This window comes from Amblyomma mixtum, chromosome 3 (genome assembly GCF_055824585.1).
Source record: "Amblyomma mixtum isolate Tamu chromosome 3, ASM5582458v1, whole genome shotgun sequence".
Taxonomy (NCBI): Eukaryota; Metazoa; Arthropoda; class Arachnida; order Ixodida; family Ixodidae; genus Amblyomma; species Amblyomma mixtum.
Genome location: NC_143014.1, coordinates 196,997,553 through 197,141,731, shown reverse-complemented (window position 1 = coordinate 197,141,731; position 144,179 = coordinate 196,997,553). Strand labels below are relative to the sequence as shown.

General features: G+C 48.3%; 2 protein-coding genes and 4 pseudogenes across 2 annotated transcripts; 2 read left to right on the top strand and 4 right to left on the bottom strand.

Moving 5' to 3' along the window:
* Positions 1–5,226: 5,226 nt before the first annotated feature.
* LOC149353215 (uncharacterized) lies at positions 5,227–5,944 on the bottom strand (annotated as a pseudogene).
* Positions 5,945–61,893: 55,949 nt separating this feature from the next.
* Positions 61,894–61,979, bottom strand: LOC149353214 (U2 spliceosomal RNA; annotated as a pseudogene).
* Positions 61,980–84,454: 22,475 nt separating this feature from the next.
* LOC149353213 (uncharacterized) lies at positions 84,455–89,025 on the top strand (annotated as a pseudogene).
* A 17,815-nt stretch (positions 89,026–106,840) lies between these two features.
* LOC149353212 (U2 spliceosomal RNA) lies at positions 106,841–106,956 on the bottom strand (annotated as a pseudogene).
* A 2,887-nt stretch (positions 106,957–109,843) lies between these two features.
* LOC149353210 (heme-binding protein 2-like) lies at positions 109,844–141,451 on the bottom strand. The gene is made up of 6 exons (XM_089577298.1): positions 141,406–141,451; positions 113,647–113,712; positions 113,010–113,081; positions 112,748–112,877; positions 111,688–111,868; positions 109,844–111,273 (listed from the first exon to the last, which is right to left on the bottom strand). The coding sequence occupies exons 2-6, from the start codon at positions 113,686–113,688 to the stop codon at positions 111,102–111,104; spliced, it is 597 nt and encodes a 198-aa protein (XP_089433424.1). The 5' UTR covers positions 113,689–113,712; positions 141,406–141,451; the 3' UTR covers positions 109,844–111,101.
* LOC149353211 (uncharacterized) lies at positions 131,879–134,866 on the top strand. The gene is made up of 2 exons (XM_089575764.1): positions 131,879–132,785; positions 133,305–134,866. The coding sequence occupies exons 1-2, from the start codon at positions 131,879–131,881 to the stop codon at positions 134,864–134,866; spliced, it is 2,469 nt and encodes an 822-aa protein (XP_089431890.1).
* Positions 141,452–144,179: the final 2,728 nt, after the last annotated feature.

Here is a 144,179-nt window from a genome sequence, read left to right as displayed (position 1 = left end):
TTTTTGCGTTCGTAATGAAAAAAAATGGCTGAGGCTTAGCTAAGGTTAAGCCTAGTCAGATGCGAAGCATATTGGTGGCTAGGCTTGGTAATACATGGCTTTCCTTGGTTGAATACTTAGTCATTTTAATACAACCACTAGATGCCTTCGTCGTGGGGGAAGACAACGGCATGGCTACAGCGGAACGCCGACTAACCACGAGACGCGCGTTGGGTGAGCGCCTGGATTGCCACGGAAGCCGCATCTGCCTCCCCGGTGGAGCGAGCGTTTCACCTACACCGAGTGTGAACGCGCGTTCGAAATGCGCGGGAATGCCGCTCGAGGACATTCCGGCGTCTGTGCGATGGCATCGTTCTCCCTCTCCCAGCGCGTGACGGCGATCTGTCGTGACGTCATGTGTCACGTGGTGTGACGTCACTGTACCACGTGGTCTGCACGACGTGCAACCACAGCGACGGCGCGAGGTGGACCCCCATCTTCCTCTGTCGTGACGTCATGTGTCACGTGGTATGTCACGTGGTGTGACGTCACTGTACCCCGTGGTCTGCACGGCGTGCAACCACAGCGACGGCGCGAGGTGGACCCCCGTCTTCCTCTGTCGTGACGTCATGTGTCACGTGGTATGTCATGTGGTGTGACGTCACTGTACCACGTGGTGTGCACGGCGCGTAACCACGGCGAAGGGCTGTAGTGTACCTCTAGTAATATGCTTCGCATAAAAATTCTAACGCATTTATCGGCACGTTATATTTTTACGCTCACTCGTTTGGCTGTTTTGCAATGCTCGCTGTGCATTGAAACAAAGGCTGGTGATGTATGCAACTGGCCTCTACAAGCGAAATGTGGACATGCGTTCGGATGGTGTACCGAAGTGCGTGTGCAAGCACAATCCGCTCAGCACGACTGCCTTTTAGGGCCGCAAGGGCGACCTTTTACGCTTCATAGACTTGCGTCGGTAAAAATGGCGTAAATTACTGGGCTTGTTTGTTGCGGTTGCTGTGCTATTCTCTTGTCACCTGTAAAAGTGAACAATTATGCTTTCTTTTGCAGCAACCCTGACTTACTGGGCTTGGCAGAAGAGTATTGATGCCACCGCAGCTGTAAACCCGACGGTTATGCTCAACGAGGAGATTCAAGATTCAGTGAAAGCGCCGAGCACAATAAAACACTGACGCACTCAAAAGTCATCTGCAGTGTTTTGGGCTCCCGTGATGGCCATGTACTCGCTTACTCAACTGTATTTGAGCTAGCTGGCGTACTTGGACGTCCCAAAGATTCCATAGGAAAGTCTGTGGCTGGGATGCAGTAGGTCTCCGTTCCAACCGGAATTGTAACAGCCCAGTAAACCATAAAACGTACCATAGACATCAGCAAGATATTTACGCTGGACATTAGACACCTCCATTAGACATCCATATTAGTACCGTTTACGAAAAATCTACGTACCTACAACATGAAAATTGGGGTCCAGTTCACGTTGTAGGTACATACTGTAGACATCACGCTCTACATTTATCAGATATTTGTGAACATGTAAGTACGCCCAGTCTACGTAGTCTAGACGTCTATATAAAGAGAATATGACTATACATAGATCAATATCCAGGTGAAAATTTCTAACTGGTTCCAGTCCTACTGTTTTAAGAGACACATTTCCAGACTGGAACCAGCTGCAATACGAGATGCAGCTGACACCTGTTACAATTCCAGATGGAACGGAGACCTACTGCATCCCAGCCACAGACTTCTATATGGAGTCGCCGGGACGTCCAAGCACTCCAGCTAGCTCAAATACAGATGAGTAAGCGAGTACATGGCCATCACCCCAAAACACTGCAGATGACTTCCTAGTGCGTCAGTATTTTATTGCGCTCGGCACTTTCACTGAATCTTCTCGTTGAGCATAATCGTCAGGTTAACAGCTGCGGTGGCATCAATACTCTTCTGCCGAGCCCAATAAGCCAAGGTTGCTGCAAAAGAAAGCATAATTGTTCACTTTTACAGGTGACAAGAGAATGGCACAGCAACCACAACAAACAAACCCAGTAATTTACGCCACTTTTACCGACGCAAGTCTATGAAGCGTCAAAGGTTGCCCTTGCAGCACTAAAAGGCAGTCGTGCTGAGCGGAGTGTGCTTGCACACGCACTTCGGCACACCATCCGAACGCATGCCCACATTTCGGTAGTAGAGGCCAGTTGCATACATCACCAGCCTTTGTTTCAATACACAGCGAGTTTGGCAAAACAGCCAAATGAGTGAGCGTAAAAATATAACGTGCCGATAAATGCGTTAGAATTTTTTCATTACGAACGCAAAAATAGCATAAAACACACTTCAATGAGTAAACTGAGACTGAGTACGCACCAAGAAAGGTCACGATCCCAGCCGGTGAAAACGACTTCTAGTCCTAATTCGTACTGACGGGTCCACTTCGCCGAGTAGTAAAAGCAAGCAAACTGTCTTCCTTCAGCTCCATCAAGGAAAGAACGGTTGAACAATCTCGCCAGCAATAATAAGGGAATAATTAATTCTGTGTCGAGGTTCTTCAAACACAATGTTCCCACGGAACACGATAGAAATCGCACACGCCCTGCGCTCTACCACTGCCGCCATGGCTGAACCTAGCCTCGTGCGGATGTGCGAAACTGTCACATATTTTGTATCGTCTCTTTTTTGTACTTAGTAGCAGGCTTGCTGTGGCACGAAAAATAAGTTAATTATTTTTAAATTGTAGCATATTACTTTTTTCACAGCTGCAATCGCCATGCGCAGTTTGCGCTATTATTGATAAAATACGATACGAACTACAACGCGATGGCAGCTTAGACCGCTTAGACAATTCACCGCACTTTCCCCGCCGCCGCCTGTCCGCGGCATAGAACAGGCATATGGGCAGCGCATGTTGCATGAAGGCAAGATAACCAATTATCGTTAGGGTAACGGGCTGGATTCAGAGAGAATGCAAGCACAGCAGAGAGGATCAGGGCAGGTGGGCAGATGAGGTTCGGAAGTTTGCTGGGATAAGGGGGCCGCCGAAATTTTTGGCCTGCAGTGGACATGATTACAGTGTTGACATGATGATAAAAAGCGGGACTCAAGAAGTTTATTCTCAAGAAATATGAGGTCACACATTCAGCTACACAAATGCCTAAGCTTTCCTCAGCTCAACATTCCAATAGTTATCATTGCTAGCGCGATTAGCAGATTTAAGACATTTTTGAAAAAAAAAAATAACTCCCAAAAATTGAACTGAACCAATTCTTGCACTTTAAATAGTTGGATAAGTTGAATAAAACATGCTTAATCAGAAAAAATGGTTATTATATAGTCCTGGCTGCTAAATAACAAAAAAGTTTCTTAGTGTGTCCTCACTTTTCAGTGTGGTTGAGATAGCTTGCAGGCTGTACCACAAGGTATAAATTGAATGTAAGAATAGTAATGAAATAACAATGCGAATCCTGACCAAAGTGACTGGCATTTCAAACCAACTGCGTACAGTTGAGTCAGAAACCTGATGGGTGTGCATTCAGATGTGTCTTTACTACTTCCCGTATTTTTCTTCTTTTTAGGTAGGATAATGTTGCCGTGAAGCGAGCACGAAAACACTCAAAAAACACGGGCAACACTGGTCATGCCTCCAATTTCTAGTCAACGGCAATTTCCAACTGTAAATGCAGTAAGGCAACGCGAAATACTGAACGATTGAAAAATATGGAATTCTTAAATTATATATCTCGCTTACATACCCAGGACGTGACAAGTAATATCTACGAGGAGTCTAGGTTAAGGCAGATATAATGTCGTGGGTACGTCTGCAGCGTTTCCACGAAAAAAGGTTGGTAGATAAGACGTCTGAGAGATTTTGGTTTGGTACATAGACGTTCAGACTTAATCTGGACATCTATGGGAGGTTTGTGGTTTGCTGGGAGGTGTCAGCTGCATCTCGTATTGCAACTGGTTCCAGTCGCAACTGGTTTAAGGAACAAATTTCCAGCTGCAACAACTGGAAATGTGTCCCATAAAACAGTTGGACTGGAACCAGTTAGAAATTTTCACCTGGATATTGATCTATGTATAGTCATATTCTCTCTATATAGACGTCTAGACTACGTAGACTGGGCGTACTTACACCGTTTACAAATATCTGATAAATGTCGAGCTGGATGCCTGCACTACGCACTTATACCGTGGACTGGACCGCAATTTTCGTGTTGTAGGTACGTAGATTTTTCGTAAACGGTACTAAAATGGATGTCTAGTGGAGGTGTCTAATGTCCAGCGTAAATATCTCGCTGATGACCATGTGACATTTTATGGTTTACTGGGAGTTGTGCATTTCTCTCCCCTGGAGGTAGATGTGGAGGGATCCTGTCTCTACTAGGCAGCCAGCATGTAGAGATAGCCCGTTGTTATCTAGGTCAGTGGCAGTGTCCCCTGTGCCCTCTGCTGACATGGATGCATCCAAAGAGAAGTTGCGAAGTGCGGCATGCGCAGTGATGATGCACACTGTCCACTCCCACAGGTGGTCGTGCGTCCAGTGCCTTTGAAAGCACTGGAAGTAGCTATTCGGCCCATCGATGCGGCGCTCAACCACAAATAGCACGAAAGAATGTGGCATGTTGTACAGGTCTTCAGCTGGGTCCGGTCTGTGATGCCACGCCACTGATGCAAGCAGCCATGGCTAGCTCCAATGCGTAGACACTGTCTCCTAAATAAGAAAAAAATTACAAAAGATTTCTCGGTGATTTCAACAGCCTTACACGACGGTCTGCTATACAATTCAAGACTCATGCCATGTAGCCCTCAGCCAGGCTCTGCACAATATGATATTCATGAGCATACAGACAACACAGGATGGTGATATATAAGTGAGCACCGCAATAAGGTCAGTTTTCTACCGTTGTACTGATAGAAATCATGCATTATGATTGCCTACACAACACAAATGCTGTCAGGTGCATTTTGCCTTGGTTTCTTAGACAGGAAATATCATGTATTTCAACAACGTTATATGAGTGCTGTGTTTCTGGTGCAATTATAAATAACAAAATGGTGAAAATACACTGCATCATAGTGTAAAGTGTCTGCATTGGTGTAATTGGTCAGGCTCATTCGTGTAGCTTTAGCATATCAGGGCAAATGCAGTGCGCTGGAGCTCAGCATATGTGACTGAGGTCGCCCGACGGCTGACAGGGCCTTTTTACTGCTTACCCAGAAAAAACTTCACCGTCGTCCAGCAGGCCTTCCTCCGCCTCGGAGTGGCGCCAGACGACCGCGTCGTGGAAGGATCCGGGTCAGCGCGTGTCCACGGCCAGAATACGCATGTTCGCACCACAGATCTGAGAAAAAACACGCATAGAACGAACTTACTCTCTTTGCCGCGGTCCGCACTTGTAGCCGAACTCATGCGGACGAACACAGAGGTCGAGGTCTACTCACTCATGTGCGCAGCGTAGAACCCCTTGCGACTTGCTCGTAGCGCTGGCCCGCGGCTTCTTCACGGCGATGAGTATGTCATCGACACACCCGATGAAGCCGGGGATACTGCCGCGGCGAAATTTAAAGCGAAGGAAGCCCTCCTTCGCCGCCGCCTTCTCTTCGGGTCTCGCCGGAAAGCGAACACATCCCCTTCTGCGACCCAACGTTCAAAATAGTCTCCGCAACCCACCGCAAACACTTGCTCACAGTCGGTGGGGCTACGCAGACGTTTGCTTCGTTTCCTACGGTGCCTTGAAACCCACCAGTGGCGAAGAAGCGCAGCGCGCACAGCACACTTGCCGATCCAGCGACAGAGCACTCACCCGCACACTCCCAGTTCAACGGCGAAGTCGTCGCACATCCATTGTGCAGTCTCCTTGAAGCGTCGAAACAACCTGTCTCGCACTTCAAAACCGTCTTCAGGCACCCTCCTAAACCGTTGCTCGCTGGGAACAGCCGCCATTTTCGATCACAAAGATTGTGAGCGGTTTATGGGCTACCTTTTTCGCTCTCGAGTTTCAGCCCGCATAATTAGGTGCGCAACGTCACCACTCCAGCCGTGTTCACAAAGTCGCCGTTGACGCAAGAACCGCCGGCCAAGGCCGACCAATGGGAGCGTTGCATATGGCAGCATTGTGACCGTTTAGTATTGAGAGCGGTGCAGAATACGGCCCCAGATCCAGTTTTTTGTAGCAACGTGTCTGCTACGTTGTCCTTTTTTTTTTTCCAGCATTTAAGGAAAGTCCGCCAAGTACGAAAAAAAAAAATAAACACGCGAGTGCGTGCCCAAGGGCGGCCTGAGTGAGCGAAGCGCGCGCGCCTACCGTCTCGGAGTGGGCGGCCGACGCCACTCTCGGCATAGTTTGGAAGTTCGTCAGCACATTCATCTAGAACATGGAAAGCGCGCGCCGTGGTCTGCGATAAGTGATAGGCACGCTATCGACAGGCAATACAGATGGAGCTTCTATTGAGATATGGCACAGAGGAAACGAAAAGGAAGGAAAAGCTCCGGTACGCCACTTTTCGCGTATACTTGAAGGTAGCCTTCGTTTTTTTATTTATTTTATTTTGATCATTGTTCATCCCGCCAAGCTGAGCGGCGGCGGCTAACTTGGGCACAGCCAGCGCGCACGTTTCGTTAGTTCGAAACGCGGTTGGGAGCGCTGGAATATGATCGCGCATGAGCGCAGTCACGGTTTTTTTTTTTCATATTTCGCGCCCTTTCTTTAAATGCCGAAAAAAAAAAAGGGCCAAGAAAGAGGTTCGTTGCTATAAAAAACTGGATCGGTCCTTTCATAATCCCCTCTACAACTTAACGAAGTGCATTTGACTCTAAAGGGAAAATTATAAAGCTTGCATAAATAATTTTAGGTAATTCACAAATTACGTAAAATAAAAAACTACTCGGAGCAGCGCCACACGACTGGAAACAATATGTCACTGGTTTCACCCAGCTCCAGTGCGCGACTATTTTAGCAGGCTCGGTTCAAGTTACGTGAAACGCCCTGTCTATAGTTCCCGTTGTCCACACCTGTTCCATTCCCGTGATCGGGCTAACACGCTGCCTCGCAGCGCATGCCTTGTAGCTCGTGCAACCTTTGCTGTCGCCGGGTGGGACGCACGGCCGTAAAACGCCACCAAACGCTTCGAATTGCTTTTGACAAAAGGAAAGGCGCAGTAATTGTCTCTCTGGGTGGGCACCTCAACCTTACCAGGAGGGAAAGGATGAAGGAGGGAATGAAATAACGAAGAGAGAAAGAGGTGCCGTAAGCACTCCGAAATAATTTATACTACCTTAGGCTCTTCCACGTGCATCACACAGCACACGGTCGCCTTACGCATTTCGCTTACATCGAAACCCGGCTGGCCGGTTTCGATGGAGGGGAAATGCATACGGCACTCGTGCGCAGTGCGGACCCCTCTCGCACTCTCTGAGTGCGTCTGCGTGGGGGTTACAGTGTACTTGAAAGGAAAGGTGTGGTACAGAAGCGGGTCGGCATGCACCTCGACCATACCCTGAATAATAGGTGTAAAAAAGAGGTGAGACGGACAGAGATTGAAAACAAGTCAGAGAACGTTTACCCTTGCTATTCGACTTTGCACAGTCTCGCGCAAAAAAAATCGGCTTACTGCATTTCTGCATCAGTAAGGTATTGGTTGAGGCCGATATTTTTCATCGACCCCTGCATGGTGTCTGCTCAGACAGGAAGGTACACTCAGCGCGTACTCCTTACCACGGTTGGAGCTATGAAAGCTAAATAATTCTCTCCTCTTAGATGAAACGTTTCAGCGCGCTGTAGCTGCTGGCTTCCAAGATACGTGGGAATGTGCAGATCTTTCAGGGTTTCAGAGGTGGGATCTATTTAAGTAGGATTTGAAAAATTTTGCTATTGAATCATCATCACGGATCTCATTCCTGAAGCGTCTTCACCCTCGTGAATTAGTGAATAAATGTACTGCATGCGCTGGAAAGAATTGCACCGGAATCGTATCTTGATGACAACAACAATGTCAAAGCAAAGTTGCAAGAGTTTAGCGCAGAAAAATATCAGGGTGCCTTGATTAGGTCGCGGACACGGAGGTTCTTTAATGAGCGACTATATTGCCACGCGTTTGATTATGAAAGTCAGGCTGCTCTTTCCAATGAGATTTTAGAAATTTGATTCGAAAGCGATACTTATGCTGACACGCCAGGTATTCTTGGTGTTTTTTTTTATTGTTATATACGACACTTTGTGGCTGGTAGAAACCAGATTAGTGGGTCAGAGTTCAGCCACTTCAAGAAGCGTTTCCTCGACTTGAAGATAGCAACGTGCAGTCATTGAGGTTCTTATTGCTCAAGTCGAGTTCAAATTGGCTATTTCTGCACTACATGGTCAGAAGTATCCTGGCCCGGATGGTCTAAGTAGCGACATATATAATACGTTTATGCCTTGCCTAGCACCTGCCTTGTTGGAAGTTTTCAGTCCTGCCTATGATGTTGGCTTTTTACCTCCCTCGTTCCACACTGGTCACACCATACTAATCCCGAAAAACACAGCTGGAGATTGACTGAAACCTCTTTAAGGGTATCGTCCACTATCCTTATGCAACGTGCATTACAAGATCTTTGCGAGGGTTGTTTCTCCTTGTCTGCAGCTTGTGGCTTTAGACTTATTAGGGCCGCACCAAGTGTGTCGAATCAAAGGCCGTAGTATCTGAAACCTAATTTCGATGGAGGCGAAATTTTAGAGCACCGTGTACTGTGCGATGTCAGTGCACGTTAAAGAACCTTCGGGACGACAAACCCCAATACACCAAACCAAACCATATCCACATCGCACGTTCGGTATCGGAGACAGTGTCAGGAGAAGTTGGCCAGGTGGCTCTTATTATTGAGATTGATCTGGCAAAAGTTTTTGATCAGGTGCATACTGTTTTTAAGGCGTAAGCTTTACTTGCCCGACTGAGCAAAAACCCGTCTGCGCGCGCGCGTGTGTGTGTGCGTGAGCGTGTGTGTGTTTGGTTCATTGGTTTATTGAGGTTTAACGTCCCAAAGCGAATCAGGCTATGAGAGACGCCGTAGTGAAGGTCTCCGGAAATTTCGACCACCTGGAGTTCTTTGACGTGCACTGACATCGGACAGTACACGGGCCTCTAGAATTTCGCCTTCATCGAAATTCGACCACCGCGGTCGGAGTCGAACCCGCGTCTTTCGGGTGTGCGGGCGCGCTTGTGTGTGGGTGTGTGTGTGTGTGTGGGGGGGGGGGGGGGGGGCGTGCATATTAACACTCGATGTTACCCATCGAAGAATCATGCAACCTGACAATTGGCAGTTAAATTAATGAATGGACGCGCGGGGGCTCGGGACAACCTACCTGTATCGCTAAAATCCCACCTGTGGCAGCACCTGCCATCCCAGAACAGTGGCGCATCGCTTAACCGCTGCACCACTGCGCCAGGAGTGGTACGAGGACTCCCTGCGATCTATGAATGTCAAGTAAAGAAAGACAAATTCTGCATGCAATCAGCCATTAGCTATCGCGTTGCACCCATAAGGCGGATCGCGGACCGCGATACGCGGTGGCGACTCCTTCACCAAGTTAGCGCGCCGATCAGAAGAGGCGCAGAGGCGCTGCGGCGGCTACGTAGAAGGCAGAGGTAGAACTGCCAGCTGCGTGGCACCGAGTTGCATCACACCGCAGCGTGCGGCGACGGCGTTCACAATGTGCACAGGCGGGCTTACACCTTCTCACACGTAAGCAGTCTTGTGTCTCTGCCGACTTAGAGCGCGAACGTTGGCGATGTCTCGCTAAAAGACATACAGACATAAATACATGATTCCACTTCAATCATCGGTTAGACAGGGCTAGCCGCTATTGCCTTTGTTACCCGCTTGATAGCTAGATCCCTATGCATTAGTATCATAAAAAAAACGCAGCAATTCGTGGCTTCTGGCTATCGAAATGCGAAATTAAAATTTTGGCTTATGCTGATGGCGTTGCCCCTCTCTGTTCTGAAAAAAAAAGATAGTGTGCTCGAGGTTTTGCATGTAACAACAGTTTTGTGAGAGTTGGGGTGCGGCCCCTAGGACACTGGAGTACAAAACCAAGCCTTTTTGGGGGCACCAGGTGGGATTCCGAAGACTTACAGCATTTGGGCGTTCCCTTGGATCAGTATCGCAATAGTGGGCCTCACTGGGGTTCTCAAATCTCGTCCCTCAGGCGGCAAACACTCGCTTTGATGGGTAGGGAGCTGTCTGTGTTTGCACTAGCACACGTATGCGATACCTTATTGGTTTCGGATTTCATCACGTAATGCAAGTGTTGCATTGTGCAAGAAAAACGTACAGGCGATGCACAGAATTTTCGTGGTTTCTGTGTGGTGCTCTCATTGGGAGCCTATGCGTCCAGACAATTTGTTTCTCCTCTGGAGTATGGTGGAGTTTGTCTCCTGCACTTGTTTGCGCATCAGCTTGTTTCAATACTTTTTTTTTTAAACGGCAAACCATCCCATCCTCGTAGCCGTGCTTAAAAGACGATTCAGTGGCCGTTTGCCTATTCTATTTGCGCCCACTGGTCATAGACGTGAGGGGCCTTTGTTAAGCTATTTTATGCCCCTTAAGCTATTTAGCAGGCAAGGGAAGGGAGGGTCTCGGTTCTGGCAGTCTTGATGCCACAGGTCTATAGCACGTTCCTGTGTGGCACTAGCGGTAATACAAGACGTACCACGTCCGCCGCTATGAACGAGGGTGGCGCTGGTGAACACACTGAAGGTTCGGTTGCCCGCAAACATAAATACACTCGAATTTCAGAAGGTTGGACAGCCGTCACCGATCGAAGCTCAGTGACTGGAGCACCGGACGCAAACTTCGGAGGTCGCGGGTTCGGATCCCACCGATGGCATGGTTGTTTTTCTTCTGCTTTATAATTATTTGTCTTTTTAAGCGGCAGAATAATCACAGTGTTATTCTCCCATTGATCAACACCACACATTAAAAAAAACAGAAACATTCCCCTATACACCTTGGGTTCGGTGGCTGTTGGCTTCCATCATTATGTATGTCAAACGAGCCCGTCATTTCCCTTCAATTGTCTGCTCATTGGGTATATTGGCATATGTGAAAGGAGAGAGAGAATTTTCATTGCCGTTAACAACGCTGCAGACTCCGATGATTTTGAAGAAAATAAAGGCGCATAACTGGCTCCCTGGGTCAGCGGACACCTTAATCGCGCTTTGAGATACGTAGTGGTGATGTCCATATCCAAAAAAAACGTGCTTTCGCACAATACTCCGTGCTTATAGCAATGCTAAACCGCAGGCCAATTTTTTTTTTTATTCTTGTACCCTGCAGTTTTAATGTCCGAAAACATGATGATTGCGCTAGGAATGACGATCTTCTCTTCTCTCGACTTAAACAATTGTGGCGCCGCTGGGCCGCACAAGTTGGCATTTTTAGTACTGGTTAAAGGGGGAGCAGTACGTAAACTTGTTCCGAACACCCCCAGTATTCGCAGTCTTGTTGGTGGTACTTCGCACATAATTTCTCAAACTTGTGTCTCTCATACTGTTCTGCTGCCGGTCTGAGATGAACGTCGGGGGCCGTATATTCACAGCGACCATTTTAAATACAGTTTATGATCGGCTGCCATCTTTCTTGTAGTTACTCCTGTCATTATCAAACAGCAATCGTTTTTGCGCCCTTACAGTCCCTTACAAAGTTTTCAATAGACAGTATCTTTTCTAAAGACCGTATGCAAATTAATGTGTAAAGAAATTCCGTAAAGTAAGTTTCGGAAATCCGACCCGCGCTTCGCTGTGCACGCAGCAGCATACGACAGACTGGTGCTGTTGCAACCTTGAGACAGTGCTTTTGTGATCACTTTATTGTCTGCAGTGACCCGAAATATGACATAATGAAACGGCATAGAACACTGTGTACGATGCGGAGGCGTTCCGGTTGCGAGCAGCGACACAGACTGTTATCCACGTCCCGGCGCGCGCGCGTCCGGCGTTCAGCACTCGTATAGCGTACTTGAGGTGCTCTCCGAGAATGCGAACGCCACATACTTTGCACACTATATGCGCACAAGACGCACACGGAGTTATCACTATTCTTTGGAATGAGGTGCAAAAACGCGAGCTGTTGCCGTACGCCCGTGCATGAAAAAGGCACATAGTGTGCGGCTTTTCTTTCTGCGGCGTTGCGAAGAAATAAATAATAAATAAAATAATCGTGACCGGCACGTAACGTATTGCACATAGACCTATATATAATATATAGCACGGTGTTCTACTCTTGTTGGCACACCCCCTCCGCGAAAATGAAAAAAAAAGCAGGAGAAAAAAATATAGGGTGGGACAAGAAAACAGGAAGATTGTAGAGCTTGAAATTTCGCTGTGTGTCAGCGCATCGCAACAGGAAACGATCACACGCGCGGAGACCTTCGACAGTAGGAGAAGGTATTAACTGGGTGCCAAATTGGAATGCCACCATACATTAGCCATGTCCGCAAAGTCTCTCACCAATCTGCATCATAAAGCGGACTTCCACTCAGAGATGTTTGAATGCAGCGTCGTAATTCTGACCCGTTGTGCGATGACAGTTAGCCCGCGCCCTTTTTCGTTGCCTCTCTTCTCCCGGAGGAGAGCATTCTGTTTCAACACGTCTACACTCATTCTCGGATCCTGTTCAGTGATTGTGCCAGTAGCGACACGGCTGCGGAGAAAGAGAGAGAATTTCATCTAGTACCGTTGGCGCACGGATACTAAATTAAGGTTTAAGAGGCCGACTAAAAGTTCAAGCGACTGTCTCACCGTCTCGTTTTGCTTTGTTTCCAAATAAGGGAGCGCAACGCGAAGCAGCAACCATGGTTTGTTGCCGGCGGACATCCAGAGCTTTGGAGCGTAAAACTTTTAAAATAGCCCCATAAATAAAGAACAGAAATACGCGGTTGTTGTCATCATTAACAAAATCACTACCGCCTAGCTCACCCGCTGAATCGACGATACACATGTGCTGCCTTATCAAGACTCAGAAGTATCCAGGGAAACTTTCGCGGTGAAGGGATGAGCAAATACGGTTTAAAGTGGGATTATCATCAACAGCATGTCGCGGTCGACGACGGCCAAGCGCGGCTAAGTGGTTGCTGAATCGTGCCTCGTGACGGGTGCGCTTTTCTGCATTTGTCTTCCGTTATATATTACGTGTTTGGGAGGCCAATGGGCGATTTGAAAAGTCCGGAAACAAATAGTCTGAACAGTTCTTGCAGTTCTCGACTGCAGCGAAGACGTGCCTAGACACGCAGATGTCATTTCAATGCACGTTGTGTACGCGTTCCTGACTGGGAGGTGCCCAGTGCGCAAAAAGAAAAGAGGAGACGAATAAGCACCACTACGTGAGACTTCGTGGCTTGGGTGTGGAGTGCGGGTGGCCGATCTGGTGGCACCGTTGAGGAAGAGGCAGGAACCGGGCGGTGGGGGCCGCGCGCAGCACTCCGGCTGCGCCGCGGTGGAGATCGTGGCAGTGGTGGCGGCGGCCGGCAGCTATCACTTCATGGACAGCCATATCTCGTTGCGACGCTCCAGCACCCAGAATATTAGGTCGTACCGGGCCACGTAGAAGTGGTCCAGGTTAATGCGCCGGTCCTTGCGCATGGTTTTATCGGAATACAGAGATTGGAAATACTCATTAAACACACCAGCAATATCTTGACAGCTGAACCATCAACTATTCATGACACATTGCGTTGTTTATCGCCATTAATGTATCGCCTGAACTTCTCCGGTGCTTCACTCAGAAAACGCCCAAGCGTAACATTGAAAAAGGAATCCTTAGCTTGCTTTATCTTGGTTCGCGGATGCTTCCTATTTCTAGGGGCGCCCGCCATGATCAAGGGTAGAGTTGAGAGTTTGGAGAGAGGAGGTTTGAGAACCAGCGGCTCCAAGGAGAGGAGCGTCCTCTAAAGTGGGGATGGTACAGGGGACCTCTTCCTGTTCGCAGGCGATCCGACGCCTAGACGCTTTGAGCTGCCGGCCTGCGAATGTTTTGAGCGGGCTGCAGCGTGCTTGGGAGCGCGGGTGAGTTGAGCGAACTGAGCGGTTATGAGGTTTGGGATAGATGCCGCACGGTGGCTAATTTTCTTGAGTGCCGACGTAACTGTGGCATTGATTTGCGTATCCAATGCGGATATTCTGGAGTTAACTTGTGTTTCGAGCGCGCTCACTCTCGCCTCGAGTGCCGCGATGGCGTCCGCAGCCTGTCCTGAAGGGGTTGAGTCGCTTTCCATCGCCTCTGCTGCGGGTGGGGCAGAGGTGTGGTTGGGGGAATTTTGGCGGGCCTCCGCTATTGCGAGGCGCTTTTAAAAATTTGTGACCTGCTCGCGGGGAGTAGATATTTCTTTTTGTTCGGCAGAGATTGCCGGTGGTTGAGATTGGGAAGGGGGAGGGAGGGGAGCAGCTGCCCTGCACGCGCCGCTCACCGGCGAGTGTTGCTTAACAACGTTCACCCACGTCTTGGAGCCGCCGTTCTGGGCACATAGTACTCAACTTTTGCTACCAAAAGCTACCAAATGTTACATTCGCAGATATCTTCAGCCGGGCTTTGAAGATCGCGAATCGGGATCCCCTCATAATTGTTGGGGACTTTACTCTATGGGGGTACACACGTGAAGAGAAACGCGGACACAAGTTGGCGGAGCTGGTTTCCACACTCGGCCTCACTGTTCACAAGCATCCCGCGCAACCCACTCGTATAGGTAACTCCGTTACACGCGATACGTGTCCTGACCTCACCTTTACGAAAACTTTACGCTATGCAGATTGGAGCAACACCAAGGAATCCCTCGGTAGCGACCACTGCATAATTACCACCACAATCCATACCAAGCCACTCACAAGACTACGGGCCAATGCAAAACTTCCCGGCTGGACCAAATTTAGCACCAGCTACTCTAATCATCAGTCGATAATGGACCAAGGATACTCAACGTGGTCCCAACACCTATTATCCCATTTGAAATCAGTCGATCAAAATGTTAAGCTCTCAGAGGCGAGCCCGGCGGTGTATAACCACATCCTCCACCTCTGGGAGGCCCGACAGAGCCTAGCCCGCCGCTGGCGTAGACAAAAACACAATCGGAAACTCAAAATTCGCATCGCGGAAATCACCCAACAGGCGGCTCATTACGCGGCCCACCACACCGACTCGAATTGGGTGCACCGATGCAAAACTGCAGCTCGGCAAATGTCCAGTCGGCGCGGCGCCTCTTCCGCGCCCTTATTGATCCTGCACAAACCCGTACTGAGACACAAAAACACTTTCAAAGGGCTATACATAACTTCACTGGAGACACGGCCAAACTGGCCGATGCGCTCTGCGACAAATATTTGAGCATACACCAGGATCCCCGCGGTCCGACATACTAATATGCAGGTTCCGAGAACGCGGATTTGGATCAACCGTTCCAGCTCCATGACCTAAAAGCGGCCCTAGCTAAAATGAAGCGAGGTACAGCACAGGGCCGGGACAAGGTGACCGTAAAGATTATTGCCAACCTCCCAGATCCCGCCTACGAAACTCTCCTCAATTACTTCAACACTATCTTGAATTGGAGGCACACCCCTCCCCATAGATTGGAAAACGGCACTAGTAACTTTCATTGCCAAGCCAGGTAAAGCCATTAACACCGACAACCTCCGGTCCATCTCCCTCACTTCGTGTGTGGGGAAGCTAATGGATGCTAAGGTCCGCGATAGACGCCATGTACTGTTTTCGCCCACACCGTTCCGCACAAGATGTCCTGTTGCAGCTTCACAAGGACATTCTCGACCCTATCGAGCACCCCAGCAATGATAAAGTAGTCGTCGCACTTGACCTGCGGGGGGAGGAGGTGGAAGAACATTTATTTCCGCCGAATACGGCGCGGCAGCCACCTCCGGGTCCGCACACAGGCGTCCGGGGAGGCAGTCTGTCGCAGCGCGGCCGGTGGACCACGAGATAATCCTATCCCACTTATCGCAAATAGACTATGGGCGCAATACTTTCCATTATATCAAGCAATTCCTTACAGATCTTCAATCCTATATCTGGCTACAAGGCACAGAACATGGCCCATATCAACTTGGCAGACGATGGACCCCACACGGAGCTGTCCACTCGCCATTACTATTTAATCTGGCCATGATGAAGCTCCCTACCTAGTTGGCTGACGTCGCCGGTGTGCAGCACGCTCTGTGTACGGACGACATCAACCTCTGGGCAGCACAACAATCGGTTGGAGACATCGAGACCAACCTGCAAGAAGCGGCAGCTATTGTGGACGAATACGCTCGTCGCTGTGGTCTTGAATGCTCCCCGAGCAAATCGGAATTTGTGCACATGCGCCCCAACTCAAAGTGCACGACCAAAATTGCCCTTTCCCTACTTAGCGGACCGACACCTGAACACGAGGAGATCCGGGTACTGGGGCTTTTCATTCAGCATTGGCGCAAGATAGACACTGCCCTAAACAAGCTACGTAAGGTGGGGGACCAGGTGGGTCGGATGCTCCGCCGGGTATCCATTAAAAAGGGGGGACCACGATGCAAAGATGCGCTGCGGCTGGCCAAACCATTCGCAACCAGCCGGATTTTATATTCGGCTCCCTACCTCCACCTACGCAAATGCAATGAGAATGCCGTAGAAGCAGTTCTCATTAAGATTTATAAGAGAGCGCTCGACCTTCCCATAACGACGTCCAACAAGCGTCTCCTCGGTCTGGGGATGACACACACCTTTGGGCAGTTACGAGAAGCTCATCTTAATAATCAATACTTGCGCCTGAGCAAAGCACCTCCGGGGAGCCGCCTTCTTACCCGACTACACATATCCTACGCAACACAGACAGAAAAACGGGTCCACATCCCTGAAGCCTGGCGCTTTGCACTCCAGGTACGACCCCTTCCGAACAGCATGACTACAGACACCCATGATGGTCGCCGTCTCGCGCGGGCGGAGGCTATTTCTCAACAATATGGCCATAAGCCAGGTGTCTTCTACGTCGATGCGGCCGGCCCACACCATGGGAGTTGGTACACGGCGGCCCTCATCCAACAAAACACCACAGTTCAGGGCCTTACGTTCCGTGCCCTAAACATTACATTTGAGGAAGAGATCGCCATTCCGCTGGCAAGCCAAGATCCAGAGTCCCGAGTCATTATCACGGACTCCAGGGGCGCCTGCCGCAAAATTGAGCAAGGGTATATTCCGAACCGTGCTTTCACAATCCTCCATTAATACGAGTACACAGGCCTTCCGACTCACCGTACTATCGTGTGGGCTCCGGCTCACGCGGGTCTTGAAGGGAACGAGGCAGTTGACGCTGCCGCCCGCGCGCTTACTCACCGGGCATCGCCTCATCCGCAGCAATATCCAGAATTCAATTTCAATCCGGCCACCACCTTTAGAGAGATCACCTCTCCTTATCCAACCTTTCATGGCCTCAATGCCCCCCCCTCCCTGTAAAGGCCTCACCAGGGGGGAAGAGCGCTGGATTCTCCGCCTCTATACCAATAGTGTACTATGCCCGGCAGTAATTAAGCACTTCAATTCTTGTTTCTCGGGCGCGTGCCCGTACTGTAATGCGGAGTTTTCGTACACCTACCACATGGTGTAAGCATGCCCTTCCGATTCTACCTACCTACCCCACCTCCACCCCACTCGAGAGAACTCGGAAGCTGCCTTGCGCGGCTGCTCCGAACTCCAAGCCCAACACGCATTGGTAGCTAAAGCCCGGGCCGCTCCGAAAGCTATAGGAATCCCGGACTAGGGATCCCTCCTAGTGTTTGTAAGGGGCGGGCCCTTCCGGCTCGCCCCATAGACCTTTCACTGTAAATTGAGAATAAAAGTTTTCCTGCTCCTCCTCCTCAAAGGCTGTTAGAGCCATCGCGGCGGCTCCAGCAGTCAGAGCGGCGATGTTACAAACTATACGAGAAAGTGGTCAAGACTAGACTGAGCATTTACATGGAGGACAACGGTCTGTTTCCGGATACCATGTTCGGGTTCAGAACGGGGCTCTCCACGCAAGACGTGATGCTCCAGTTAAGAGACACGGTACTAAAACAAATATCGGGCACTCGAGAAGGCGTAATCTTGGCCGTAGACCTCAAGGGGGCCTTCGACAACATCGGCCACAATGCCATTCTCACAGAACTCTCGGCAACAAACTGTGGGGAAAGGATCTTCGCATACGTAAAGGCCTTCCTGTCTAACAGAACAGCAACGATCGGCATCAACAACATTAGGTCAGAAAAGAAGACGACGCCAAACAGAGGGACGCCACAAGGATCCATCATCTCACCTTTGCTCTTTAACATAGCAATGATTGGATTAACTAGGAGACTGAAAAACATCAAAGATGTAGAACATTCAGTTTATGCGGACGACATCACAGTGTGGACGACAAAAGGATCGACGGGAAACAAGCAAGAAATACTGCAAAGAGCGGCGGATGAGATCGGTCAATTTGCTTTATTTAGCGGGATGCAGTGCTCCCCAGAAAAATCAGAATTTATTAGACTTCACAAAAATAAAGAGGACAGGGGAACGATAGAATTAGAGATAGATGGACAACCCGTAAGAAGGACAAATAAGCTTCGCATCTTGGGAATGTGGCTGCAGGAGAAAGGCAAACGGGACCATAGCATCCAGCTCTTGGAACACTCCACGAAACAGATATGCAGGATGTTAAGCCGGATTACGAACAAGAGAAAAGGGGTGAAGGAGCGAGATGCGTTACGGATCACTTCTGCGCTCATCATACCGAGGATGACGTACGCGCTTCCGTACCTGCAACCTAACAAAGGGGAAAAGAACAAAATGGAAACATGCATCAGAAGGGCGTATAAGCAAGCCTTAAGCGTCATGACCTGCGCCTCGACAGAGAAGCTGATGAACATGGGGGTGTACGGCACCTATGAGGAGCACAGCGAAACCATGCTCAGATTTCAAATGGAAAGACTGAAAAGAACAGCCGCTGGCCGCGCACTACTGATCAAGCTAGGATACCCGGCAGAAGACGAGGGCGAAGACGAGGGCGACAGACATTGACAGCCAAATTAGGAGCACTTTCTTGGTTAAACCAGTGCCCAGAAACATGGACCCGAAGAACCACGAAGGAAGACGGGCGGCGAGATCATTGGAGTTGGACAGGTTCCTAAAGAAGAAACAGATGGTTCTGTATGTTGACGCGTCCAAGTACAGAACGAAGGAAAACGCTAGGGCGGTAGCAGTAGTGAACGCCAATGGGAATATAGTTACTGGTGCATCAGTGCGCACAAGGACAACACAAGCAGCGGAAGAGATCGCCATAGCTCTAGCCCTGACTGAAGGCAATCGGCAGGGACTGAGTTACTGGATAGCCACGGATTCTCAGGCTGCAGCAAGGGCGTACAGAGATGGAACGATCGGCCGAAAAGCCGCGAGTATCCTCTTCGAACACAAACAACACAGACATGGATCAAACAACACAAACATTCAACACACCATCATTTGGGTCCCTGACACTGGGGTTGAGGGAAATCTCATGGCAGACACCGTTGTCCGAGGGTTCACGAACCGGAGGGCGGGTTTGCCGGTGGAACCCTTCAGCACGCCAGAATCTTACGGGGAGGCAATGAAGGCGTTGTTGGGAGCGCGCAAGAAGTACTCGGCTCCGGCGGATATCCTCGACAGAGAGCAGGCCACCACGCTCAGACGACTACAAACAGACACCTACCCAAGCAGAGCCATGTATCACAAAATGTGGCCGAACAGATACGCGAAAGAGTGCGTGTGGTGTGGGGGCTACGCCACAACGTACCACGCCACCTGGGGCTGCGAAAAAAGCCCTTTACTACCAAAGGTAAATAGCCCTAGTCTAGAGCAGTGGGAGGCCCTCCTGGCTGACTCCGACCCGAGCACTCAGCTTATGCTGGTGACGAGGGCCAAGGCAGCGGCGGAGGCCAACGGTATCCTGGACTAGGGAAGACCGACCACTGTAGCTCCACATCTATCTATCCCCATCCCCCTACTCCCTAACTCTTCCTTTTGAAAAAAATAAATAAATAAATAAATGTTTTTACTACTACTACTACAACAAGTTACAAATTTTTCGCCGCGCTGCGCTGCTCAATTTTCAGTCGTTTGCATGCATGTGAACCAGCCTTTACACGGATGTAGTTGGACATGTATGGGCCCTGACGTGGCCAGTTGCACCCGCTGCTGTGATCTGGCGCTCCACCGCCTTCCCGCAACTCGCGCGCCTCTTCCTCAAGCTATATTTGGAGCTTACTGCATGATGTGAAATTCCTATTTATTAAGCATATCTGCATGTTTATTTTGATAACTAGAAAAGAACAAGGGTGTTATTTTTTTTTTCGAAAGGAGCGCCTTGCTGGAAATCTTAGCGATAGTCTAACTAGGGGAACGATTCACAGTTCTGCTGCCACGGTGGCTCATTGGTTATGGTGCTCGGCTGCTGACCCGGAAGACGATCGAGGCTTCGATCCCGGCCTCGGCGGTCGAATTTGGGTGGAGGCGAAATTCTAGAGGACCATGTACTGTGCGATGTCAGTGCACGTTGAAGAATCCCAGGTGGTCAAAATTTCCGGAGCCCTTTACTATTTCATCCCTTATAGCCTAGGTCACCTTGGGACGTTAGACGCCCCAAAACCATAAACCATAATTCCCAGTTCCACCACGATGAATAAAGTGAGTAGAGGTCCCATGAGGCGTACAAAAGCTGTAACAAACACTGCTTCATTGTTTTAATCGACTAAAACAGTTACGTCAGCCACCCTCTAGAGCAATCGCAGCAAATGGACAGGCAGCTTTTATATCGCAGTTTCCGTACACTCCTCAAGCGACATCCAGTCACTTTGCATGTGTTATCCTTCGGCTGAAGTCGGAACCGACACAACCTGAGGAGAGAAAATTCAGTTAATTCCTCATACCGATGCATGTTTACTAATATCTAGCGTACAGTGGGAAAAAAAACACATACACGATATAGAGCCTTTAATTTGTAATTTCTAAAGAACTTTTTACGCTTTATTTTGTAGCTTCATTTAGAAGTTCTTCATTTTAGATCCTTCAATTCAAATTTACAGCTAATTTGCTTATTAACGTCCTTATTAATGCCCCCAGGCCACCCCCTCCTTCAGCGTTCGCCAGCGCCATCTTTGTGTGTAATCACGAGTCTAGTCGTCTGCTACAGTGCGAGGTTCGTTTATCGTGCTGCTTGAGGACTGTCCTGAATATAAACCTTGCTGTCTTTTGAAGGCAAGTATTTGCGAGGGAATGTAGCGTGCGTGGCAGAAATGTGAGACTACCAGAAGCTTGCGTGATTCAGGAACCACCCAGGGGATAGAAGAGCGCCTTTGGAGGGTATGTCCGGATTGAGAACACGCATTTATTGTGGCGTTTAAAAAATAATTGGATTTGGTTTGACCCATGGCCATACCGTGTAGAAGTGCGGAAGCAACGGTGCGGCAATCGCAGCGGCGGCGGCATCTCAGGGGGCACTTTGACTGTCTAAAGTGCATAGAGGCGAAAGCGTTTTCGGCACCACTTTGACTGCCTCTGTGGCACTGATGACGTCACCACTGGATGACGTCCCACATAATTAATGACTAATTGCTTCGCTTTTAGGAATGGAACACGCCAGCGTGTTGTAGCGCTGCCAGGGACTCCACGGAACACCACCACCCGTCCGGCGCGATGCCTTGCCCTTTGAACGCATTGCTTTTTGAGGAAATGAAATGGCGCAGTAATTCTCTGTCATGTCGGTGGACACCTAAACCTCACAGTACACGAAGGGAGCAAATCGGAGTGAAAGAAGAAAGAGAAAGTCGGGTCGTAATGAATAAAATGAAAATTGTATTTGATTAAAGGAAATTACGCAGTAACTGTCTCACATATTTCGGTGGACACCCGTCATCCGTTTGTAGAGGAAGGGAGGAAGTGGGAGTGAAACAAGAAAGAGAAATTGGGGCCGTAATGAAAAAATTAAAATTGTATTTGAGGAAAGGAAATTACGCAGTTAATTTCACACTCGCTCCTCGCGCATGCGCAGTTGGGGCTCTCCGGGGCTTCGCGAAATCGCACACACCTAGCGTAGAGTTGCTTCCGCAACAAAAAATTGCGTCTAAATAATATAGCATACTTTCTCACATTCTTCGTCTTCAAAGCACTCGGCATCTGCTAGCAATCAGCCGCCTCCTTGGGTAGTCTGTGAAACGAGAAAAATATTTCTGAAAGTTTTACTTACATGTAAGGATACCCCTCCACGTACACTTTCTTTCTTTCTTTCTTTCTTTCTTTCTTTCTTTCTTTCTTTCTTTCTTTCTTTCTTTCTTTCTTTCTTTCTTTCTTTCTTTCTTTCTTTCTTTCTTTCTGTCGTGTCCGGTCGCTGTGTTGAATGCAGCGAAAGACGCACACGGTACCTTAAGACTTTGTTTATTTAAAGCTGATGAGGGTGCGACCAGCGTCGACCGAGGCAGGAGCCGAACTGGCCGCCCGAAGAAAGGAGGGAGCGGAGAAGCGTCCACGGGAGGGAGTGGCTTCCCAGAACAGGAGGAGGGTGCGGGGGCGCACCGTGGGGGGGGGGGGGGGGGGGGGGGCATCTGGCGACAGCGTGCGACGAAGGGCAAGTGGTCGTTAGGAGGAGGATGCGAGTGGTCGTTAGGAGGGGAATGCGAGTGGTCGTTAGGAGGGGGCGCACACACACAAAAGCAATAAGGGGACACAACACTTCCTTCCCCCTTAGAAAGTTGTCTGGTATCGTGCAGGGGGTCGGCGCTCACGCGTGGAGGCGCGCTGGCTTTGTGCGCTCGGGGGAGAAACACTTGTAGGCTGGCTGTTGTTCGCTGTGTCTCCTAGGTCTGTCCTGGGCGAAGTCTCTTCTTCCGGGAAGAGGTGCCAGGCTATGTGGGAAGATGGTGCACGTGTTCTCTCCGCTGGCGGACAGCTCTCAGACGGCGTCGTAAATCTACGCAGCTGGTTGAGATGTCGGCGTGCTACTGTGCCATGTATGGTGACGAGCCAAGAGCGCAGGCCTATGCGTCTGACAATTGTAGCTTCCTCCCAGCGTGGCTTTTTCAGAAACTGTCGGGCGAGGACGCGCTGCCCCTCATTAAGCGTGCCGCAGCGCGGAATTGCTTTTTCTTCCCGGAACGTCTCTGCCTTTGGCTCGGGGAGGATGGCTGTGAGCTGGGTTCGCATTTCACGCTCGAACATCATTTCCGAGGGGGTCTCGCCTGTTGTGCTCTGAACCGTCGTGTGCTGCTTGAAGAGAAAGCGCGCAAGGCGGCGCTGCAGCGAGCCTGTCTGATCTCTTTCAAGGGCGCGTTTTAGCTCGGCTACGTAGCGCTCGGCTTGTCGGTTTGTCGCTGGGTGGTAGGGGGCCGATGTAACTGATGAGATCCCGTTGTCGCGATAAAACTTGAGGATCTCCGCAGACACAAACGGTGTTCCGTTGTCCGACACTACCTTGCGCGGCAGGCCGAACGTTGCAAATAGTGATCGGAGGTTGTCAATGACTGCTGCCGAAGTCGTCTGTCCCATTTGCCTTATCTCAAGCCACTTTGTGTAGGCATCTACGACCACAAGGAAAGTGCAGCCCTCAATTGGTCCTGCAAAATCAATGTGCAGTGTGTGCCATGGTGTGTCTGGCTTTTCCCATTCTGGGACAGGAGCTTTCGGCGGGGCGCTCCGGCTGCTCTGGCAAGGCTTGCATTCTCGCACCACTGTTTCGATGTCGTTGTCAATGCCAGGCCACCACATGTAGCTTCTGGCACACTTTTTCATTGCAACGATGCCCCGATGTCCGGCGTGGATGAGAGACATAGCTTGTGCGCGTAGTTCTCTCGGCATCACAACTCGGGACCCAAATATGATGCAGCCGCGATGGGTGCTCAACTCTGTAGCTCGCCTGCGGTAAGCGTCGAAGTTGTCCCCTTTGAGTTTATGCACGTTGCCTTGTTGAACAGCTGTGTAAACTAGCCGGAGAGCTGCGCACTTCTGCGTAGATGCTGCAACTGTGCCTGCTGTAAGCGGAGGTTCTGGCAGTGCTTCGAACATCAGAACGTCTCCTGGTGGAAATGGTTCGTCAACAGTTGCGTCTAGTGGCAGACGGCTTAGCGCATCGGCGTTTTGATGTTTACTCCCATTGCGGTAGACCAGAGCGTAGTCGTACGCTGAGAGTTTGATGGAATGCTGCGTCGGCTCGATGACACCTTGCTGCTCCAGTTTGTCCAACTCTTTTTCAACTGAATCTCGGAGAGCAAACGGCACCGGCCTGGCCTTCAGAAATTTGGGTTGCGCGTTGTCCAACAACTCCAGTGTGACCGGGGGCCCTTCGTTTCCTGGAATCTCTTCCGAGAATACTCTTTCGTATTTCTCTTGCAGTTGCTCAACCATGTTCTGGCTCGGCGTCTGGTGTATGCCGCATATCATCACGCCTAGTGGAGAAAACCAGTTTCTCCCTAGAAGGCTTGATCCTGTGCCCTTCACAACAAGCAGAGGTAGCGTATGGGTCTGGCCGTTGTAGTTAACCTGCACGTTGGCAGAGCCCAATAGTGGCAGATTCTGTCCTGACCACGTTCGCAGGTGCGTGTCGTCTTGTTGCAGGGCGGGTGCGTCAGATGGCCATGAAGTTCGGAACGTGTCCTCACTGATCAGAGTACAGGCTGCGCCGGAGTCCACCTCGAACTTAATCAGCTGGTGATGTACGCTTACTTCTGTAAAAATCTTCGGTCGCGTGCCGAGATTCATGGTGTTCAGGTCGTACAACACAGATGGTGTTGCTGATGTTGTTCCATGGAGATCAGATAGCGGCGTATTCTCTGAGGCGTTGACGCTGTGATTAGGCTGGGAAGGTGACTTTATCTTGGCAAGTCTCCGTTTCGTAATGCATGCTCTTTCGATATGCCCTCGCTTGTGGCAAAAATTACACGTGGCTGACTGGAATCGACATCCCTGGGGGTTGTGTTGGTCGTCACACCGCCAGCAGCGTTGTGCCTTTTTGACCGATTTTACAACAACAGAAGGCTTGCGCACCTGGTTGCTTGTCTGGTGTACCGGCTCGGTGTTCCGGCGAATCCCTCTCTGCTGGTGACCGGCGCTCTCCGCTCGAACGGCGATGTCGTAAGCTTTGCTGAATGTGAGGTCCTTCTCAGCGAACAGGCGCTGCTGCAGTGACTCGTCACTCAGTCCGCACACAAATCTGTCGCGTAACATCACGTCCAAGGGAAGCATGGTGGTGTTAGCAGAAGAAGCTGCGTCTCCCTCCTGCCCGGTAGCTGTTGTCGACAGCGTTCCAAAATTGCAGTCGGCAGCGAGCTTCTTGAGCGCGGCTACGTAGGCGCTCACAGTTTCTCCTCCCAGTTGATCTCGTCGTTGGAAGCGAGCCCGGCTGTAGACCTCGGATGGCCTTGGGTCGTAGTGCTTTTGCAGCGCTTTTACGATGTCGTCGTAAGACACTGCCGCTGGTGTGCTTGGCTGAATAAGGGCGCAGACAGTATCGTAGGTCTGCTCCCCGCACAGCGTCAGCAGGTTGGCCCTCTTCAAGGCTGGGTCTGTGATGTTGTTAGCTTCAAAGTAGAACTGAAGGCGTCCAACCCACGATGACCACGATGAGCCGTTGAACTCTGGTGTCTGATTGGGAAACCCTCGCGTAGCCTTGGCTTGTCAATAGCGTTGCGTAGCGCGGGTCGAATCCACTTTCTCGTCGCCACTGTCGCGTCCGGTCGCTGTGTTGAATGCAGCGAAAGACGCACACGGTACCTTAAGACTTTGTTTATTTAAAGCTGATGAGGGTGCGACCAGCGTCGACCGAGGCAGGAGCCGAACTGGCCGCCCGAAGAAAGGAGGGAGCGGAGAAGCGTCCACGGGAGGGAGTGGCTTCCCAGAACAGGAGGAGGGTGCGGGGGCGCACCGTGGGGGGGGGGGGGCATCTGGCGACAGCGTGCGACGAAGGGCAAGTGGTCGTTAGGAGGAGGATGCGAGTGGTCGTTAGGAGGGGAATGCGAGTGGTCGTTAGGAGGGGGCGCACACACACAAAAGCAATAAGGGGACACAACACTTTCTTTCTTTCTTTCTTTCTTACTTTCATTCTTTCTTTCTTTCTCTCTTTCCTTTTTCCTTTCTTTCTTTCTTTCTTTCTTTCTTTCTTCCTTTCTTTCCTTCTTTCTTTCTTTCTTTGAGACAATTTGCTGCAAATTGGCTCAGGAGGCAATAGCAAAAGGCCCGGATGGGGCCTGACTAGGCTATGCCCCCCTGACAGCACAGGCAGCACAAGTGTACATATGATTATACATCATAAGCAGAACACCGAAGAAGCAGAACACATCAATATAGCATACAGAAGGATATACACCGTCTTAGGTTACACTCTAATCTCTCTGTAGAACGATAAGAAAAGTAACTTATTTCAACTGTAGTAATACAAAAACAATTTCTTACGTACTGCATCAAGTTTATCAGTAAACAAAAATGTTTCACCAAACAAAAATTGATAATGTGAAATGCAGTCCAGTGTAAAGTAATGGAATATGATCTATAGTGCACAATGGTAGTAAAACATAATACAGATTAATAGCACCAAGAGTTGGCTCAGGAGTTTAACCCATGCACCTCCTGCTCAGATAAAAATGTTGCTTTAACTTGCTTTTTCAATTGAACAGGAGACACAACAGAACTTATTAAGTTTAATATATCAGGGTATTTGTTGAAGAGTTGTGGCATTTGCGACGATAACCTCTGCAAGCCATAGTTTGCACGTGATCTGGCCCTAACTATTTCGCTCTGTCTTAGTTCATACGGGGACTGTTTAGCTTGATAGTTTTCTTGAAATTTCGATATATCTGCGCGGTATTGGCGTAGCGCTTCCAGAGATAGTTTTTGTTTAAACAGTTGTTTTACCTGAAGAATGCTATATCTGGTAAAATATGGGGCAGTACTTTCCATGTAGGGAACGTTGCCAATGGCCCGCATAGCTCGTTTTTGTAATGGTAAAAGGTATTTCATATTTGTCTCGGTTGTCGTTGACCACACCAGAGAACAATAAACGAGACGCGAGTGGACAAGTGCATAGTATATTTTACGTTTAACCCTAGTCGATAGAAATGGTCTAATTTTATTCAGTAAGCCGACTGCTCTAGCTATATCTGCTCTTAAGGCGTCGACATTAGGTGACCATGACAGGTTTTCATGGAACACGATTCCTAGGAATCGGATCGTTGATGTGCGTTGAATGGATACTCCCTGAAATTCTATTGGTAAGGGTGGAAAATATGTTGGTCCTTTCGACCTGAACAATAAATATTTTGTTTTTGTCGTATTCAGTTGCATCCTATTTGAGTTTAACCATGTATTTAAATTTCTAAGCCAACTATTAGCTTCCGCGCATATTTCATGTATGTTATTTCCTGAGAAAAAGACGTTTGTGTCATCTTCGTACAGAACCATTTTTGTGTGCCCTTGAATATTAACAATATCATTGATGTGTAGTAGAAATAATACAGGTCCAATAATAGACCCCTGGGGTACTCCATATTCAATAGTTTCCATCTCCGATTCGACTTTATTTATTATTGTGAATTGTGATCTGGAAGTTAATTAGCTCTTTATAAGAGCAAGTGCTACACCTCGGATGCCGTAATAGGGGAGTTTACGCAAAAGAAGTTCATGCTGTATGCAAACAAACGCCTTACGGAAGTCTAAAAAGATACCTAGTGTGAACAGTTTCTTTTCTATGTTATCAAGAATTTCTTCTTTAATTCCAAGAAGGGCTGTTTCCACCGACCTATTTTTGCAGAACCCATACTGCTCCTTCGTTATTATGTTGTGTGTACTTAGAAAACTGGTTATCCTATTGTTAATGATATGTTCTGCTATCTTAGAGAAGACCGAGAGGATTGATATAGGCCTGTAGTTATTTAAATCATCAAAAGATCATTCTTTATGAATGGCTGTGAGTCTTACTAACTTCATTTTGCTTGGAAACTCGCCTGTTGTCATGATAAGGTTAGAGATGTGGGCCAATGGGACTGCTACAATACCAATCACTGCTTTTAATGGTTTTGGCTTTATGTCATCTGGGCCAGAAGCTGAATTACCTTTCATGGACATAATTATTCCCTGCACTTCATATTGGTCTGTTGGGGCCAAGAAAAGAGTCGAGGAGCAGTTATTAGCAATATAATGTTCACAGGGTATGGCAAGAGGGACATCAGAAGAGGCACCTACTGTGAGAAAATGTTTGTTGAACAAGTTTGAGATCTCTTTTTCAGAGGCACAAAGCTTACGAAAATTAATCTTCTTGATGTTTGGTTTCCTATTTCCTAATTCTCTAAATGTCGCCCACATAAGTCTGGAATTGCTGGCAGTACTAAGAAATTTGTTTATATAGTATTCAGATTTAGCTTTTTTTATGCCCTTATTCAGTTTATTGCGTGCTTTTTTATAATCACGGAGATCATTTGCATCCCTTGTGTTTAAAAATCTTTGGATGAGGTTGTCACGAGATTTCATTCTTTTGTACAGTTCCATGGTTATCCATGGTTTCCGCAGTTTCCTGTGCTTTCTTTTAAGCTTGAGGGGGAAACACTGCTCGTAAAGGGACATAAATGATGATAGGAACACATTATAAGACTTATTGGATTCAGTTTCAACTAATACGTCATTCCAATCAAAATTTGACGTTCTTTAAAAATACAATGCCTTCAAAATGATGTTTCCTACTTTCAACCCTCGTCTAGGATGAACTTGGCTGTTCTTCACGAAGGGACGACATCATAGGTGCACTGAAATAAAAAAAAAATGCTTTTAAAACTTTTCCTTCCATGTATTCCTTTTGGTCCTAAGCCTACTTTCACCACCAGTCAGATGCGGCTGCCGCGCACCCCTCCTTTGCATGTAACCACACGGTTACGACGGGCCTAAATAAACAGCAGCGCTGCCAACCTCCAGCGACGCTTCTCCCGAATTTGCCACAAAAATTCCCTAGATTTTCCTAGATACGAAAAATAGCGTTCAATTTTGAAAAAAATGTATATTTATGCGCAGTTCAGTAGCTAGTTTTATCATGCAGCTACCCTATTACCAGATGTCCATAAGCAGAGTAGCGGTAATTTTGAATTGAAGGATCTAAAATGAAGAGCTTCTAAATGAAGCTACAAGAAGCTACAAAGAGTTCTTTGGAAATTACAAATTAAAGGCTCTATATCCTGTATGTGTTTTTTTACATTGCGGAAGATATTAGTAAACAAGCATCGGCATGTGGAATTGACTGCATTTTATTCCCTTACGTTGTGTCGGTTTCAACTTCAGCCGAAGGATACCACGTGCACAGTGACTGGATGTCGCTTGAGGAGGGTACGCAAACTGCGATATAAAAGCTGCTTGTCAATTTGTTGCGATTGCTCTACAGGGTGGCTGACGTAACAGTTTGAGTCAATTAAAACAATGAAGCAGTGATTGTTAAAGCTTTTGTACGCCTCATGTGACCTCAACTCACTTTGTTCATCATGGTGGAACTGGGAATTATGGTTTATGGTTTTGGGGCGTCTAACGTCCCAAAGTGAGCCAGGCTATGAGAAATTAAATAGTGAAGGGCTCCGGAAATTTCGACCACCTGGGTTTCTTCAACGTGCACTGACATCGCACAGTACACGGGCCTCTCGAATTTCGCCTCCATCGAAATTGGACCGCTGTGGCCGGGATCGAAGCCTCGATCGTCTACCGGGTCAGCTCGGTTCAGCTCGGATTCGGTTGCCACTTTTCTGTAAATGATATCCGCATGCGTACAAGTAGATACGGCATAGAGTAATATAGAAGTAAAGAGCGGACACTCCCGTAGGCCCCAGCGGCCGACTTTTGTGCACAGCGCACCTAGCGGACCCGGGGAAACGCACTGGCCTCAGAGATGATAGGCATAAACAGGAATCTTGGAGGCTCTACTGTCAAAACCTGGTGGTGGGCATCTGCCCTTGACGCAGCTTTGTTGCCTCTTTGGAAGTGCTTAGGAAGAGCCGCCGCCGCCGCCTTTAAGGCCGACAGCTGCAGCTTCTTGTTGGACAGTTCACGGGGTGGAAGAAACAACCGTCGCAGCACCACAGCAGTACACAAAACGGACGTGCCCACGAAGCTTGCAGACGCCGCAAAAAAATACAGCCGCTCACACCGTCGGTCCGTCGCACACTGCCGCCTGGGCGTGCTTGCCCGTTGGCTTGACGCACTTAAAAGACGCCGCTGTTGCTGACGTAACTGCGGCCGTAGGCGCGCAGCGCACGTCACTGCAAGCCAAGATATGCCAAGACCATACTCTTTTTCCTTTTTTTACTTGCACGTTCAGTGCCATCTGGCGGAAACGGGGAAGCGCCGAACTCGGCCGCGAAAGGGCCCGAGTGTCCGCTCTTTACTTTTATGTTACTCTATGGATACGGCGCGCAATCAATGAGTTTTTTCGCACTCCTGCCACGCAGACCACATTAGACGAGCGAACACTTCGCATAAGCGAATAACTGTCTTTTGATTACAATATTGCCCCCGGTAAGGGGCAAGGGCTGTACCCGAATATAGTGCAATTTCGGGACAACCCGCGGCACAGCGGTAGCTATGCCATTTTCCAAAAATTAAGTTTTGAGTGAGGCGTGGCGACAAACTTACACGGCCTCTGACCCATACCTCCTCCCAGCTGACACGCTATGTAGTACCGGTTATGCGCGCAGTCTAAAAGAAAAAGGAGAACCAGCAATTTTCACAAGCGCAGCATCATACATTTTTTCAAAAATAGCCAGTTATCCTGAAGGTATCTGTTATTTCTTCTACTAACTATGGCCTGAGGCGTGAGGATCGCTTATAAATAGACACAACATTGTCGGTCGGAGACACCGTGATCTGAGTAGAAACGCCATCTCAGTGGAGACGGAAGAGTGGCGGCGCCTGGTGGCAGCAGTGGAAACTATTCTGCCCCTAGCATGGCCGGGCTAGAGGGGTGACGCGCGCGCTCTTTCTTACGGCCTGCGCTTCGGGGCTAGTTCTCACCTTTCACCGCCGCCAGTTCGTGGCGCTGTTAGCCAACCCTCCCTAGAGTTCCTGTATATGCTCCCGCAGGTAGCATATACAGTAACTCTAACCCTCCCTAGGGTGCCTCGATGCGCGCGCGCGCCCAGTTCGGCTGACTGAACCAGACAGCCCCCGCGTTTGTGGAGACCGCAAAACAGGTGATATCTCTTTGCGCTAGCTTACATTCCCTTTATCATGGGCCTCCTGATAATGGGCGATTCCCTCGCCCCTTGTCCCGGAATTCATACGGCCGAAAAGCATTAAATTATGAAAATTTGGAAGAAGCACTTCAAAGCAAATGATGCGAATTACTCTTCGGTATACTCTTTATTGAGCAATGTCTGCTGTATTTCAAACATTGATTTCAGCAAAGTCTGGTACAAATTTCGATTAAATATAATCACTCAGAAGAGGCATTACTGCGTAAACAAGCAGTTCGTAGTGGGATATTTTTTTTCCAGAGATCCTGAGTTCATATGTGTCAAGGTCATAGTCTGATGAGCTTCCTGGACGGCTTGTGCACATATTTGAAGGGCTTGTCTTGTGCGTCGGTGATTTTTTTTTTGCGTTGTTGATGAGCAGTATTCGCATGAATTTTTCGGCAATTAAAGTCGCTGATCGCTTTGCGTGGCTGTCGTCAACACACTCTGGGCAGCTTAGTACTGACGCGCGTTCGAGCTGAGGCTCGACGAGTAGTTGAAGAACTTCAAGCGTATTCGTTCTTGGCAAGTCGTTTGCCGCGCGCTCAAAAAAATTCACTACATTGTTTAAGAGTGCAAGAAACTCTGGCTTTGGGTAGCATAGCCCGCTCCTGTCTTGGCCTTGCAACAGTGCATACAGAGGATCATCTTTTTTGCACGTTGTAACTAGCATTTCGCAGGATCCGCAACCAAAATCTGTTATTAACTTAGCAATGTAGCCGCCAACGTATGACAAGCCCGAGTAAGTCACCGACCTTGGTGTAGAGGCTTGACATTTGCTTAGGTCTTCTAACTCATCGTGAAACTTTTCAGAGAGTGTGGCAGCCACTTGTTCAGCATCAGTACCGGGCGTCTCGGTTTCGTTCGGGCTTAATGACTTGGCCTTCACAATCCGATCAAGGGCAGCCGTAACGGCCCTGGCATCCAGTTGATCGTTGCTGCCGCACATTTGTCGGATTCTTCCAAAAAGTGCCTCAATTGGATCACTATTTAATTTCTTCGTCAGCACATAACTGACGCCTTTTTGCAGCAAGAAGCGTGCCGTTTCCACAGTGGACTGCGTTGTGAAAAGCAAGGCTTGAAATGTCTCTTCTGTGAGTGCGCCGTTGCCTGAAGCGATTGAACATGACTGCACATTCCTTATGTATACACTGAACTCGTTTTCTAGCCACAGCAGACGATGATCGTACGTATTACAGATCGGCGCCTTGTAGCCACTTCCTGCATAGGAAGTATCATGTATATCAAACCATTCCTTTATCGTTTTCATAAAACTAATGGTGGGACTTGCTTCTTTAAAATCACTCAGGACCCTATCTCCACGGCTATTCTCCTGCAGATGCTGTAGCGCCGCACAAACCTGCGGTGAGAACACTTGAATAGCACGCAGCACGTTTTACTTCTCCAGGTTCGAAGGATACACATGTTTCCGTGTTAGGTTCCGTGCGAGTTTCACAGTCATCAGCTTCTGATACTCGTAAAGCTTCTGAACGTATGTACCAGTAATAACATCACAGCCATCCGTGAGCTGCCTTTCGAGGAACTGACTGCGGATATTTTTTATGACGTGACACGGGTCAAAGCTAAGGAAGATGACCCGCTCGGGGTCATGCGGATGTGTCACAACCGTACGCAAACAGCCATTACCCATGTGCTTAAACATTGTGGTGTTCGCCGAGTAGTTATCGGTCACAATGCGAACTATGACAAATCCACACGACTCGACCGCGGCAATCACTTCCTTCGTCCATTGGTAAAGGTCTTTTCCACTCAGCTGCTTCGTAAAGTAATAAGAGCAGGGTATTTTATATTGGCTGTTGGTGCCACACAGAACAAAGCACAGTACCCTGTTCGCTAAAATTCCCTGCGTGCTCGACGTGCTACAGTCGGGTCTGTCCTTAAGACCGAACACGGCATCTCCTTTGCGATCGTAGATGCACTTTGGCTTTATGCTGGCTTCATCAATGATTAATGATGCCATATGCTGCCTGCTGCTCAGAAGTGACGCCTCATGAACAAGTCTTGCTCGCATAGCAGCACTCATTCCGGATGTGGTCGGACTTGGGCCCATGTATTTCTTGAGGGTGCATTTTGCTGGCAAATTCAGCAGCCTTGACTTTCGAGCATGATCGTAGCCCTTCGGTGAGAGAAATCGCCATATGATGCATTCTCGAATAACTTATTCAGGATACGTCTGATGTTGCTTTCCGTATCGCTCTATTTGGTGCAGCATGAATACCGCCTTTTTGTCTCCATTCTGGGAGTCCGCCACGATTCTTCTGACCGAAGCATGATGTTTGCTTTCGCGATAGAATGCAGTGCGTCGTTCTTCCATCGCGAGTTTTTCCACCAACTTCTGGCTCTTGGAACGGTGATATGAAATTTGAGAGCGAAGCTTTGAAATCATAGAAATGTACCGGCTTGCTCGCTGGCCATCGTTGGTTGTGGTTTGCGTACTGACGCTTTGAGTGCGTTCGGTGAGGCAGTCCGGCAGATTGCATTCCACAGGCAGCGATTCAAGCTGCTCAGCTTTCCGTTTGGTTTGTTTGGGCGCAGGAACATCCCGAGCAGTAGGTTCTTTGCGGGGCTTTTTCGCGGGAGGCGCCAGGTAGGTCGGATAGCCTTCGAAAACGGTGGGGACAGCACCAGGCAAAAGTTTCTTGATGCGGCACTCTGGAGCGTAGTCGGTCGATAGAAAATGCTGGCTACACACGACCGTAGACGGCGACTTATCCTTGATCGTAAAATCCTTCCTTGCAATGTTTCTTTGCCATTTGGCGCACAACTCTCCGTCAATTGGAAACTGATGAAATGACACGCCTGGGCATTTCCCAGAGCGCGAACGGCAGAATGGCACGCAGCAGTACACCATGTGGATGCCGATCAGCCCACGTGCACCAATTTAACACGAAACACCCTGAAAAATTTAACGACACAATCAGCAATGGGTCGAGAAAATCAAACAAAATAAGTCCCAAAACCACTATACTTACTTGGTAGAACGTGGCAGCAGCGAATACGTGCACTGGTGTCCGGTAAACGTTTGCGGTATTTGCAAAACACGTGCGATGAACCCTGTCCGTCCGTTCTTTCCGGCCGGAGGCAAGGCGTCTACTGAGAAGAGGTAGGGTTGGGTCGCAGCGCCCCACGCGGCGAGCGGAGCAACGAGCCGTCAAGAATCCACCCTATTGTTCCCTCGCCGGGCGCGCAGGCCGTAAGGAAGAGCGCGCGTCACCCCTCTAGTCCGGCCATGCCCCTAGTCGCGCTCCTGGGGTGGTATACACCCGGTGTTGCCTTTTGCGCAGTGTTGCAGGCGTTACCAAAAAAAAGTAACTAAATACGTTACTCGTTACACTAAAAAAAAAGAACGCGTTACCGCCCTACGTTACCTACAAAAAAAGGTAACGCGTTACCGTAGCCGTTACCGAAAAAAAGTAACGCACGTTTACTTTGCCGTTACTCAATGGCCATAAATTTTAATCAGTGCGTCTTCGCTGTAAGAACTCAAGATAACAATTTTATAAAGCTCATACTTCATATAATTGCAACTTCAGAAAGAAAACATAGCTGAACTCAACGAATTTACTGTAATTCTGGTGTGCTTTTGCATACGAGATTACGCGGAAATTGTGTAGCAATAAAGAAATGCTTAAATGTCATAGTTCCAGAAAAGATATATTTGCGCACATAAACAATTTTTTTTTCACTTGAACCTTCATAATTATCGCAAAAATTCGAGTCTTTACGTCAGGGTGTTCAAGGTCAGCTTCGCTCGCTTAGGAACTCAATAACCAGAAACGTAGCCGCAGTTGCAGATAGAAACAGCCGGTTGACAGCAATCCCGTTTTCTGTGCTGTACCATTGTACTCTTCCGACGGCTATCTCGGGGCCATCTTGAAGTAAACTGGCGACATTCCTGAGTTTGCTCAGAAGAGGGCACTGCTTCCACCAAGAATGCGAGAGTGTCGCCTGGGAACGAGACCTTTTGGTTGGAAAACAAGCTGATGCAGAAACTGACTTACAGATTTCTGCAAATGGTCCATTGGTGACTCGGCATGCGTCCACTCTTTGGAGAGGTGTGTGTGTGTGAGTGGTTTGGGAGTGAAGACAAGTGCATGACTGCGTGTTCGTGCTTTTTTTTTAGTTGAGTGTGTTGTCAAGGGGAGGTGTTTTTTGGCATGAATGCAGAGCCGCAACAAGGGTCGTCGAGAACGCCGGTAGATTTTGTTTATTTGCAACATCATTTTCGGGGTTTTTTTTTTGGAAAAGAGCCAGAGGGGGACAATTGAAATAAAAAGTAACTAGTAACGTGACACCTCACGTTACCGAAAAATGTTACCGTAAGTACGTTACCCGTTACAGTTCCGAAATGCTAACGAGTACGTTACTAAGTTACCGAAAAAAGTAACGCGTTACCGGTAACGCCGTTACTTGTAACGCGTTACCGACAACACTGCTTTTGCGACATGTCGCCTTCGCTCTTCGCTGATTGGCTCGAGCCGCGGTGACGGCGGCGTGACGACACGGATCCGCCTTCCTGCTACGTCATCGTGACGTCGCGCCAATTTACTACTCTTAGTCGAACAACGGAATGCGCTGAAGCGATTCGTGCGGGCGACGGGCTAGGAAATTGATACTAGACGCCATCGATCCCACCCTCTTTGCCTGGTTTTTGAGCCGCGAAGAGTGCCGTGTCCGCGGACACCGCGCCCCCTTTTGCTGTGACCGACGAAGCTTTTCGGTGTCGCCGCGGCTATCGTGCGAGCCGGCACACGACAACACTGGGTCTCCTTTCCTCGCACTCCATCGGAGCGAGCAGCAGTGAAGCTGGAATTCTTGCGGCGCGGCCAAATTACCGTCTGCTGAGCCGGGCTGTCGCTCGCCATGCGAACTTACTTTGCACCGTCGTAAACAGACGACGAAGCAGACGTTGCCCGCCGCGACGAGATGGCATTATAAGTACTCATTGACTGTAATATGTACATTATGCTGCTTGAAATAAAAATAATCATCTCTGCTATCATTAACAACTACTAATCAAAGATACGAAACTACTGCTCTTAGTGAATCAGCGGTGGCAAATTGTCGCTTCTCGGAGTGAATGAAAGTACCGCCGACGAAAGTGATGGCGGCGTTTTCCGTTTCTTCGAGCAACTGTGCGCACTTCCTTACGCCCCGCCCTAATGCGACAAGTCGCAAAAGGCGACGCCGGGAGAATTCCACCCCTGACGATACCACTCGGAAACCTGGCCATGGGTAACTTAGGACCAGCGCAAGGTCATTACTAGCGCTCTCTCTAGGATAGCCCTCCAAGGTCTATCCTTTGCTTTGTAAGGGAGCCCTCCCTACACAGAGAGGGGTCCCAAGTGCCATGTATGGGGCTCCGCCCGCAATAATTATTTCCACCACCACCAGAGATAATTTATCAGCCGTCTAAAAATCGCTGGCATGCTACTCTGCTTGGGAAAGGAAATTTGGGAGACAAAGACGGAAGGCGAGCAGTGCAGAAAAGGTAAAATGAAAGAAATAGAAAATGGGAGAAGATAAAATGTGGCCATTAAATGCGTACTATGATATCGTGCATTGGCGAGTAATGATCATGAAGTGCGTAGTCCGAAATATGGGCTAACAAAGTTCACTGCGTGAAGAATGAGTGAGGGTAACATGCATGTGAAATTAGAGCTTTTCGAGATGTCCAATGTCATTTAGACACGCAAACAAAAAGTTCTTTGCATGTCTGTGTTGCCTAGGGCAGGCTAAGGGACCTAACACACTGTTCATTGTTAAAGGCACCAACTTCTCCCCATTTCCTCCCCAAAGAGACTGACTTCTGTCTAACCTAGAGCCCAAACCCAAGAAAACTTCTAGGAGTTGCAAGCATATCCAAAGGCGGCCAGCGGCCACCAGTAGCATTACGACAGTCCGTTCTGTCAACCCTAGAGATTTTTCCCTAGCTCTAGAGAATTTGGACGTCGTTTACGGGAAAAAGGTTTCTTTTTTGCGTAATGTAGGGAAATTTCACTTGGTCGAAGAGTTTGTTTTTTTTTTCTCTCTCAATTTGGGTAGCCCCCGCCGCAGTGGCTCAGTGGTTACGGCGCTCGGATACTGGCCCGAAAGACGCGGGTGCGATCCCGGCCGCGGCGGCTGAATTTCGATGAAGGCGAAATTCTAGAGGCCCGTGTACTGTGCGATGTCAGTGCACGTTAAAGAACCCCAGGTGGTCGCAATTTCTGGAGCCCTTCACTACGGCGTCCCTCATAGCCTGAGTCGCTTTAAGACGTTAAACTTCAATAAACCAAACCACCAATTTGGGTAGACAGTAAAAGGTTTTCGTTGTTTTTTTCTGCAACTCATGGAGGCCCGCACAAGCCCGCCGCGCGCTCGAGTAAAGCCTGTTTCCCATGCAAGTGAAAACGCTTTGTTGCTGCGGCGCAAAAGCTGTCCAGAGCCATCGCGGCGGCTCCAGCAGTCCGAGCGGCGATGTTGCAACAAGCTACGAATTTTTCGCAGCACTGCGCTGCTCAATTTTCAATCGCTTGCATTCCAACCAGCCTTTACACGGGCGTGTATGGTCCCTGACAAGGCCAGTGGCACCCGCTGCTGTGATCTGGCGTACCACCTCCTTACCTCAACACGCGCAGCCCTTTACTCACGCTGTATTGGGAGCTCGCTGCGCGACGTGAAATTCCTGTTTAGTAAGCATACCTGCATGTTTGTCTTGATAACTAGAAAAGAACAAGGACATCATTTCTTTTTTTTTAGAAATGAGCGCATTTCTGGAAATCCTAGCTATAATCTAACTAGGGGAACAATTCCCAGTTCTACTGCCACGGTGGTTCAGTGGTTATGGTGCTCGGCTGCTGACCCAAAAGACGGTCGAGGCTTCGATCCCGGCCTCGGCGGTCGAATATCGATGGAGACGAAATCCTAGAGGCCCGTGTACTGTGCCAAATCAGTGCACGTCGATGAACCCCAGGTGGTTGAAATTTCCGGAGCCCTTCACTATTTCATCCCTCATAGCCTGGGTCGCTTTGGGACTTTAGACGCCCCAAAACCATAAACCATAATTGCCAGTTCCGCCACGATGAACAACGTGATTTGAGGTCATATGAGGCGTACAAAAGCTGTAACAATCACTGCTTCATTGTTTTAATTGACTCAAACTGTTACGTCAGCCACCCTCTAGAGCAATCGCAGTAAATGGACAGGCAGCTTTTATAACGCAGTTCCGTACACTCCTCAAGTGACCTCCAGTCATTTTGCACGTGGTATCCTTCGGCTGAAGTTGAAACCGACACAACATAAGGGAATAAAATTCATTTAATTCCACATGCCGATGCATTTTTACTAATATCTTCCGCAAAGTGAAAAAAAAAACACATACACGATATAAAGCCTTTACTTTGTAAATTCCAAAGAACTCTTTGTAGCTTCTTGTAGCTTCATTTAGAAGGTCTTCATTTTAGATCCTTTAATTCAAAATTACCGCTACTTTGCTTATCAACATCTGGTAATAGGGTAGCTGCATGATAAAACTTGCTACTGAACTACGTATAAATATACAGTTTTTCACAATTCAACGCTTTTTTTCGTATCTACGGAAATCTAGGGAATTTTTATGGCAAATTTGTGGAGAAGGGGCGCTGGAGGTTGGCAGCACTGCATGGAAGCCAGAATTAGAAACAGCTGATTCCACGGCTGTGCAGCTTTTTTACACGTCGTCTGGAATCAAGGTACATACCGGATGTCTCAAGTGCGCGGAAAAATCTGTTTGAAGGTATTGATTGCCGCGGGTCTGCCAAGATCGACTTGCAAGGAGCGCTCGTCTCGAAAATAGACGAAGACAACTTGAGCCCTTGTTCTCGGTCGGCACCTACTATCGATGACAAATATGCTTTAAAGGTGACGTGAGGTTCTGTTTATTTTTGTTTAGAAAATACCGGGCGCTCATGAATCATTACAATGCAGCAACTTCCGGTAGACGGGAGCAGGCAGGTGCACCTGGGAGCCGACACGGCAGACGGCCGGTGCAACAATCCCTCGTCTGCCCCGTAACCAAGTGATGCCGCTCACCTCGGGCTGAGCACTTGATGTTCCGTTGGTGTTGTGGCTGTTCCGTTCGGTTGATGTTCAGTTGCTGCGGAATATTTGTGTGTGTGTGTGTGTGTATGTGTGCCTGTGCGAGATGCATAAATTGTGATGTTTTATGCTCCATTTAGTTTGTTTAGAGAGAGAGAGACAGTATTTGATGTGATAAATTTTCTATTGTCACCTTGGGTACAACGAGCTTGTTCCAAAAAGGTCATTTACTGATCTTCTAACTGGTCAGGGGACAACCAGGGAAGAAGTAGGTTGGTTCTATGACTTGTGTAAAGGCCAATTGCAACAGGGCAGAAAGTTGAGCCACTTGAGCGTTGGCTGGTACACAGTAATCTGAATTTTCCACAATGACTGTGTAGAGGCAATGTTCAAGTTCGCATATGATCCAGGGCAGTGAGGTAGTGCGGTGGCGATAAAGGTAAGACGGTGCAGTGGTGTGCAATATGTTATTGCATGTTGCAGCACTGGCGGAGTGATCGTGTTGGTATAGCTGGGTTTGGTGGGGGCGTTGTTTCAAGGGCTTTAAATACTTCTCCTAGCTTCTAACTTGCACTTTCTTTCAGCTCAGAAGAACACTTGGGTTTTTTTATATCTTGGTCCCTTGTAGCTGAGGCGCGTTGTATATAGGCCCCTCCAATAGAAAAAGGAACAACTAGTTTGTACAAAAGACGAAGCATTAAAGTTGAAAAAGGATATTAAATACCAAGAGGAGAAGTAACTTGAAAAGAGTGAGAGGTGTACTTGCTGCACACATTATGCAACAGCATAAGGAGCTTGTCAGGCCATTTGGCAGTGTCAAAGTATCGTGTCGTCAAGGGTAAGGCTTCATAGCGTTGCCCTATCACAAACTAAGCTAGGTGTCAGTTATGGGGGCAATCACTGAGTGCGGAAACTTTCCCATAATGGAGCTGTCTGTATATTCTTCGAGCTGTAGAGCATTCCGAGTAATGGTTGCGTGTTTTGTTACTCACACACCATCTCCTCAGTGATTTATCTTTGATGTTTACACATCTTTTTCTATCAGTGAGGACTTTCTAGTCATTCAACATTCACTGTGGCCACTGCACCTCACAATATTTATTATGAATTGCTATACAGCATTCTCCTTGCTGTAGTTCGCTTTTACCACAGAGCAGAACCCCTAGTCACATACCATCAAGCTAAAAGCTTATCTTTGCTATTAACGCATTTTATACCGGTCAAAATGTTTTCTACTCCTGAAAATGCATTATGTAAACAGCACCATGCAGTACTTATTGAACAGGCAGCCTCTGTATGAAAGAAAACAGGCACTTTGATCTCAACATATTTTTCTTGAAACATATTGCACTTATTGCACTTATTACAACATATTGCACTTGAAAATTCCATATGATCATTGTACATAAAGTTAAAGCATTCTTGTATATACACTCCTTCTTCTGCAATAACAGCGGTCATGTGAAACGCTGTGGCTAAAACAATAAGCGCACTTACTGAATGTAGGTTGCACTAAAAAAAAAAAAGCATTGGTGGTGCTTTCTGATTCCAACAACCATCACGAACATTTAGTGACTTAACTCAACACTACACGTTTGGTTTTATGCCTGTTCATCACACTGGTAATTACCACAGGCACTGTACCAAAGGCGGAAAGAGATAGCAGGGAAGGGGCAGGTCGGTCGACTTAAGGAGTGGCAAAAGAGAGTGCACTCTGATGTGTTTAACACACAGGGCGAGCTGTTGCAACGCCTGTGCCGCTTTCAGAGAGCGACTGCAACACGCTGCTGAGGGACTGGGAAGTATACTCGCAAACACACTGTCAATAAAGTGGCAGCTGGTGGGGCACTTGTTTGAACACAGTTATAAAGGCTTGTATTTGGCAATCCATTCAGACCACGAGGCTGGCTGTGCGCAACGGCACAACCGCATCACACAGTTGCTCACACACTTGCAGATGTGTGCTGTGCACCTACACGAGGCAGTGACAGTGGCGACAGAACCAGTGGCTGTGATATGACACTCCACGCCAGCCAGCATGCTGAGTCATTGCCTGAAGCTAGAGTTGCCACCGCAACTGTCCCTGCACCATCCCTAAGTACACCTGCCTCTGTAGACGGGTCGTCCTAAGAGGCAGAAAATACAGTTGTGCATTTCTCTCCCCTGGAGGTAGGTGAGGAGAAATCCGGTCTCTACTAGGCATCCAGCATGCAGAGATACCCCGTTGTTATCTAGGTCAGTGGCAGTGTCCCCTGAGCCCTCTGCAGAGATGGATGCATCCAAGGTGAGGTTGTGAAGTGCGGCACACGCAATGATGATGCACAGTGTCCACTCCCACTGGTGGTCGTGCCTCCAGTGCCTTTGAAAGCACTTTAAGTAGCTATTGGGCCCATCGATGCAGCGCTCAACCACAAATAGCACGAAAGAATGTGGCATGTTGTACAGGTCTTAAGCTGGGTCGTGTCTATGATACCACGCCACTGATGCAAGCAGCCATATGTCTAGCTCCAATGCGTACACACTGTGTCCGGCATAAGAAAAAAATTACAAAAAATTTCTTGGTGATTTCAACAGCCTTACACGACGGTCTGCTATACAATTCAAGACTCATGCCATGTAGCCCACAGCTAGGCTTTGCACAATATGATATTCATGAGCATACAGACAACACAGGATGGTGATATATAAGTTACCACCGCTATAAGGTCAGTTTTCTACCATCGTACTGATAGAAATCATGCCTTATGATTGCCTACACAACACAAATGCTGTCAGGTGCATTTTCCCTTCGTTTCTTAGACAGGAAATATCATGTATTTCAACAACGTTATATGAGTGCTGTGTTTCTGCTGGAATTATAAATAACAAAAGGGTGAAAATACACTGCATCATAGTGTAAAGTGTCTGCATTGGCGTAATTGGTCAGGCTCATTCGTGTAGCTTTAGCATATCAGGGCAAATGCAGTGCGCTGGAGCTCAGCATATGTGATTGAGGTCGCCCGACGGCTGACAGGGCCTTTTTACTGCTTACCCAGAAAAAACTTCTCCGTCGTCACGCAGGCCTTCCTCCGCCTCGGAGTGGCGCCAGACGACCGCGTCGTGGAAGTATTCGGGCCAGCGCGTGTCCACGTTCAGAATGCGCATGTTCGCTCCACAGATCTGAGAAAAAACACGCATAGAACAAACTTACTCTCTTTGCCGAGGCCCGCACTTGTAGCCGAACTGATGTGGTCGATAACAGAGGCCGAGGTCTCCTCACTCATGTGTGCAGCGTAGAAACCCTTGGGACTTGCTCCTAGCGCTGGCCCGCGGCTTCTTGATGGCGATGAGTATGTCATCCACACACCCGACGAAGCCGTGGATACTGCCGCGGCGAAATTTTAAGCGAAGGAAGCCCTCCTTCGCCGCCGCCTTCTCTTCGGGTCTCGCCGGAAAGCGAACACACCCCCTTCTGCGACCAAACATTCAAAATAGTCTCCGGCAACCGCCGCAGACACTTGCTCACAGTCGGTTGGGCTACGGAGACGTTTGCTTCATTTCCTACGGTGCCTTGAAACCCACCAGTGGCGAAGAAGCGCAGCGCGCTCAGCACACCAGGAGGGAAAGCATGAAGGAGGCAATGAAATAACGAAGCGAGAAAGAGGTGTCGCAAGCACTCCGAAATAATTTCGACTACCTTAGGCTCTTCCACATGCATCACACAGCACACGGTCGCCTTATGCATTTCGCTTACATCGAAACCCGGCTGGCCCGTTTCGATGGAGGGGAAATGCACACGGCACTCGTGCGCAGTGCGGACCCCTCTCGGGCTCTCTGAGTGCGTCTGCGTGGCGGTTACAGTGTACTTGAAAGGAAAGGTGTGGTACAGAAGCGGGTCGGCGTGCACCTCGAGCATACCCTGAATAATAGGTCTGAAAAAGAGGTGAGACGGACAGAGATTGAAAACAAGTGAGAGAACGTTTACGCTTGCTATTCGACTCTGCACAGTCTCGCGCAAAAAAAAAAAAAAATCTGCGCACCGCCTTTCTGCATCAGTAAGCTTCAGGGAAGCAAATACCTGTTTTGTTTTTTCTTTGAAACATTTTTGGGGGTGCACAACTAAACGCGAAACGACAAAATAGCACGCGTCAGAACAGCACTAAAAAAAAATGATACGGAGACGAGACAGCACACGAAAATGGGGCGCGCGGCAAAACAGCACGGTGAAATAAATGACACAGCAACAAAACAGTAGTGCAAGAATGGCACAGTGACAGCACTGCATGTAGCGTGTCAAAACCACGCAGTGCAAGCACGTATTCAACTGGTATGAAGAAAGGTTAACGATGAGGATGGCTAATGCATATTGATTTTTAGACCAACCGTACTGCTCTGCCTGCCCACGTCATTGATCATGATTTGAAATTCATCTCCTGAGTGACGTAGCAAGGCAATGTCATCAGCGAATCGCAGATTACTAAGGTATTCTGCATTAACTCTTATCCCTTACTGTTCCCAATCCAAGCCTCTCAAGAGGTCTCAAGGGCCGCTCTTTTTTTTTCCCCCATTGTTTGTGGCTGCATAGCACGAAACAAACGACTCAGACAAGTCAGTTCTAGCCAGCTCGGACACGAGATGATCCTTAGCGGAGCTTACTGGTCTTTTGAAAACTACTGGCGGATTCAACGCTTCGCACGCCCGCACACACACGCAGGCGCATACACACACGCAGGCGCATACACACACGCACACACACACACACACACACACACACACACACACACACACACACACACACACACACACACACACACACACGCGCACGCACTCACGCACTCACGCACGCACGCACGTACACACACACACACACACACACACACCGTAATTTCTGACAGGAAGGCTGACACAGTTATTACATGCGGTCCTAACCCTCATTAAAGCGATAGCTTTAAGGTCCTGCAGCTGTTCTGCAGAAAATCGGGCGGCTTCCTTTGTGGCTGCCGTCAGGAAAAAATATGGATTGATCGAAAATGTGGCTACGCCACACGTGAAGCGGCGGAGTAGAAAAGTGATTAAAATATTCGAAATCTGGTGATTACAAGGCGTCGCAACGGAACTCAAACGTCATTACGTCGTGTTAGTATTTAAAGTAAATGAATTTCTCTAAGAAGAAAATTGGGATAAGTAGTCGGGAATCGAAACACTGACCCTTAGGTTCCGAGTCAGGTACGCTATACCCATATGCCAGGCAGGCGCTTTTTTTTCTTGTTTTTTTTTGTATGGGAGTACGATACTGACAGTCTTCTAGCCTTGCTTAGCCAGGCCGCATTCCGCGAACTCGTCATACGTAGTCACACCAGCATCCTGCTATGCAGACCTCTTTGAATTCTCGACTTTACAGGATCTACGTTTCTGCTGGCACATTAACTATAGTGTGCATAGCTATTGGTTGAGGCCGATATTTTTCATCGACCCCTGCATGGTGTCTGCTCAGACAGAAAGGTACACTCAGCGCGTATTCCTTACCATGGTTGGAGCTCTGGAAGCTAAATAACTCTCTCCTCTTAGATGAAACATTTCAGCGCGCTGTATCTGCTTGCTTCCAAGATACGTGGGAACGTGCAGATCTTTCAGTGTTTCAAAGGTGGGATGGTGGGATCTATTTAAATAGGATTTGAAAAATTTTGCTATTGAATCAACATCGCGGATCTCATTCCTGAAGCGTCTCCACCCTCCTGAATCAGTGAATAAATATACTCCATGTGGTGGAAAAAATCGTACCGGGATCGCAACTTGATGGCGTCAACAATATTAAAGCAAAGTTGCAACAGTTTAACGCAGAAAAATATCAGGGTGCCTTGATTAGGTCGCGGACACGGAGGTTCGTTAATGAGCAACTATCTGGCCACGTGTTTAATTATGAAAGGCAGGCTGCTCTTTCCAAGGAGATTTTAGAAATTTAATACGAAAGCGATACATACATTGACATGCCAGGCAATCTTGGTGCTTTTTTTTTACTATTATACACGACTCTTTGTGGGTAGTAGAAACCACATTAGTGGGTCAGATTTCAGCCACTTCAAGAAGCGTTTCCTCGACTTGAAGATAGCAGCGTGCAGTCATTGAGGGGCTTGTTGCTTTAGCCGAGTTCAAGTCGCCTATTTCTGCACTACAGGGCCAGAAGTATCCTGGCCCGGATGGCCTAAGTATTGAGTTCTATAATACGTTTATGCCTTGCCTAGCACCTGCCGTGTTGGAAGTTTTCAGTCCTGCCTATGATGTTGGCTTTTCACCTCCCACGTTCTACACTGGTCACACCATACTAATCCCGAAAAACAGAGGGAGATTGGTTGAAACCTGTTGAATGGTATCGTCCAATATCCTTGTGCAACGTGCATTACAAGATATCTGCGAAGGTTCTTTCTTCTCGTCTCCAGCTTGTGGCTTTAGACTTATTAGAGCAGCACCAGGTGTGTGGAATCAAAGGCCGTAGTATCCGAAACCATATCCATATCGCACGTTCGGTATTGGAGACAGAGGTTGGCCAGGTGGCTCTTATTATTCAGATTGATCTGGCAAAAGATTTTGATAAGGTGCACACTGTTTTTAAGGCGTAAGCCTTACTTGCGTGTGTGTGCGCGCGCGCGCGCGTGCGTGTGCGTGTGTGTGTGTGTGTGTGTGTGTGTGTGTGTGTGTGTGTGTGTGTGTGTGTGTGTGTGTGTGTGTGTGTGTGTGTGTGTGTGTGTGTGTGTGTGTGTGTGTGTGTGTGTGTGTGTGTGTGTGTGTGTGTGTGTGTGTGTGTGTGAGTGTGTGTGTGTGCGCGTGCGTGTGCGTGTGGGTGTGGGTGTGTGTGTGTGCGCTTGCATAAGTGCGTGCGTATTAACACTCGATGTTACCCCTCGAAGATTCATGCAACCTGGCAGATGGCAGTTAAATTAATGATTGGACGCGCGGGAGCTCGGGACAACCTACCTGTATCGCAAAAGTTCAACCTGTGGCAGCACCTGCCATCCCAGAACAGTGGCGCATCGCTTAAAGGGCCACTGACCAGGGTCCGGACATTTTTGAAAAACAAGCGCACTGCATAGACGAGGCATCGAAGATAACCTCTGCAAAATACTAGAGTCATGCGCCCCCCGAAAAGCTGCAAAAATTCAAATCAAAGCCCGCTCGTTCTTTCCTTCAACAAAAACGTCCCAGCCCCACTACTCTGAACCCCCTTGGCGTCATGGGGGTTACTTTCGCTAAAGGCACTACATTGGTGCATCGTTCTGACTGACCGGAGAAGGTTGGGCGTAGCCTTGGCGTCGCGTCGTCTGCACAACGCGTTCCGCAGCGCCTTCTGTTTTGCCACATGCCTACAAACCCGCATGAAGGAACAACAAAAAAAAAACTGCGGAGTGAGCGTAGGGCGACAGCCTTGAACCCTAGCCATAAAATGTAAAAAATGCAACCTGGCAGGTGGCAGTTAAACTAATTAAAGGTCGCGCGGGGGCTCGGGACAACCTACCTGTATCGCAAAAGTCCCACGTGTAGCAGCACCTGCCATCCCAGAACAGTGGCGCATCGCTTAACCGCTGCACCACTGCGCCAGGAGTGGTATGAGGACTTCCTGGGATCTATGAATGTCAAGTAGAGAAAGACAAATTCTGCATGCATTCAGCCATTAGCTATCGCGTTGTGCCCTTAAGGCGGAGCGTGGACCGCGGTACGGTGGCGACTCCTTCACATAGCTAGCGCGCACATCAGAAGGGGCGCAGTGGCGCTGCGGCGGCTACGTAGAGCCAGGCAGAGGTAGAACTGCCAGCTGCGTGGCATCGAGTTGTATCACACCGCAGCGTGCGGCGACTGCGTTCACAATATGCACGGGTGGGCTTAAGCCTTCTCACACGTAAGCAGTCTTGTGTCTCTGCCGACTTAGAGCGCGAACGTTGGCGATGTCTCGCTTAAAGACATACAGACATAAAGACATGATTCCACTTCAATCACCGGTTAGACAGGGCAGGCCGCTATCGCCTTTGTTACCCTATGCATTATGCATTAGTATGTAGTTATGTAGTTAGCCCTATGCATTAGTATCATAAAAAGAAAACGCAGCAATTCGTGGCTTCTGGCTATCGCAATGTGAAATTAAAATTTTGGCTTATGCTGATGGCGTTGCCCCTTTCTGTTCTGCAAAAAAAAAAAGATAGTGTGCTCGAGCTTTTGCATGTAACAGCAGTTTTGTGACAGTTGGGGTGCGGCCCCTAGGACACTGGAGTACAAAACCAAGCCTTTTTGGGGGCACCAGGTGGGATTCCGAAGACTTACAGCATTTGGGCGTTCCCTTGAATCAGTATCGCAATAGTGGGCCTCATTGGGATTCTCAAATCTCGCCCCTCAGGCGGAAAACACACGCGTTGATGGGTAGGAAGCTGTCTGTGTTTGCACTAGCACACGTATGCGATACCTTATTGGTTTCGGATTTCATCACGCAATGCAAGTGTTGCATTGTGCAAGAAAAACGTACAGGCGATGCACAGAATTTTCGTGGTTTCTGTGTGGTGCTCTCATTGGGAGCTTATGCGTCCAGACAATTTGTTTCTCCTCTGGAGTATGGTGGAGTTTGTCTCCTGCACTTGTTTGTGCATCAGCTTGTTTCAATATTTTTTTTTTAAACGGCAAACCATCCCATCCTCGTAGCCATGCTTAAAAGACGATTCAGTGGCCATTTGCCTATTCTATTTGCGCCCACTAGTCATAGACGTAAGGGGCCTGTGTTAAGCTATTTTAAGCCCGTTAAGCTATTTAGCAGACAAGGGAAGAAAGGGTCTCGGTTCTGGCAGTCTTGATGCCACAGGTCTATAGCACGTTCCTGTGTGGCACTAGCGGTAATACAAGACGTACAACGTCCGCCGCTATGAACGAGGGTGGCGCTGGTGAAAACACTGAAGGTTCGGTTGCACGCAAACAGAAATACCCTCGAATGCAGAAGGTTGGAGAGCCGTCACCGAAGCTCAGTTAGTGGAGCACCGGACGCAAACTTCGGAGGTCGCGGGTTCGGATCCCACCGATGGCATGGTTGTTTTTCTTCTGCTTTATAATTATTTGTCTTTTTAAACGGCAGAATAATCACAGTGTTATTCTCCCATTGACCAACACCACACATTAAAAAAAACAGAAACATTCCCCTATACACCTTGGCTTCGGTGGCTGTTGGCTTCCATCATTATTTGTGTCAAACGAGCCCGTCATTTCCCTTCCCTTGTCTGCTCATTGGGTATATAGACATATGTGAAAGGAGAGAGAGAATTTTCATTGCAGTTAACAACGTTGCAGACTCCGATGATTTTGAGGAAAATAAAGGCGCATAACTGGCTCCATGGGTCAGCGGACACCATAATCGCGCTTTGATGTACGTGGTGGCGATGTCCATATCCAAAAAAAAAATGTGCTTTCGCACAATACTCTGTGCTTAACAATGCTAAACCGCAGGCCAATTTTTTTTCTTTACTCTTGTACCCTGCAGTTTAAATGTCCGAAAACATGATGATTGCGCCAGGAATGACGATCTTCTCTTCTCTCGACTTAAACAATTTTTTAGTACAGGCATTTTTAGGCATTTTTAGTACAGGTTAAAGGGGGAGCAGTACGTAAACTTGTTCCGAACACCCCGGACATTCGCGGTCTCGTTGGTGGTACTTCGCACATAATTTCTCAAACTTGTGACTCTCATAGAGTTCTGCCGCCGGTCTGAGATGAACGTCGGGGGCCGTATATTCACAGCGACCCTTTTAAATACAGTTTATGATCGGCTGCCATCTTTCTTGTAGTTACTCCTGTCATTATCAACCAACTATCGTTTTTGAGCCCTTACAATCCATTACAAAGCTTTCAATAGACAGTATCTTTTCTATAGACCGTATGTAAATTAATGTGTAAAGAAATTCCGTAAACGAAGTTTCCGAAATGCGACTCGCACTTCGCTGTGCACGCAGCAGCATACGACAGACTGGTGCTGTTCCAACCACGAGACAGTGCTTTTGTGATCACTTTATTGTCTGTAGTGATCCGAAATATGACATAAGGAAACGGCGTGGAACACTGTGTACGATGCGGACGGCGTTCCGGTTGCGAGCAGAGACACAGACTGTTATCCACGTCCCGGCGCGCGCGCGTCCGGCGTTCAGCACTCGTATAGCGTGGTACTTGAGGTGCTCTCCGAGAATGCGAACGCCACATACTTATAGGTCGTACCGGGCCACGTAGAAGTGGTCCAGGTTAATGCGCCGGTCCTTGCGCATGGTTTTATTCGGTATACACTGATTGGAAATACTCATTAAACACACCAGCAATACCTTGACAGCTGAACCATCAACTATTCATGACACATTGCGTTGTTTATCGCCATTAATGCATCACCAGAACTTCTCCGGTACTTCATTCAGAAAGCGCCCAAGCGTAACATTGAAAAAGGAATCCTTAGCTTGATTTATCTTGGTTCGCGGATGCTTCCTATTTCTAGGGGCGCCCGCCATGATCAAGGGTAGAGTTGAGAGTTTGGAGAGAGGAGGTTTGAGAGCCAGTGGCTCCAAGGAGAGGAGCGTCCTCTAAACTGGGGATGGCACAGGGGACCTCTTCCTCTTCGCAGGCGATCCGACGCCTAGACGCTTTGAGCTGCCGGCCCGCGAATGTTTTGAGCGGGAAGCAGCGTGCTTGGGAGCGCGGGCGAGTTGAGCGCACTGAGCGGTTATGAGGTTTGGGATAGATGCCGCACGGTGGCTAATTTTGTTGAGGGCCGACGTAAGTGTGGTGTTGATTTGCGTCTCCAATGTGGATATTCTGGAGTTAACTTGTGTTTCGAGCGCGCTCACTCTCGCCTCGTGTGCCGCGATGGCGTCCGCAGCCTGTCCTGAAGGGGTTGAGTCGCTTTCCATCGCCTCTGCTGCGGGTGGGGCAGAGGTGTGGTTGGGGGAATTTTGGCGGGCCTCCGCTATTGCGAGGCGCTTTTAAAAGTTTGTGACCTGCTCGCGGAGAGCAGATATTTCTTTCTGTTCGGCAGAGTTTGCCGGTGGTTGGGATCGGGAAGGGGGAGGGAGGGGAGGAGCTGCCCTGCACGAGCCGCTCACCTGCGAGTGTTGCTTGACAACGTTCACCCACGTCTTGGAGCCGCCGTTCTGGGCACATACTCAACTTTTGCTGTCCCCCAAAGCTACCAAATGTTACATTCGCAGATATCTTCAGTCGGGCTATGAAGATCGCGAATCGGAATCCCCTCATAATCGTCGGGGACCTTACCTTATGGGGGTACGCACACGTGAAGAGAAACGCGGACACAAGCTGGCGGAGCTTGTTTCCACACTGGGCCTCACTCTGCACACGGATCCCGCGCAACCCACTCGTATAGGTAACTCCGTTACACGCGATACGTGTCCGGACCTCACCTTTACGAAAAATTTTCGCTATGCAGATTGGAGCAACACCAAAGAATCCCTCGGTAGCGACCACTGCATAATTACCACCACAATCCATACCAAGCCACTCACAAGACTACGGGCCAATGCAAAACTACCCGACTGGACCAAATTAAGCACCAGCTACACTAATCATCAGTCGATAATGGACCAAGGATACTCAACGTGGTCCCAACACCTAGTATCGAGAGGACTGGGAAGCTGCTCCTCCCACCCTTCCAAAGACAACGAGTGTAGACATTGTCTGGAACTCAAACAGATGATAGAGAGGCAGAATAATCAAATCAAGAGCCAAAACGATCAGATTCAGGCAATGATGGAGCGCATCGAGACGCTCAGTAGAACAACGAACAGTGATACTGATGTCAGTGTACTTAAAAGGAAAGTACCTAAGAAAGACACCACCAGCACTGTTCCGGCGGGGACGAAGCCAACCACGCCGCCGGCGTTGACGCAGTCTGTGACGCAAGCTCCACCGACAGAAACGGCTGCTGTTGCCATAGAGGAAGGGATGGTCGAGGCCGCTGTTCCTCCGACAATAGAGTCGGTCATGAGCATGCTCACGCATATCTCCAGCCAATTTTCTCACATGTCTGCGCAAGTGAACAGTCTAACAGTTAGAATCGATAATGTGGAGGCCAAATGCAGCCAACTCTCCGTTAGAGTCATGACGTTGGATGCAAAAAATAAGCATCTGACGGTTGCCAAGATGAAGTCACCACGACTTAATCTACAGCTCAGGCCGCGAAAAGTTGGTTCCCTGCGCAATTCTACCGCTCGAAAAAGTACACAATGACGAAGACTAAAGGAAAGCAGACAGAGACTGCGACGTTACTTCAATGGAATTGTAGGAGTATTAGAAACAAGATAGGGGAGTTACAACTTTACGTCGATAAATTGGACCAGAGACCGGAAATTATGAAATTATAGCGTTACAAGAGACCAACGGCCGGGCCAAGCTCGCGGGATACATTACGTATACGGACCCCAGCGAAAAGGGTACTGCGATCTTGGTCCGCAGCAACGTGGCGGCCACACAGCACGTGACCGCTCAGCGAGGCTGCGAACATACAATTATCGAAATTCACAGCAGAAGAGTGGGGGGTGACAAGAACATTTTCGTCCTGAATGCGTATTGTCGACCGTACTGCAGGGTCATTGACTTTCAAGGCACCATATTGGACTGCATTAAAGAAGCGAGAACAAGACCGCTTTTAGTGCTAGGAGATTTCAACGCGGCCCACACGATGTGGGGTTACAAATATTCGTCGAAAAGAGGAAACCAATTGGTAAAAGCTATAGAGGATCACGACATGCAGGTGCTTAATGAACCGGGCGTACCGACCAGGACAGGCACTAGCACGGTCAGAGACACCACTCCTGATCTGACGTTAATTCGGGGGAACTTCGACGTTACTTGGCGTACCACGGGAGAAAATCTTGGCTCAGATCACGACATCATTTGTGTAACCCTCGGGGGGACCGACATCAAGGCGAAACTGGGTCAAGCCAACATCACAGACTGGGACCGGTTACGTAGAAGTGCAGCCAGTGAAGGCGAGGACGAGGACCAAGACACCAAGACGTATGAGGCGTGGGCCAAAAAGCAACGCGAGTTTGTATAGAAATTTACGAAGAAGATTACTACGACTACGAAAGTTCCCTTCGCAGACAGCAGGCTTAGCCACATGTGGGCGGCCAGGCACGGTCTTACTCGCAGGTGGAAGAGACAAAGACATAACAAGAAGCTTCGCAGACGTATACATACGCTCAGCAAGCAGGCGGCCGAGTATGCGGAGCAGCTATGCAGAGAAAATTGGATGAAGATCTGTGACGACCTCCAAGGCACACTGTCTACAAAGAAGACCTGGAAGCTGTTGCGGCACCTCATAGATCCGTTAAAAAGCAAGAGCGCATGCGCTCGAGACCTCGCAAGAACGATCTACAGTTACGACGGGGACGGGGAGAAGCTCATTCGTGAACTCACAAGTAAATACCTCAAGACCGAGAAGAGCGGTAACCCGACTCCCGAGTATGAAGGGGATAGCAACGTCGAGATGGACGAAGCCTTCACCGAGCTGGAGCTGGTTGCGGCCATCGATGAAAGTAATCAAGGCAGCGCACCGGGCATTGACGGCATTACATACAAGATGGTAAAAAATATGAGCGACAAAAGCCGAGCTGAACTGCTAAACCTCGCCAACGCGTCCTGGGAGAAGGGTTCGTTACCAAAAGAATGGAAAGAAGCGGAGGTACATTTCATTCCCAAGCCGGGGAAACCACCCCACGTCGACAACCTGCGCCCCATCTCCCTCACGTCGTGTGTGGGGAAGGTGGTCGAGCGTATGGTTTTCAAAAGACTACAGAGACATTTGGACGTCACTGATCAGATTCCACCGACTATGTACGGATTCCGAAGGCACCTGAGCACGCAAGACGTCTTGGTGCAACTACACGAGCTAGTTATCAAGCAAGCGAAGCCTCATACGCCAAGAGCTATCCTGGCGCTCGATCTTCAGGGGGCCTTCGATAACGTTACACACGAAAGTATCCTCCGTACCCTGCGCCAAACGGGGTGCGGAAAGCGCACCTTCAAGTATGTGCAGGATTTCTTAAGCAACAGAACGGCAACAATCAAAATTGGAGAAGAGAAGTCGAAACCAATAGCCCTGGGAGACAGAGGCACCCCGCAAGGGTCGGTTCTTTCGCCGCTTCTCTTCAACCTGGCTCTCCTCCCTCTCCCGACTTTGCTTCAAGACATAGAGGGCACAGATCACGCTCTTTACGCAGACGATATCACCGTGTGGACGTCGAGGGCAGGGTCGGAGAGTTGGATGGAGGAGACCCTTCAGAGAGTGGCAAAGACCGTGCACGAGTTCGCTCAATCGTGCGGCCTCAGTTGCTCGCCCCAGAAGTCGGAGTTACTCGTCATCAAACCAAGAAGAGAGAAAGGAGACCAAGAAAACGTCCGCATCACCATCGACGGCGCGAACATAACGCCAACCACGCAAGCACGTATTCTGGGTGTCATCTTCCAGAACAACGGCAAGGCGGGGGCGTCGCTCGCCAAGATCAAGGTTTCAACGGAACAAATTTCGCACATGATCAGAAGAGTAACAAACAGAAAAAGAGGATTCAAGGAGGACGATGCACTGACGCTCGTCCAGGCCTTCGTGACGTCGCGCATCGTTTACGCGGCGCCGTACCTGAAGTTACTCAAGAAAGACAGCGACCAGTTGAACATCATTATACGCAAGGCAACCAAGATGGCGCTGGGCATACCGACGTATTCTTCGACCGACAAGCTCCTCGGCATGGCCAAGCACAACGACGTTGAAGAGTTAATAGAAGCTCATCTGTCTAATCAAAGAGTCCGGCTCAGTCAAACTTCGGCGGGACGTCGCGTTCTTGCCAAGTTGGGTTGGCAAGAGGCAGACCGTAAGAAAACGGGACCGTTACCCATGTTGTGGGCGCATAAAATCGTGAGTAAGCCGCTGCCTCGAAACATAAGGCCGGGTCGTAACGACGGCCGCAGAGCGGCTCGTATAGCGGCCTTGACGGATACATTAGAGAAAATAGAAGAAGAGAAACAGGCTGTCACTCTCTTCACAGACGCTTCGTTACCCATGTTTTCATCGAAAGCCACGCTGGCAGTTACGACGCGGGATATGCTCGTAACCTGCGCCTCCATTGACGTCTTTTCCAAAGGTGGCAGAAGAGGCCGCGATAGCGCTTGCACTCCCGCAGCCCAAAGTGGGAAGAATTGTCACCGACTCGCAAAAGGCGTATAACAGTTACAGAAAGGGGTGGGTGTCTCTTGCGGCACTAGGAATTCTCAAAAGTAAACGCGACTTTCCTGAAAGGAAAGTTGAGTTGATATGGACACCGGCTCACTCTGGGCTGGAGGGCAACGAGCTTGCCCACCAGTTCGCCCGAGAGATGGAACACCGGGCAGAGGAAGGTGAGCCACAGTCCATCATTAGTTATAAGGAAATTACGAACTATTACAAGACGGAGAGGCCACGTTACCCCGATCCTCACAAATCGCTTACCAGAGAACAGCAAGCGATCTACAGACAGATACAGGCAGGATCCTTCCCGCACCCTTACCTTCAACACAAGATGTACCCGGAAAGGTACCAGAAGGAATGTGATTTCTGCAAGACGAGTTAGGCACGCTCCAACATGTCATTGGAGTATGCAACTTCATCAAGGAAATCCCCCCACCTCTTACCTGCCCCACTACCCCACCCCATCCCTTATCCTCCCTTACCGAGCGATGGGAGACCTTGCTAACCAGCCCCGCCGTGGAAGACCAGCTCGTCCTGATCTCCAGGGGCCAGGCGGCCAGGGACGCATAAGGGTCCCGTGAAGAGGGAACCGCACCCATCGACGGCGTCTAAGCAGACGTCGTATTTAGCTCGGGTAAATAAAGTTGTTTCTCTCTCTCTCTAGGAAGCTGCCCTGCGCGGCTGGTCCGAACTCCAAGCCCAACACGCATTGGTAGCTAGAGCCCGGGCCGCTGCGAAAGCTATAGGAATCCGGGACTAGGGATCCCTCCTAGTGTTTGTAAGGGGCGGGCCCTTCCAGCTCGCCCCATCGACCTCTCACTGTAAATTGAGAATAAAAGTTTTCCTGCTCCTCCTCCTCAAAGGCTGTTAGAGCCATCGCGGCGGCTCCAGCAGTCAAAGCGGCGATGTTACAACAAGTTACAAATTTTTCGCCGCGCTGCGCTGCTCAATTTTCAGTCGTTTGTATGCATGTGAACCAGCCTTTACACGGACGTAGTTGGACATGTATGGGCCCTGACGTGGCCAGTTGCACCCGCTGCTGTGATCTGGCACGGCACCGCCTTCCCGCAACTCGCGCGCCTCTTCCTCACGCTATATTTGGAGCTCACTGCATGACATGAAATTCATATTTAGTAATCATATCTGCATGTTTATTTTGATAACTAGAAGAGAACAAGGGTGTCACTTTTTTTTTTAGAAAGGAGCGCCTTGCTGGAAATCTTAGCGATAGTCTAACTAGGGGAACGATTCACAGTTCTGCTGCCACGGTGGCTCAGTGGCTATGGTGCTCGGCTGCTGACCCGGAAGACGATCGAGGCTTCGATCCCGGCCTCGGCGGTGGAATTTCGATGGAGGCGAAATTCGAGAGGCCCGTGTACTGTGCGATGTCAGTGCACGTTGAAGTACCCCAGGTGGTCCAAATTTCCGGAGCCCTTTGCTATTTAATCCCTCATAGCCTGGGTCACTTTACGTTAGACGCCCCAAAACCATAAAGCATAATTCCCAGTTCCACCACGATGAACAAAGTGAGTAGAGGTCCCATGAGGCGTACAAAAGCTGTAACAAACACTGCTTCATTGTTTTAATTGACTAAAACAGTTACGACAGCCACCCTCTAGAGCAATCGCAGCAAATGGACAGGCAGCTTTTATATCGCAGTTTCCGTACACTCCTCAAGCGACATCCAGTCACTTTGCATGTGTTATCCTTCGGCTGAAGTCGAAACCGACACTACATGAGGACAGAAAATTCAGTTAATTCCACATGCCGATGCATGTTTACTAATATCTAGCGTACAATGAAAAAAAAAACACATACACGATATAGAGCCTTTAATTTGTAATTTCTAAAGAACTTTTTACGGTTTATTTTGTAGCTTCATTTAGAAGTTCTTTTTAGATCCTTCAATTCAAATTTACAGCTAATTTGCTTATTAACGGGCTCATTAATGCCCCCAGGCCGCCTCCTGCTTCAGCGTCCGCCAGCGCCATCTACGAGGTCTGTTAGAAAAGTATCCGACTTTATTTTTTTTTTTTTTTTTGCGAACACCTGATGGATATTAAACAAGCGCGCTTGCATCAGGCGACCTTGAACCTTCATGCGCATGCACGAATTTTTTCCCGCCTGCCGATAGCGTCAGTCGCTGGGACGCAGCATTTGAGTGAGGCAGTGCGCAGTGCTCTCGTCGGTTTGTTATTGCAAGGAAAATGGCGGAGTGCAAGGAGCAGCGCTACTTCATCAAATTTTGCCATAAACTGGGCGACAGCCAAGTGGAAACCATTCGGAATAGTCAGACGGCTTTCGGTGAAGATGCTATGAGCAGCACACAGATTAAGCAGTGGTACAATTTATTTAAAGATGGCCGCACATATGTGGAGAGCGAGCCACGCTCCAATCGGCCATCAACATGCCGAAATGACCAGGTCATTGCCGAACTGAACGCTGTGGTGATGCGGGACCGTCGCTTGACTATCCGAAAAATTGAGGAAGAGGTGGACATGAACAATTTCTCCGCACATTCCATTATCACCGAAGATTTGGCCATGGAGAGAGCTGCGGCGAAATTCGTGCCGAAGCTGCTCACGGTGGAGCGAAAGCAGCTTCGTGTTGAAGTCTCACAGGACATGCCGGATTCCGCAAACAGTGACCCCGACTTCATCAACATCATAATCACTGGTGACGAGTCTTGGGTGTACAGGTACGACCCGGAAATCAGATCCCAGTCGTCACAGTGGAAGCATTCCACGTCACCAAGACTTAAGAAGGCCCGCCAAGTGCGCAGCAATGTGAAAGTGATGCTGACTGCTTTCTTTGACACCCTCTGTGTGGCAGACCACGAGTACGCACTCCATATGGTCAAACAATGACCAAAGAGTACTACAGGGATGTCCTCCGTTGCCTACGTGATGCTGTGCGGCCCAAGAACCCGGAGCTGAGGTCAACAGGAAATTGGCGCACCCATCGCGACAATGCTCCTGCACATTCCTCGCACTCGATTCCGATTTTTTGGCGAAAAACCAGACTCCTGTAGTTTAACAGACTCCTTACTGTCCTGATATGGCCCCTGCGATTTCTGGCTGGTTCCCAAAATCAAAAGGTCATTGAAAGGAGCGCGATTTCAGACCAGGAAGAACATTATGGCTGCAACGACAGCTGAGCTAAACTCCATTCCGAAAGGGGCCTTTTCGGAATACTTCCCACAATGGCAGCACCGCTTGGAGAAGTGTGTGGAGTCCCAAGCAGACTACTTTGAAGGTGACTAGGTTTGCAACGCTCCAGTTATGCAAGTTTTTTTTCTACGACCAAAGGTCGGATACTTTTCTAACAGACCTCGTATGTGTGTAATCACGAGGCTAGCCGTCTGCTACAGTGCGAGTTTCGTTTATCGCGCTGTTTGAGGACTGTCCTTAATATAAGCCTTGCTGTCTTTTGAAGAGAAGTATTTGCGAGGGAATGTAGCGTGCGTGGCAGAAATGTGAGATTACACCAGAAGCTTGCGTGATTCAGGAAGCACCCAGAGAGAGAGAGAGAGAGAGAGAGAGAACAACTTTTATTTAGAAAGCCTGCAGAGTCGGTTAGGCTCCCTCCAAGCAGGGAGGACAAGCTTTTACCGCGACGCGGCCACTACGTCAATCTCGTGCGTTGTGCTCCTTGAGGTCTTGTTACGTCCCTCGCTACTTCCGCGGGTTCGAGAGGGCCGCCGCCCCCTTCCTGGGGGTGCCGCCCCCCTCTCCTCGGTTTCGCTCGGTCGCTGCCTCTCGAGAGCTGCCGAGACCTGCTGGACGGCCTTGAGTTGTGTCGTTTGATCACAGCTCCTCGTTGCAGCCTCTAGCTGCGGCGGGATCGTCGTCTTCTCGCTGGCTTCGCGCGGATTTACGCTACAGTCCCAAAGGATGTGAGCCGCGGTGGCTCTCTCCTTCGCGCACAGTCTGCATATGTCGCTCGCGTGCACACTCGGACACACGTGCTTAGCTAGCACCGGGGTGAGCAGGGACCCCGTCTGTAACTGTCTATATAACACTGCCTCCTTCCGGGTAAGCCCCGGGTGAGGTGGCGGCATAGTCTGTCTGTTCAGTCTGTACCATTTCACTATTTCGTTGAAGGTGGTCATCTTGTCCTTGGCACTGCGCCGCGACCAGGACTCCGAGTCGGCCGTGCTTTCAGCCGCGCGGTTGGTTAGTCCTCGCGCGGCCGAGTTGGCCGTCTCGTTGTGGTTCACGTTTCCGCGTTCCGACACGTCACTGCCCATGTGGGCTGGAAACCACTTGATCACCACAGGACTGTTGCGTCCGATGTCTTCGGCCTTGCGCAGTATGCGCGCGGCCTCACTACATACCCTACCCTTGGCGTAGTTCTTCACTGCCGTTCTAGAGTCACACAACACTGTAGTACATCCAGGGGATAGAAGAGCGCCTTTGGGGCGTATGTCCGGTTTCAGAACACGCATTTATTGTGGCGTATAAAAAATAATTGGCTTTGGTTTGACCCATGGCCATACCGAGTAGAAGTGCGGAAGCAACGGCGCGGCAATCGCAGCGGCGGCGGCATCTCAGGGGGCACTTTGACTGTCTGAAGTGCGTAGAGGCGAAAGTGTTTCTGCACCACTTTGAATGCCTCTGTGGCACTGGTGACGTCACCACTGGATGACGTCCCACATAATTAATGACTAATTGCTTCCCCTTTAGGAGTGGAACGCGCCAGCGTGTTGTAGCGCTGCCAGGGAGTCCACGGAACGCCACCACCCGTTCGGCGCGATGCCTTGCCCTTTGAACGCAACGCTTTTTGAGGAAATGAAATGGCGCAGTAATTCTCTGTCATCTCGGTGGACACCTGAACCGCACCTTACAGGAAAGGAGGAAGTGTTAGTGAAAGAAGAAAGAGAAAGAGGGGCCGTAATGAAGAAAATGAAAATTGTATTTTATTAAAGGAAATTACGCCGTAACTGTCTCACATATCTTGGTGGACACCCGTCATCTGTTTGTAGAGGAAGGGAGGAAGTGGGAGTTAAATAAGAAAAAGAAATTGGGGCCGTAATGAAGAAAATGAAAATTGTATTTTAGGAAAGGAAATTACGCAGTTACTTTCACACTCGCTCCTCGCGCATGCGCAGTTGGGGCTCTCCGGGGGTTCGCGAAATCGCACACACCTAGCGTAGAGTTGCTTCCGCAACAAAAAATTGCCTCTAAATAATATAGCATACTTTCTCACACTCTTCGTATTCAAAGCACTCGGCATCTGCTAGCAATCAGCCGCCTCCGTGGGTAGTCTGTGAAACGAGAAAAATATTTCTGAAAGTTTTACTTACATGTAGGGATACCCCTCCACATACACTTAACACGCTGTTTAAAAATACAATGCCTTCACAATGATGTTTCCTACTTTCACAACCTGTTCTAGGATGAACTTGGCTGTTCCTCACGAAAGGACATCATAGGTGCATTGAAATAGAAAAAATGCTTTTAAAACATTTACATCCATGTATTCCTATTGGCGCTAAGCCTACTTCCACCACCAGTCAAATGCGGCTGCCGCGCACCCCTCCTTTGCTTGTAAACACGCGGTTACGACGGGCCTGAATAGAAAGCAGTGCTGGCAACCTCCAGCACCGCTTCTCCCCAAATTTGCCATAAAAAATTCTCTAGATTTTCGTAGATACGAAAAATAGCGTTCATTTTGAAAAAAAAAATGTATATTTATGCGCAGTTCAGTAGCTAGTTTTATCATGCAGCTACCCCATTACCAGATGTCCATAAGCAGCGTAGCGGTAATTTTGAACTGAAGGGTCTAAAATAAAGAGCTTCTAAATGAAGCTACAAGAAGCTACAAAGAGTTCTTTGGAAATTACAAATTAAAGGCTCTATATCGTGTATGTGTTTTTTTTTTTCACTTTCCGGAAGATATTAGTAAACATGCATCGGCATGTGGAATTAACTGAATTTTATTCCCTTACGTTCAGTCGGTTTCGACTTCAGCCAAAGGATACCACGTGCAAAGTGACTGGATGTCGCTTGAGGAGTGCACCGAAACTGCGCTATAAAAGCTGCTTATCCATTTGCTGCGATTGCACTAGAGGGTGGCTGACGTAACAGTTTGAGTCAATTGAAACAATGAAGCAGTGATTGTTACAGCTTTTGTATGCCTCATGTGACCTCAACTCACTTTGTTCATCACGGTGGAACTGGGAATTATGGTTTATGGTTCTGGGGCGTCTAACGTCCCAAAGTGAGCCAGGCTATGAGAAATGAAATAGTGAAGGGCTCCGGAAATTTCGACCACCTGGGTTTCTTCAACGTGCACTGACATCGCACAGTACCCGGGCCTCTAGAATTTCCCCTCCATCGATATTCGACCGCCAAGGCCGGGATCGAAGCCTCGATCGTCTTTCGGGTCAGCAGCCGAGCACCATAACCACCGAACCACCGTGGCAGCAGAACTGGGAATTGTTTCCCTAGTTAGACTATAGCTAAGAATTCCAGAAATGCGCTCCTTTCTAAAAAAATGACGCCCTTCTTCTTTCCTAATTATCAAAACAAACATGCAGGTATGCTTACTAAACAGGAATTTCACGCCATGCAGCGAGCTCGGATACAGCGTGAGGAAAGTGCTGCGCGTGTTGAGGGAAGGAGGTGGTACGCCAGATCACAGCAGCGGGTGCCACTGGCCACATCATGGAACATACACGTCCGATTACATCCGTGTAAAGGCTGGTTGGCATGCAAGCGACTGAACATTGAGCAGCGCAGTGCTGCGAGAAATATGTAACTTGTTTGAACATCGCCGCTCTGAGTGCTGGAGCCGCCCCGATGGCTCTAAACAGCTTTTGCGCCGCAGCAACAAAGTGTTTTCACTTGCTTGTGAAGCAGGCTTCTAGCGCGCGTCCATGTTGTACGGGCCTCCGTCAGTTGCAGAGAAAAAACAACGAAAAGCTTATACTGTGCTCCCAATTTGAGAGAAAAAAAAAAATACTCTCCGAGCAAATGAAATTTGCGTAATTGCACAAATATACCGTTTTGCCCTAAACGACGCCCAAATTTTCTAGGGTTGGTAGCACGAGGGACTCTGGTAGCACTAAAGCCCCTCAATGTTTAGGTAGCATTGGGTGTCCACCTCCACAAAAACCATGCTTTCGCATAATACTAAATCGCCAGTCCTTTATTCTGAACTACGCCGCCGGATTCGGTTGTCAATGTTCTGTAAATGGCATCCACATTCGTAAGTGTAATTAAGGCGCGCAATCAATATGAGTTGTTTCGTACTCCTTCCACGCAGCCACATTAAACGAGCGGATACTTCGCGCGAGTGTATATCTGTCTTTTGATTACAACATTGCCCCCCGGTGAGGGCAAGGGCTGCACCTGAATGTAGTGCAATATCAGGGCAACCCGCGGCACAGTGGGAGCAAGCTCCACACTACGCCACTTTCCAAAAATTATGCGGCAAGGTATGCGGCGCAACGATATACCATGTAGGCTTTTGACCCAGACCTCCTCCCAGCTGACTCCCTATGTAGTACCGGTTACGCGCGCAGTCTAAAAGAAAAAGGAGAACCAGCAATTTTCACAAACGCGGCAACATACATTTTGTCAAAAATAGCCGGCTATCCTCAAGGTATCTATTATTTCCACTACTAACTATGGCCTGAGGCACGAGGATCGCTTATAAATGGACACAACATTTTCGGCGAGAGACACCGTGATCTGAGTGGAGACGCCATCTCAGTAGAGACGGAATAGTGGCGGCACCTGGTGGCAGCAGTGGAAACTAGGCTCGAAGAAACGCAAAACTCCGCCGGCACTTTTGCAGGGTTGCCAGATTGGGCTATTAATAGCCAAATTGGGCTACTTTTTGTCCGAGTTGGCGTCAGAAATTTCGTTTTGGCTATGTGGCTACTTTTTGGCTACACCTTTTTTATGCGTGAAAAAAAAAGTTAAAGTAGTTATAATGTGCTCTGTTACAATAACGCAGGGACAGAAATAAAAGGCATGTTGGAATCAAAATGCAGGGTATTGCAGGCTAAAGAAATTAAGCGCGTCTGCTACAAAATGACAATTTGTAAACGCTGTGTTCGAGAAAACTTGTGTGTGTCAGGCGGCCAAGGATCATGGCCTTTCGATTTCTTTTATAAACAGTGGACACTACGTGAAAGTTGCCCCCAGGAAACACTTCACGGCCTATAGCTTACACTTAATTCGCGAACTAACGCCACCCACGCCCGCACGCCACCGAACATAGACTGTTGCCGTCTGCACACGTGAGCGTTCTCCCATTGACGGTGTACCACGGGTGCCCATGGTACCAGAATAGAGGTAAAACACAAAGAGAGCTTAAGTCCCTACGTGGTACGAATGCGTAAGCATTAAATGCTACTGTTTCGCTTCTGTTGCGCGGTTTCGTGATCCTCACGTATTAATGGATCGTTAACCGTAGACGTGGCCTAGTGGTTTGGGGGTCCGCTTCGGCTGCGGTAGGTGGCTGGTTGGAAACCCACCGCCAGGCATGTTCTTTTCTTGTATTGTTTATTCTGGTTCTGCGAACTCATTCTGCTCAAGATACGCATGAGGAAAGTTATTCTTACGCATTAATAAGGTATTCTTCTGTTTCTTATATTCCTAATCTCGTGGTGGACACACCAAGCGCGCAACTCGCAAGAGCCTACGCTTTTTCTGCAGCCTCAAGCGGCACACGTGCAGCCCTCGATATTCATCGCGAACTAGGCGAGAGCGCCGCGTCCGTTGCGTAATCCACGTGCACTCATGCGGTGCCATGGCGTCATCCTTTGGCGCGGCGCGGAACCCACTGTAAGAACGAGGACGGCGGAAGTTAGTGGCATGACATGGCATTAGATCCGTCGCTACGAGAACTTTAATCAGAATGGGCAAGTTGGCTATGTAACATACATCCGGAACTACAAAAAGAAATGGAAAAAGGAGCCGGAATTCAAGGTTAAAATGTTTTTCTCATTATTGTGAACGTACTGTTAGACTGAAGATGAAATCGACATAGATTATCATCTAATGGCACATATCCTTAATTTATTCTGAGCTCATGCATATCGTGGAATGTAGCTTCAAGAAGGCGCATGCTAGGTGCTTTGAGGTGACGCTCTCAGCGAGAACCTTTCTCTTAATGCATAAGATTGAAATGTGAGGCTGCGTAAGTATAGAGCAAGGTATTTTCACTGTCGATGTGTGTAATGTGCGCGCGATCATTTTAAAGGTGAACTATTTATAAACCAGAGCTGCGATTGCGTTATATAGCGCCGCCGTTCTTTTCCGCGTGCAGACTGGCTGTCGTAAACCGCCTCAGGTGATATGGCCTACTGCCGCACATGAAAAGTGGAACTGCGGCCCCATCTTGAGGACCTGGTTAGCGCACCTGGTTAGTCGTAGTGGTTAGCGCGCATGAGGGATGCGAAATGTAACAACGGAAAGAACACACCGTGGGCACCACCTCAGACGGAAAAGAAATCTAATATGTAAATATTCTTGCGAAAATTAATTTAATATGCTTAAGAAATGTCCCAAAAACAAATATTTTTGGCTACTTTTGGGCTACGCAAAATTTTCGCTTTTGGCTACGTTTGGGCTACTACGCAGGCCAATTTGGCTACCAGAGGCCGGAACCATCTGGCAACCCTGCACTTTTGTCGGCGGTGCTTTCATTCACTCCGAGAAGCGACAATAGACCTCTCCTGTGGTACGTCACGCGAGGCGAGTGACGTCATGGCGATGACGTTTCCGGCTCACGCCGGGAACCCGATGGGCAAAACAGTCCTCCGTTTGCGTGCGATCCCGTATAGTTTTGCTGGGCGAGCAAGTAAGCTATCGCAGTGCGGGCGCCGGAATCCGTTCCTCGACCCTGTCTCGTGATGCCTGCGAGCTGCTGTGCCGTGGGATGCACTAACCGTGCCAAGAAAGGCGTCCGCTTTTTTCGTTTTCCGCGGGACGAGAATCTCCTGAAGGTGTGGGTGCACGCAATGCGTCGAGATAAATGGAAGCCAAGACCGGCTCATAGGATATGCGGAGCGCACTTCATCTCTGGTGAGAAGCATTCCTTTCTTTCGCTTGCTGATTTTGAAGAGCTAGCGAGGTGAATGGCACTGTGAACTTTTTTTCTCGTCTTATCCGCCAACGCAGGCGCCCCGTCCTCGTTACCGGACCACCCGGAGCGAAGCCAGAGGAAACGAGCAGTTCCACCTTGAAGAGCAGTGCAGCCACATGGGTGCAAACTTCTCCTAACCTAAAAGATACGTTTGTAACCGTTAAATTTCAAGCGTTACCAGAGCGCACACACTTTGAAACTAAAATAAAATACCAATCCAGCTACCCACAAGTGGCACATATTCAGCCACTAAAATATCAGAACCTCGATAAAAATGTTTGAAGTCCGATGTGCACACGCATGGTAGCGGGGTATCAACATCTTAGTTGTTGCAAACTGGTAGTATGGGACAAGAAAGCGTAAAGTAGGTTAGCTGTGCAGGGTTTGAACTCAGGCGACACATGGTATGTGAGGGGCGTCGCGGTGCTCGGAACCGGAGCAGTTTCAGCCTCCTAAGGACCCTTTTAACAGACCCGACACCGCACGGTCATGAGCGTTTTGTTTTTCGCAATGGCTCTGAGCAGTGAACGCGCAGAGGGCACAACAGTTAGAGCAGATTTTCCCCCAACGAAGCGACAGTCAGCGTTCTCAGCTTCAGCCCCGTCGACAAGCGGCCGAGATCGAATCAGCAATGCCATGGCGGCGGCGGTTGCGATACAGAACCGGATAACACAATCAAAGTATAAGACCTCGCATGCACTAACAAAATCAAAATGCATTATTGTACGCTGACTTCACACGTGAACAGTATTCTGACGTGACGGTTAGCGTTTCGAATCTACAGCATGCAATTATCTTTCTGCTGATCAAGGTAGCGCGTTGAAACGCTGTTGTTCGACATCCCGCCGAATACTTGAACTTACCCGGCCATGCATGTGCAGTGAGCTGCCTGTACGCTTCCTTCTCGCAAAAGCGTGCACGCTTCGTACGGCTCGCCGGTGGTCCTCTGCGACGGGGTCACTTTTGCTTTTAAAAGCAGCACTCTAAACCGAAGTCGGCTGCCAAAACTTGGCGCACGTGCCCTTCCACTGCAAGAACGTACGCCTTCAGCGAACGGTAGCACTTCATGCTCTCAGTAGTGTAAGGGCCGGGCGTCTGAACGAAATAAACGTATATGTCGCCAAAACGCACGTTTGGCCACAATTTCGGGTCGTTTCTCCAGTCCTTCAAAACGAAGTGGTCAGGATACTGTTTCCCGTCGACTTTCAACTTTTCAACATATCGCTGCCGGGCGATTTCAGGCAGTGATTTCGCGTACTCTGACAGCTCCATCGCTTCCGATGCACGTACGAGAGCGTTGGATGCCAGCCGAAGAGAGCGTTTTGCCCATCGCCGCTAGGAAGGAGAGCGCTGCAGCCGCTTCACGTGCGTTCCGTGACGTCACGTTGTTTACTCGAGGGAGAGGCATAGAGTTTCTTACTATTACCTAGAGGGAAAGCTGGCAGCCCGTCTATGGGAGTTTGCATGGCGACCCCTCGAGACCACTTCAGCCATAGAGTTTCTTACTATTACCTAGAGGGAAAGCTGGCGGCGCTGCACTTCAGCCACCATGGACGCCCAAAGCATCATGGGGCGGTGAGCTACTTGTTGCGGCACAGTCGTAATTTTTCGGAAACATGGAGTGGTACTACTAAGACGTTTCATTCGGAAAACTCTGTTCGTGTGTGCGCAGACGACTTTCCCGCGAACGCAGTGTGCAAAACCCATAGTAGTGAAAACGCGACGACACACGACGCCAATGAAAGGTTTCACTTTTCCGAAATGCCATTAAAAAACCTCTTATAGTATTTAAGCAACATCTTTTTTGAAAACATATTTACTTTTAAAAACGCGCCTGTTAATTACGAAATATTAGTTTTTATAGTGTTCACTACTTGGCCAATAGGAGAGCGAGTCGTCTCTTATTTTGGGCAAACTTTGCACTTAAATGCTTTTCTGCTCGTTTGTTGCAATCATTAGACAAGATATTGAATATTAGGACGTTTGTAGTTATCAAACAGCTTTATTTTTGTATTATTTTTTGGCCAAAAGTTGCAGTTTCGCAACAAGTAGCTCACCGCCCCATGATGCTTTGAGCGCCCATGGTGGCTGAAGTGGTCTCGAGGGGTCGCTATGCAAACTCCCATAGACGGGCTGCCAGCTTTCCCTCTAGGTAATAGTAAGAAACTCTATGACTTCAGCCACCATGGGCGCTCAAAGCATCATGGGGCGGTGAGCTACTTGTTGCGGAACTGCAACTTTTGGCCAAAAAATAATAAAAAAATAAAGCTGTTTGATAACTACAAACGTCCTAACATTCAATATCTTGTCTAGTGATTGCAACAAACAAGCAGAAAAGCATTTAAGTGCAAAGTTTGCCCAAAATAAGAGACGACTCGCTCTCCTATTGGTCAAGTAATGAACACTATTAAAACTAATATTTCGTAATTAACAGGCGCATTTTTAAAAGTAAATATGTTTCCAAAAAAAATGTTGTTGCTTTGATACTTTAAGAAGTTTTGTAATGGCATTTCGGAAAAGTGAAACCTTTTATTGGCGTCGTGTGTCTATGCGTTTGTACTACTATGGTGTTTGCACACTGCGTTCGCGCGAAAGTCGTCTGCGCACACACGAACAACGTTTTCGGAATGAAACGTTTTAGTAATGCCACTCTATGTTCCCGAAAAACTACGACTGTTCCGCAACAAGTAGCCCACCGCCCCATGATGCTTTGAGCGTCCATGGTGGCTGAAGTGCAGCGCCGCCAGCTTTCCCTCTAGGTAATAGTAAGAAACTCTATGCGGAGAGGTCTATTTACCATTGTTGATTCACTAGCAGCAGTAGTTTCGTATCTTTGATAGAATAATATTTGCCATGACATGACGTCTAATGCTCAAAAAATACTTGCAAATTTAATATAAACTCGCTTTACTTCATTTAAGTCTATAAAACACCGCGAAAAAGCTCCAAATCTATTTTTGTTTCGTTCCGGACGGTTGTGCTAGGTTTCGGCTGCGTTTCGGGAAGTTGCAGACGGTAGCAGTGTAGCTGGAGGTCCCATTAGGCTTGCGGGCTCCAGAATCGAGAGCGTATATCAAAACCTAGGCTGAATTGCAGCTTGATCTTTATTGTCGTAGCAAGGTAAGTCATAGCGAAAAGCAACAACACCAGTAGTTGCCGGTAAACATGCCCACCGGAATAGGAAGGACTGCTGAATTGGCTGAAGCGGGCGGCTCTCGCTTGGAAGGACGCCGCCATGTTTTCACGCTAAGGGCGCAAAAGACGCGACTGCCGATTGCGTTCGTACGCTAGCGCTATTCCCCATTTAGCGTTCTGCGCATGCGCACTCTGGACCAGCTATTCCGCTATGCACGCAATTGCGCAAAGCCCGCAATACTAAAACTCTCTAATGTTCAGTTGTAGGTTTGTAAAAGTCGTCACATTGCTTTAATTCCTCTTTGGCTCGTGCAGACACTGTTTCGTTGCACTAACGTGCATTAAAACGCCTTGAAGGGTCATGTAGATACGAGCGCAAGCGCTGCCAAGGCCATCTCGTCTCAGCGGGCAACGTCTGCTTCGTCGTCTGTTTACGACGGTGCAAAGTAAGTTCGCATGGCGAGTGGCAGTCCGGCTCAGAAGACGGTAGGCACAGTGCTGTACTCTTCGACAGCCGGTAATGCCGCCGACAAGATTCCTCGGCCAAGGCAAACTGGTCGCGATGTCAGCGGACACGCCACTCTTCTTCGCAACTCAAAAACCAGGCAAGGAGAGTGGGATCCATGGCGTCTATAGTAGGATACAACTTAAAAAAACAGCAGTTGCTAACACTGGGCCGCCGTCCGCGGCGTCTTGTATTACTCCACTGGCTAACCGCAACAGTAATTGAAGTCAGGTTTTTAATGCTTGATTATATCAAACAATCCACGTATCAAAATTCTAGAGCTCATAATTTTTTTTCTTGTGATAAGCTTCTTGTTTAGGTCACAAGAAATGTTTAAGCAGTGCACTACTTTTTCGTCGTGGAGGAATTCTGTGCACGGAGGCTAAATGTAGGCGGAGCTTCACTGCAGACTTAAGTTGTATCCGACTATAGTATCAATTTCGTAGCCCGTCGCACGCGCGAATCGCTTCAGCGCATTCCGTTGTTCGACTAAGCGTAGTAAATTGGGGCGACGTCACGATGACGTAGCAGGAAGGCGGATCCCTGTCGTCACGCCGCCGTCACCGCGGCTCGAGCCAATCAGCGAAGAGCGAATGCTACATGTCGCAAGAGGCGACACCGGGAGAATACCACCCCTGGGGGTGGTATTCTCCAGGGGTGGTATTCTCCCGGTGTCGCCTCTTGCGACATGTAGCATTCGCTCTTCGCTGATTGGCTCGAGCCGCGGTGACGGCGGCGTGACGACAGGGATCCGCCTTCCTGCTACGTCATCGTGACGTCGCCCCAATTTACTACGCTTAGTCGAACAACGGAACGCGCTGAAGCGTATCGTGCGGGTGACGGGCTAGGAAATTGATACTAGACGCCATGGTTCCCACTCTCCTTGCCTGGTTTTTGAGCCGAGAAGAGTGCCGTGTCCGCGGACACCGCGCCCCGTTTGCTCTGACCGACGAAGCTTTTCGGTGTCGCCACGGCTATCGTGCGAGTCGGCACACGACAACACTGGGTCTCCTTTCCTCGCACTCCATCGGAGCGAGCAGCAGTGAAGCTGGAATTCTTGCGGCGCGGCCAAATTACCGTCTGCTGAGCCGGGCTGTCGCTCGCCATGCGAGCTTACTTTGCACCGTCGTAAACAGACGACGAAGCAGACGTTGCCCGCAGCGACGAGATGGCATTTTAAGTACTCATTGACTGTAATATGTACATTATGCTGCTTGAAATAAAAATAATCATCTCTGCTTTAATTAACAACTACTAATCAAGGATACGAAACTACTGCACTTAGTGAATCAGCAGTGGTAAATTGTCGCTTCTCGGAGTGAATGAAAGTACCGCCGACGAAAGTGCTGGCGGCGTTTTCCGTTTCTTCGAGCAACTGTGCGCACTTCTTTAGGCCCCGCCCTAATGCGACATGTCGCAAAAGGCGACACCGGGAGAATACCACCCCTGACGATACCACTCGGAAACCTGGCCATGGGTAACTTAGGACCAGCGCAAGGTCATTACTAGCAATACTTTGATTTGAGCTAGTTGGTTGTAGCTTGACATGTTTACGCAAAAGGCGTACTGGCGCTAAAAAACGAAGACAACACACACAACAGGACAGGACTGGCGCCAACTTCCAACTAGTTTATTCACAGAAAAAAACCACTTAAGAACCACACTGCATGCAAAAAAATACAGACAAACCAGAAACAAGGGGTGACTTAACAAAGATGCACGTGCCAAACGGACGAAAGGAATGATTATAACGCTGCAAGAGACCCACTCAGAAACCTAATCTCTTCTTCTGACAATGACACAGATGGCTTGCTTATGCAGATATCGCCCCTCTGTTTGATGTAATAGGCTTCTATTATTTCACGCTCTAATCTGTCTTTTGATCTTGCAATGAATTTGGTGTTCTCAAAACCAGGACGGCATTTGCAGCTTTTGCAGTGAGTGGCCATGTGGCTGCCATAGCCATTTTTTACAGCAATCTTGTGCTGCCTCACTCTTTCATTGTAGCACTGACCTGTCTGGCCGATATATTCCTTGCCGCAGCTTAGAGGAACAACATACACAACATCAGCCGTGCATTCAGTGGCGCGAATTTGGTGTTTCTTTTTGCACTGCTTAACCTTTCTTACTCTGTTGAAAGTGCAAACGCGCGACAGCTTGCAGGGAGCAGAAAGCACCACGTTGATCTTATATCTGCTGGCCACTTTCTTCAGGTTGTGCGAAAGCTGGTGAATATAGGGAATCACCACCGTCGGTTGTTTTTCTTTATCCTTGTTTTTTTGACCCTGTTCTCCCATCAACATCCGCTTGCGCTTCTTAACCAGGTCCTCACTAATGCTAGTTATGAGGTGTTCTGGGTACCCGGCTTGATGAAAGCGTTCAATTAGCGCATCGAAGCTCTGTGCCATCTCATGCTCACACGATTTATCCAAGGCTGCATTCAAGCATGTCGCAACGATTCCGCGCTTAATTAGCTTGGAATGTGCACTACTAAAAGGCAGTAGCTCTTTGCACGATCTCGGGTTGTAGGACCAACAAACATGGCGGTCCTGCTTAAATTGAAGTTTCAAATCAAGAAACTGCAGGCTATTGTTGTGGGGAACTTCATGCGTGAAACGGAGCCCTTTAGATTCACTGGTGAAAATGGTGACTATGTCTTCAAGGATGGCGCTTGGTTTTGAACCTACATGATCGGTTAGCACAATTAGGTAGTCATCCACGGTAGGGTATTTAGATACGTGGATGACTACCTAATTGTGCTAACCGATCATGTAGGTTCAAAACCAAGCGCCATCCTTGAAGACATAGTCACCATTTTCACCAGTGAATCAAAAGGGCTCCGTTTCACGCATGAAGTTCCCCACAACAATAGCCTGCAGTTTCTTGATTTGAAACTTCAATTTAAGCAGGACCGCCATGTTTGTTGGTCCTACAACCCGAGATCGTGCAAAGAGCTACTGCCTTTTAGTAGTGCACATTCCAAGCTAATTAAGCGCGGAATCGTTGCGACATGCTTGAATGCAGCCTTGGATAAATCGTGTGAGCATGAGATGGCACAGAGCTTCGATGCGCTAATTGAACGCTTTCATCAAGCCGGGTACCCAGAACACCTCATAACTAGCATTAGTGAGGACCTGGTTAAGAAGCGCAAGCGGATGTTGATGGGAGAACAGGGTCAAAAAAACAAGGATAAAGAAAAACAACCGACGGTGGTGATTCCCTATATTCACCAGCTTTCGCACAACCTGAAGAAAGTGGCCAGCAGATATAAGATCAACGTGGTGCTTTCTGCTCCCTGCAAGCTGTCGCGCGTTTGCACTTTCAACAGAGTAAGAAAGGTTAAGCAGTGCAAAAAGAAACACCAAATTCGCGCCACTGAATGCACGGCTGATGTTGTGTATGTTGTTCCTCTAAGCTGCGGCAAGGAATATATCGGCCAGACAGGTCAGTGCTACAATGAAAGAGTGAGGCAGCACAAGATTGCTGTAAAAAATGGCTATGGCAGCCACATGGCCACTCACTGCAAAAGCTGCAAATGCCGTCCTGGTTTTGAGAACACCAAATTCATTGCAAGATCAAAAGACAGATTAGAGCGTGAAATAATAGAAGCCTATTACATCAAACAGAGGGGCGATATCTGCATAAGCAAGCCATCTGTGTCATTGTCAGAAGAAGAGATTAGGTTTCTGAGTGGGTCTCTTGCAGCGTTATAATCATTCCTTTCGTCCGTTTGGCACGTGCATCTTTGTTAAGTCACCCCTTGTTTCTGGTTTGTCTGTATTTTTTTGCATGCAGTGTGGTTCTTAAGTGGTTTTTTTCTGTGAATAAACTAGTTGGAAGTTGGCGCCAGTCCTGTCCTGTTGTGTGTGTTGTCTTCGTTTTTTTAGCGCCAGTACGCCTTTTGCGTAAACATGTCATTACTAGCGCTCTCTCTAGGATAGTCCTCCAAGGTCTACCCTTTGCTTTGTAAGGGAGCCCTCCCTACACTGAGAGGTGTCCCAAGTGCCATGTAGGGGGCTCGGCCCTCAATAATTATTTCCACCACCACCAGAGATTATTTATCAGCCGTCTAAAAATCGCTGGCATGCTACTCTGCTTGGGAAAGGAAATTTGGGCGACAAAGACAAAAGGCGAGCGGTGCAGAAAAGGTAAAATGAAAGAAAGAGAAAATGGGAGAAGATCAAATGTGGCCATTAAATGCGTACTATGGTATCGTGCATTGGCGAGTAATGATCATGAAGTGCGCAGTCCGGAAAATGGGCTAACAAAGTTCACTGCGTGAAGAATGAGTGAGGGTGACATGCAGGTGAAATTAGAGCTTTTCGAGATGTCCAATGTCATTTAGATACGCAAACAAAAAGTTCCTTGCATATCTCTGTTGCCTAAGGCAGGCTAAGGGACCTAAAACACTGTTCATTGTTAAAGGCATCAACTTCTCTCCAGTTCCTCCCCAAAGTGACTGACTCCTGGTCCAACCTAGAGCCCAAACCCAAGAAAACTGCTAGGAACTGCAAGCATATCCAAAGGCGGCCAGCGGCTACCAGTAGCATTACGCCAGTCCGTTCTGTCAACCCTAGAGATTTTTCCCTAGCTCTAGAGCATCTGGACGTCGTTTACGGGAAAAAGGTTTCTTTTTTGCGTAATGTCGGGAAATTTCACTTGTTCGAAGAGTTTTTTTTTCTCTATCTCAATTTGGATAGCCCCCGCCGCAGTGGCTCAGTGGTTACGGCTCTCGGCTACTGGCCCGAAAGACGCGAGTTCGATCCCAGCCGCGGCGGCTGAATTTCGATGAAGGCGAAATTCTAGAGGCCCGTGTACTGTGCGATGTCAGTGCACGTTAAAGAACCCCAGGTGGTCGAAATTTCCGGAGCCCTTCACTACGGCGCCCCTCATAGCCTGAGTCGCTTTGAGACGTTACACTTCAATAAACCAAACCATCAATTTGGGTAGACAGTAAAAGCTTTTCTTTTTTTCTGCAACTGACGGAAGCCCGCACAAGCCCGCCGTGCGCTCGAGTAAAGCCTGTTTCCCATGCAAGTGAAAACGCTTTGTTGCTGCGGCGCAAAAGCTGTCCAGAGCCATCGCGGCGGCTCCAGCAGTCAGAGCGGCGATGTTGCAACAAGCTACAAATTTTTCGCAGCACTGCGCTGCTCAATTTTCAATCGCTTGCATTCCAACCAGCCTTTACACGGGCGTGTATGGTCCCTGACAAGGCCAGTGGCACCCGCTGCTGTGATCTGGCGTACCACCTCCTTACCTCAACACGCGCAGCCCTTTCCTCATGCTGTATTGGGAGCTCGCTGCGCGACGTGAAATTCCTGTTTAGTAAGCATACCTGCATGTTTGTCTTGATAACTAGAAAAGAACAAGGACATCATTTCTTTTTTTTTTTAGAAATGAGCGCATTTCTGGAAATCTTAGCTATAGTCTAACTAGGGGAACAATTCCCAGTTCTGCTGCCACGGTGGTTCAGTCGTTATGGTGCTCGGCTGCTGACCCGGCTGCGAGCGTTGGCTTGTATAGAGTAATCTGAATTTTCCACAATGACTCTGTAGAGGCAATGTTCAAGTTCGCATATGATCCAGGGCAGTGAGGTAGTGCGGCGGCGCTAAAGGTAAGACGGTGCAGTAGTGTGCAATATTTCATTGCATGTTGCACCACTGGCAGAGTGATCGTGTTGGTATAGCTGGGTTTGGTGGGGGCGTTGTTTTAAGGGCTTTAAATACTTCTCCTAGCTTCTAACTTGCACTTTCTTTCAGCTCAGAAGAACACTTGGGTTTTTTTATATCTTGGTCCCTTGTAGCTGAGGGGCGTTGTATATAGGCCCCTCCAATAGAAAAAGGAACAACTAGTTTGTACAAAAGACGAAGCATTAAAGTTGAAAAAGGATATTAAATACCAAGAGGAGAAGTAACTTGAAAAGAGTCACAGGTGTACTTGCTGCACACATTATGCAACAGCATAAGGAGCTTGTCAGGCCATTTGGCAGTGTCACAGTATCGTGTCGTCAAGGGTAAGGCTTCATAGCGTTGCCCTATCATAAACTAAGCTAAGTGTCAGTTGTGGGGGCAATCACTGAGTGCGGAAACTTTCCCATAATGGAGCTGCCTGTATATTCTTCGAGCTGTAGAGCATTCCCAGTAATGGTGTCGTGTTTTGTTACTCACACACCATCTCCTGAGCGATGTATCTGTGATGTTTACACATCTTTTTCTATTAGTGAGTACTTTCTAGTCATTCAACGCTCACTGTGGCCACTGCACCTCACAATATTTATTATGAATTGTTATACACCATTCTCCTTGCTGTAGTTCGCTTTTACCACAGAGCAGAACGCCTAGTCACATACCATCAAGCTAAAAGCTTATCTTTGCTATTAACGCATTTTATACCGGTCAAAATGTTTTCTAGTCCTGAAAATGCATTATGTACACTGCACCAAGCAGTATTTATTGAACAGGCAGCCTCAGTATGAAAGAAAACAGGCACTTTGATCTCAACATATTTTTCTTAATTGCACTTGAAAATTATGATCATTGTACATCAAGGTAAAGCATGCTTGTACATACACTCCTTCTTCTGCAATAAGAACGGTCAGGTGAAACGCTGTGGCTAAAACAATAAACGCACTTACTGAATGTAGTTTGCACTAAAGAAAAGAAAGCATTGGTGGTGCTTTCTGATTCCAACAACCATCACGAACATTTAAAGCCTTAACTCAGCACTACACGTTTGGTTTTATGCCTGTTCATCACACCGGTAATTACCACAGGCACTGTACCAAGGCGGAGAGAGATAGCAGGGAAGGGGCAGGTCGGTCGACTTAAGCATTGGCAAAAGAGAGTGCACTCTGATGCGTTTAACACACAGGGTGAGCTGTTGCAACGCCTGTGCCGCTTTCAGAGAGAGACTGCAACACGCTGCTGAGGGACTGGGAAGTATACTAGCAAACACACTGTCAATAAAGTGGCAGCTGGTGGGGCACTTGTTTGAACACAGTTATAAAGGCTTGTATTTGGCAATCCATTCAGACCACGAGGCTGGCTGTGCGCAACGGCACAACCGCATCACACAGTTGCTCACACACTTGCAGATGTGTGCTGTGCACCTACACGAGGCAATGACAGTGGCAACAGAACCAGTGGCTGTGATATGACTCTCCACGCCAGCCAGCATGGTGAGTCATTGCCTGAAGCTAGAGTTGCCACCGCAACTGTCCCTGCACCATCCCTAAGTACGCCTGCCTCTGGAGACGGGTCGTCCTAAGAGGCAGAAAATACAGTTGTGCATTTCTCTCCCCTGGAGGTAGGTGAGGAGGAATCCTGTCTCTACTAGGCAGCCAGCATGTAGAGGTAGCCCGTTGTTATCTAGGTCAGTGGCAGTGTCCCCTGAGCCCTCTGCAGACATGGATGCATCCAAGGTGAGGTTGTGAAGTGCGGCACGCGCAATGAAGATGCACAGTGTCCACTCCCACTGGTGGTCGTGCCTCCAGTGCCTTTGAAAGCACTTTAAGTAGCTATTGGGCCCATCGATGCAGCGCTCAACCACAAATAGTACGAAAGAATGTGGCATGTTGTACAGGTCTTAAGCTGGGTCGTGTATATGGTACCACGCCACTGATGCAAGCAGCCATATGTCTAGCTCCAATGCGTACACACTGTGTCCGGCATAAGAAAAAAATTACAAAAAATTTCTTGGTGATTTCAACAGCCTTAGACGACGGTTTGCTATACAATTCAAGACTCATGCCATGTAGCCCACAGCCAGGCTCTGCACAATATGATATTCATGATCATACAGACAACACAGGATGGTGATATATAAGTGAGCACCGCTATAAGGTCAGTTTTCTACCATCGTACTGATGGAAATCATGGATTATGATTCCCTATACAACACAGATGCAGTCAGGTGCATTTTGCCTTGGTTTCTTAGACAGGAAATATGATGTATTTCAACAACGTTATATGAGTTCTGTGCTTCTCCTGGAATTATAAATAACAAAATGGTGAAAATACACGGCATCATAGTGTAAAGTGTCTGCATTGGTGTAATTGGTCAGGCTCAATCGTGTAGCTTTAGCATATCAGGGCAAATGCAGTGCGCTGGAGCTCAGCATATGTGATTGAGGTCGCCCGACGGCTGACAGGGCCTTTTTACTGCTTACCCAGAAAAAACTTCACCGTCGTCCAGCAGGCCTTCCTCCGCCTCGGAGTGGCGCCAGACGACCGCGTCGTGGAAAGATTCGGACCAGCGCGTGTCCACGGACAGAATGGGCATGTTCGCACCACAGATGTGAGAAAAAACACGCATAGAACAAACTTACTCTCTTTGCCGAGGCCCGCACTTGTAGACGAACTCATGCGGTCGAAAAGAGAGGCCGAGGTCTCCTCACTCATTTGTGCAGCGTAGAACCCCTTGGGTCTTGCTCCTAGCGCTGGCCCGCGGCTTCTTGATGGCGATGAGTATGTCATCCACACACCCGACGAAGCCGTGGATACTGCCGCGGCGAAATTTTGAGCGAAGGAAGCCCTCCTTCGCCGCCGCCTTCTCTTCGGGTCTCGCCGGAAAGCGAACACACCCCCTTCTGCGACCCAACGTTGAAAATAGTCTCCGCCAACCGCCGCAGACACTTGCTCACAGTCGGTTGGGCTACGGAGACGTTTGCTTCATTTCCTACGGTGCCTCGAAACCCACCAGTGGCGAAGAAGCGCAGCGCGCTCAGCACACCAGGAGGGAAAGCATGAAGGAGGCAATTAAATAACGAAGCGAGAAAGAGGTGTCGCAAGCACTCCGAAATAATTTCGACTACCTTAGGCTCTTCCACATGCATCACACAGCACACGGTCGCCTTATGCATTTCGCTTACATCGAAACCCGGCGGGCCCGTTTCGATGGAGGGGAAATGCATACGGCACTCGTGTGCAGTGCGGACCCCTCTCGGACTCTCTGAGTGCGTCTGCGTGGGGGTTACAGTGTACTTGAAAGGAAAGGTGCGGTACAGAAGCGGGTCGGCATGCACCTCGATCATACCCTGAATAATAGGTGTAAAAAAGAGGTGAGACGGGCAGAGATTGAAAACAAGTGAGAGAACGTTCACGCTTGCTATTCGACTTTGCACAGTCTCGCGCAAAAAAAATCTGCACACTGCATTTCTGCATCAGTAAGCTTCAGCGAAGCAAATACCTGTTTCATTTTTTCTTTGAAACCTTTTTGGGGGTGCACAACTAAACGCGAAACGACAAAATAGCACACGTCAGAACAGCACCACTGACAGCACTGCATGTAGCGTGTCAAAACACACACACACACACACACACACACACACACACACACACACACACACACACACACACACACACACACACACACACACACACACACACACACACACACACACACACACACACACACACACACACACACACACACACACACACACACACACACACACACACACACACACACACACACACACACACACACACACACACACACACACACACACACACACACACAAAACACACACACACACACATGCACACACACACACACACACACACACACGCACACGCACGCACACGCACACACACACACACACACCGTAACTTCTGACAGGAAGGCTGACACAGTTATTACATGCGGTCCTAACCCTAATTAAAGCGATAGCTTTAAGGTCCTGCAGCTGTTCTGCAGAAAATCTGGCGGCGTCCTTCATGGCTGCCGTCAGGAAAAAATATGGATTGATCGAAAATATGGCTACGCCACACGTGAAGCGGCGGAATAGAAAAGTGATTAAAATATTCGAAATCTGGTGATTACAAGGCGTCGCAACGTGACTCAAACGTCATTACGTCGTGTTAGTATTTAAAGTAAATGAATTTCTCTAAGAAGAAAATTGGGATAAGTAGTCGGGAATCGAAACACTCACCCTTAGGTTCCGAGGCAGGTACGCTATACCCATAGGCCAGGCAGGCCCTTTTTTTCTTCTTTTTTTTTTGCATGGGAGTACGATACCCACAGGCTTCAAGCCTTGCTTAGCCAGGCCGCATTCCGCGAACTCGTCATACGTAGTCACACCAGCATCCTGCTATGCAGACCTCTTTGAATTCTCGACTTGACAGGATCTACGTTTCTGCTGGCGCATTAAAGCTATTGGTTAAGGCCGATATTTTTCATCGACCACTGCATGGTGTCTGCTCCGACAGGAAGGTACACTCAGCGCGTACTCCTTACCATGGTTGAAGCTATGGAAGCTAAATAATTCTCTCCTCTTAGATGAAACATTTCAGCGCGCTGTAGCTGCTTGCTTCCAAGATACGTGGGAACATGCAGATCTTTCAGTGTTTCAAAGGTGGGATCTATTTAAATAGGATTTGAAAAATTTTGCTATTGAATCATCATCGCGGATCTCATTCCTGAAGCATCTTCACCCTCGTGAATTAGTGAATAAATGTACTGCATGCGCTGGAAAGAATTGCACCGGAATCGTATCTTGATGACATCAACAATATCAAAGCAAAGTTGCAAGAGTTTAGCGCAGAAAAATATCAGGGTGGCTTGATAAGGTCGCGGACACAGAGGTTCGTTAATGAGCAACTATCTGGCCACGCGTTTAATTATGAAAGGCAGGCTGCTCTTTCCAAGTAGATTTTAGAAATTTAATACGAAAGCGATACATACTCTGACACGCCAGGTATTCTTGGTGCTTTTTTTTTTTACTATTATACACGACTCTATGTGGGTAGTAGAAATCAGATTAGTGGGTAAATTTCAGCCACTTCAAGAAGCGTTTCCTCGACTTGAAGATAGCAGCGTGCAGTCATTCAGGGTCTTATTGCTTTAGCCGAGTTCAAGTCGGCTATTTCTGCACTACAGGGCCAGAAGTATCCTGGCCCGGATGGCCTAAGTATTGAGTTCTATAATACGTTTATGCCTTGCTTAGCACCTTCCTTGTTGGAAGTTTTCAGTCCTGCCTATTATGTTGGCTTTCCAGCTCCCACGTTCTACACTGGTCACACCGTACTAATCCCGAAAAACACAGCTGGGGATTGGTTGAAACCTGTTGAATGGTATCGTCCAATATCCTTGTGCAACGTGCATTACAAGATATCTGCGAAGGTCCTTTGTTCTCGTCTCGAGCTTGTGGCTTTAGACTTATTAGAGCAGCTCCAGGTGTGTGGAATCAAAGGCCGTAGTATCCGAAACCATATCCATATCGCACGTTCGGTATTGGAGACAGAGGTTGGCCAGGTGGCTCTTATGATTCAGATTGATCTGGCAAAAGATTTTGATAAGGAGCACACTGTTTTTAAGGCGTAAGCCTTACTTGCCCGACTAAGTGAAAACCCGTATGCGTTCGTGTGTGTGTGTGCATGTGTGGGCGAGTGTGCGCGTGTGTGCGCGTGTGTGCGCGTGTGTGCACGTGTGTGCGCGTGTGTGCACGTGTGTGCGCGTATGTGCGCGTGTGTGCGCGTGTGTGCGCGCGTGTGTGTCTGTGTGTGTGTGTGTGTGTGTGTGCGTGTGCGTGTGCGTGTGCGTGTGCGCGCGCGTGCGCGCGTGTGTGTGTGTGTGTGCGCGCGCGCTTGCGTAAGTGCGTGCATATTAGCGTATTAACACTCGATGTTACCCCTCGAAGATTCATGCAAGCTGGCAGATGGCAATTAAATTAATGAATGGACGCGCGGGGGGCTCGGGACAACCTACCTGTATCGCAAAAGTCCCACCTGCGGCAGCACCTGCCATCCCAGAACAGTGGCGCATCGCTTAAAGGGCCACTTTCCAGGGTCCGGACATTTTTAAAAAACAAGCGCACTGCATAGATGAGGCATCGAAGATAACCTCTGCAAAATACTAGAGCCATGCGCGCCCCGAAAAGCTGCAAAAATTCAAATCAAAGCCCGTTCGTTCTTTCCTTCAACAAAAACGTCCCCGCCCCACTACTCTGAACCCCCTTGACGTCATGGGGGTTACTTTCGCTAAAGGCACTCCATTGGTGCATCGTTCTGACTGACGGGAGAAGGTTGGGCGTAGCCTTGGCGTCGCGTCGTCTGCACAACGCTTTCCACAGCGCCTTCTGTTTTGCCACATGCCTACAAACTCGCATGAAGGAACAACAACAAAAAAAACTGCGGAGTGAGCGTAGGGCGACAGCCTTGAACCCTAGACATAAAATGTAAAAAATGCAACCTGGCAGGTGGCAGTTAAACTAATGAATGGACGCGCGGGGGCTCGGTACAACCTACCTGTATCGCAAAAGTCCCACCTGTGGCAGCACCTGCCATCCCAGAACAGTGGCGCATCGCTTAACCGCTGCACCACTGCGCCAGGAGTGGTATGAGGACTCCCTGTGATCTATGAATGTCAAGTAGAGAAAGAGAAATTCTGCATGCATTCAGCCATTAGCTATCGCGTTGTACCTTTAAGGCGGAGCGCGGACCGCAGTACGATAGCGACTCCTTCACATAGCTAGCGCGCACATCAGAAGGGGCGCAGTGGCGCTGCGGCGGCTACGTAGAGCCAGGCAGACGTAAAACTGCCAGGTGCGTGGCATCGAGTTGTATCACACCGCAGCGTGCGGCGACTGCGTTCACAATGTGCACGGGCGGGCTTACGCCTTCTCACACGTAAGCAGTCTTGTGTCTCTGCCGACTTAGAGCGCGAACGTTGGCGATGTCTCGCTTAAAGACATACAGACATAAAGACATGATTCCACTTCAATCACCGGTTAGAGAGGGCAGGCCGCTATCGCCTTTTTTACCCGCTTGATAGCTAGAGCCCTATGCATTAGTATCATAAAAAAAAAACGCAGCAATTCGTGGCTTCTGGCTATCGCAATGTGAAATTAAAATTTTGGCTTATGCTGATGGCGTTGCCCCTTTCTGTTCTGAAAAAAAAAAAAAGATAGTGTTGTCGAGGTCTTGCATGTAACAGCAGTTTTGTGAGAGTTGGGGTGCGGTCCCTAGGACACTGGAGTACAAAACCAAGCCTTTTTGGGGGCACCAGGTGGGATTCCGAAGACTTACAGCATTTGGGCGTTTCCTTGAATCAGTATCGCAATAGTGGGCCTCATTGGGATTCTCAAATCTCGTCCCTCAGGCGGCAAAGACTCGCTTTGATGGGTAGGAAGCTGTCTGTGTTTGCACTAGCACACGTATGCGATACCTTATTGGTTTCGGATTTCATCACGCAATGCAAGTGTTGCATTGTGCAAGAAAAACGTACAGGCGATGCACAGAATTTTCGTGGTTTCTGTGTGGTGCTCTCATTGGGAGCTTATGCGTCCAGACAATTTGTTTCTCCTCTGGAGTATGGTGGAGTTTGTCTCCTGCACTTGTTTGTGCATCAGCTTGTTTCAATACTTTTTTTTTTAAACGGCAAACCATCCCATCCTCGTAGCCGTGCTTAAAAGACGATTCAGTGGCCATTTGCCTATTCTATTTGCGCCTACTGGTCATAGACGTAAGGGGCCTGTGTTAAGCTATTTTAAGCCCGTTAAACTATTTAGCAGACAAGGGAAGAAAGGGTCTCGGTTCTGGCAGTCTTGATGCCACAGGTCTATAGCACGTTCCTGTGTGGCACTAGCGGTAATACAAGACGTACCACGTCCCCCGCTATGAACGAGGGTGGCGCTGGTGAACACACTGAAGGTTCGGTTGCACGCAAACAGAAATACCCTCGAATTTCAGAAGGTTGGACAGCCGTCACCGAAGCTCAGTGAGTGGAGCACCGAACGCAAACTTCGGAGGTCGCGGGTTCGGATCCCACCGATGGCATGGTTGTTTTTCTTCTGCTTTATAATTATTTGTCTTTTTAAGCGGCAGAATAATCACAGTGTTATTCTCCCATTGATCAACACCACACATTAAAAATAAACAGAAACATTCCCCTATACATCTTGGGTTCGGTGGCTGTTGGCTTCCATTATTATGTGTGTCAAACGAGCCCGTCATTTCCCTTCCCTTGTCTGCTCATTGGGTATATTGGCATATGTGAAAGGAGAGAGAGAATTTTCATTGCCGTTAACAACGTTGCAGACTCCGATGATTTTGAAGAAAATAAAGGCGCATAACTGGCTCCCTGGGTCAGCGGACACCTTAATCGCGCTTTGAGATACGTAGTGGTGATGTCCATATCCAAAAAAAAAAACGTGCTTTCGCACAATACTCCGTGCTTAGCAATGCTAAACCACAGGCCAATTTTTTTTCTTTATTCTTGTACCCTGCAGTTTTAATGTCCGAAAATATGATGATTGCGCTAGGAATGACGATCTTCTCTTCTCTCGACTTAAACCATTGTGGCGCCGCTGGCCCGCACCAGTTGGCATTTTTTGTACTGGTTAAGGGGGGAGCAGTACGTAAACTTGTTCCGAACACCCCCAGTATTCGCAGTCTCGTTGGTGGTACTTCGCACATAATTTCTCAAACTTGTGTCTCTCATACTGTTCTGCTGCCGGTCTGAGATGAACGTCGGGGGCCGTATATTCACAGCGACCATTTTAAATACAGTTTATGATCGGCTGCCATCTTTCTTGTAGTTACTCCTGTCATTATCAAACAGCTATCGTTTTTGCGCCCTTACAATCCCTTACAAAGTTTTCAATAGACAGTATCTTTTCTAAAGACTGTATGCAAATTAATGTGTAAAGAAATTCCGTAAAGGAAGTTTCGGAAATGCGACCCGCGCTTCGCTGTGCACGCAGCAGCATACGACAGACTGGTGCTGTTGCAACCTTGAGACAGTGCTTTTGTGATCACTTTATTGTCTGCAGTGACCCGAAATATGGCATAATGAAACGGCGTAGAACACTGTGTACGATGCGGAGGCGTTCCGGTTGCGAGCAGCGACACAGACTGTTATCCACGTCCCGGCGCGCGCGCGTCCGGCGTTCAGCACTCGTATAGCGTGGTACTTGAGGTGCTCTCCGAGAATGTGAACGCCACATACTTTGCACACTATATGCGCACAAGACGCACACGGAGTTATCACTATTCTTTGGAATTAGGTGCAAAAACGCGAGCTGTTGCCGTACGCCCGTGCATGAAAGAGGCACATAGTGTGCGGCTTTTCTTTCTGCGGCGTTGCGAAGAAATAAATAATAAATAAAATAATCGTGACCGGCACGTAACGCATTGCACATAGACCTATATATAATATATAGCACGGTGTTCAACTCTTGTTGGCACACCCCTCTGCGAAAATGAAAAAAAAGAAAGCAGCAGAAAAAAATATAGCGTGGGAAAAGAAAACAGGAAGATTATAGAGTTTGAAATTTCGCTGTGTGTCAGCGCATCGCAACAGGAAACGATCACCCGCGCGGAGGCCTTCGACAGTAGGAGAAGGTATTAACTGGGTGCCAAATTGGAATGCCACCGTACATTGGCCATGTCCGCAAAGTCTCTCACCAGTCTGCATCATAAAGCGGACTTCCACTCAGAGATGTTCGAATGCAGAGTCGCAATTCTGACCCCTTGTGCGATGACAGTTAGCCCGCGACCTTTTTCGTTGACTCTCTTCTCCCGGAGGAGAGCATTCTGTTTCATAACGTCTACACTCATTCTCGGATCCTGTTCAGTGCTTGTGCCAGTAGCGACACGGCTGCGGAGAAAGAGAGAGAATTTCATCTAGTACCGTTGGCGCACGGATACTAAATTAAGGTTTAAGAGGCCGACTAAAAGTTCAAGCGACTGTCTTACTGTCTCGTTTTGCTTTGTTTCCAAATAAGGGACCACAACGCGAAGCAGCAACCATGGTGTTGTTGCCGGCGGACATCCAGAGCTTTGGAGCGTAAAACTTTTAAACTAGCCCTATAAATAAACAACGGAAATACGCGGTTGTTGTCATCATTAACAAAATCACTACCGCCTAGCTCACCCGCTGAATCGACGATAGACATCTGCTGCCTTATCAAGACTCAGAAGTACCCAGGCAAACTTTCGCGGTGAAGGGATGAGCAAATACGGTTTAAAGTGGGATTATCATCAACAGCATGTCGCGGTCGACGACGGCCAAGAGCGGCTAAGTGGTTCCTGAATCGTGCCTCGTGACGGGTGCGCTTTTCTGCATTTGTCTTCCGTTATATATTAGGTGTTTGGGAGGCCAATGGGCGATTTGAAAAGTCCGGAAACAAATAGTCTGAACAGTTCTTGCAGTTCTCGACTGCAGCGATGACGTGCCTAGACACGCAGATGTCATTTCAATGTACGTTGTGTACGCGTTCCTGACTGGGATGTGCCCAGTGCGCAAAAAGAAAAGAGGAGACGAATAAGCGCCACTACGTGAGACTTCGTGGTTTGGGTGTGGAGTGCGGGTGGCCGACCTGGTGGCACCGTTGAGGAAGAGGCAGGAACCGGGCGGTGGGGGCCGCGCGCAGCACTGCGGCTGCGCCGCGGTGGAGATCGTGGCAGTGGTGGCGGCGGCCGGCAGCTATCACTTCATGGACAGCCATATCTCGTTGCGACGCTCCAGCACCCAGAATATTAGGTCGTACCGGGCCACGTAGAAGTGGTCCAGGTTAATGCGCCGGTCCTTGCGCATGGTTTTATCGGTATACACTGATTGGAAATACTCATTAAACGCACCAGCAATATCTTGACAGCTGAACCATCAACTATTCATGACACATTGCGTTGTTTATCGCCATTAATGTATCGCCTGAACTTCTCCGGTGCTTCACTCAGAAAACGCCCAAGCGTAACATTGAAAAAGGAATCCTTAGCTTGCTTTATCTTGGTTCGCGGATGCTTCCTATTTCTAGGGGCGTCCGCCATGATCAAGGGTAGAGTTGAGAGTTTGGAGAGAGGAGGTTTGATAACCAGCGGCTCCAAGGAGAGGAGCGTCCTCTAAAGTGGGGATGGTACAGGGGACCTCTTCCTGTTCGCAGGCGATCCGACGCCTAGACGCTTTGAGCTGCCGGCCTGCGAATGTTTTGAGCGGGCTGCAGCGTGCTTGGGAGCGCGGGTGAGTTGAGCGAACTGAGCGGTTATGAGGTTTGGGATAGATGCCGCACGGTGGCTAATTTTGTTGAGGGGCGACGTAAGTGTGGCATTGATTTGCGTCTCCAATGCGAATTTTCTGGACTTAACTTCTGTTTCGAGCGCGCTCACTCTCGAATCGAGTGCCGCGATGGCGTCCGCAGCCTGTCCTGAAGGGGTTGAGTCGCTTTCCATCGCCTCTGCTGCGGGTGGGGCAGAGGTGTGGTTGGGGGGATTTTGGCGGGCCTCCGCTATTGCGAGGCGCTTTTAAAAATTTGTGACCTGCTCGCGGGGAGTAGATATTTCTTTTTGTTCGGCAGAGATGGCCGCTGGTTGAGATTGGGAAGGGGGAGGGAGGGGAGCAGCTGCCCTGCACGCGCCGCTCACCGGCGAGTGTTGCTTAACAACGTTCACCCACGTCTTGGAGCCGCCGTTCTGGGCACATAGTACTCAACTTTTGCTGCCCCCCAAAGCTACCAAATGTTACATTCGCAGATATCTTCAGCCGGGCTTTGAAGATCGCGAATCGGGATCCCCTCATAATTGTTGGGGACTTTACTCTATGGGGATACACACGTGAAGAGAAACGCGGACACAAGTTGGCGGAGCTTGTTTCCACACTCGGCCTCACTGTTCACAAGGATCCCGCGCAACCCACTCGTATAGGTAACTCCGTTACACGCGATACGTGTCCTGACCTCACCTTTACGAAAACTTTTCGCTATGCAGATTGGAGCAACACCAAGGAATCCCTCGGTAGCGACCACTGCATAATTACCACCACAATCCATACCATGCAAGCCACTCACAAGACTACAGGCCAATGCAAAACTACCCGGCTGGACCAAATTTAGCACCAGCTACTCTAATCATGAGTCGATAATGGACCAAGGATACTCAACGTGGTCCCAACACCTATTATCCCATTTGAAATCAGTCGATCAAAATGTTAAGCTCTCAGAGGCGAGCCCGGCGGTGGATAACCACCTCCTCCACCTCTGGGAGGCCCGACACAGCCTAGCCCGCCGCTGGCGTAGTCAAAAACACAATCGGAAACTCAAAATTCGGATCGCGGAAATCACCCAACAGGCGGCTCATTACGCGGCCCACATCACCGACTCGAATTGGGTGCACCGATGCAAAACTGCAGCTCGGCAAATGTCGAGTCGGCGTGGCGCCTCTTCCGCGCCCTTATTGATCCTGCACAAACCCGTACTGAGACACAAAAACACCTTCAAAGGGCTATACATAACTTCACTGGAGACACGGCCAAACTGGCCGAAAGGGCTATACATAACTTCACTGGAGACACGGCCAAACTGGCCGATGCGCTCTGCGACAAATATTTGAGCATACACCAGGATCCCCGCGGTCCGGCATACTAATATGCAGGTTCCGAAGACGCGGATTTGGATCAACCGTTCCAGCTCCATGATCTAAAAGCGGCCCTAGCTAAAATGAAGCGAGGTACAGCACCGGGCCGGGACAAGGTGACCGTAAAGATTATTGCCAACCTCCCAGATCCCGCCTACGAAACTCTCCTCAATTACTTCAACACTATCTTGAATTGGAGGCACACCCCTCCCCATAGATTGGAAAACGGCACTAGTAACTTTCATTGCCAAGCCAGGTAAAGCCATTAACACCGACAACCTCCGGTCCATCTCCCTCACTTCGTGTGTGGGGAAGCTAATGGATGCTAAGGTCCGCGATAGACGCCATGTACTGTTTTCGCCCACACCGTTCCGCACAAGATGTCCTGTTGCAGCTTCACAAGGAGATTCTCGACCCTATCGAGCACCCCAGCAATGATAAAGTAGTCGTCGCACTTGATCTGCAGGGGGAGGAGGTGGAAGAACATTTATTTCCGCCGAATACGGCGCGGCAGCCTCCTCCGGGTCCGCACACAGGCGTCCGGGGAGGCAGTCTTTCGCAGCGCGGCCGGAGGACCACGAGATAATCCTATCCCACTTATCGCAAATAGACTATGGGCGCAATACTTTACATTATATCAAGCAATTCCTTACAGATCTTAAATCCTATATCTGGCTGCCAGGCACAGAACATGGCCCATATCAACTTGGCACACAGGGGACCCCTCAGCGAGCTGTCCTCTCGCCATTACTATTTAATCTGGCCATGATGAGCTCCCTACCTAGTTGGCTGAGGTAGCCGGTGTGCAGCACGCTCTGTATGCGGACGACATCAACCTCTGGGCAGCACAACAATCGGTTGGAGACATCGAGACCAACCTGCAACAAGAGGCAGCTATTGTGGACGAATACGCTCGTCGCTGTGGTCTTGAATGCTCACCGAGCAAATCGGAATTTGTGCACATATGCCCCAACGCAAAGTGCACGACCAAAATTGCCCTTTCTCTACTTTGCGGACCGATACCTGAACACGAGGAGATCCGGGTACTGGGGCTTTTCATTCATCATTGGCGCAAGATAGACACTGCCCTAAACAAGCTACGTAAGGTGGGGGACCAGGTGGGTCGGATGCTCCGCCGGGTATCCAATAAAAGGGGGGGACCACAATGCAAAGATGCCCTGCGGCTGGCCAAACCATTCGCAACCAGCCGGATTTTATATTCGGCTCCCTACCTCCACCTACACAATTGCGACGAGAACGCCTTAGAAGTAGTTCTTAAGATTTATAAGAGAGCGCTCGACCTCCCCATAACGACGTCCAACAAGCGTCTCCTCGGTCTGGGGATGACCAACACCTTTGGACAGTTACGAGAAGCTCATCTTAATAATCAATATTTGCGCCTGAGCAAAGCACCTGCGGGGAGCCGCCTTCTTACCCGCTTACTCATATCCTACGCAACACAGACAGAAAAACGGGTCCACATCCCTGAAGCCTGGCGCTTTGCACTCCAGGTACGACCCCTTGCGAACAGCATGACTACAGACACCCATGATGGTCGCCGTCTCGCGCGGGCGGAGGCTATTTCTCAACAATATGGCCATAAGCCAGGTGTCTTCTACGTCGATGCGGCCGGCCCACACCATGGGAGTTGGTACACGGCGGCCCTCATCCAACAAAACACCACAGTTCAGGGCCTTACGTTCCGTGCCCCAAACATTACATTTGAGGAAGAGATCGCCATTCCGCTGGCAAGCCAAGATCCAGAGTCCCGAGTTATTATTATCACGGACTACAGGGGCGCCTGCCGCAAAATTGAGCAAGGGTATATTCCAAACCATGCTCTCACAATCCTCCATTAATACGAGTACACAGGCCTTCCGACTCACCGTACTATCGTGTCGGCTCCGGCCCACGCGGGTCTTGAAGGGAACGAGGCAGTTGACGCTGCCGCCCGCGCGCTTACTCACCGGGCATCGCCTCATCCGCAGCAATATCCAGAATTCAATTTCAATCCGGCCACCACCTTTAGAGAGATCACCTCTCCTTATCAAACCTTTCATGGCCTCAATGCCCCCCCTCCGTGTAAAGGCCTCACCAGGGGGGAAGAGCGCTGGCTTCTCTGCCTCTATACCAATACTGTACTGTGCCCGGCAGTAATTAAGTACTTCAATTCTTGTTTCTCGGGCGCGTTCCCGCACTGTGATGAGGAGTTTTTGTACACCTACCACATGGTGTAGGCATGCCCTTCCGATTCTACCTACCTACCCCACCTCCACCCCACTCGAGAGAACTGGGAAGCTGCCTTGCGCGGCTGCTCCGAACTCCAAGCCCAACACGCATTGGTAGCTAGAGCCCGGGCCGCTCCGAAAGCTATAGGAATCCCGGACTAGGGATCCCTCCTAGTGTTTGTAAGGGGCGGGCCCTTCCGGCTCGCCCCATCGACCTCTCACTGTAAATCGAGAATAAAAGTTTTCCTGCTCCTCCTCCTCAAAGGCTGTTAGAGCCATCGCGGCGGCTCCAGCAGTCAGAGCGGCGATGTTACAACAAGTTACAAATTTTTCGCCGCGCTGCGCTGCTCAATTTTCAGTCGTTTGCATGCATGTGAACCAGCCATTACACGGATGTAGTTGGACATGTATGCGCCCTGACGTGGCCAGTTGCACCCGCTGCTGTGATCTGGCGCGCCACCGCCTTCCCGCAACTCGCGCGCCTCTTCCTCACGCTATATTTGGAGCTCACTGCATGATGTGAAATTCCTATTTATTAAACATATCTGCATGTTTATTTTGATAACTAGAAAAGAACAAGGCTGTCATTTTTTTTTTTTTTAGAAAGGAGCGCCTTGCTGGAAATCTTAGCTATAGTCTAACTAGGGGAACGATTCACAGTTCTGCTGCCACGATGGCTCAGTGGTTATGGTGCTCGGCTGCTGACCCGGAAGACGATCGAGGCTTCGATCCCGGCCTCGGCGGTCGAATTTGGGTGGAGGCGAAATTCTAGAGGACCATGTACTGTGCGATGTCAGTGCACGTTGAAGAATCCCAGGTGGTCGAAATTTCCGGAGCCCTTTACTATTTCCCTCATAGCCTAGGTCACCTTGGGACGTTAGACGCCCCAAAACCATAAACCATACTTCCCAGTTCCACCACGATGAATAAAGTGAGTAGATGTCCCATGAGCGTACAAAAGCTGTAACAAACACTGCTTCATTGTTTTAATTGACTAAAACAGTTACGTCAGCCACCCTCTAGAGCAATCGCAGCAAATGGGCAGGCAGCTTTTATATCGCAGTTTCCGTACACTCCTCAAGCCACATCCAGTCACTTTGCATGTGTTATCCTTCGGCTGAAGTCGAAACCGACACAACCTGAGGACAGAAAATTCAGTTAATTCCACATACCGATGCATGTTTACTAATATCTAGCGTACAGTGAAAACAAAAACACATCCACGATATAGAGCCTTTAATTTGTAATTTCTAAAGAACTTTTTACGCTTTATTTTGTAGCTTCATTTAGAAGTTCTTCATTTTAGATCCTTGAATTCAAATTTACAACTAATTTGCTTATTAACGTCGTTATTAATGCCCCCAGGCCACCCCCTCCTTCAGCGTTCGCCAGCGCCATCTATGTGTGTAATCACGAGTCTAGTCGTCTGCTACAGTGCGAGGTTCGTTTATCGTGCTGCTTGAGGACTGTCCTGAATATAAACCTTGCTGTCTTTTAAAGGCAAGTATTTGCGAGGGAATGTAGCGTGCGTGGCAGAAATGTGAGACTACACCAGAAGCTTGCGTGATTCAGGAACCACCCAGGGGATAGAAGAGCGCCTTTGGGGGGTATGTCCGGATTGAGAACACGCATTTATTGTGGCGTTTAAAAAATAATTGGCTTTGGTTTGACCCATGGCCATACCGAGTGGAAGTGCGGAAGCAACGGTGCGGCAATCGCAGCGGCGGCGGCATCTCAGGGGGCACTTTGACTGTCTGAAGTGCGTAGAGGCCAAAGCGTTTTCGGCACCACTTTGACCGCCTCTGTGGCACTGATGACGTCACCACTGGATGACTTCCCACATAATTAATGACTAATTGCTTCGCTTTTAGGAATGGAACGCGCCAGCGTGTTGTAGCGCTGCCAGGGACTCCACGGAACACCACTACCCGTCCGGCGCGATGCCTTGCCCTTTGAACGCAATGCTTTTTGAGGAAATGAAATGGCGCAGTAATTCTCTGTCATCTCGGTGGACCCCTGAAGCGCACCTTACAGGAAGGGAGGAAGTGGGAGTGAAAGAAGAAAGAGAAATAATGGCCGTAATGCAGAAAATGAAAATTGTATTTTGTTAAAGGAAATTAAGCAGTAACTGTCTCACATATCTCGGTGGACACCCGTCATCCGTTTGTAGAGGAAGGGAGGAAGTGGGAGTGAAAGAAGAAAGAGAAATTGAGGCCGTAATGAAAAAATGAAAATTGTATTTGAGGAAAGGAAATTACGCAGTTAATTTCACACTCGCTCCTCGCGCATGCGTAGTTGGGGCTCTCCGGGGCTTCGCGAAATCGCACACACCTAGCGTAGAGTTGCTTCCGCAACAAAAAATTGCCTCTAAATAATATAGCATACTTTCTCACACTCTTCGTCTTCAAAGCACTCGCCATCTGCTAGCAATCAGCCGCCTCCTTGGGTAGTCTGTGAAACGAGAAAAATATTTCTGAAAGTTTTACTTACATGTAGGGATACCCCTCCACATACACTTTCTTTCTTTCTTTCTTTCTTTCTTTCTTTCTTTCTTTCTTTCTTTCTTTCTTTCTTTCTTTCTTTCTTTCTTTCTTTCTTTCTTTCTTCCTTTCTTTCTTTCTTTCTTTCTTTCATTCCTTCTTTCTTTCTTCTTTCTTTCTTTCTTTCTTCCTTTCTTTCTTTCTTTCTTTCTTCCTTTCTTTTCTTTCTTTCTTTCTTTCTTTCTCTCTTTCTTTCTTTCTTTCTTTCTTCGTTTCTTTCTTTCTCTCTTTCTTCCTTCCTTCCTTTCTTTCTTTCTTTCTTTCTTTGAGACAATTTGCTACAAATTGGCTGAGGAGGCAATAGCAAAAGGCCCGGATTTGGCCTGACTAGGCTATGCCCCGCTGACAGCACAGGCAGCACAAGTGTACATATGATTATACATCATAAGCAGAACACCGAAGAAGCAGAACACATCAATATAGCATACAGAAAGATATACACCGTCTTAGGTTACACTCTAATCTCTCTGTAGAACGATAAGAAAAGTAACTTATTTCAACTGTAGTAATACAAAAACAATTTCTTACGTACTGCATCAAGTTTATCAGTAAACTAAAATGTTTCACCTAACAAAAATTGATAATGTGAAATGCAATCCACTGTAAAGTAATGGAATATTATCTATCGTGCACAATGGTAGTACAACATAATACAGATTAATAGCGCCAAGAGTTGGCTCAGGAGTTTAACCCATGCACCTCCTGCTCAGATAAAAATATTGCTTTAACTTGCTTTTTCAATTGAACAGGAGACACAACAGAACTTATTAAGTTTAATATGTCAGGGTATTTGTTGAAGAGTTGTGGCATTTGCGACGATAACCTCTGTAAGCCATAGTTTGTACGTGATCTGGCCCTAACTATTTCGCTCTGTCTTAGTTTATACAGGGACTGTTTAGCTTGATAGTTTTCTTGAAATTTCGATATATCTGCACGGTATTGGAGTAGCGCTTCCAGAGATAGTTTTTGTTTAAACAGTTGTTTTACCTGAAGAATGCTATATCTGGTAAAATATGGGGCAGTGCTTTCCATGTAGGGAACGTTGCCAATGGCCCGCATAGCTCGTTTTTGTAATGATAAAAGGTATTTCATATTTGTCTCGGTTGTCGTTGACCACACCAGAGAACAATAAACGAGACGCGAGTGGACAAGTGCATAGTATATTTTACGTTTAACCCTAGTCGGGAGAAATGGTCTAATTTTATTCAGTAAGCCAACTGCTCTAGCTATATCTGCTCTTAAGGCGTCGACATGAGGTGACCATGACAGGTTTTCATGGAACACGATTCCTAGGAATCGGATCGTTGATGTGCGTTGAATGGATACTCCCTGAATTTCTATTGGTAAGGGTGGAAAATTTGTTGGTCCTTTCGACCTGAACAATAAATATTTTGTTTTTGTCGTATTCAGTTGCATCCTATTTGAGTTTAACCATGTATTTAAATTTCTAAGCCAACTATTAGCTTCCGCGCATATTTCATGTATGTTATTTCCTGAGAAAAAGACGTTTGTGTCATCTTCGTACAGAACCATTTTTGTGTTCCCTTGAATATTAACAATATCATTGATGTATAGTAGAAATAATACAGGTCCAATAATAGACCCCTGGGGTACTCCATATTGAATAGTTTCCATCTCCGATTCGACTTTATTTATTATTGTGAATTGTGATCTGGAAGTTAATTAGCTCTTTATAAGAGCAAGTGCTACACCTCGGATGCCGTAATAGGGGAGTTTACGCAAAAGAAGTTCATGCTGTATGCAAACAAACGCCTTACGGAAGTCTAAAAAGATACCTAGTGCGAACAGTTTCTTTTCTATGTTATCAAGAATTTCTTCTTTAATTCCAAGAAGGGCTGTTTCCACCGACCTATTTTTGCAGAACCCATACTGCTCCTTCGTTATTATGTTGTGTGTACTTAGAAAACTGGTTATCCTATTGTTAATGATATGTTCTGCTATCTTAGAGAAGACCGAGAGGATTGATATAGGCCTGTAGTTATTTAAATCATCAAAAGATCATTCTTTATGAATGGCTGTGACTCTTGCTAACTTCATTTTGCTTGGAAACTCGCCTGTTGTCATGATAAGGTTACAGATGTGGGCCACTGGGACTGCTACAATACCACTCACTGCTTTTAATGGTTTTGGCTTTATGTCGTCTGGGCCAGAAGCTGAATTACCTTTCATGGACATAATTATTCCCTGCACTTCATATTGGTCTGTTGGGGCCAAGAAAAGAGTCGAAGAGCAGTTATTAGCAATATAATGTTCACAGGGTATGGCAAGAGGGACATCAGAAGAGGCACCTACTCTGAGAAAATGTTTGTTGAACAAGTTTGAGATCTCTCTTTCAGAGGCACAAAGCTTACGAAAATTAATCTTCTTGATGTTTGGTTTACTATTTCCTAATTCTCTAAATGTCTCCCACATAAGTCTGGAATTGCTGGCAGTACTAAGAAATTTGTTTATATAGTATTCAGATTTAGCTTTTTTCATGTCCTTATTAAGTTTATTGCGTGCTTTTTTATAATCACGGAGATCATTTGCATCCCTTGTGTTTAAAAATCTTTGGATGAGGTTGTCACGAGATTTCATTCTTTCGTACAGTTCCATGGTTATCCATGGTTTCCGCAGTTTCCTGTGCTTTTTTTTAAGCTTGAGGGGGAAACATTGCTCGTAAATGGACATAAATGATGATATGAACACATTATAAGACTTATTGGATTCAGTTTCAACTAATACGTCATTCCAATCAAAAATTGACGTTCTTTAAAAATACAATGCCTTCAAAATGATGTTTCCTACTTTCCACCCTCGTCTAGGATGAACTTGGCTGTTCTTCACGAAGGGACGACATCATAGGTGCACTGAAATAAAAAAAAATGCTTTTAAAACTTTTCCTTCTATGTATTCCTTTTGGTCCTAAGCCTACTTTCACCACCAGTCAGATGCGGCTGCCGCGCACCCCTCCTTTGCATGTAACCACATGGTTACGACGGGCCTAAATACACAGCAGCGCTGCCAACCTCCAGCGACGCTTCTCCCGAATTTGCCATAAAAATTCCCTAGATTTTCCTAGATACGAAAAATAGCGTTCAATTTTTGAAAAAATGTATATTTATGCGCAATTCAGTAGCTAGTTTTATCATGCAGCTACCCTATTACCAGATGTCCATAAGCAGAGTAGCGGTAATTTTGAATTGAAGGATCTAAAATGAAGAGCTTCTAAATGAAGCTACAAGAAGCTACAAAGAGTTCTTTGGAAATTACAAATTAAAGGCTCTACATCCTGTATGTGTTTTTTTTTTACATTGCGGAAGATATTAGTAAACAAGCATCGGCATGTGGAATTGACTGCATTTTATTCCCTTACGTTGTGTCGGTTTCGACTTCAGCCGAAGGATACCACGTGCACAGTGACTGGATGTCGCTTGAGGAGTGTACGGAAACTGCGATATAAAAGCTGCTTGTCAATTTGTAGCGATTGCTCTACAGGGTGGCTGACGTAACAGTTTGAGTCAATTAAAACAATGAAGCAGTGATTGTTACAGCTTTTGTACGCCTCATGTGACCTCAACTCACTATGTTCATCATGGTGGAACTGGGAATTATGGTTTATGGTTCTGGGGCGTCTAACGTCCCAAAGTGAGCCAGGCTATGAGAAATGAAATAGTGAAGGGCTCCGGAAATTTCGACCACCTGGGTTTCTTCAACGTGCATTGACATCGCACAGTACACGGGCCTCTAGAATTTCGCCTCCATCGAAATTCGACCGCCGAGGTCGGGATCGAAGCCTCGATCGTGTTTCGGGTCAGCAGCCGAGCACCATAACCATTGAACCACCGTGGCAGCAGAACTGGGAACTGTTCCCCTAGTTAGACTATAGCTAAGGTTTCCAGAAATGCGCTCCTTTCTAAAAAAAAAAAATGACGCCCTTGTTCTTTCCTAGTTATCAAAACAAACATTCAGGTATGCTTACTAAACCCGAATTTCACGTCGTGCAGCGAGCTCCAAATACAGCGTAAGGAAAGGGCTGCGCGTGTTGAGGGAAGGAGGTGGTACGCCAGACCACAGCAGCGGGTGCCACTGGCCAGGTCATGGAACATACACTTTCGATTACGTCTGTGTAAAGGCTGGTTGGCATGCAAGCGACTGAACATTGAGCGCGCAGTGCTGCGAAAAATATGTAACTTGTTTGAACATCGCCGCTCTCACTACTGGAGCCGCCCCGATGGCTCTAAACAGCTTTTGCGCCGCAGCAACAGTGTTGTCACTTGCTTGTGAAACAGGCTTCGAGCGCGCGTCCGTGTTGTACAGGCCTCCGTCAGTTGCAGAGAAAAAAAAACAATGAAAAGGTTTAGCTGTCTTCCCAATTTGAGAGAGAAAAAAAATACTCTCCGAGCAAATGAAATTTCCCTAGATTGCACAAAAATACCCTTTTTCCCTAAACGACGCCAAAATTCTCTAGGGTTGGTAGCACGAAAGCCCCTTGATGTTTAGGTAGCACTGGGTTTCCACCCTCCACAAAAACAATGCTTTTGCATAATCCTAAACCGCCAGCCCTTTATTCTGAACTACGCCGCCGGATTCGGCTGCCAGTTTTCTGTAAATGATATCCGCATGCGTACAAGTAGTTAAGGCGCGCAATCAATATGAGTTTCTTCGCACTCCTGCCACGCAGACCACATTAGACGAGCGAACACTTCGCATAAGTGTATAACTGTCTTTTGATTACAATATTGCCCCCGGTAAGAGGCAAGGGCTGTACCCGAATATAGTGCAATATCGGGACAACCCGCGGCACAGCGGTAGCTATGCCATTTTCCAAAAATTAAGTTTCGAGTGAGGCGTGGCGACGAACTTACACGGCCTCTGACCCATACCTCCTCCCAGCTGACACGCTATGTAGTACCGGTTATGCGCGCAGTCTAAAAGAAAAAGGAGAACCAAAAATTATCACAAGCGCAGCATCATACATTTTTTCAAAAATAGCCAGTTATCCTGAAGGTATCTGTTATTTCTTCTACTAACTATGGCCTGAGGCGTGAGGATCGCTTATAAATGGACACAACATTGTCGGTCGGAGACACCGTGATCTGAGTAGAAACACCATCTCAGTGGAGACGGAAGAGTGGCGGCGCCTAGTGGCAGCAGTGGAAACTATTCTGCCCCTAGTCGCGCTCCTGGGGTGGTATACACCCGGTGTTGCCTTTTGCGCAGTGTTGCAGGCGTTACCAAAAAAAAGTAACTAAATACGTTACTCCTTACACTAAAAAAAAGAACGCGTTACCGCCCTACGTTACCTACAAAAAAAGGTAACGCGTTACCGTAGCCGTTACCGAAAAAAGTAACGCACGTTTACTTTGCCGTTACTCAATGGCCATAAATTTTAATCAGTGCGTCTTCGCTGTAAGAACTCAAGATAACAATTTTATAAAGCTCATACTTCATATAATTGCAACTTCAGGAAGAAAACATAGCTGAACTCAACGAATTTACTGTAATTCTGGTGTTCTTTTGCATACGAGATTACGCGGAAATTGTGTAGCAATAAAGAAATGCTTAAATGTCATAGTTCCAGAAAAGATATATTTGCGCACATAAACAATTTTTTTTTCACTTGAACCTTCATAATTATCGCAAAAATTCGAGTCTTTACGTCAGGGTGTTCAAGGTCAGCTTCGCTCGCTTAGGAACTCAATAACCAGAAACGTAGCCGCAGTTGCAGATAGAAACAGCCGGTTGACAGCAATCCCGTTTTCTGTGCTGTACCATTGTACTCTTCCGACGGCTATCTCGGGGCCATCTTGAAGTAAACTGGCGACATTCCTGAGTTTGCTCAGAAGAGGGAACTGCTTCCACCAAGAATGCGAGAGTGTCGCCTGGGAACGAGACCTTTTGGTTGGAAAACAAGCTGATGCAGAAACTAACTTACAGATTTCTGCAAATGGTCCATTGGTGGCTCGGCATCCGTCCACTCTTTGGAGAGGTGTATGTGTGTGAGTGGTTTGGGAGTGAAGAGAAGTGCATGACTGCGTGTTCGTGCTTTTTTCTTAGTTGAGTGTGTCGTCAAGGGCAGGTGTTTTTTGGCATGAATGCGAGCCGCAACAAGGGTCGTCGAGAACACCGGTAGATTTTGTTTATCTGCAACATCATTTTCGGTGTTTTTTTTTGGAAAAGAGCCGGAGGGGGACATGGAAAAAAAAGTAACTAGTAACGTGGCACCTCACGTTACCGAAAAATGTTACCGTAAGTATGTTACCCGTTACAGTTCCGAAATGCTACCGAGTACGTTACTAAGTTACCGAAAAAAGTAACGCGTTACCGGTAACGCCGTTACTTGTAACGCGTTACCGACAACACTGCTTTTGCGACATGTCGCCTTCGCTCTTCGCTGATTGGCTCGAGCCGCGGTGACGGCGGCGTGACGACACGGATCCGCCTTCCTGCTACGTCATCGTGACGTCGGGCCAATTTACTACTCTTAGTCGAACAACGGAATGCGCTGAAGCGATTCGTTCGGGCGACGGGCTAGGAAATTGATACTAGACGCCATGGATCCCACTCTCTTTGCCTGGTTTTTGAGCCGCGAAGAGTGCCGTGTCCGCGGACACCGCGCCCCGTTTGCTTTGACCGACGAAGCTTTTCGGTGTCGCCGCGGCTATCGTGCGAGCCGGAACACGACAACACTGGGTCTCCTTTCCTCGCACTCCATCGGAGCGATCAGCAGTGAATCTGGAATTCTTGCGGCGCGGCCAAATTACCGTCTGCTGAGCCGGGCTGTCGCTCGCCATGCGAACTTACTTTGCACCGTCGTAAACAGACGACTAAGCAGACGTTGCCCGCCGCGACGAGATGGCATTATAAGTACTCATTGACTGTAATATGTACATTATGCTGCTTGAAATAAAAATAATCATCTCTGCTATCATTAACAACTACTAATCAAAGATACGAAACTACTGCTGTTAGTGAATCAGCGGTGGCAAATTGTAGCTTCTCGGAGTGAATGAAAGTACCGCCGACGAAAGTGCTGGCGGCGTTTTCCGTTTCTTCGAGCAACTGTGCGCACTTCTTTAGGCCCCGCCCTAATGCGACAAGTCGCAAAAGGCGACGCCGGGAGAATACCACCCCTGACGATACCACTCGGAAACCTGGCCATGGGTAACTTAGGACCAGCGCAAGGTCATTACTATAGCGCTCTCTCTAGGATAGCCCTCCAAGGTCTATCCTTTGCTTTGTAAGGGAGCCCTCCCTACACAGAGAGGGGTCCCAAGTGCCATGTATGGGGCTCCGCCCGCAATAATTATTTCCACCACCACCAGAGATAATTTATCAGCCGTCTAAAAATCGCTGGCATGCTACTCTGCTTGGGAAAGGAAATTTGGGAGACAAAGACGGAAGGCGAGCGGTGCAGAAAAGGTAAAATGAAAGAAATAGAAAATGGGAGAAGATAAAATGTGGCCATTAAATGCGTACTATGATATCGTGCATTGACGAGTAATGATCATGAAGTGCGTAGTCCGAAATATGGGCTAAGAAAGTTCACTGCGTGAAGAATGAGTGAGGGTAACATGCATGTGAAATTAGAGCTTTTCGAGATGTCCAGTGTCATTTAAACACGCAAACAAAAAGTTCTTTGCATGCCTGTGTTGCCTAGGGCAGGCTAAGGGACCTAACACACTGTTCATTGTTAAAGGCACCAACTTCTCCCCAGTTCCTCCCCAAAGAGACTGACTTCTGTCTAACCTAGAGCCCAAACCCAAGAAAACTGCTAGGAGTTGCAAGCATATCCAAAGGCGGCCAGCGGCCACCAGTAGCATTACGCCAGTCCGTTCTGTCAACCCTAGAGATTTTTCCCTAGCTCTAGAGAATATGGACGTCGTTTACGGGAAAAAGGTTTCTTTTTTGCGTAATGTAGAGAAATTTCACTTGGTCGAAGAGTTTTTTTTTTTTCTCTATCAATTTGGGTAGCCCCCGCCGCAGTGGCTCAGTGGTTACGGCGCTCGGCTACTGGCCCGAAAGACGCGGGTGCGATCCCGGCCGCGGCGGCTGAATTTCGATGAAGGCGAAATTCTAGAGGCCCGTGTACTGTGCGATGTCAGTGCACGTTAAAGAACCCCAGGTGGTCGCAATTTCTGGAGCCCTTCACTACGGCGTCCCTCATAGCCTGAGTCGCTTTAAGACGTTAAACTTCAATAAACCAAACCACCAATTTGGGTAGACAGTAAAAGGTTTTCGTTGTTTTTTTCTGCAACTCATGGAGGCCCGCACAAGCCCGCCGCGCGCTCGAGTAAAGCCTGTTTCCCATGCAAGTGAAAACGCTTTGTTGCTGCGGCGCAAAAGCTGTCCAGAGCCATCGCGGCGGCTCCAGCAGTCAGAGCGGCGATGTTGCAACAAGCTACAAATTTTTCGCAGCACTGCGCTGCTCAATTTTCAATCGCTTGCATTCCAACCAGCCTTTACACGGGCGTGTATGGTCCCTGACAAGGCCAGTGGCACCCGCTGCTGTGATCTGGCGTACCACCTCCTTACCTCAACACGCGCCGCCATTTCCTCACGCTGTATTTGGAACTCGCTGCGCGACGTGAAATCCCTGTTTAGTAAGCATACCTGCATGTTTGTCTTGATAACTGGAAAAGAACAAGGACATCATTTCTTTTTTTTTAGAAATGAGCGCATTTCTGGAAATCCTAGCTATAATCTAACTAGGGGAACAATTCCCAGTTCTACTGCCACGGAGGTTCAGTGGTTATGGTGCTCGGCTGCTGACCCAAAAGACGGTCGAGGCTTCGATCCCGGCCTCGGCGGTCGAATATCGATGGAGACGAAATCCTAGAGGCCCGTGTACTGTGCCATATCAGTGCACGTCGATGAACCCCAGGTGGTTGAAATTTCCGGAGCCCTTCACTATTTCATCCCTCATAGCCTGGGTCGCTTTTGGACTTTAGACGCCCGAAAACCATAAACCATAATTCCCAGTTCCGCCACGATGAACAACGTTATTTGAGGTCATATGAGGCGTACAAAAGCAGTAAAAATCACTGCTTCATTGTTTTAATTGACTCAAACTGTTACGTCAGCCACCCTCTAGAGCAATCGCAGTAAATCGACAGGCAGCTTTTATATCGCAGTTCCGTACACTCCTCAAGTGACCTCCAGTCATTTTGCACGTGGTATCCTTCGGCTGATGTTGAAACCGACACAACATAAGGGAATAAAATTCATTTAATTCCACATGCCGATACATTTTTACTAATATCTTCCGCAAAGTGAAAAAAAAAACACATACACGATATAAAGCCTTTAATTTGTAAATTCCAAAGAACTCTTTGTAGCTTCTTGTAGCTTCATTTAGAAGGTCTTCATTTTAGATCCTTTAATTCAAAATTACCGCTACTTTGCTTATCAACATCTGGTAATAGGGTAGCTGCATGATAAAACTTGCTACTGAACTACGTATAATATACAGTTTTTCACAATTCAACGCTTTTTTTCGTATCTACGGAAATCTAGGGAATTTTTATGGCAAATTTGTGGAGAAGGGGCGCTGGAGGTTGGCAGCACTGCATGGAAGCCAGAATTAAAAACAGCTGATTCCACGGCTGTGCAGCTTTTTTACACGTCGTCTGGAATCGAGGTACATACCGGATGTCTCAAGTGCGCGGAAAAATCTGTTTGAAGGCAATGATTGCCGCGGGTCTGCCAAGATCGACTTGCAAGGAGCGCTCGTCTCGAAAATAGACGAAGACAACTTTAGCCCTTGTTCTCGGTCGGCACCTACTATCGATGACAAATATGCTCTAAAGGTGACTTGAGGTTCTGTTTATTTTTGTTTAGAAAATACCGGGCGCCCATGAATCATTACAATGCAGCATCTTCCGGTAGACGGGAGCAGGCAGGTGCACCTGGGAGCCGACACGGCAGACGGCCGGTGCAACAATCACTCGTCTGCCTCGTAACCAAGTGATGCCGCTCACCTCGGGCTAAGCACTTGATGTTCCGTTGGTGTTGTGGCTGTTCCGTTCGGTTGATGTTCAGTTGCTGCGGAATATTTGTGTGTGTGTGTGTGTGTGTGTGTGTGTGTGTGTGTGTGTGTGTGTGTGTGTGTGTGTGTGTGTGTGTGTGTGTGTGTGTGTGTGTGTGTGTGTGTGTGTGTGTGTGTGTGTGTGTGTGTGTGTGTGTGTGTGTGTGTGTATGTGTGCCTGTGCGAGACGCAGAAATTGTGATGTTTTATGCTCCATTTAGTTTGTTTAGAGAGAGAGAGACAGTACTTGATGTGGTAAATTTTCTATATTCACCTTGGGTGCAACAAGCTTGTTCCAAAAAGGTCATTTACTGATGTTCTAACTGGTCAGGGGACAACCAGGGAAGAAGTAGGTTGGTTCTATGACTTGTGTAAAGGCGAATTGCAACAGGGCAGAAAGTTGAGCCACTTGAGCGTTGGCTGGTACACAGTAATCTGAATTTTCCACAATGACTGTGGAGAGGCAATGTTCAAGTTCGCATATGATCCAGGGCAGTGAGGTAGTGCGGCGGCGCTAAAGGTAAGACGGTGCAGTGGTGTGCAATATGTTATTGCATGTTGCAGCACTGGCGGAGTGATCGTGTTGGTATAGCTGGGTTTGGTGGGTGCGTTGTTTTAAGGGCTTTAAATACTTCTCCTAGCTTCTAACTTGCACTTTCTCTCAGCTCAGAAGAACACTTGGTTTTTTTTATATCTTGGTCCCTTGTAGCTGAGGCGCGTTGTATATAGGCCCCTCCAATAGAAAAAGGAACAACTAGTTTGTACAAATGACGAAGCATTAAAGTTGAAAAAGGATATTAAATACCAAGAGGAGAAGTAACTTGAAAAGAGTGAGAGGTGTACTTGCTGCACACATTATGCAACAGCATAAGGAGCTTGTCAGGCCATTTGGCAGTGTCACAGTATCGTGTCGTCAAGGGTAAGGCTTCATAGCGTTGCCCTATCACAAACTAAGCTAGGTGTCAGTTATGGGGGCAATCACTGAGTGCGGAAACTTTCCCATAATGGAGCTGTCTGTATATTCTTCGAGCTGTAGAGCATTCCCAGTAATGGTTGCGTGTTTTGTTACTCACACACCATCTCCTCAGTGATGTATCTCTGATGTTTACACATCTTTTTCTATCAGTGAGGACTTTCTAGTTATTCAACATTCACTGTGGCCACTGCACCTCACAATATTTATTATGAATGGTTATACAGCATTCTCCTTGCTGTAGTTCGCTTTACCACAGAGCAGAACCCCTAGTCACATACCATCAAGCTAAAATCTTTACTTTGCTATTAACGCATTTTATACCGGTCAAAATGTTTTCTACTCCTGAAAATGCATTATGTACACTGCACCATGCAGTACTTATTGAACAGGCAGCCTCTGTATGAAATAAAACAGGCACTTTGATCTCAACATATTTTTCTTAATTGCACTTGAAAATTCCATATGTTCATTGTACATCAAGTTAAAGCATTCTTGTATATACACTCCTTCTTCTGCAATAACAGCGGTCATGTGAAACGCTGTGGCTAAAACAATAAGCGCACTTACTGAATGTAGGTTGCACTAAAAAAAAAAAAGCATTGGTGGTGCTTTCTGATTCCGACAACCATCACGAACATTTAGTGCCTTAACTCAACACTACACGTTTGGTTTTATGCCTGTTCATCACACGGGTAATTACCACAGGCACTGTACCAAAGGCGGAAAGAGATAGCAGGGAAGGGGCAGGTCGGTCGACTTAAGCATTGGCAAAAGAGAGTGCACTCTGATGCGTTTAACACACAGGGTGAGCTGTTGCAACGCCTGTGCCGCTTTCAGAGAGAGACTGCAACACGCTGCTGAGGGACTGGGAAGTATACTGGCAAACACACTGTCAATAAGGTCGCAGCTGGTGGGGCACTTGTTTGAACACAGTTATAAAGGCTTGTATTTGGCAATCCATTCAGACCACGAGGCTGGCTGTGCGCAACGGCACATACGCATCACACAGTTGCTCACACACTAGCATACGTGTGCTGTGCACCTACACGAGGCAATGACAGTGGCAACAGAACCAGTGGCTGTGATATGACTCTCCACGCCAGCGAGCATGGTGAGTCATTGCCTGACGCTAGAGTTGCCACCGCAACTGTCCCTGCACCATCCCTAAATACGCCTGCCTCTGGAGACGGGTCGTCCTAAGAGGCAGAAAATACAGTTGTCTCTGGAGACGGGTCGTCCTAAGAGGCAGAAAATACAGTTGCGCATTTCTCTCCCCTGGAGGTAGGTGAGAAGGAATCCTGTCTCTACTAGGCAGCCAGCATGCAGAGATAGCCCGTTGTTATCTAGGTCAGGGGCAGTGTCCCCTGTGGCCTCGGCTGACATGGATGCATCCAAGGAGAGGTTGTGAAGTGCGGCACGCGCAATGATGATGCACAGTGTCCACTCCCACTTGTGGTCGTGCGTCCAGTGCCTTTGAAAGCACTTTAAGTAGCTATTGGGCCCATCGATGCCCATCGAAAAAATTGCCTCTAAATAATATAGCATACTTTCTCACACTCTTCGTCTTCAAAGCACTCGGCAACTGCTAGCAATCAGCCGCCTCCGTGGGCAGTCTGTGAAACGAGAAAAATATTTCTGAAAGTTTTACTTACATGTAGGGATACCCCTCCACGTACACTTAACGCGCTGTTTAAAAATACAATGCCTTCACAATGATGTTTCCTACTTTCACAACCTGTTCTAGGATGAACTTGGCTGTTCTTCACGAAGGGACGACATCATAGGTGCATTGAAATAACAAAAAAAATGCTTTTAAAACTTTTGCTTCCATGTATTCCTATTGGTCCTAAGCCTACTTTCACCACCGTTCAAAGGGGTCTGCCGCGCACCCCTCCTTTGCTTGCAAACGCGCGGTTACGACGTGCCTGAATAGACAGCAGTGCTGCCAACCTCCAGCACCGCTTCTCCCCGAAATTGCCATAAAAATTCCCTAGATTTTCCTAGACACGAAAAATAGCGTTCAATTTTGAAAATAAATGTGTATTTATGCGCAGTTCAGTAGCTAGTTTTATCATGCAGCTACCCTATTACCAGATGTCCATAAGCAGAGTAGCGGTAATTTTGAATTGAAGGATCTAAAGTGAAGAGCTTCTAAATGAAGCTACAAGAAGCTACAAAGAGTTCGTTGGAAATTACAAATTAAAGGCTCTACATCGTGTATGTGTTTTTTTTTTACTTTGCGGAAGATATTAGTCAACAAGCATCGGCATGTGGAATTAACTGAATTTTATTCCCTTACGTTGTGTCGGTTTCGACTTCAGCCGAAGGATGCCACGTGCAAAGGGACTGGATGTCGCTTGAGGAGTGTGTGGAAACTGCGATATAAAAGCTGCCTGTTCATTTGCTACGATTCAGTGATTGTTACAGCTTTTGTACGCCTCATGTGACCTCAACTCACTTTGTTCATCGTGATGGAACTGGGAATTATGGTTAATTGTTTTGAGGCGTCTAACGTACCAAAGCGACCCAGGGTATGAGGGATGAAATAGTGAAGGGCTCCGGAAATTTCGACCACCTGGGGTTCTTCAACGTGCACTGATATCGCACAGTACACAGGCCTCTAGAATTTCGCCTCCATCGAAATTCGACCGCCGAGGCCGGGATCGAAGCCTCGATCGGCTTTCGGGTCAACAGCCGAGCACCATAACCACTGAGCCACTGTGGCAGCAGAACTGGGTATTGTTCCACTAGTTAGACTATATAGCTAAGGTGTCCAGAAATGCGCTCCTTTCTAAAAAAAAATGACGCCCTTGTTCTTTCCTAGTTATCAAAACAAACATGCAGATATGCTTACTAAAAAGGAATTTCACGTCGTGCAGCGACCTCCAAATACAGCGTGAGGAAAGAGCTGCGCATGTTGAGGGAAGGAGGTGGTACGCCCGATCACAGCAGCGGGTGCCACTGACCACGTCAGGGACCATGCACGTCCGATTACGTCTGTGTAAAGGCTGGTTGGCATGCAAGCGACTGAAAATTGAGCAGCGCACTGCTGCGAAAAATATGTAACTTGTTTGAACATCGCCGCTCTGACTGCTGGAGCCGCCTCGATGGCTCTAAACAGCTTTTGCGCCGCAGCAACAAAGCGTTTTCACTTGCATGTGAAACAGGCTTCGAGCTCGCGTCCGTGTTGTACAGGCCTCCGTCAGTTGCAGAGAAAAAAAAAACAATGAAAAGGTTATGCTGTCTTCCCAATTTGAGAGAGAAAAAAATGCTCTCCGAACAAATGAAATTTCCGCACAAAAATACCCTTTTCCCCTAAACGACGCCCAAATTCTCTAGGGTTGGTAGCACTAAAGCGCCTTGATGTTTAGGTAGCACTGGGTGTCCACCACCACAAAAACCATGCTTTCGCACAATCCTAAACCGCCAGCCATTTATTCTGAACAACGCCGCCGGATTTGATCTGCAGTCGTAAAAGTATTTAAGGCGCGCAATCAATATGAGTGTCGTCATACTCCTTCCGCGCAGCCACATAGGACCAGCGAATATTTCGCATAAGTGTACAGTATTGTGAGTTTTTATCATAAAGACTTTCAAAATTTTTCTTACCTCAACCGCTGGCTCGTTTGCGGTGAAACTGCACACAGAGCTTGCGTATTATGCTAACTATTGTACCGTAGCAAGTTTTACAACGGTACTTTCTTAGCTGAGCCGTGCATGATGCAAAAGCCTAATCGCCTGCGCCGAGATTGGCGAACCGAAACCCAAAACACCGAGTTTTTCTGAAGAGCGGCAGTAACGTCATCTGTCTTCTGCAGTGAGTGGAAAGCGGCACAAGGCGCCAAGGCAAGCTAAGCAAGGAGCGCGGGCCCTTTGAATACGCCGTTCCGCATTTTTCGTGTGCTTCAACTGAAGCGCTTCGAACATTTTCGGCCAACTGAACAGAAAAAATGCCAGAAACAACTATTTTAACGAGGCTGTACCATTAAAAGAATATTGTTTGACGTCTTTTTTTTCTTGTAATGACTTTATCCAATTCAGCTTATATCGTCTGCTTTCGTGGCTCTCCTAAAGCGTCCGAGGACGACGTCGCGAAGCCCTGAGCTCTGTTTTTCCACGGCCGCCTCGATCACGCGCGCGCGGCTGGGCTTTTTCTTGTTTAATTTCGTTGTGGAAGGCAGATGGCGCTACCGCCGCCGTTCAGCAAAAACTCGGTGTTTTGGGTTTCGGTTGGCCGATCTCGACGCAGACGATTACGCTCTTGCATCATGCAGGGCTCAGCGAAGTACCGTTAGTTTAATACGCTGCTCTGTGTGCTGTTTCACCGCAAACGTGCCCCCACTAGAGGTATAAAAAAAAAATGAATGTCTTTACGAGAGAAACGCACAATCCTGTATATCTGACTTTTGATTGCAATACTGCCCCCCGTAAGGGGCATGGGCCGTACCCGAATGTAGTGCAATATCGGGACAACCCGCGGCGCAGCAGGAGCACGCTCCCACTACGCCACTTTCCAAAAATTTTCGGAAGATATATGGGCACGTAATGCCCCCCGTTGGCCTCCGACCCAGACCTTTTCCCTGTTGACCCGCAAGGTAGTACCAGTTATGCGCAGAGTACAAAAGAAAAAGGAGGGTCACCTGCTTTCACTAACACAGCATCATACATCTTGTCGAAAAAAGCGACTTATCTTGAAGGTATCTGTTATTTCAAACACTAACGATGGCCTGAGACACGAGGATCGCTTATAAATCGACACAACATCGTTGACCGGAGACACCGCAATCTCCGCAAAGACGCCATCTTTGTGGAGACGGAACAGTGGCGGCACCTGGTGGCAGCAAAGGAAACTATTCTGCCACTAGTCGCGGTCCTGACGATATCACTTCGGAAACCTGGCCATGGGTAACTTATGGTGTCTTCGGCTGACACGCACTGCCTTCGTGACGGTGGCACTACAGGGCCAGAAGTATCCTGGCCCGGATGGCCTAAGTATTGAGTTCTAGAATACGTGTATGCCTTGCCTTGCACCTACCTTGTTGGAAGTTTTCAGTCCTGCCTATGATGTTGGCTTTTTACCTCCCTCGTTCCACACTGGTCACACCATACTAATCCCAAAAAACAGAGGGAGATTGGTTGCCACCTCTTGAATGGTATCGTCCAATATCCTTGTGCAACGTGCATTACAAGATATCTGCGAGGGTTCTTTTTTCTCGTCTGCAGCTTGTGGCTTTAGACTTATTAGAGCCGCACCAAGTGTGTAAAATCAAAGCCCGTAGTATCTGAAACCATATCCATATCGCACATTCGGTATTGGAGACAGTGTCAGGTGAGGTTGGCCAGGTGGCTGGTACTGGTTCCCTTGAATCAGAATCGCAATAGTGGGCCTCACTGGCATTCTCAAATCTCGTCCCTCAGGCGGCAAACACACGCTTGGATGGGTAGGGAGCTGTGTGTGTTTGCACTAGCACATGTATGCGATACCTTATTGGTTTAGGATTTCATCACGCAATGCGAGAGTTGCATTGTGCAAGAAAAACGTACAGGCGATGCATAGAATTTTCGTGGTTTTTGTGTGGTGCTCTCATTGGGAGCCTATGCGTCGAGAAAATTTGTCTATCCTCTGGAGTCGGGTGGAGCTTGTCTCCTGCACTTGTTTGTGCATCAGCTTGTTTCAATGGTTTTCTTTTTTAAAACGGCAAACCATCACTTGCTCGTCGCCGTGCTTAGCAGACGATTTAGTGGCCATTTGCCTATTCTATATGCGCCCACTGGTCATAGACGTGAGGGGCCTTTGTTAAGCTATTTTATGCCCGTTAAGCTATTTAGCAGGCAAGGGAAGGGAGGGTCTCGGTTCTGGTCGTCTCGATGCCACAGGGCTATAGCGTAAGAGGGTTCTCGCGCAGCTTGCGCCCTCACCGTTCAACCACGTTCCCACGTGGCACTCGCGGTAATACAGGACGTACCACGTCCGCCGCTACGGACGAGGGTGGCCCTGGTGACCACTCTCAAGGTTCGGTTGCACGCAAACAGAAATACCCCCGAATTTAGAAGGTTGGGCAGCCGTCGCCGTAGCTCAGTTGGTAGAGTACCGGATGCGAAATTCGGAAGTCGGGGGTTCGGATCGTACCGCTGGCATGTTTGTTTTTCTCCTGCTTTAAGCGACAGATTAATCACAGTATTATTCTCCCATTGATCAACACCACAGATAAAAAAAAATTGAAACATTCCCCTGAACACCTTGGGTTCGGTGGCTGTTGGCTTCCTTCATTATGTATGTCAAACGAGCCCCTCATTTCCCTTCCGTTGACTGCTCATTGGGTATATTGGTATATGTGAAAGGAGGTAGAGAATTCGCATTGGCATCGACAACGTTGCAGACTCCGGTGATTTTGAGGAAAATAAAGGCGCATAACTGGCCCCCTGGGTCAGCGGACACCTTAATCGCGCTTTCAGATACGTGGTGGTGATGTCCATATCCCAAAAAACGTTCTTTCGCGCAATACTCCTTGCTTAGCAATGCTAAACCACCAGCCAATTTTTTTTTACTCTTGTACCCTGCAGTTTAAATGTCCGAAAACTGATGATGATTGCGCTAGGAATAACGATCTTCTCTTCTGTCGACTTAAACAACTGTGGCGCCGCTGACCCGCACCAATTTGCATTTGTAGTACTGGTTAAAGGGGGAGCAGTACGTAAACTTGTTCCGAACACCCCGGGCAATCGCGGTCTGTTTGGTGGTACTTCGCACATAATTTCTCAAACTCGGGACTCTCATACTGTTCTGCCGCCGGTCTGAGATGAACTTCGGGGGCCGTCTATTCACAGCGGCCCTTTTAAATGCAGTTATGATCGGCTGTCGTCTTTCTTATAGTTATTGCTGTCATTATCAGCCAACTATCGTTTTCGTGCCGTTGCAAAGTTTTCAATACACAGTATCTTTTCTATAGACCGTGTGTAAGTTAATGTGTAAAGAAATTCCGTAAAGGAAGTTTCGGAAATGCGATCCGCGCTTGGCTGTGCACGCAGCAGCGTATACGACAGACTGGTGCTGTTGCAACTACAAGACACTGCTTTTGTGATCACTTTATTGTCTGCAGTGACCCGAAATATGACATAAGGAAACGGCGAGGAACACTGTATACGATGCGGACGGCGTTCCGGTTGCGTTCAGCACTCCTATAGCGTGGTACTTGAGGTGCTCTCCGAGAATGCGAACGCCACATACTTTGCACACTATATGTGCACAAGACGCACACGGAGTTATCACTATTCTTTGGAATGAGGTGCAAAAACACGAGCTGTTGCCGTACGCCCGTGCATGAAAGAGGCACATAGTGTGCGGCTTTTCTTTCTGCGGCGTTGCGAAGAAATAAATAATAAATAAAATAATCGTGACCGGCACGTAACGTATTGCACATAGACCTATATATAATATATAGCACGGTGTTCTACTCTTGTTGGCACACCCCCTCCGCGAACAGCAAAAAAAAGCAGCGGAAAGAAAAGGGAAAAAAAAGAAAACATTAAGAATGTAGAGCTCAAAATTTCGCCATGTGTTAGCGCATCGCAACAGGAAACGATCACCCACGCGGGCGCCTTTGAGAGTAGGAGAAGGTATTAACTGGTTGCCAGATTGGAATGCCACCATACATTGGCCATGTCCGCAAAGTCTCTCACCAATCTGCATCATAAAGCGGACTTCCACTCAGAGATGTTCGAATGCAGCGTCGCAATTCTGACCCCTTGTGCGATGACAGGAAGCCCGCGACCTTTTTTGTTGCCTCTATTCTCCCGGAGGAAAGCATTCTGTTTCATAACGTCTACACTCATTCTCGGATCCTGTTCAGTGCTTGTGCCAGTAGCGACACGGCTGCGGAGAAAGAGAGAGAATTTCATCTATTACCGTTGGCGCACGGATACTAAATTAAGGTTTAAGAGGCCGACTAAAAGTTCAAGCGACTGTCTTACTGTCTCGTTTTGCTTTGTTTCCAAATAAGGGAGCACAACGCGAAGCAGCATCCATGGTTTGTTGCCGGCGGACATCCAGAGCTTTGGAGCGTAAACTTTTAAAATAGCCCCATAAATAAAGAAAGGAAATACGCGGTTGTTGTCATCATTAACAAAATCACTACCGCCTAGCTCACCCGCTGAATCGACGATACACATGTGCTGCCTTATCAAGACTCAGAAGTATCCAGGGAAACTTTCGCGGTGAAGGGAGGAGCAAATATGGTTTAAAGTTGCATTATCATCAACAGCATGTCGCGGTCGACGACGGCAAAGCGCGGCTAAGTGGTTCCTGAATCGTGCCTCGTGCTTTTTTGCACTTGTCTGACGCTAAATATTAGGTTGTTGGGAGGCCAATGGGCGATTTGAAAATTCCGGGAACAAATAGGCTGAACAGGTCTTGCAGTGCTCGCCTGCACCGAAGACGTGCCTAGACGCACAGATGTCATTTCAATGCACGTTGTGTACGCGTTCCTGACTGAGAGGTGCCCAGTGCGCAAAAAGAAAAGAGGGACGAATAAGCACCACTACGTGAGACTTCGTGGCTTGGGTGTGGAGTGCGGGTGGCCGAGTTGGTGGCACCGTTGAAGAAGAGGCAGGAACCGGGCGGTGGGGGCCGCGCGCAGCACTGCGGCTGCGCCGCGGTGGAGATCGTGGCAGTGGTGGCGGCGGCCGGCAGCTATCACTTCATGGACAGCCATATCTCGTTGCGACGCTCCAGCACCCAGAATATTAGGTCGTACCGGGCCACGTAGAAGTGGTCGAGGTTAATGCGCCGGTCTTTGCGCATGGACTGGATGAACTCTTCCGCCTTGCGCAGCCACTGTTGTTCGTTGGGCTGCCCGCCGAACACCCTGGAGAAAGGAAAAGCCGACCGTTCGTGTTAACCGCATCAGAGAAGGTAGAATGGCGTTTAGACGCAAAGCGGAGGCGGTGGCCGAAGAAAGTGAGAAAAGGAAAAGGGGAGCGAGGACCGAATTGAGCGTCATTCCCGGAGAAAAGCAGTGCATCAAGCTGCTAGACAAGAGAAACAAGACTCAATTAGCGTGCTTTTGCTGAAATGTCCCACGATCTTCGATTCCCGACGAATTTTATCATTAGAGGTCTGCGCGGGTGGATCTAAAATACACCAACAATCTCGGATTGTGGCGCCCGTTGAATGACGTCCAAGCGGGTAACCACTACGACTTATGAAGCCCTCCTCCCCATCTCCTTCCATTTTCTTTCATTCGCGTACTCCTGACAGAGAGTGGCAGCGGGCGCCTTACTTGACGGCGTATCTGCGCGGCGGCTCGGCTGTGATGACGATGTCTTTGTCGTTGGCCTGGGGCGGATTCATGTAGAGATTGGCCGGCAGTGGGAAGGCCATGGTGTAGTTCGCCAAGCGCCGGCCGCTCGCCCCGCGGCTCACCAGGGTTCGGTGCGGAGTGGTCAGGTCCACGGTCACGTCTGCGAACCACCCGGACACCGATTATTGCGCGCAGAGAGAGCCCACTATCATTTTTTTTATTTCTTTTTCTACCGGTGACACCTGGCAGGCCACAAGAGCATTGACACTGCATCATTTACGCCGCCAAGTGAGTTTTTCATTGCTGACGATATTTCGGTGAAGGCCGCCACAGTGGCTCAGTGGTTATGGCGCTCGGCTGCTGACCCTAAAGACACGAGTGCGACCCCGGCCGTGGCAGTCGCATTTTTATGGAGGCGAAATGTTAGAGTTCCGTGTACTGTGCTATGTCAGTTCACACTGAAGAACCCCAGGTGTTCGAAATTATCCGGAGGCCTCCATTACGGCGTTCCTCATAGCCTGAGTCTCTTTTATAGGTTAAACCCCATTCCCCCAATATTTCGGTGAGCTGGTTCCTACCACCTAAGGCTCGTTTCGCAACAACATCCTTTCCCTTTCCTACCGCTGTACGATAACTTTTTTCGGGGTGCTGGGACTGTTCATGGACTCAACAATTAAGAGCCGCCAATGTCACGGCATTAGAGTTCATGCTCTCGGCGTATTGTTTTGCATCACCAGTTCGTCTCGTTCACCGTTAAGAGCTGGTCGCATGACAGAGCTTCTTAATTAAATGGCATACGAAGCCTTGAGCAATGTTACAGCGTTTAAAGACATCTTCATATTGAAAAAAAAAGGGAGGGTTTGCTCGTGCAATCGCGTCCAATAATTTTTGTAAAATGTGATGTTTAGTGACTGATTGAAATGCGTCAGAAAAAAATCGGCACTGCAGCTACATCATTTCAAAAAATCAAGTCATTGAAGTTATGTTTGTTGCCGAATATCCAGTCCAGGCCATCCGAAGATTTATGGGCACAACTCACTCTGATCGTTGAAGCCCTGGATGTAGTAAATAAGCTTGCGAAAACTCCTCCGCTTGGCTTCGAAGAGCGCCCTCGCTTGCGTTGTCACGCTGATCCACATTGTTTCCGGGTACTGGCGCTCCTCGTACTCCTGCGCATACCCGAGAATATCATTTAAAGCGACGAACAAAAAGAAGTCACAATGGAAGGAAATAAACGCAAGCGTTTTGTTGACAGGAGTACGAATGAAGTTTCGCGGCCGCATACTTTAAGCAGCACTTACAGCTTCATTCGAGATCACCTCGTAGTCTATGCACTCCACACCTCTCCAAGTGCAGGAGTACGCTGCAACGACCTGGGCAAAGCCGAACAAAAAGACCAAAAACAAATAAGCAATTTTAGGAAAACAACTCTGAAGTTTCTGATGCAGTGCAACTTTTTGTAAGGAGTGTATTTGAACGCTTAAGATGTAACAATACTATGTAAACCATTATTCATGCTTGTTTTTGGAAGAGAGGGGTGCCGGCAAAAAGGTTTCTTTTACGACAGGCTGGCACGATGTAGCCGAATACAACTTCTCGGCCACATGAAACTCCTGACAGTGCTCAAAAAGCACTTTTAGGATGGCAGTACCTGGTCTGCTGAAGATGCTCATTAGGAGCGTGGGCTGGGCAGTGTGGTGATGATAATTTAATTCTATTCTAATCCGATTCTTTCCTTCTCTCATCGAAAGCTCAAGCGCCGCAGCATCACTGCCACAGCCGCGACTGATCGCTCAACACAGTAGCGTGAAGAACGAAGCGAACTTGGAGAAAAAAAAAATCTTTGAGTTACAGCGGCCCTGTTTTACCTGCCAGCTCAAGTTTCGTTTCTTTTTTTCTTTTTTTTACAGAGCTGTCAGAGGACTGGCGTGACCTTACCTGTATGATGACTGCTGCGATGACTACTCTTAAGGTTCTCATCTTGGTGAGGATTTTTCAGGGGTCCTGCGCAAGGAAGAAAGAAAGCTCTGATGATGTGGAGCACTTCACCAGTCAGAAACGTACTGAAAACTGGCTGAATCAATTCCAGTGGTTTGCTGCTATACATTTAGCTTGGTCTCTCTTTTTTTTAGCGTAAGCGTGATCATAAGAGAGACTTGGTGGTGACTGCAAAATGGTTCAGTCACGAGCATGAAAGGTGATTCAAAGAAGGATGTCTGAAAAACAAAAGCACGACTCAGCTGTATTGTATTATTGAGAACTCGGGTGCCTTGTACTAGTTTACAAGGAGACAAGTATTCTGCCGCGAACAAAAAAAAAGGAATCTAGTAAGCACGCACTATCTTTCAAAGTACACGTTTGAGCCAGTGGTTCTGACCAAGTTAACTTCGCAGATGAGGACGCAGTGGCTTCGAACAATCCTCTCTTGGACGTGCAGGGATGATGTGGTATAATACACACTTTCTTCGCTTTTTTTTTAATCTTGGTGTGCAAAGTCCTTGTTTTTATGCAGTTTGACATCCCTCTTTCTCCTGATGAAGATAGCCCAGCTGAATACGTGCGTTATTTTTTTACCATGGATATTTTCCGGTAATGAAGCGCTCGCGCAGACGGGTAGAGTATATCAGGCACTTATCTTTTTTCTACCTAAGGTGTCTCTTAGCGTTACGCATAAAACTAGAGGAGGAGTGCAATGGAAATATTTGGGGGCACGACATCATTCGGGGCGATCTTCGACTTCATAAAACGAACATAAATACCTTCAAAGAAACCATCCTTGAACTGCTTGCAAAAAAAAAGAAAGAAAAATACAGTGAGGCTAAGTTTATGAATAGGAATAAGGGTTTGGTCTTATTTTCTCCTTTAGGTGCTGTCATCCACCAATAAAAAAAAACTTGACCTGCGCAGTACCTTGCTTGATTTACTGAGCGACATGATTCAGCGACATTTTTACATTTCATCCTTAAATGTCATCTCCCCCCACGAGTCCTGTCCCGAATGATCCCTTCAGAAACCCGCCGCTGCCAATGAACACCTGCATACTCCACATTAACACACCCTTTGAATCGCATCCTTCTCCGAGTGCACAAGCAGAAAGGAATCACAGGACAATGCGGTCTCGCGTCAAGCGGCAGGCACACCACTCCGACTAGAGCGCGGCGGCGCCGAGACCCGCGGCCAGGGGACAGCCTGGCGGCTGTCCCCTGGCGTTGCGTCACCGGCCCAGGGGGACTCGCGCCGATGCTCACCGTGGCCGGAAGAACAGGGGCGGTGGGGCGTGCGTGGCCGTCGTTGGGCGGGCGGCCGCTCTTTATAGGCACCCGCGCCCTTCCCCACGCGCATCGGATGCGGAAGGGGGTCCCCGTGACCGGCCACCCCGTGATCCCGCGCAGAAACCGGCTGACCCCCAACTGGTCCTGAGCCTCCCGGAGAAGGCCGTTTTCTCTCTCGGCGCCGGGGTCGATGCACCGCGCTCCGACGGAGGCACTGGAGCAGCGTTCGCCTTGAACTTGTCGCCGGGCAGCAAGGGTTCGGTTGGGTGAGGGGGCCCCACGGTCGGACCCCCCGCGGAACGGTCCCGCGTGACCGCTGCTCGGCCGCGGGGCACTCCTCCCCCTTGCCGACACAGATGGGCCGCTCGGCGGGGCAAAGTGTAGCGGAGAGAAAATCGCCCGCGTGAGACGCAGCGCATGCCGGTTTTGTCCTCGGCGTTGTCTCTCCACCGCTGTCCCGCCGTCAGTTGGTCGGGGCGAGTCGCCCTCCGCGTGTTCGGGGCTGTCGCAAGGATGAGCGGCCGAGAGATTGCAGAAGAGAGGGGAAAACGGTGCTGCAGTTTGGCTGCTGATCGAGCCTCGTTTCGGCTTCACTCCCCGGAAGAAGGCCGGAAGCATATACGGGCGCCGAGGTTCGTCAAGCCAGTCGAGCTGCCGCTTCCCCTCTCGCCCACTCTTTCTCTCTGTTCTCGGGGTCACCATGACCGTTACGCAGTTTAACTTGTCTCTGGTGGTCCCGTTATACAGCTGCATTTACATATTTTTTTGGAGATGCAGCGATGGCGTTGGGGTAGAGCATCCGCCTCGCGTGCAAGATGAACCTGGTGCCGTGCAATTGTCGACCGAACCAAAAAAAAAATTAAATCTAAGCGTCACTGAAAGTGGATAACCAGGCATGGTGTGTGACCTGATCCCGGCGACCAGAGCTGACAACGCACCCAGAACAGGATTTGTGCTCACGAGAACAGGATTCAGCCACTCTGGTGCAGTACTTTGCCACCACCTCCTCTATGAATACACCGATTAACCCCCGGCCCTCAGTCCCCAGCGTCTGCTAAGCAACCGACCTAGGCGCCGTTCAGACCTGTGACGCAGCACAGGGTGCTAAGAACATCTGGTTCTGGACAGGCCGCCATTGCGAACTGAGCCTGGCAACGTTTAACGCTGGATTCAAAATACAGTACGATCTTGTGGCAACTCCAGAAAAACTGATCTCACCTTATCTCCTTCATCGCTACCACCTTACCTTGACCCTCCCATTCTACTCAACATGTTGAGTGCTCAAGGCCACTCTCATGCACTACCTGTGGAAATGCTCCCAACCCATGGCAGTTCCCCCCATAGCCAACGCATCCCGGCCCCTCCTACTGGAAGGTCGCTCTGAGAGCTGCTCAACCGGCTGGCCAAACACAGCTAGTGGACAGAACTCTCCATGAGGCCGAGACCCGTGGACTTTTGGACAAGTAGGAACCCACACTTAAGGGCCATTTGTTTCTTTTTAAATAAACTTGTACTCATCCTCCTCCTCCTGACGCAAGAATTTTATCCAGTGAGGCTAGCCTCTTCGAGAGTCTAGCAAGTATTAAATAATATGTTATAGGGGAGGTCATAGTGATAAGAAGACCCACGATGCATACACAGTGTTAAAGGGCAGGTACGCAGCATTCTGTCGTGGTTTAGCGTACCGGCGATGACTAGGTGTGGGATTCCTGATCAATAATAATATAGCTGGAAGCATAGACGAATTCTACAGCATTAACGGGAAGGTGGGAGTTATCGTAATAAAGCTTAATAAGCTTAATAAGAGGTACAAACCGATACAGGCCTTCGCCTATGCATCCAGTTATGATGGCGATATAGTTGAAAGGTTCCGTGAAGACGTGGAATCAGCATCGAGTACAATAAAAACACAGTATTCAATCCTGATGGACGACTTCTTCACTGCCTAGGCAGGCAGAAGCAGGAAGGCGTCCAGGCAGTGAGGGATTACGGCGTAGGTTCTAGGAATAGCAGGGGGGAGTTAGTAGAGTTCGCAGAACGAAATAGTTTACAGATCATGAGTACCTTCTTCGGCAAACGGGAGGACCGGAAGTGGACTTGAGAGAGCCTCTGAATGGCACAGCTGAAAAGATACTGCTTCGTGCTGTGCGCGCATCCAGGTAATGCGCACGATGTGGAGGTGCTCGGCAAGGTGAGATGTAGTGACTACAAGATGAGGCCTAGAGTAAGCCTAGAAGCAGCCGAGCATCATAACCACTGGTGCTCGGCTGCTGACCTGAAAGACGCGGGTTTGATCCCGGCCGCGGGGGTCTAATTTCGATGGAGGCGAAATTCTAGAGGCCCGTGTATTGCACGATGTCAGTGCACGTTAAAGTACCCCAGGGGGTCGAAATTATCTGGAGCCCTCCAATCGTGAGTCTCTTTAGGACGTTAAACCTCATAGACCTTACACCAGACCAACCAGGAAGAGTGACAGGCAAGGGGACACGATCTCTCCAATACACGCATTTGCAGGAGATATTAAAAGAACTGGATAGGTAGAGTCGGGATTAAAAGCTAGCGGAGAACACCTTAGCATTCTCTGATTTGTTCATGACATTGCCTTGCTAAGTAACTCAGGCACTGAATTGCAAAGCGTGATCAAGAACCTAGACAGGCAAAGCAGAACGGTGGGTCTAAAATTAATATCAAGAAATCTAAAGTAATTTCCAACAGCCTCGGAAGGGAACAACGGTTACCTACTTAGGAAAGGTATTGACCGCAGATCCGTATCACGAGAGTCAACTAACTAGGAGGTGAATCTCTCAAAAGAAAAGTATGTAACCGCTGTATCTAACCTATGGGGCAGAAACATGATGGCTAACAAATAAGTATTAGCATAAACTGAGGACAGCGCAGGGAACTATTAAACGAAAATGATAGGAGTAATATAAAGAAACAGGACGAGAGCAGAGTGGGTCAGGGATCAAACATGGGTTGATGACATTCTAGTCGAAATCAAGAGGAAGAAATGGGCTTGGGCAGGGCATGTAATGCGATGGCAAGATAGTGAATGGTCGTGAAGGGTAACGGAATGGATGGACAGTAATTGGACAGTAAATGCAGGAAGCACAGAAGAAAGCGTCCACTGAAACGCGGCATCTCTGTTCTTTTTAAGTGGTCAAGTAACATAGTAATCACTGAAGCTCAGAGCTCAGTCAGTTTCGTATTCTAAGATAGGTGCGGGGGTGCGTCTGTTGGACACGCAGAAACACAAAAAAGGGGATAATTTTAAACAAAGAACCCATGTCGTCTACCCTGGCTTTTTTACTATGGCATAGACTCCCAACACATCTCAGCAATCACAAGCTCCATGCTACAAAGGCTGTTTGGAACCTTGCGAACGTCGGCAAAAGGGCATCTAGTAATCAACGTATTTAGGGGATATTCAAAATTCCGCAAGTGTGCTTTCTCACATAACTATGTTGCCAAAGACAAGATGGCCGACTTCTGTATAAAAAACTGCGTGGGCTACAGACACGCGCTAAGGTTGTGTATATAATGTAAGAAACGCATTTTGGAAGAATCAAACAAAAAACTGGTCCTTCTTGCTTTGTTTCAGCTGGAAACGCATGGTCAGCAATCTTGTCTGGGGCAACAATGTTATGCGGGAAAACGCACCTGAGGAATTTTGAATACCTTCGTTTGAGGGACTCGTTATATAGCCCTATGCAGGGTGTTTCAAATTATTCAATATAGATTTTTTTTAAAAAAACGCTGTGAAAGACACTTCGGTGCGGCGTCTGTAGTTTTATCTTACGCGAAGGGGGACATTATTTATGTGATAAAGCACAATGAAAAGACTAATAATGAACTGCAATTAACTGAATACCACTTTTATTGTTAGTTTTAAGGCGCAAGGTAAAATCGTGAAATTGAAGCGCGTCAAAATCGAAGGCAAGCACAGTTTTTGAAATTTTTGAATATCGGTAACATGTATCGAGATATCATCATCATCAGCCTGGCTACACCCACTGCAGGGCAAAGGCCTCCAGATAACCCTGTCCTTCGAGATAACGAACGAAGGAGAGAAAAAAAGCGCTTTTGAGATATATTCAAGTTGGCTTTCCCACGTTTCATATTCATAAAATGGGCGTTCCTTGAGTCAAATGCAGCCGAAATTTATTTCAATTAGGGCTTAGATGATATTGACGTGATTCCCGTGTCGATATCGCGGGCAACGACGCCATTTTATTAAAACGTAACGCGAGAAAAAAAAAACTTAACGAGCTGCCAGGCGCGTATATTCCACGCTCCACATCTCGAAGCACAATGCTGATTCAGAAATTTTATAAACTGAATTCTCCTTTTACTTTAAAGGCCTTCTATTCCTCAATATAACCTTGCGTCCTAAAACAAAAAATAAAAAGTTGATCAGTTTATTTTAGTTAATTGCTCATATTTTTGTTGCACTCTTTTATTCTGTTATGTAATTAATGTCCACCATGCCATATAATCAACCTACACAGAGCGCTCAGGCATATCTTTCACGGCTTTCCAAAGGAAAATCTGTATTGAATAATTTGAAACACCCTACACACACACACACACGCCACATACGCACTCACACTCACACACCAACGCACATGCGCGCGCGCACACACACACACACACACACACACACGCACGCACACACACACACACACACACACACACACACACACACACACACACACACACACACACACACACACATGCACACACACTGTGCTTGTTAAACTGTGTAACAATTAACCACGCTATTTGGATGATATGAGAGGCGTTAGCCAATGCTGAGGCCACACTGCGACAGCGATGGCCGCACGTTAAAGATGATTCGATGTCGAGTAGATGATGCATCTCATCCGCTGACCACTATAAGCTCTGTCTTCTCTAAATAGGAAACTTGAACGTGTTTTTGTACTCACTTGTTCTCTCTTCTCTTTTCGACACTGCATGCTGTGTATGTCATATGGATTGGATTTATGATCCATTCGCTCGTTCCGGTGGCCGCTGTATTGAGAAAGCCCTTGCTTCAAATTCGAAAAATCTAATCAAGGTCTTCTTTTATTTTAGAAAATGTAAGTTAGCTGCGCTTACTTTGTTAGAATTACTCTAGCGTAAAACGCTTTATGGAACACCGATTACATGGGTAAAGATAGTCAGGCTAGGTTAGGTTACGCTCAGGAGATAGCTGTAGATAGCTGTAGCTGTAGCTGTAGATAGCTGAGATAGCTTACTTCTGTTTAGCTTCATTGAAATTGTGGCACAGTAAGACTGCGTAGTTCATTTGATTCCTCTATCCTGGGAACTACATTAGTTCCTGACACCCACGTTACAAAAAGTATGCGCGGCCCTTGAAATGTCTCCAGATATTTTCACGGTTTCCGGGCAATGTACCTGTATTCTTACAACAATGAGACTTAAAAAAAAAGAACCAATAAAGTCCCCATCGTAGCATTGAGTTTTTTCTAGCAAGCATCTTTTGTATTCCGAAATTTCTATGTGCTAATTTTTCTTTCGACCGCGGCACCCTCGTGCCCACTCTGCCAAGCAGTCTATGCCACGAGAAGTTAGGGCGTCGTCCCGGCTGCAATCCATATCCTGTGCATTACGACCTCTGTCACTCCATTCTATTTTTATTGCACTCGCTGTGTCGCCTTCTTTATATTTGACTTGATATTTGCATAGTTTAACGTGCTGCTCATTTTGCTCTAAAATACATGCGTTGCTTACTAATTATGGTCTGCACTACTCCTTCTCAAGTAAAAAGAAAAGGGAATATCGGCGTTCCTGTGCTCCCAATTCGGCACTTACTATGTCATTACCTTTTACTTCCACCCTAGCAGTGACCACTACTGATTGTTTGGGGTGTAGCGCTTCGCCCTTGAAGTTCCCGCACTTTTTTCCTTCTTCGTGTCTGCGCTTTTCGTGTCTTTGTTTCAGTGTATTTGCTGTGCGTTGTATCCGGCTTCCACTTTATACTTTCCGGTCGCAGCTTATACCACACTCACCAGTGTTTATGGTTTTATATTGTGCATCCCATCTGGTTCATTGTTCTCAGTGGTGTTTTTCTTAATGTTTTCTTCGATTCTGCCTCTACGTTTTTGGAGAAAGAGTCACTGTTAGTCACAGTTATCTACCCTGACCTAGGGTGCCAACAGCGGCATCGAACAACCATATGCCCCGCCAACAAGTGTTCGACGCTTCCGCGGGTTCAGATAACACATATACCTCTCGCAGAATCAAATTGCATTGCATTGCATTGTATTGTATTGTATTGTATTGTATTGTATTGTATTGTATTGTATTGTATTGTATTGTATTGTATTGTGTTGTGTTGTGTTGTGTTGTGTTGTGTTGTGTTGTGTTGTGTTGTGTTGTGTTGTGTTGTGTTGTGTTGTGTTGTGTTGTGTTGTGTTGTGTTGTGTTGTGTTGTGTTGTGTTGTGTTGTGTTGTGTTGTGTTGTGTTGTGTTGTGTTGTGTTGTGTTGTATTGTATCTAGTGCAAGATTTATTCAAAAATTATGTCTGTCAAGGCAGCATTTGGGACTCGCTATGCTGATTACACAGAATAAGAACGAAGAAAATGAACGAAACAGGCTTGTATGCCTTCATAGAAAAATTACCGAGAGCATATGCTCCCTTTTCCATTTCGGTACAATGTTGGGGGGGAGAGCACAGCTCAACGTCTTGCTGGGCGAGAGGTGATAGTATAGGACTCCGGACTTGGTGTTTCTGAAAATGTATTCTACATCTCGCTATCCCTCTAATTCTGGAATAGGTTTCAGATAGTTTAACAGCCGTGTTATTTCATTGAGTGTCTCAGACGCTATTCTATGCAGATATGGCACTAATCAAATTTAGCGGTTTTTCCGTGCTATGCCTAGGCCACCCTACTGTAGGAATGCATGCGTGCTGTTGAATGTTTTGATGTGATGCATACTGTGCGATTTGAGCTCACGATAAAGAACTTTGGATGGTCGAAATTATCCAGAGCCCACCACTACCAACGCCAAACTTGTAACAACCAAGTAATGGCGTGTCGTGTACGACATGTCTGCTCAGAATCGTGGCCTGTTATCGCGCCTCGGTGCAAGCATTTGTTTTTAATTCAATTTACCTTACGCACGCGACGAGCCTCTTTCTCGAAGAGAAAAACGTGGACACTACAAGCACGTGCATGCCAGCACGTGCACGTGGGCAAGAGGTCGTGTGAATGTGCGCTTGTGAACTTTTTTCTAACCACTGGGGGCTAGTGCGGCCCTGAAGGAGGAAAACTTGTTTGAAATTTCTCCCTGCTTCGCTGTTGCATGTCTTTCGAGCTTGCACGCGGGACGGCAAGCTCAGTTGGTAGAGCGACTGCTCCGGTGAAGCGGGGGTCCCGGGTTCGAACCCCGGACCAGGACGAATTTTTCTTTAACTACGAAGTTTCTGAGAAAGCTGTATAGCTTTCTTTTGTAGCCGTATGGCTGCGCTTGGGTGGATGCCAATGAGTAATTAATCCCTTGTTACAAATTTACTCCACCTTGGGGGATTCCCCTAAACATTTGACCAACACTATTCCCACTTCGAGTTATTGATCAATTCGCTCTCGCCCTACCATAAGCTTGCCGTCCCGGTTTGCTCAGTTGGTAGAGCGACTGCTCCGGTGAAGCGGTGGTCCCGGGTTCGAACCCCGGACCAGGAAGAATTTTTCTTTAACTACGAAGTTTCTGAGAAAGCTGTATAGCTTTCCTTTGTAGCCGTATGGCTGCGCTCGGGTGGATGCCAATGAGTAATTACTCCCTTATTACAAATTTACTCCACCTTGGGGGATTCCCCTAAACATTTGACCGAAACAACTATCTTCGCTGCTCCTAGTCCAAGGAAAACATAGGAGTTAGTGTCGTTGAATAAGGTGGCATAATGCTTCGTTTTACAAACAGCCGTCCTTTTTTCCGCCAAGAGCATCGAACAAAAAACCTCAACGGCATCCTAGAAACAAGGTACCGAGAGAGGGCGGGGAAAAGTGGGTGGCTACCCAACCGTGACCGGGCAGTATTCCACAGAAGGCTGCAGTGCATGTTTTCAACGAACGCAGTTCGAGAAATGCATTTTATACATGTTGGGGCTGCAACCTCCTACAGCTCGCTCCGAGATACGCCCATAAATCCGCCTGGGCATAGCGTGCACGGTGAGTGGTTGGACGACGCATGTTTCACCTGACGACCCGGGAACCAAGCTGCTACACACTGCGCACTAGTGGACGCTCACGCACTGCTCCTATTTCCTCTTTCCCTTCTCTTTCACTGTGCCCCGCAACAGCTTTCAGCATACACTTGAACTTCAAGGTCTTCATGAAGGCAAGACACGACAGATGTGTGCGCACTTGAGAAGGTCCTGTTGAGAGCACAATTCGAGGTGACTTCTTTTCGAATAGTCCCCTAGCTCAGAGTCGGCACGCACCACAGGCCCATTTATCACTAGCTGTGCCGCGCGTTCCCTGCCGCTGAGATCTGGTGAAAAAAAAAAAAAAAGAAGAAAATGAAGGAACAACTTTGCACCTTTCGAGAGCGTATTTTTCGCAACTACATGTTTACTTCATTTCCAAGAGCACAACGTGGGATGTATAATTTACTACAGCGAAAAAGCGAGATCCGCTGAAACTGAACCCATCGTCATGGACGCTAAAGGCTGCAAAAGCGCGCCGCGGAACGTTTTCGGGCCTTCTCTGCCAACGGTCCGTGGCGGTCTCGTGTTGGCGCTTTGTGCCATATTGCTCTTTTCTAAACTTAATTTCAGTTTTAACTCCCCAAATGGAGTAACCAGCCATTTTTTCAACTTTCCGGTGCATTTTTTGTTCTCCTGAGCCTATGTTTCCTCCCCCCCCCCTCCCCCCCACACACCAAAACGTAAAGAGAAAGGGAAGAAAGCGGAAGTCGGGCTGGTTTTCACCGAACAGGTTGCGCGAGCTTTGCAAGAAAGTAAACCAAAGGCGAAAATCGGCAGTCTTAAGGAAAAAAAAAAATACTCTCCCGTCGGTTTGTCGATCCAAAGGGGTAATACTTCAGGCCGCTGCTTCAAGAGTGGGCTCATAACACCGCTTGAGTTCGACAAATATGACCAAATTCAGCACTAACAAGAGGCTTGCAATGCATTCTAAACTCATAAGGTTGTTCATACTCGTAGGAAGTCCCCGTCTTGCATGCTTTGCATGCAAGAAAGGGGGCATATTCATAGCTGAACAATTTCAGCCCAAAACCAACTGAGCCGTTCCACTACTGGAGCCATTGAGTCCTGAATTATGCCACAACACACTGCCCTATAGTGTACAGCAGTGTATTCACCTTTTAGTATAGAGGCGAGCTACTCATAGTGGCTTCGCCGGTTTTAGTATGATCTTAAGTCAACAGTCATGTCGGCAACTGCCCTGTTAATTGTCATTTATTGCACCACGCCACAAGCTTGTGCTTGCGAACTTGTGACCCTGTATTTAACACCGAGGCTGCCGTTATACGCCATAGAGGACCATCTTTCTTTCTTTTCCATCATTAAACAAACTACAATAAATAGAAGGCTGAATCTTTTTTTTTTTTCAGCGTTATCTACACAGAGGTGCAAAGGCACTGAACTAGAAAGTTCAACATCTAAGTTGTAGTTTTTTTTTTCTAGAAGACTTGTATTCCAAGAAAAACACGTAAGAGGGTTACTTAGCAAAACGCTGAGTTGGGCGAGTTAGTATGACCTCATGATACTAAAAACAGCGCAAACAGACGACGGCCAAGAAGAAAGGTGGACACAGGACGAACGTTTACTCACAACTAGTGCTTTATGCCCAAAGCCTGACGTTTATAAGGGAAGCAACGAAAGCACGGAACATGATCGTGGTAAACAACATGCTCCATGCTTTCGTTTCTTCCTTTATAAACGCTAGGCTTTGTGAATAAAGCCTTTGTGTGAGTCAGTGCTCGTACTGTGTCCACCATTCTTCTTGTCCGTCAACTGTCTGGTATCGTTATTGTTTCAGAGAAATATTGGTAGAAATGTGAATATTTTCTGCAAAGTAACAGTTCGAGTTGTTTTAAAAAAGGGCAAAATGGAAGAAAATTTGGCAAAGACAATTCAGGCTGATTACATGTGGGATTGCGAAAGCATTACTATATCCCTGAGTGCATTGTTTGCGCATAATGTTTGTACATGCAGAAAAGTTCTTTTCTACGAGTCTATGTGTATGAAACCACCCGGAAGACTGTACGACCAACAGTTGCGTCATAATTTTGGCACGAATGTAATTGTGTATACGTAAATGGCGCCACATGGAGTTCGGCCAGTTGGGAGTATATATAGACGAACGACATGTATAGGAACGATATGTATAGGACAGCCGCTTGATGACGTCACCGTTTTTTGTTGCCATCGCTGGGATTTTCTCTACCATATACTTTGAAAAAGGACACGCTGCCGGATTTTCTTGTAATGGGAATAGCAATACTTCGCATTAATAAAATAAAGCCTACCCGATAGAGCTTCGTGCAGTAGTTGCTGAGGAAAAGGGTCTTAAATACATGTATGCCATATAATACATGGGAAGAATGGGGCTATACCCTGTGCCCTTAAACTGAGCGCAGTCGACAGTGACGGGCACTTCAAACCCGGTAACCATCAACTGTACTTAGCGGTGTCGTCACTGCCGAGTTGTTTTCTGTTTGTGGAGACAAGTTAGCCCATAGAACAGTTCATAATCGAAGCCTTCGTGTGCTTTTATGCGTGTTGCCGCCACCACGTGACAGTATTGTGGACTGTGGCGGATAGATAGTTTATGTTAGTTTCACCAAAAAGCGAGCTACAAATTCGGGTTTGCCAGAGTCAAACAACGGCTTTCGGAGTGCGCGAATATGCTGGGCAGCTTGCACGTAGATCTCCCGGGGGAGATTCTATATCGTTGTCATTTTCAAGCTTGCAATATAAACCGTGTGCAAACCTGCTTTTGGTGACTTCGGCAGGAAAACCTGAAATAATACCTCCATTGCGGCCTTTAGTAATCGTGCAGCTAGCAACGGCTGCAATTTCCTGCCAACTTAACGCCACCACGCGAAGAGCGAGGCGAGCGGGATTGTACATACGTCACCACCAGCCACCAGCACCACCAGTACCACCAGCACCAGCAATTGCCACCAGCAATTGCCACCAGCAGCCACCAGCAATTGCCACCAGCAGGGGCGTACAGATTGACTGCTCAAGGGGGTGGAGGTGGTAGAAATGATATATAAAGGAAGAAGAAAGAGAAGGGTGGTGCATTATTTTTCGATGCCTTTCGTGTACAGACTGCCATGTCCCACATGTTGGTTCTCGCATTTTTGCCTCACTTATTACGTGTAAAAAGCACAGTAGCTGAGAGAGAGCACGCAGCCAAAGGCAGCCCATACCCAACAATTCTGTACAAAAGCATTTTCGAAAGTGAAAGAGTTTATGCACTTATTTTTTTTTTCATATATTGTAAGATTTCACTATAACAATCAATATACCCTCAGATTTCCCGTTGGAAGGCTTGTATTTTTTTTTGTTGCTATTAACGTTTTTGCTATCGTCAAAAGCGCTCCCCTATGGCTTTCTATGGCAGTCTTAACTGCCCGATGTGAGCTATGTAAAAACTTTAAAAGAAAGATTTTGCTACACATTGGAAGAATGGACTATTACCTTCCATATTTCCGCTACAGTATCTTACAATTTTCCAATATTCAAAATGTTTGTTCAAGTATGTTAAACATGAGGTTAATGAAGGCAGCTATTTTCAACTACATAACACCACGCAGAGCTCGAAGGGCACTCAAGCGTCATCATTAATTCGCTCTGTCAAAATTCGTCAACTGCAGTGGCCTTATTTTTCTTTATTTATTTATGTACCCTAAGAGCTCGGAAGAGTATTACGAGGGGGAGTCGAATAAGGAAAAACAAAACTGTTCACAAACAGGTAATTATAAAAATACAATAAAATATAGAAGTAGACGCCATGTATAGAAGAACAAAAAAGAGTAAAAAAAACTGTTCGATTGCTTAAAGGGCAAATGGAGAGGTTTTAGAATTTGACGAGTTTAAACGGGTCGAATACGTGAAACTTGCAAGTAAAGCATGCGGAGTATTTTTGAGCTAGGGTTTGAAATTGTGGCATAATCGCAGAATAAAGCCGCATTGGCATTCAGCTTCTCTGCAGTGCGCATCAATGGGCAGGCAGAGGCCGCTATGATGACGTCACATAGGGTGGCACTGCGTTTTCACCGAAGAAACGGTTGTTTCAAGGAAGTAAACCATCGCCGCCGAAGGTGTAGCCCCGAAGCATTGTTGGCAGTATTGGAAAACACACGGCAGCTCTTCGATGAAGGCAGCGGACGCCTGAAATTTTGGCAACAGTGACGTCATGACGAGTTTTTCTGCACTTCTTTGACGCATTGAGGAGAAGTCTGACTATAGTTGCGGTTTTAATGGGTGATTACGTCACTATTTTAAAAGCTAGCGCAAAACTACTTGGCATGTTTTACCTAGAAATTGCATAGATTCGATTTCTTGAAGACAAACCAATTCGCAGAAAACTATTTCACTTCCCCTTTAAGGTTAATGGTGGAATGCGATAGAATTATACTTCACATTAGTCGCAGCTTGTGTGTGTGCGCGCCAGTTTCTTTGCAAATGTTGGTTCATCAACCACCATATTCAGACTGTTAGCGGCGGTTGCAGGTAACCGCCATGCTGTGACGCTATTCTATGCATATATCACATTTTTTTTCTTGTTGCTGATTTCGATTTTCTACCCAGCTTGCTGTCTGGAAACTAAGTTGCTCGCAACCCGGGGGGGCAGGTTGTGATGGCATCACAAGGTCACGTGACTTCTCTCGACCGATCAGCGAATTTCATTAAACTGGACATTGGCGGGGTTTCGGTGTAACAACTCGAATGCTATCACATATCAAAAAGAAAAATATGGCACCAACAATCCGCTTCTGACCGTGGCTCCGTCTACGGTTTCCATGTGGTCGTTTACTACTGATACTGCGGCAAGTCTGTTCGCTCGATCCGCAGCATCCCTTTTGATGGTAGTAGGCTTTTTGAATGGCCGTGGCTCTGGCCTTTCTACGTCCATCGTGATATGCCGGGTGCATGTTTCTCGGGAGGGTTAAACAAACATTTTTTAAACATTTATTAAAAATTGGTTAAGCACAGAAAACTCCATGCATCAAGCATCCTTCACTAGCTGGTGTGGAAATTTTTCGGAGGAGTCCTCTATATAATTGTAATAGCGCGAGCAGGGCAACGCGTTTAGCTACATTAAGTTCGCAATTGCGTCAGCCTCACAAAAAATAGTGGTACGCTCTGCGCGCTCGATGTCTCGCTGGTGGTAAGTAATGAACTTCACTGTAGGCGCTGGCCTGCGAGGTCACTTTTAGCGACTGTCTCGCATGGACCGCGAGGAAGGGACAACCAGCCAGCACAGCAGCCGTAACGCCGATGCTTTATTCCGAACATATGGTCCCCTAATATGGAGCGAAGTTCAACTGTAGCACCAAGGCGGAATGTAATACACGGACTGACGGGAAGCGTTGTCCGCTCGTACGGCTGTACACTGTATAATATACAGTAACGTAATGCAGGAACGCGAATCGTCCTTCTTTACCTTTCCTGATTCGGCCTCGGACGCTTCTGTTACTAATCTCCCCCCACACCTTAACCTATGAGCAATGCGGTCTCGCTACACACGCAGACGCTACCGGCAGCAATTGACAGCACGCCGTCACGGTTTCGGCGGCGGAACACCTTTTTCATGCGGCTATGTTGTACGCTTACCCTCGCAGACTTTCCAAGACCGAAACCTTTCTTTCTAGATTAGCTGTCTAGCGCTGGTGGACGTGTTTGTTGCGTTCGCCTGTTCGGAAAGGGTGCACGGCGAACTAGAGCGAAGAGGGGCCGTACGTCCTTGTGTAGTTCGGGGCCGTGAAGCTCGCAAACGATCTCATACGACACTTTTAACCAGTTGCATCAATAGAGTCAGCTATACCTGGTGCAGTGTCCAACATATCACCCCCCCCCCCCCTTTCTCCCCCTTCTCTCGCAGTGCACGGCGCTATCACCGTTCCTTGCTGCTGTGTTGCGCTCGTTCTATGCCATACGACAGACAATTTAATCAATTGCAAGAAAAACCCACTTGGTGAATATATTTGCACGTTCATGTTAGCAGGGCCAGAAGAACAAAACCTCTGAAATTTGCTTTTTCAACAAAGCCTCAGCAACTAAAAGACAAACGCAACAGTGTTTTGAAGACATGGCTGACATATCTGTGGAGATTGACAGCGCGAAAAGATTTGTAAATGTTGTGTGAGCATTTAAAAAAAAAATTGGCAACGTTATGAGTAGGAAACGCTAAGAAGAGTTGAAATGGCCGCAGGCCAAGGACTGTTTTAAGATATACAGTACCACTACCACTGAATTGATATCTGCATGGATAACTAGAAAGAAACCAATAATCAACTGATGCAAATGCCTTTTGCAGCATGGCACTTTACTGGCACATGAACGAATTCACACACTCAGATCTGAGCTTGTATGGAGCAAATTTTTTCTCATCGTGAGGGCTGCACAGCTGCTGGCCATTTTTTAAGCTTCGATGCTTTTTGTTACCTTGCTCAACAGATAAGACTGCAAGGCATGAGAATCTTGACATTTCCATAGTAGACGCCAAGTAGTTTTTGATAGGTTGCAAATTTGAACCCCCGAGCTTCTCATGACGCACCAGCAAGGATATCCTGAGAAATATGTCAACGCCCCGTGTAAATGTTGTCCAAGATGAAAAAATCCAACTGAGGGATGATTGAGAAGTGCAATGCTGACCAATGTTTGGCCTCATCTAGTCAATGCATGCCGCTTCCAGGTGTCTCCGTAGCCAAGATATATTTCGGCTTGAAGTGCGCTTTCAGACAACTAGCCGGAGAAGGCTGTGAGTTTCGGAATGTAAACGCTGAACTCATTCACAATTAAGAAATGCACTGCGCGACCCCGCCCGGCTTCTAAGCTGCAGCTGCATCCTCCTGAACTCTGCACCCGGTGCGGACCGCACCCCCCGTGGTGCGGACCGCACCCCCAGTACACCCGTCGTGATGCCACTGCCTTTACCTCTCGCAGTTCTTGCAATCCACATCACAGCTTGCATTTCCTCTGCCTTTACGCATCTTCGTAGAAAGAACATATTCGGCAGCCAATCGCGATACGTGTATCCTGCTGCGTTCACACTGGCGACTTGCCATGGAGGAAAAAAAACTAGGAGAGAGTGTGCTCAGCCTCTACAAGCCATCCTCCTCTGACGCCGCTGCCGAGGGCCTTTTTGCGCACTGACTCTTGGGAAATAGGCCCTCCTCCACAGTTACCAGACTTCCAACCAGCGGTGCTTTTTAGTCAACGTCCGTGCTCCGATGTAGCGCAGCAGCGCAGCGCCTGTCTTGCAGCTTTGGCGGAATGCGAACAGAGGTTGTCTGAAGGCTCCGCGTCTCAACACTTCTGTTGATTACACTCTTGAGTTTTTGGGTTCACTGTAGAAAACTGCAGGTAAACTTTTCATCAAAGGGTGCGGCCGCGACCTCGTCACTGTTCAACTGCGGTTCATAAAGAGAATGGAGAGGAATTCCTTTCGTCGTTATACACACATACGGAGCGTTTATTTCAGCGCATGCTATAAGCGAAGAACTCGAGAGTAGGCGAAGAAAACGAGCCTCTAAAAAAGGGCGCAGTGGCTTCCAGAGCGCTCACGGCGGACGGACGTGTTCGAGCGCTCCGGCGCGCTGCGCCAGATTCTATTTCTCGGGCAGGCGGACTTCGGCCCGCCCATGGGCCCGCCGTTCTCCGCTATTCTCAAAGCACAAGTCGCGCCGAATAAGCTCGCGCACATACGCGGTTCCGTCGTGAAATGCAGCAGTGAAGTATTTCTCTCTCTCTCGCTGACGAGAGAGTGCCGGCGGCTTTACGTCTGCCCCTGCGCGGGGCCTCCCGGCCACAACGCACAATCACTTTCAAAAAGAAGTAAACTGCATGTATTACAAGCCGCGCGCACGTAGCGTCCTGTCTCGGACTAATCGCGCGCGCGGCACACTGCACTAGCGGCCGGGGTGGGGCGCCCGGCCGCGTATACCGTTCGAGGTAGCACCCACGTAGCGTTCGTGTCACGCGTGCACTACCTGGCGAAGAGCAAGCGGGAAGTCAATTCCGCCTGCTCGATGAACGCACAGAGGCTCACCATTGTGCTGTGTTGTGTCTTCCTTTTTTTTTTCTTCTTCTTGGGGAACGGGGAGTGCGTCTTCCAAGAACGGCGTCATTTACAAGTGCCTGCGTTTCTCGTCACCCGTGTGCCCTCCTTTACGTTTGTGTGTGTGTGTTTTTCCCTACGCCCGTGTGCGCGACGGGGGGCCAAAGGGGACCGGACAGTGCGGGGACGCTCCCTGTTTTGAGCGCTTGTGGCTGGCCCAGGATCGGGTTTCATCGGCGGCGCCTGCGAGGCGGGTTTGGGAGCGAAACTGCCTGGCCAGGAAAGAACGGCCGGGCCCCCTCGACAAGACAGTGGCCTCTTCGACAGCAAGAAAGAAAGACGTTTGTGCTGTGTGTTCCGTCCTACCACTCTGTGTATTTGTGCCTTAAAGTTAATAACAGTTTTCCTTGTTTGTTTGCCAAAGAATTCGTCTCCGTGTCTTCACTGTCATCAATATTCACCGTCGCAACATTCGAGTCATCTCACATTTCGCAACACATGGTGCCGAAACCCGGGAACTGCGATCTCCAGGACTCGGAGAATCTCGGAAAGCTGGAACCAGGCTGCGACGGTAACGGAAAAAGTGAGTGACGCCACGGTCCCTATTCGACGCAAGCATGCAGAGGACGAAAGAAAAGAGAACAGCGCGTCGCCAGCAAAACACCAAGCTCATCAACGAGGCCAAGGCAGCTCTGGCAACGACAGATACCGGAACGCTGTGCTCGCTCATTGAACGACTTGCGGCCAACAACGACGAACTGCTCAAGTTGAACGCCGAATTGGAGGCAGCCGTTGCGGATGAAGACTTCGCTTCCGAGTTTGAGACTGTCATGCGGTATGAGGATGCAGCCAGGGGCATGCTTGGACAGCTCAAAGCCAAAGAAGCCGAACTGCTGAGAGCTCCGCGCCTATTGACTACAGCGACGGCAGAGCCACAGCGGGTAAGCCAACATGGCGGCGGTGAAGCCACTCACCGCAGTGCAGTCAAGCTGCCCAACCTTCAGCTACAGACATTCAACGGTGAGCTTCGACAGTGGCGTGGCTTTTGGGAGCAGTTCAGAGAAGCCGTTGACGAGAATGGAAACCTCACCAAGGGCGAAAAGTTTCACTATTTGAGGAGCCTTCTGAGCGGAGCGGCGGCATCATCGATAGCCGGATTACAGGCGACAGGAGAATGCTACGACGATGCAGTGACCATTCTGTCCAAGCGCTTTGGCGACACCCGACAGATTATCCAGGAGCACCTCGCCCAGCTGAGATCCCTACCGTCCGTGCCATCATCGGACGACGTGCGAGACCTGCGGAAGCTCCTGGATCACGTTCAATGCCATGTGCGCGGACTGAATGGACTTAAGGTGAGCTCAACCACCTACTCTACCATGATGACAGACATTCTCCTGAATGCCCTACCTGCCAGCATCGTCGTTGACTATTATAAACGGCTGGCCAATACTCCGGACTTGTCACATTCGCCTAGCGACGCTCAGAATGGTGAGGCTACATCTGCCACGGGCCCTACAGACGGTGAGCTGGAGAAACTTCTGAAATTTTTGACAGTCGAAGTTGAAAGCAGAGAAAAGATCGGAATTGGCAGTACTAGAGAAAACAAGCGAAGCAGACAGGAAAGCGAAAGAAAACAGTCGTCTCTCCCTCCGACATCTGCTGTACTGCACGCAACTTCGCAAGTGAGGGAACAGTGCTTTTTCTGCGGCTCACTTACTCACAACGCAGCGGATTGCGACAGTGAAATAACTCGGGAAGAAAGATTGCGAAGACTGAAAAATGACAACCGCTGCTTCCGATGTACTTTGAGAGGACATCGTTCGAAAGATTGCCGCCGCCGACTGAAATGCGGAAAGTGTAGCGGTAGACATGTGCTATCAGTATGCGACCCAAACTGGAAACCCAAAAAACTAGAGGAGACTCCAAGATTGGATATTAGCAGCTTGCATGCAAGCAGCCGTAATTCCCTCAACAATGAAATTCTTCTTCAAACCTGCCGGATTTGGGCTATTGGAGAAGGTCGGCGCGGTTACATTCTAGGCATCGTGGATGGGGGCAGTAATCGCACTTTTATCCGTGAGGACATCTCTAAATTTCTAGGCCTCAAAGAAAGTGGAAAGACCGCTCTACAGCTGAGTACGTTCGGGACAGCCACATCAGCAACAGAAAAACGGCGTCTTGTCGAAGTGCGTCTTCGCAGCCAGTACGATGACAAGGAATACATTACAGAGGCCATTGAGGTTCCTTTCATCTGCAACGACATAGTTCAGGTGCCTGTCGAAAACGACTTTGTCAGAGCAATAGAAGAGACAGGACGGCCCATAGCGGACAAGCTTTTGTTGCCAGGCATGCCAGCGGTACCCGGAATTGGACTTCTCATTGGTGCTGAACACCTGTGGAAATTTATGACGGGCGAAATTCAACGTTCCCAGCAAAACGCTGACTTGGTTGCCCTGGGGTCCGTCTTCGGTTGGATGTTTCAGGGTCCGATATCAGTGCATACCTCAGTTGACAATTCAGCCAACCTTTGTGTCTTGAGGGTAAGCACAGTCCTTGAAAGCACTGAAAGACTTGTAAAAGGCTTCTGGGATCTGGAAAGCATTGGCATTATAGACCACTCCGGAGGGCCGAATGAGGAAGCGGAAGCGATTGTTCATCAGTTTGAAAGAAACATCAGTATGAGGAACGGCCGCTATGAAGTTGCTCTTCCTTGGAAAGAAAACAGTGGACATCTCTGTGACAACCGCTCCCAGGCACTAAAGCGACTGAATAGCCTAGGGAAAAGAATTCAGCGCACTCCGGAATTCGGCGCGGACTACGAAAGTACAATGCGGAGCTACATAGATATGGGCTACGCCGAGCGTGTAACACCTGACGAACGAGCCACTGATCTGGTTTATTACATGCCACACCACGCTGTTTTACGCAGCGACTCAAGAACGACAAAGCTACGCATATTCTTTGACGCCTCCTCACATGAGAAAGAGTCTTCCTCCCTGAACGAACATTTGGAGAAAGGGCCCTGTCTTCTTGCCGATCTGGTCAAGCTGCTGATCCGTTTTCGACTGCATCCTATCGCTTTGACAGCTGACATTGAAAGGGCATTTTTGCAAATCAGTGTCCGAGAAGAGGACAGAGACTCCCTCCGTTTTCTCTGGTTTAGGGGCTTGCCGACAAACGAGGAACCTGATCCTGAAGTAGAAGAGTGGCGAATGAGGCGTGTGCCGTTCGGCACCAAGGCTAGCCCTTTCCTGCTAAATGCAACTCTGCAATATCACCTTAAGAAAGTTGAGAAGCCGAAACAAAAGGTAGCTGCGCTTCTGGCGGAGTCATTCTACGTCGACGACCTGTTGGTTGGGGCAGACAATGAACAGGAGGCGGAGGAGATTTTCGCGCAGGCAAACGATATACTTGGAGCTTGCGGAATGAGTCTGCGAAAGTGGTCGTCGAACTCTAGGCGCTTGCAAGATCTATTTGCGTCACAAGAGGCACTGAATGACTCATCTGGAACAGTAAAAATTCTTGGGCTTCTTTGGAATCCTGTAAACGACACAATCACTGTGGCCACCAAGTCTCTCTCAAGCGTCTTGGACATTGAATAGGTTGGGGCAACCGAAAAGGAAATAAAAATAATAGGCCCCTGCCTGCACCGTCTACACACAACAGGCTTAACCCAATTGTAAAATAAAAGAGGCGGCCCGTAGGCAAGTTGTAATTTGACCACCCGTGGGTGGAAAAATAAAATAATAGGGAAAATGCTACATTAGCGACCCACAGCCGAGAGAGCGGGCCCGAGGAGGCTCCCCTGACCTCCCCTGGGAAGTAGCGGAAAGGAAAATGGGACGTGGGAAGGGAATGGGGACAGCGAGTTTTTTGCTCTGATCCTTCAATTATCTCGACTCCATTACTGGCCCGCCTGGCCAGGGCAGGGAGAGCATCGAGATTGCCCAATGGTGCGGCCCCACTCACGGGATGCCCGACCACCCACCATACGCAACGGGCTCCGACCGTCGGAGACAGGAAAACCTAACACGGGGTCAGTAGCTACCTGGGGCTCCTCATCGCACACTAGAAGGCCTTTCCCACCTGCCGGCTACTAGCCGTCGAAGGTTTTTCGCGGTTTTTCGGACACCGGAAGTATGTGTGATAGTCCCGAGCCAGTGGAGGTCCAGAACGTCAACGGCCTCGCGGCCTCAGAACTGGTCGCTCCGGGGGGTCCATCTGTGCTTCCTCCAACCATCCATGCACTTATTTCCTCTCCTAGCTTACTCTTCTCCTACTGAGGAGAGAGTGTTCAAGGCTGGGCGACCGGGCCACTAACCAAGAACGTGGCTTAGGATGAGATGACCCGGGCCTACTCCACCGGTACTCCACACATCTTCGGTTTTCGCCAGACTCTTACGAGGCAGTACTAAGCCCTCATCCCCCGGCATCCCGCAGGCGGTTAAGCCTGCGGCCGGCCGTAAGGCCGCTTCCCCGGGGCGGCGGTTCCTCAGAGCCTGGCCACTATGAACCCCCGCGCGGACCTGGTTTCTCCGTAACCAGAAACCGACGCGTCGGTAGCCAGACTTGCACGCCCCCGCGCGCAGAGGAAGGAAGGTAGCATGTATTTGAAAACCTTTTGGCGTTTTGACATGCCTTCCGGGCCGGATTTCGTGGGTCCAACCTGAGTATAAACCCAGGCCTGCCTCCGCTCAGGCATCGGACCTCACGTGCACGACTGGCCCTCACAGTCGTCTGGGAGTCGCTGCCACTCCCATTGGGGGTTTTCATCCCCAGAGGATGGGTCCCGGCCATCCCATCCCCACTGCTGGCATTGCACCGAAACAAAGCCTAGTAGCCGAAACTACACCGGCCCGTATTCGGTGGCGGGGGGGGGGGGGGGGGCCACGAGCAGGCTGCACAGTCAGAGAACAACTGCAAAAGACTTGTTCTACAAACAATCGCCAGAATATTTGATCCCCTTGGGCTGCTCGTACCATTTACCATACAAGCCAAAGCACTATTTCAGGAATTGTGGCAACGACATATTGGTTGGGATGACAAATTGCCCAGTGATATCGCAAGGAAGTGGGAAGGCTGGAAGTTGAAGCTGATAGACCTTTGTTCACTGACCGTGCCTCGATGTGTTGCTCCAGTAGTTCAGCCGCAGACTGTACAGTTGCACATCTTCTGCGACGCCAGTCAGCGAGCGTACGGGACCTGCGCCTACCTACGACTAGAGGACTGCAGCGGATGCGTTCACACGAAACTTCTCTTTGCGAAAGCGAGAGTTTCACCATTGAAAGCTATGACCCTTCCCCGACTTGAACTGATGGGTGCACTGCTAGGTGCTAGAATAGCAAAGTTTCTGGAAGGCTGCTTAATGATGCATGCCGGCCGGCTGAAAATGATTTTCTGGACAGACTCCAGCATAACCCTTCACTGGTTGAAAGGAAACCCTTTGCAGTGGAACCAGTTTGTGAGAAACAGAGTGACCGAGGTTCAAACCTGCACGGAAAAAGACCAATGGAGGCATTGCCCCGGTTCACAGAACCCCGCAGATCGTGTGACACGCGGAGTCACTCTACAGAGTCTTCAAGGAGGCCGATTATGGTGGTTTGGACCGTCATGGCTTTCAGAGACGGAGGATTCCTGGCCAGCTCTAAATGAGATTTACGTCCCAACGGCTCAGGAAAGTTCGGAGAAAAGGAAAGAAGTAAAGGTGTTGCAAGTAAGGGCATTCATGCCGATCTTGGACTTGGCTCACCACAGTAGTTTTTTCCGAGTTTTACGGATAACTGCCTGGGTTTTCAGATTCATAAGTGCTTGCCGGAGTCCGTCAGGCAAAGTTGCTTCTTGTCTGGCCGCGGAAGAGATAGAAAGGGCCGAAGCCTACTGGTTGAAAGCCGTTCAGGAAGAGGCATACACAGATGACATATCCCGTCTTGGCCAAGGACTCCCAGTGAAGTCTCAATCAAGCTTACAGAAGCTACAGCCCATTTTGGACACAGAGGAATTGCTACGAGTGGGAGGTCGGCTGCAATTCTCTGATGAAAATGAAAAGGTGAAGCATCCAATGCTCCTCCCTCCCAGCCATCCGTTCACGGAGCTCGTTATTCGAGACGCTCATTTACGAACTTTACACGGTGGCGCTAGTGACACCCTCACAGAAGTGAGAGAAAGGTTTTGGATCCCACGAGGATTTCAACAAGTAAAAAGGGTTGTAAATAAATGCAACATCTGCCTAAAAGGTCGCGCAAAGCCTGGAGAAGCTCCGACAGCGCCTTTGCCACCAGAAAGAGTTTGCCGTTCTGAACCGTTTCAGGTGGTTGGCATTGACATCGCCGGGCCTCTCTTCACTAAGGACAAGGATACGGTCTCCAAATCTTACATTGCTCTCTTCACTTGCGCAGTTACTAGAACAGTTCATATCGAGCTTGTCTCCAACCTATCGTCTGAAATGTTCTTGTTGGCTTTCCGACGATTTACCGCCCGACGAGGACTGCCATCAGTGATATACACTGACAACGCTAAAACCTTTCAGAGCGCCTCTAAAGAAATTGCAGTGTTGAGAGACCCCTTGTTTGACGGAACTTTCCACGACCACTGTGCAAAGACACGCATCAAATGGAAATTCATTGTGGAAAGAGCAGCATGGTGGGGTGGATTCTGGGAAAGAATGGTGAGGACTGTGAAGGTGTGTCTCCGTAAAATCCTACGCCAGGCAAGACTCACCTTCGAACAGCTTACCACAGTACTGCAGGAGGTGGAAAGCATCGTTAACTCCCGCCCCCTAACCTACATTTCTGCATCGCCAGAAGATCCTCAAATTCTAACTCCGGCGCATTTTCTAACAGGAAAGAGATTGACGTCGCTGCCGTCTCCGTGTAGTGACGTCAGTTCGTCAACGCAAGCTGTGACACGAAGATGGATGCACCATAGGCGACTGCTGGAGCAATTTTGGAGGCGATGGCGGAAGGAATATCTTTTGACGCTACGGTCGGCGCACACTTGATACAAACAGCAGGCTCGAAAGACCTCAGTGGAAGACTTAGTTCTCATCCACGAGGAAAAGGCGCCGCGACAAATGTGGAAGATGGGGAGGATCGTTGAGGTGATCCACGGAAGAGATAACCATGTCCGAGCGTGTGTTGTGAAGCAGCTCAACGGATCCACATTGCGACGGCCGGTACTTCTCTATCCCTCGAGCTGTGTGCGTAGCGCTGCCACTGCTGGGGCCGGGAGGTTGTTGTGTCTTCCTTTTTTTTCTTCTTCTTCTTGGGGAACGGGGAGTGCGTCTTCCAAGAACGGCGTCATTTACAAGTGCCTGCGTTTCTCGTCACCCGTGTGCCCTCCTTTACGTTTGTGTGTGTGTGTTTTTCCCTACGCCCGTGTGCGCGACGGGGGGCCAAAAGGGACCGGACAGTGCGGGGACGCTCCCTGTTTTGAGCGCTTGTGGCTGGCCCAGGATCGGGTTTCATCGGCGGCGCCTGCGAGGCGGGTTTGGGAGCGAAACTGCCTGGCCAGGAAAGAACGGCCGGGCCCCCTCGACAAGACAGTGGCCTCTTCGACAGCAAGAAAGACGTTTGTGCTGTGTGTTCCGTCCTACCACTCTGTGTATTTGTGCCTTAAAGTTAATAACAGTTTTCCTTGTTTGTTTGCCAAAGAATTCGTCTCCGTGTCTTCACTGTCATCAATATTCACCGTCGCAACATTCGAGTCATCTCACATTTCGCAACATGCTGTCACGGATGCGCGCACTGCCGCACGGCCACAGGAGCGCTTTGAGACTGTCCGGGGTGATTCCCAGCACCCTGTAGGCCGCGAGCATCTCGCGACGCGGCACTGCAGAAGCGGCACAGCGCTCCAATGTCTCCACTGCGCCGCAGTCAGCGCACGCGTCGCTCGGGGATGGTGGCCGCGGCGGCGAGCGAGCAGTTTGTGCTCACCACGGAGCCGTCAGTGAACACAAGCAGAAGGTCGCGCAGTTGCTCGTAGAACGAGAGAGCGAAACCGAAACCGAAATCCGGCTAAGAGCTACCGCTGCCTTGTCACGTGAGGGCCTTTTTCCCATGATGCTTTCCACTGTATTTTTTATGACTAGGTTTCAAGATTGTGACGTCATGCTCGCTCCTAGTTTTTTCTTCCTCCATGCGACTTGCGAGGCCCTTAATGGCGCCCAGTTCCGAGCGCGCCTGTGGCGCCACCTGGTCCCAAAGTGAAGAACGGCGCGTTGTAAACGGTCTATAGCATACGTCTCTTAGTCAGGCTGGAGGCTAACCCGCGACAGGTATTCGAACCGAGTGTCCGAGTGTTTCACTCGGACCTTGGTGGATTCAGCGTCTATGGAATCAGCGTTCGGAGGCGGGTCATGCGTTTCATTTCTCAGTGCGCAGCCTGCGTTGAGGTCGGACGCTCACGATGACACACTAATGCTTTCGCCTTCAAAGCACTTAAACAGTCTTGAGGGCCCTATGAATTTTTTCTTCTTTTCTCTCTTTTTCACCCTCTTCCTTCACCCTCATCTGGAGTAGCATACCAGTTTAACTACAAGGCACACCTCTCCTGTAATCATTAAAATGCCTCTCTCTCTTCCACGGTAAGCTAAATCTAAACAGAGGTCACTACACTGAACATGTCTTTCGACCCCAAACACGAACCATCATTCTAGGAAGCTTGAAGAATTTGCTTGCAGGACTGATTGTTTCAAGAATTCGTTCTTCCCACGAACCCTTCGAGAATGGAATAGCCTGAGCCGATATGCTATGGCTTGTCCGACACTCGAGTCTTTTTTAGATATGCCTTGAACCAGTATTTTGCTACAAACTTGGTAATTTCTTATCTTTGCATTTTTCTTTCTTTCAGTTTTTGATCTTGCATTGTCCCCCATTCGTTACCTTGCCGGGGAAATCTCACAGATATCTTATTTTCCTTCTGCGCGTGCACGTCCGCGTTTATATTGCCTCTTGAAATGCCGCTGCACATGATGACACTGACGATTTTTCGTTACACGCCCCCCTTTTGTGCCTATGTTTATCACTGGAATGTAATAATCTTCAATGTGCGCATTGGGCGTATCACTCGTGTACAAGGTCTGGGTCTGTTCGATTGTTTGAGGTGCGCAGCACACTTTGTTCTTTTTTTTGTTTATCATTGTTGCCTAGTGCAATTCTTTGTCGAAGAGGAAAACCAACCAAAAAGGACAAGGACGAGAAGAGAGACGTACACCACGACGACTGGTCCTTTTTGTCCTTTCTGACTGGTTCTCCTCTTCGTCATGTACCAACTGGCTCAGATTTCCGCTCTTCTGTAATGCTTTGTCTTCGAGTATATTGTTTTTTGGCGTTATGTTATCAATTTTTTTCTATATTAATGCCTTGTTAGTTTGCTCGTTTCAAGGTTCATTTTATGTAACACCAACTCCTGCCAAGAGACTTTGTACAAAGGCTGGTAGCATGAAATAAATAAATATTTCTTCCCATAGGGCATAGGAACGTTGTACAGAACACCTTTCTGCAAGCAGTAAACCTGGTGGCATGCGAGACAGTGAATCCTCTTTTATCTTCTTGGGAAGTAGGCTTTTATAGCCTTTTTAACTGCCGAGCACACACTACCGACCTCGTTGCCCAACGGAGAACACGGATTGCACGTTGTGTCTCGCTGCTATCTTTTTGAGCTGATGTGAGACGCCGTGCAGGTACGCGATGCACGCGATCTTCTTTCGTGGCTCCTCCGGATGTCCCACCGGCCTGAGCCGAAGGTTTTTGTCTCTCGCTACAGTTTCAACCATGGCAACCATGCGGGATACATTTACAGAAACCCCGCTTCTCGAAGTCTGACCACTTGGCCAATAATTTTCTTCCTCAAGCTGGTGGCGGCACGACTTTTTCAAAGCTGTCGAAAAGCACGACATTGCTATCCCGTCCTTCACCAGTCTTGAATTCTCTGGCTTGAAACATAGAAGGGGCTTTCCGGCCTTTGGTGCACACATCCTGTTGCTCCGTCAGCCTCGAGAACCAAAAACCGGATGCGGTCATCTTTTGGCTATTATAAAGTGGATTTTAGTCCCTGATATACTGCTTTGAAGATCTTCAAAATGTCAAGCGTCGTCCTGATACTTCTGGACACTCTGATCAAGACAAGGTAGCCGTCGACGTACCTGAACACCGCGGCTGTGATGTCCCTCAAATCGGCATCCAGTGCCCTGTCCACCTTCGAATGAAATATGTCCCCGAGAGCAGGAGCGGCCTGAGAGCCGATGCGATCGTAAAAGGTAGACCTTGTTTACCCAGATGGCGAAAGCAGCAGCGAGATAGGAAGAAAGAAGCTCGAGGAAACTGTCTACAGTGACGCCACAAGCATTCCTAAAGGTACGGTCATCGTTATGCTCAATGATACATTCTTGGACGCACTTCCTTATGTTCGCACGCGGAAGGGAGTGAAAGAATCCTCGACTTCTACGATGAGCACGCCCCATTTTCCAGGACTGCGCCTTGATAATACTGCGCCACTGACGCTCAACTTGGAACAGGAAACTGGTATTTGATCTTCTCAAATTTCAGTTTTTTTTTTAACAGAAAGCTGGAAACTTCGTGCTTCCATGTGCACCGTTCGGAAGCCACAGCTCGGAGGATAAAATTTGGATTTTGCGTTTTAGCTGCAAAAAATAGATCGAGCTAGGTGAAATCGTTTTCCGTACCTCCGCGCACAAATATATTTTTTTCTTTTGACCGGGCAACAGCTTTCCACTTGGATGTCACTGGCTTAACCCCCACTTCTTGGCAGCTTTTTTGCGCAGCCGCAGTGGCGCTTTTCCTGGTAAAGCTCCGGAGCTATAATGAAAAAACCCTTCTTTATCGGAAGCCAAAATCCTCAACTTTGTATAACGAGCCCCTCATTTCCCTTCCCTTGCCTGCTTATATATATATATATCCGGAGGTCGTGGGTTCGGATCCCACCGGCGGCATGTGGTTGTTTTTTCTTCTGCTTTTCTAATCAATTAGCTTTAAGCGATAACATATTCAGTAATATTCTAAATTGATCAACACCACAAAATAAATAAATTAATTAAAAAAATCCCCTGTGCCCCTTGGTTTCTGTGGCTGTTGGCTTCTGTCATATATATATATATATATATATATATATATATATATATATATATATATATATATATATATATGGGAAAGAAGCCAACAGCCACAGAAACCAATATATATATATATATATATATATATATATATATATATATATATATATATATATATATATATATATATATATATATATATATATATATATATATTACAAGACAGGCCTTCGGCTCCTGAGCCCTCGGCGTCTGGCTTAAGGAAGAAGACGACGAAGACAACCGTGCCGATGCTCGTGCGTGTGCTGGTCTGATCGCTGCCTCTGGACTGAACCGAGGCTGTACCGCTAGCCATTCGCGACGCAGCGCCTTCGAAGACGTCCTACACTACACTTGGTGGAGGTGCTGAGTAGAGGGCCGCAGAGATCAATGCCAACACGCTCGAAGGGCTGCGCTGGGCAAGGCAGCGGTTGCAAAGGAGCGGCGGGTCGACGAGGTGGGTTTTTTCGGCGCTGGCATGCGGTGCAGGACTGAACGAACCTGCGCACATAACGGTACATCCCGCGCCAGTAGTACCGATGTCGTAGACGGGTGAAGGTCTTCAAGAAGCCGACATGGGCACACTGGGGATCATCGTGGTAGGAAGAGCAAATGAAGGAGCGCAGATGGGTCGGAACGACAAGCAGCCACTTGCGACCATCCGGAAGGTAGTTCCGGCGGTAAAGAAGCTCGTATCTGGTGGCGAAATGGTGGGACTGACGACGCAGAGCATAGGAAGGAGGTCGAGACGATTGGCCAGATAATAAATCCAAGAGGCAGGTGATCCACGGGTCTCTGCGTTGCTCCGAAGCCATATCAGCGGACTCAAGCGTCAAAGAATGCAGGGCGGATATAGAAGGCACTGCGTCAGACGGCAGAGGGGAACGTGAGAGGGCATCAGCATCGGCATGTTTACGGCCGGAACGGTAGACCACGCGGATGCTGTACTCTTGAAGTCGCAGAGCCCAGCGCGCCAGTCGACCAGAGGGATCTTTCAAAGAGGACAACCAGCAGAGGGCGTGGTGATCGGTGACAATGTCAAAAGGGCGCCCGTACAAGTAAGGGCGGAATTTGACGATCACCCACAGGATGGCTAAACACTCCTCCTCGGTGACAGAGTAGTTGGATTCAGTTTTTGTTAGTGTCCGGCTGGCGTAAGCGACAACTTATTCGTCAAAGCCAGGCTTGCGCTGCGCGAGGACTGCGGCGAGGCCGACGCCGCTGGCATCGGTGTGGAGTTCCGTCGGAGAATGAGGGTCGAAATGACGCAGAATTGGCGGAGTGGTCAGGAGGCGACGGAGTGTCGTAAAGGCTTCATCACAGCCTGACGACCAGGCTGAAAGGTTGTGGCCGGAAAGGATCTTGGTCACAGGGTCGATGATAGTGGCGAAGTTGCGGACAAAGCGGCAGAAGTAGGAGCATAGGCCGACGAAGCTGCGGAGGTCTTCTACAGAAGTGGGTTTCGGAAATTCTGCTACAGCTCGCATCTTTGCCGAGTCCGGGAGAACGCCATCCTTGGACACATGTCCGAGAATGGTGAGCTGCCGAGCTCCGAAGCGGCACTTTTTTAAATTGAGTTTGAGGCCAGCGTCGGCCAGGCAGCGAAGAACAGTCTCAAGGCGCTGGAGGTGAGACGAAAAATCCGGTGAAAAGATCACAATGTCATCTAGGTAACAAGGCCATATGTGCCATTTAATCCGCGGAGTAGGTTGTCCATCGTGCGCTCGAATGTGGCAGGGGCATTGCAGAGGCATAAGGGCATGACATTAAATTCATAGAGCCCGTCGGGTGCGACGAATGCAGTTTTT

Bases quoted from the DNA above. Each gene is read 5' to 3' on its own strand.
- LOC149353211 (XM_089575764.1), top strand. From the start codon at position 131,879: ATGCAGAGGACGAAAGAAAAGAGAACAGCGCGTCGCCAGCAAAACACC. The intron at 132,786-133,304 runs GTGAGCTGGAGA...GTTACATTCTAG, and splicing joins TGCCACGGGCCCTACAGACG to GCATCGTGGATGGGGGCAGT.
- LOC149353210 (XM_089577298.1), bottom strand. From the start codon at position 113,688: ATGAGAACCTTAAGAGTAGTCATCGCAGCAGTCATCATACAG. The intron at 113,082-113,646 runs GTAAGGTCACGC...GGCTTTGCCCAG, and splicing joins TCGCAGCAGTCATCATACAG to GTCGTTGCAGCGTACTCCTG. The intron at 111,274-111,687 runs GTAAGGCGCCCG...TCCTTTCTCCAG, and splicing joins CCGCGCAGATACGCCGTCAA to GGTGTTCGGCGGGCAGCCCA.